Genomic DNA, 114,848 nt, shown 5'->3' with positions numbered 1-114,848 from the left:
GTTACATTTTGGAGCTAATCTGCATCGCATGAAAAATTCAAGACCGTTCATGCTGTATCGGTGACCCCCCACCGTGTACATTGTGCACAACACATAGACTGTATGAATAGGTACAGAGAAGGTGGATGGATTTCATCTTTAAAAGCATACTTTGATGATAGCAGAAATAACAAGATGGGAATGATGAAATATGGGTCAGTTAATTCAGCTTCTCCAACTAAATGTTACAGCCAGTGATGAGATGTAACTAAGTACATATACTTAAGTACTGTATCAGTAAAATTTTGAGGTAGTTGAGTATTTTCATTTTCTGCTACTTTATACTTCCATTCCAATTCACCGCCAGAGTAGCACATTTTAAAATCAATTTAGTGTATCAGTAATAAAACCAAATAAAATAAAAATCTGATAAACATACAGGCTAATAATCAGTCGACCCAGAGAATAAAAAGCAAACATACACGTATATGTATGTATAATTTACTTTTCTAGGGCTTATGATAACTAAGTACATTTAATATCAGATACTTTAAGACTTTTATTCAAGTACTGTTTGTATAGGTGACTTTCAATTTTACCAAAGTAATACTTTAACACAGTATCTTTACTCTTACTTAAGTATGACTGTATGTATATGTATATGTATGTATATAATATATGTATGATGATCCCTCCAAAGACAGAAAATAAAATGAAACAGATAAATAAACTGATGTAAATGCAAGTTTGTAGAATGACCTGGTATTATGGATCACCAGCAAATTTGCTGAAAGGAAGAAAAACCCTGTTGTTGTTGTTGCCGTTGTTTGCTGTCTGTTGTGAAAGCAACCGCAGTGTGCATGAAATGTGAGCGTCGTACTGAAAAATATACATGAAACGACATCGACCGTATTTTTTTCCCTCAGAAATGCTAAGCAAAAAAACTATGTCACAATTACTTTCATTCTTGAATTCTAATATGCAAATTTACCCTTTTTGACACTGTGGAACATAAAAGCAAACCATTGGAGCCCGAACAAATCTCTAATAAACTGCACACAAGTATACTTAAATTGCTACAATGTTCTCAATTTAGTATAAATATACACAAAAAATATACATACACAAACTTTCTTGATTAAAATTGTTCCCTCTTTAGCAATAACACATGTGAGAAAGTTAAATAATCTCAAATGTGATCTTTGTTCAGTTTATGCTGATTCTTATAACAGAAACTTCTAAAGAATACAGAAACAAAATGTAAAGCTGGGTTGAATATTTTCATAGTGGGTAAAACACTTGGTCGCATTACTTTTGACATTAAAAAAGATAAAGCTCATTTGAATGTCTCCTTCTTCACAGCAGTAGTAATTCAACATAGAATACACATTTGCATTTCTAATTACAAAGGGAACACAGAGGATGTGAAGATGATAAATACGTTTGGGGTAATCAATGTGAACATTTGTTCCGAATACTGTCCTGACTCTTGACTTAAATTGTTAAATAAATATACATTTCAGGGCCAGTTATAAACAAAAACAGAGTTCAGACTTTCAGTAAGGCTCTGTATATTCAAAGACCATGAGAACATGGAAGGTTTTGTCTGGCCCATTACAATATCACATCCCACTGAGACATAAATCTCAGTGTTTTCTCTGTCATTGTTCTAAGATGGAAAAAGTAGGTGGCTGACAGAGTCAAGAAAGGTGAATGTCTACCAGGAATCAAAGAAGGGACTTCCCAACCCAAGTTCCTAGCACCCAGCCCCTGACTCAACCACTGCCACAGCATGCCAAAGAGCACCCTGTTATTACTGCGACCACAGTGGTTTTGAATCTGGACACAGTTCCCAGGTCAACGCCCACGTTCTCTGTTTGTGTTTGTTTGCTTCAATTAGTCTTTGACATCTCTGCCCCTCAGCTCGCCCGGACCTCTCAAGGACAGTCAGCCTTTTCCCACTGTGCACCTCCGTGCTTCAAACTTCAAAAATATACCCAACATGTTGGCTGGGAGCTGCCCACAGCTGACTCACTTAGGCGTAAATTCTCTTAATGACCATCAGATTTCGTGCTAGGGACGTGCTAAATCTAATCTAGTGGAAATAATGGTCAGACATGTTTTGTTGTTCCCCACCTCCTCTCTATTTGTGTTTCCATGGCTTTTCACTTGTTCATTAAAGATGGAGGAATGCGGCATCTTTGGTTTTGTTTTAACATCCAGAAAGCTGTATCAGACATGAGTGGAAAAACCACCTAACTCCTAAACAAAATGAATGTGTGTCTTGGGTTGTGGTATCAAAAAGGGAATATTTTTGGAGTCAGCTTCTGGGAAGGGAAAAAAAAGAGAGGGCAGATGGAGTATTACTTCTTTTTTTCTTATATTGATCGACTAACTACTTGTAATTTTGATACGAACTGTAGAAAGTTCAGAAAATGTAACTTTTTTTCATTTTTAATATCTAACTCAACTAAAAGGGATGTAAAAACAATGATATGTAGAGGCATTCACTCTATGATACGCAGGTTTTCAACTGTAAAGGAAGGGTGAGTTCGATCCAACGATCTTTATCGCACACAGTCCTCCTCAGAGCAACTGTGGATGATGTCCGTCGCGATGGTCACATTTTATCGCTACCTGAAACAGAGCAAATGAGGAACCTGAACATGCTGCATCATTCTTCTGAATGTCATGAGGCCAGCGCTTATCTCAAGATGTTCAGATAAAGATAGTGTTTCACCACATCAGTATTGTATTTCCCAATAGTTTTCTGATCTTTTTTTTTCACTCCTTCATTCTTTAAATGTATGCATTCACGTCTGATATAACTGGTGTTGGAATTACAGATAACACAATTTAAAAGAAATCAGTAACTAAAGGGTCTGTGTAAGTCTTTGTGCATGTGTGTGTATAAACTGTACATTATTGTATACATGAGATTAGATGCATGTGTTCTGAGCAATTAATGTCATGGCTGGTCGATCGTACAGACACAGAGAGGTTAGGTAGGGAAAGGAGGATGTTGAACGGCGGAAGCTCTGCTTAATGCTGATAAAAGAAACACTTGGTTCTGAGGAAGGGAACTGCTAACTGCTGTGGTTGCTGGCATACGTTGACGAGAGGGGAGCAGCCCATGCGTTCACATAGCTTTTTTCTATTTATCTGTTGCTGTGTTGTTAATTTCTACTTTGTAATCTTTGTGAACAGTAGACAAGAATTTAAATATAAATATTTGCTGAACTCGAACAGGACGTCTTGTGCTGAAGATTTTCTGAAGAGGTCAAATTATGCTTCACCCGTTGTTGGTTCAACTATGAATCAAGCAATTAAAGTCATTTATTTGTCATTTTTTCAACACTGGGTTGCATGATGAAACTAAATAAAATCTTTTATGCAGCTTATTCAAAAGAAATTAGTGTGGTCTCTACAGTCGGGGTAATTTTGAAATCTTAGCGGCTGAATTGTGTAAACATAGTGCAGTATTGCAACATTCTATGGTTGCGATGTCAAAATAGTTTGTATCTTTTTACCATACACTCTTTACAGTTAAATAATAGCTCTGCGCCATTTCCTTTCAAAACTCTGCGTATTCCAGTATTATTTGAAACACAAGCCCAAAAATATCTTACAGTAAGGCCACACAGTGATGTCATGTGTGGAGTGAGATAGAGGGAAATCCCCATCAGCCTGGGTTTCCAAGTGCTTCCCAGAAGTGGGAACTAAGATAATTGGGTTTGGTTAAATGTAGGAGGATCCTGAAAAAAGATGTTGATGAGTACGAGCAAGCTAAAAAGGCTTATAAATGAGAGTTTTTTTGCTACCATGCAGTCTTATAAAAAACTAAACAAACAAACAAACAAAAAACAGCAAACGCCTTAAGTCACAAAATGTTAATAATTCGTAGTCAATCAACAGTTTTGGTTTAACTGAAGCACCAGTAGTGGAGATTTGAACAGTGGTAGCCCTACTGTAGAAGAAAATGATTTTAAAAGACTCCATTGCATTGTATGGGAAATGGAGAACTTTATGTTTTACTCTTATGATTGAAACAACAAGGTTCTGGATGGTCGTGATGTTAAAAGGTAGAGGATAGACTAACACCGAAATAAAGTTTGTGGAGAATATACAGTGTTTGCCTTTACCTGAGGGTCACTGTCAAGTTGAAACTTTCCAAACTGAGTGTTTAGTTTGCATTTCAGTTCACATTGTGTTTCTCTCCTGACTGCGGTGAACTGTTCTTTGCCCTGCACGTACAACGCAGCGCCCTGCGTCGCCGTCAGCCAATGAGAAGGAGCCCAATTTACCTTACGTATGACGTAGCCCACGACTGCTGTCTTGCTAGTGCTAGCTGGTTTGCTAACAAGAAAGAAGATGGATTCTCCCATACTGGTAATGTTAGACCATGTTATATATATATTTTTTGATACAGTATACGTGTCATTGAAGCCTTGAACGATCACAATTTCACGTAATTGTATGTTGAGTTACCGAAGTATTGTGTTTTAGTTTTCGAGCTAACTCGACTTACGTGAACGGGTTTGCCTGTGTTGGCTAACCAGCTAGCCTCAGGGAAGTTAGCTTCTAGGGGAACGTTGTATGTATGTGTTTGTTGGTGATGTGGAAGTGTCATGTCTTCCTTTTGACTTCACTGATAAGCAGTCATCTTAAATGCTATATATTGGCGACTGCAGTGTAATTGTATTTGCTTTATATATCCCATGGTAGCGCTTCACCGCCGCACTGACAGAGTTTGTTTGGTACTAGTTAGCTGGTTAATGTTTGATTCCTGACGTAGAAGTATGTTTGATTAATTTTAGCCTCTGATTAATGAATTTTAATAATCTATTTGATCAGGAACCATCCCTGTACACCGTCAAAGCAGTGCTGATACTGGACAACGATGGAGACCGGCTTTACGCCAAGGTATGATGAAGAAAAGTGGAGAGTAAAATGACCCTCACTGGTTGACAGCTGAACTCAAAGGATAAACCCTGTGATATTCTACATTTGTCGTAATAAAAATCTTCCTCAAAAAATAAAACGAACACCGCATTTAGCCTGTAACTGCGTTTTTTTCTTTATAGCCAAAACCTGACAGCTTATCCCTCTGTGACATGGATCTCTGTTGTTTGTACAAAAACCTTGAAAACACATCAGAGACATAAAACGTTTGCACTATGACATGCAAAACATAATAATCATAAACATGGGGACAGCTGTTGTATTTTAGTCACTTACACATAAACCCCTCTGATGCTGTAAATACCCTGTAGTGCACCAAAATTTAGAAAGAAAATATTCCTGTATTAAGTACTGTTTGCTGAAACAGTGCCTAGTTGTATTTTGGTAATTGGTGTGCCTTTGTAAAAATGAAACCATATAAATGTGACACATTTTTGATACGTTAACAAGATAGCATATTCCAGCTGTGGTTTGTTTTGACAGACCGACTGATAATGCATTGTTTTTAATTGACAGTAAGAACAAATTCTGAATATCACCAGCCTGATCCTTTATTAAGAACGTTTCGAATTTGTTAAAGGATGCTTGGTTATTGATTAACATATCTATTTATAATTATGTACTTGCTTTACATTGATTAACAGTATTATGACGATACATACCCGACCGTGAAGGAGCAGAAGGCGTTTGAGAAGAACATATTCAACAAAACACACAGGACGGACAGTAAGCTGTGTTTACCATAATAAAGAATATATAATAATAAAGAAGTCACTTCTACAGCTTCAGTTCATGTCAATAACAAGCATTTTTCTTTATGTGTGTCCTCAGGTGAGATAGCATTACTTGAGGGCCTCACTGTTGTCTACAAGAGCAACATAGACCTCTTCTTCTATGTGATTGGAAGTTCCCATGAAAATGAGGTAAGCCTGATTTTAGGATTTTGTAACCAAGCATGAATAACTGAGAGTTGAAACCCAACTATTGAGCAATGAGCAAATCCACACACGTTTTTTTTATTAGCAAAAGTGTTAGTAATGCCATCCTGTCTCTTACAGCTAATGTGATGGTTTGAATCAGAGGAGATGAAACGATGACTTTTGACCACTGATTTTCCCAGTGTTTCCCCAGTGTAATATGATATTCCAAAGCACTAAAACACTCAAAAGCTTGAGCTTACAATGAGACTTAATTTTACACGGCCCATACTGTAGTCATAAATTCTTTTCAACCTTTCATCAACTACAAAATGGTGTCAGAATTGTAGTTGTGAAATAAAATCTTAACCCATTTAGAGTTAAATCACTTTTTCATAGTAATTCTACATGACATTTGTGGTGGTGTGGATGACATTAATGACAAACTGTATTCAGATCAGATCAGATGATGTGTCTATTATGTTTGACATATCAATATAGTGCTTACATTTTGATGTTGTTAAAGAATCTACATAACAGTGTCTGTCAGTGTGAACTCATCAGTCTATATTTGTTTTTTTTTATTTTACAAATGTAGAATACCTATTTTGTAATTAAAGTAACAATCCATTAGTCATCCATTGTAAAATGTTTTTTTGTTTTATGTGTTTGTTATTTATAACAGGCTGTTCAAATGGATATAAAGTTTGCCTTAGGTAGAAAATAGAAGAAATGAGGTGTAAAGAAAACACCATAACAAGTGATTGTTTCGTGACTGATTTGTTTTTATCCCCAGATGATAAAAAAACAATTGGAGCCCATTAGAAATGAACAGATTCTAATACATTCCTTTTTTATCAACAGCTTATGCTTATGGCTGTTCTCAATTGCCTTTTTGATTCGCTCAGTCAGATGTTGAGGTACGTTTTGGCAGCTGTTTTTTATTCTACAAAACTTCAAGTAAACTTTTTCCATAAATGTATTTTTGATGTTTAAAAGTTGAGCTTGACATGTATATTTGTTATTACTCTGTAGAAAAAATGTTGAGAGGAGGGCTCTGTTGGAGAATATGGAGGGGCTCTTCCTCGCTGTGGATGAAATTGTAGATGGAGGGTAAGTAAGAATTAAGCGGCTTGAAACTTTTGATGCAAAGTCATTTCTCGTTTAAAAAAAGAACGCGGTGTTAACGCAGCATGTTTGCTCCAGTACCACTTTTACACCAAAATTAGCGCATATATGCAGGTTGTTAAATGCTGTTAAATCTGCTAAAAATAAGCGCTTATCTCTTTTCACACTGCAGGTGGACTAGTTTGCCTTTCAGGTTTTTTTGTCCTATTTGTCACATTCAGTGTGGGGAAATTAGTTCAGGGACAAGATTGGTAAGGAAATACAGTGGTTTATAAAAAAGTTAAATTTTTGGGACCTTTCGTTAAACTTTTTTTTCAAGATAAATACAGTACAATGTAAATATACATTGCATCCTTAAGCCACAGAGATACAGATGGGGGTTATGGATATTTCCAGAGGAATAAAGACATAAAGGCTCATATTTTATATATATGTATATATATCTATATCTATATATAGACATACATATATATGTGATATTTCTGATTAGGGCTGCACGATATGGTCAAAAAGTGACCTTGCAATTGCTTTGACAGATATAGTTGTTTGGGATATAATTCATGATTATTATGGATGATTACATTTTACATCACAATTTTCATTATCATCGAAAAACTAGTAAAATCTTGATGATGTGGCATTTGTCACCATCTCTGCCAAACAAACATGTTTTATTCCAACTGGAGAACAAGCTTTGTGTGCGAGAGCATCTCTGCAGCACTACAACATGTGACTAAAACACTGTTTTGTGACATAGTTCTTGCAATTTGGATGTTGCACTTAATCATATTGCAATTTAAATTATTTTGCAATTAGTTGTGCAGCCCTATTTCTGATTGTGAGCAGTCAATTTGGAGAGGATCAGGTGAAACCCCAAATATAGCAATAAATGGGTCTGTCCTTAACTGGGTTTTTAAAAGTCAATCCAGAGTTTGTGTTGTCCGGAGCAAAAAAAAGACAAGGCTCGTTTTAAATGTCGCCTCCACAGTCAGCCAGGACAGTCTTTGTGTGCATTTTGCATCCATTAGTGCAGTATATGATGCACAATTGAGCTGACTGCTCTTTTCTGTCTCTTTGCTGCCTCCTGCAGGGTGATCCTGGAGAGTGACCCGCAGCAAGTTGTGCACCGTGTGGCTCTCAGAGTAAGCTCCTCTCCTCTACACTCAGAAATATTCAACATAGTTTGATGTTGGTTATGTCATCTTGTAAACATGACATAATTGTTTCTGCAGGGGGATGATGTGCCTTTGACAGAGCAAACGGTCACACAGGTGAGAAAAACATTCCTTGCTCCTCTCTCTGCTATAAAGTTTAAAAGCTCCATTAGTTTATTGACTGTTAAAACATGTTATTACAGATCCTACGAATACAAGGGCATTGTTACAGTCATTCTCCTCAACTCCTACTTTGTCACTCACCTTTAGCTTGTCATATATTGTCTTGTATGCATGACCGTGTACATGATTACTAATAACTATGTGGTAAGTAGCCAACGGTGGTTCCTGTCTTTTAGTTCCTACATGAGTCTGCCTGTGTGTGAGCTCCTCTTGATTAATGTTGTCATTTAAGAGGCCTTAGACTGGCTACCGCCAACCCTCCTCTGGCCGTGATTAATGGCTGTCCCCAATCCCCACACTTTATGGTTATGATTCAGCTATCATTCAATGAATTAAGATGATTAATTAGATCTCGCACAGTTCTCTTCATTTACATTACTTGTTCGCGCTCCTTTGTTCTGTTTTTGACAATTATGTGGAACTTTTCTTCTTTTTCCTTCAATCTCATCAGCAAAAAGCAGTGCAGTTTTGATTTTGTGTTATTTGATACTTCATTGGTATCTCACACTGTGTCCATTCTTACATGGGCTAGTGCAGTTAAACGTTTGTTTTTAGAGTGATCTGCTTGGCCAAACTTGGTTGTCTCCCACAGGTTCTTCAGTCTGCCAAAGAACAGATCAAGTGGTCTCTCCTACGATAGAGTCACTCCTGACCAGTCTACAAGTGAGCCGCTCTTCAGCCCAGTCTTCATGGCACTGATCCACATACTCCTATCCCTCCGATTTCCACTCCTTCAATCAAAGCTGTGAGGATCACCAGTGGCTGATCCAGTCACACTCCCAGGACTACTGCTTGACAAAGTTTCTTTTTTTTCTCTTTATGCACAGGCTTGCATTTTAAGACTTGATCAACATGAGGATAAAATGTGGTGTACATTCCAGTACCAGAGCCGGCCTGTTTTTGTTTCTTTGTTTTGTCATTACAGGACCTGGGTGTTTAGTAAACCGACCTATCTGTCTATGAAACATCTTTAAACCTCATTATGGCCTGTGGCAACATTCCATGTGTCTCCTTGAACAAGAGTTTAATCCTATATGACAGCACCTTGTTGTTAACTCCAGATTACTGTACAGAGTATTGAGGCACTACCTCTATCATTTAAATTTCAAAAATATTGCGATTAAAACTTAAAACCAGTACTGTTGTTGTACCTGTGATCGCAGAGGTATGTTTTTGAACGGAGATCTTCCATCATCTGATAATTTTAATAAATGTTTGTTGACACTGTTTTATGGTCAGCTGTGATACGTCTTTACACTTCTTTCTTCTGTGTGTTGTACTATAGGGCAGATTTCATATTCTTAAATTGATTTGTCGTATGTGCAAAATGTTCTGGCTTTTAAGAGTTGGTGTTTCCTTATTTCAGAGGTGCCATGCTACATGGTCTTTGTTCTGCAAGACATCAGCCAGAGGCAGAAACACTAGAGCAAGGGCTCCATCTCCTGGTGTCTGCAGCAAAGTGCGAGGCTGAGGTACATTAGAGCTGTAGACGAGAAGGTAGAGAAGGGAGGAGACTCACTCATGCGGTTATGATCAGGAGCTACCGCCGTACTATGTTACTGTGACATGTAGATAAGTTTTATGGAGTCATACTTGATTCATTTCTATTCTGTTGAGAGCCTCTTTGTGCATCATGAATTGTGTTCCTCAACGTGTGTGCAACCCCCCATCACACACTAGCCTCACACACTCATTTTGATGCAAATTAAGGGTCCACTCCGAACAGAGACGCATGTGATAATGGGTACTACATCACGGTGTTACCTGCTGCATATTACAGGAGAAGAAATGATCTATCTGTAGGTATCCCCATATGCTCTCAAGCAGATAACTTGAAAGGTATTTTAGGCTAGTAGAGATTTGTGTTGGTCGCCACCATGTCTAATTTGAACCACAAGCGGTAGCAGGCCTTGTTTCAGATCATGTGTCCTCCCTCCTCAGACATGTCCCAGCACTGTACTTTGCATGTCGTGGCATGTCTGTTGGCCTGACTCGAAAGTCATTAAGCCTCAGTATGTAGCCCCTTCACAAATTGGCATATTGCCAGCTCATTTTTTCAGTTTCTCTCACTTATCTATGTCCAAATAAGTTTGACATCAAAGTGAGTAAATGCTTCTGATGTTGAAGCAGTCTATGGCCTGGAGCAGTTTGCAGAATTGATCACACACATAAGTGGTAATGTTGGAATGCAGAAGGTAAACTACAGCATTTCACCCTTTATTTGCCCGATGGGAAATTTAATTTATCTCCCACTGTCAAATATCAGCTAAATCTTTGTGGTTCTTCTTTGATGGAAGCTGTTTCTATCAATCACAAACACAAAGGATAGAAAACAGCATAAAGAAGTCCTTAGATTATGTTTCATTTTAATCAATCGTTTGTGCAATCTTTATGCTTTGTTTCTCTTAGAAGTAAAATACAAGAAGTATTCCAGGCCATGGTACTTTTATTTTCTCAGTTCAATTTAGAAATATAGAGAAATAAAAATACTTGATTTAATTTCTCATAGTTTTGTGTAATGCACACAGGGTGCCCAACCCTCATAGACTTATATAGACACCAAAAGTACAGTTACAGCAATTAAACGTTCAATTATTTTTCATTTGATTTCAAAACTACTGTTTATTTTGCAGCTCAGGATAATGTGCCTTGTCTTCCACACACCACAAAGGGTCCAAAAATGGTTCCCTACCAACTGAGCATACAGGGATCTTTGTTTTTTGGTTAAATTTGACATAAGGCTTTGCACTGTAGAAAATCTGTGTTAAACAATAACTTCCTAATTGTTGCTTATACCATATATCAACAGAGCATGTATCCCTATACATGAAAAACATTTTGCTAATGATCACCTGAATACCACAAAATAACCTCTTCTGTTATTTAGGTTTAATGTCGAAAACACTACACATTTTTTAAAAAAAAATTCAAAATATCAATCACAGTTAACTGCTGGCAGACAGCAGCTGATACAGAACAAAGCAACAGAATGTGTGTGAGTGTGCCTGGATGCAAGCATGTGGGTTGATGTTTTCACATAACAGAGAGGGGTGTAGTGAATGAAACTGTTATTGGCTCTGACCTGTAGACCTATTGTCTTGGCTGTGCTCCAGTTTGATTCAGCCCCTGAATCTGGGGCTCTTTATGGCCGCACAGATAGCATGAACGGAGTCTGTGTTGATGCCACTCACTAAGTGTTTTTACTGGAGAAAGGGCAGTAAGAAAGGAACAAGTAATCATTATAAATGGACTCCATTATCGTACCAGTTTACTGTTATCGCACCAGTTTGTTGGTATAATGAGGACAGCTTCTGTCTCAGCGTGTGGTTTCAGTGAAGGGGAGGAAACATGAAGGTTAAAGAGGACGAGGTTAGCAGAAGCAGACAGCAGTAAATGTGATTAGACGAGATCCCAGCGAGAGCATGGCGGGAAGCAGAGAGGGTTAAAACAGATCCCACCCAAGGTGCCTGTCCAGACCCCTCGCTTTTCATCAAGATAGCCCCGCAGCAGCATCGAGGGTGCTGTGACTTGCTTTCATCCACTAATTACAGTTGCACCATCATAAAAAACCAGCGAGGTAATTTATATTAATTATACAGGCATGAGTATAACAGTTTGAAACGCCATGGCTTGACATGCTGTACATAACATGCAGTAAAATTGTCAGAGACGTGTGGACTAGAGCCTTGTAATTGATCGATGCATACAGTGAAAGAGTCTCTCTCTTTCTCTTCGGTGTGTGTGTGTGAGCGCACTGTGTGAATTAGAGTCAATAAATTATCATCATCTGTAAGCTTACAGAGTCTTTATGTCATAGTCAATGGGCCTGAGCACCCATCCAATGGCTTGCCCTGCCGAAGAGAAACAACACTGGGAAAAACAATGACAGCATGTTGGATCCAATACAGTAAACATATTAAAGGAAGTGCCATTATATTGTCTGAGCAGGACAAAGGCCAAGACCCACATGATGTTTAATGACCCAGTGTATTAAAATTAACAAGGCTATTTTACTTCTATGGCCTTCACATTTCCAACCAGCAGATAAGACTTGTCGTGATGACGTTAACATGTTTGGAAATAAGCAGATCAGTACATTTATTGTTGAGCTGCATTTAGCTCCGTTTTAAAAATAAATTAAACCGGCCTCATATCTGCAGAATCAATGTTAACATAGCATTTTGAAGTAGGTCATTAAAGGCTGCTGAAAGTGCGTGTGGTTGTGTGTGCGTGCAAAGAGGAAGAGGTATGAGCCCAGGCCTACTCCCCTCGCTTCAGCAGCATCTCAGCAGCCTGACGTGGTTTATGGCCCCAGTTGCCCTCTCCGGGTCTGTTTATGGATTCCCATAGAATAGAGAATCATGGCTGCTGGAGGAAAAGCCAGCCAAAAACAACACCTCCACCACTGCACTCCTGCCTGCTTTTGCCATAACTCAACACGTTGTTTATGTTTCTGAAGCAAAAAAAGTATTCATAGTAATGACATAAGATGACTGTAAATTCTGATGCTAATGTTTAATTTTTTTTGTTGATGTAAGATAAAAATGTCACCACAAATGTGGCTGGTTTATTGGATGTCGTTACAGGTTGCTGAAAAAATTGTGGGCTTTGTTAAGGGAAAGCTTTTTTCTTTGGGTTGGAATAGCATTGCCTTTGCAGAACCAGTTCTTTTTATGATGACTGTAAGATTTATTACATGAAAATGTTCAACTTTGATAGGATAATGAAAGTGCACCACCAAGGGCATTGTTAATCGAGGAAATATTCTACCTGATGTGTTTTCCCTCTGCTGTTCTCCCTGCAGTTCTCTTGTGCCAGTGCAGTGTATTACTCTTTACTGAAAGTGTGCTTCAGAAGAGTGATAGTGGACGCGAAAAGACTCTCTGGTCAAAAGCTGGTGCTGGTTAGATGCAGCAGCACCATGTTGTGTTTCTCTGTGGCAAAACAAAATCCTCAAACATAGCTGCTCGAGTCTGCTGTGCCGCAGGGGCAACTCATCATCCTCTGAAGCTGCACAACTGGGGCACATCTGGTTAGTGGATGGGCTCCGCCGGACCCTCCCTGTAATCCAGAGGGTAGCGTTTAAGCCGGGGCGCCTGCTGACTCTCCTGATGGTGCAGTGTCATGGCAGTCAGAGGTTACTCGGTTACTGCTGTTATCAAACAGTCAACACTAAGTTTTGGTGTAGCAATGATGCAGAAGAGCACTAAAGAAGGGCCATCAGTCATTTTCACTGTAGACAGTCAACATCAGACGCGGCCATGCTGGTTGTAAAGCTTTATGAGTGTAGCTGCTGGTGTTATCCAACTCCCACTGCATCCATCAGGAGACATGTAGTCTGTTTCTACTGTTTTTTTTCTGCCCACATTTAGTCTTGTTTTGCTTGAAAAAATTCCCCTGCACACTTTCCACTGTTAAGCTGCAATATGTGAGGATGTGTTTTTGTGGCAGCCGGGCCAAAGAATGTAAAGAAAAGCATTTTCTCGTTGCATAGCTGTGAACACTCCGTTTGTTCCCTCCTCCCTCTGTCATCCACTCTTTCTCACTTTCTCCCCTCCCTCCCCGTGGATTCCCCAACCACACCACAACACCGTTAACAGACGCGGCCCTGACAGATTTACTGCCATCGTCTTTCCATTGGCCGCCAGCGTGACAGCTGAGATTTAGCACTGCCTCCTCATTGGCCAAGATTCGACAGGTTAATTTATGGGTGCACTGTGATTTGATGCCTCCTGCCTTTGAAGTGAGTTACAGCTCTGTCGCTTATAGGACACAGAAACGGTGTCAGGTTGCAATCGTAAAATCTTATCCCTGAAGGGGGGTGGCGCTGGAGTATAATAGTCCTGACGTCATGAGAGAAGAGACCTTCTTGTGAGCACAGAGGAAGAACAGAGAAATGTGTGATGGTGGGAAATGCTAGCTATCTATCCAGAAATGGTTCAGCGCTTCAAAAAATATTTTAAAAATCCAAGGTATGTGTATGACGCGACATGTCTGCATGCATCCAGGCACATCTCTACCATCTCTACTGTATCTGCTCACTGCAGCCTCAGTGTTCGTGCAACGCCATCATCTATCTGCAGCCTATCTCTTCATCAGCCTGACAGTCTGTCCTGACAGGATCAAGAAGAGCGAGAATGTGGCCCTGTAACAGCCTTGACCCACGGAAATCTCTAAGGGTAAAAAGCATGGCTGCCCCTGCCCTGTCTATCAACCCCTAGTGGATTCATGCACCGTTTCCCTTGGATATCAAATCCCTCTCTTTACTCTTTCACTTCACACTTGAGGTCGTCTGCTCAAGTGGAAAATTGTCGGGAAATAAAGAGACTAAGGAAGGCCCTGGACTTGCCTTGTCAAGCGGCATTGCGTAATTTCACCGGGGACCTTCTCGTGAACTTGATAACTTGGGGTTACACAGCGTGCCCTCTGACAATGTGCCATGTAAGAGAAAGAAAACAGGTTTTACATCTTAAAGAGACATGATCCCTCTGAACTCAGGGGAATGATGGATAGTTTGGCGGTGTGTTAGAAGAGATGAGACAAATATACCTGCCCAGGGTTAACCTTTTCAATGAGGTCTTTTCTGCTGAATTGTGCTCTATTTCTGAACCTTCTTCTGCTTTTGTATTTAATTTTGGACCTGCCAAATGAGATCTTTGGCAGGGTTTTTTCCCCCCCAAGTCTGCAGTTCTAGCAAGGAAAAACTTGCTGAAAAATAATATTCTGATTAATCAATGGATGGATGGTTCCATTTCCATGTCTCACTATATTTGTAAATGTGTTTCTGGTCTATGGAACATAAAGGTTATGGCTTCCCAGATAAATATGTCTCCCCACAGTGCAGTGAGCATGTAGCACCTCTGAAGGCCAAATATGGACTCTTCTTGTTGTGGCTGGTTGGTTGTTCCCCAGAGAAGCAGCTCAGTCCAAACGTGAACCAACAAGCTGTGGATTAATAGGGTGGCATAAGGCCAAGGCATGTTAATGTATCTGTCGAGGCTGAACGCACCTCCATTGGAAAGTGATTTTTACACAGTCGGCAGGGCACCGGGGCATTCATCCTGTCAAGGGGAATGTGGATGACTCTGTGTGGCGAAATAAATCTCAGCAACAAGGTCCTGCACAACTGAACTTGATCTTTGTAAATACATCTGCATACACTGCAGAGTGTTAGCAAAGGTGTAAATGGTAGAGCAAGATGCCCTCATATACAGCAGCCCCAGGACCTCCTCCTGATCTTGTGAATGCTGTATATGACTAGAAAAACATCTTCTTTCATTGAGGGCTGATATTGAGTGATGGTGTGGATTGAGTACTAGCAGCCCGCTGCTGTATTACACATTAGAAATGCATACGTAAGTTGGGTAATACCCTGTTCAGCCACTAACACACACTAGCGTCTGGCTTTTGTCTTCAATGTGAATGTGTACAATTGGCATTCACTCCCGGGTCAATGGACTCTGCAGTAGCCACTGGTATTTATCATCTCCACCTTGGATTGGCTGTAATGTGAACACAACACCCAGATGAACACCAAACATATTCACCACTCTTCAGGCACGATGCTTTGACGTGTGTTGATAAGTTAAGCCTGCTGTCTTGTTCATTCTTTTGAATTTATCTCTGTTCAGGAAGCGCTCGAACACTGGGAGTTTCCTCTACTGTTCCCATGAGATACAAGAAAAATACAGCAACGAAAATTTGTCCACTGGCAATGTAAAAGGAGTTAATCGCCTGTTTTAGTGAGCACTTAAAAACTGGGTATAATAGACCTTTTTCTCAGTAGACATTTTGGCTTGTCGTTGGTGACACTCACATTATTGATCATTGCAATATTTTTAAGATACATCAAAGTACACAATATATATCTTTATTTTGAAGTCTCTGCATAAATCCTAGGAATTATAAATGCTAGGACCAAATACCTCAATGTTTATATTGGGACAATATTGTCGGGATGACTGTTGACGCTTTCACAAAATATGAACACAATAAGGTTTTTGCTATATAAACACCAGTAATGTGGATGTAGTGATAAGTGAGTAAAAGCAAGTATTGGAACAAGTTAAACAGTCTGATAACTTTAAAAAAATTACATCTCTTAAGTGTGTTGCAGCCTTTGAAATCCGGAAAAGACAACACTTATACTATATCAGAATATATCAATATATATAAATATACCAAAATCTAAGACGATATATAGTCTCATATCACAGTAACAATATAATATCGAAATATTGCCCAGCCCAAATGCTGTGACAGTGGAACTGAATCAACTCCTGTAAATACAATTATTTACTTTTTTATTTAGATCTGTGCTTTTTCTACAATGACATGCCAGAACTACTTCTGTGAAAAAGGGCCTGACGGGTCACTTGTTCAAAGAAATGCTTATAGTTGTTTCGCCCAACCGGTTTCTCTTTCAGGCTTCACTCTGTATTTGTATCCAATTTAGCCAAACTGCAAAAAGTTAATCGTCAAAAAACTCAGGTTGCAAGTTCTGACTTGACTGGAGATTAATTTTCATGTATGAATATTCATGATTTGAATGTATCAAAATATGCAAGTAGGCCGAACTTGTCTTTTCCCCTGTTACCAGTCAGACTGGTGATGGCTTTCGTTTCTCTTCTCCTCTGTGTCTTATTTTGAGTACTGGGACTGATGTGCAGAGGCTAATTAATCTTGTTGAGTTGCACTAATTAGAAAGGTACTGGCAGACGTGTGAATATGGGACGGTTTGTGACAGAATAGTCCGCATCAGAGACACTGTGTGAGGCAGGTGGCTGACAGACATCCCGTCGGTAACTTTCATGTGTTTACTAGATTTTGGTAACGGTGGCCCCCTGGCACCTTGAGGTTTCTGCACACACCAAGTTTGTTTACACCCTGGAAGCCATTTTGTCCATCTCAGATTGGTGTAAAATGGCTGCCGTTTGCTAAGACCCTTCACTTAACCCAGCTGTTCTTTAATTTTACATCACTAAAGTTCTCATATTGGTGCAGGATGCCTTTTGGTTATAAGGCAGACCAGGATTGAGCTACATACATAATTTATCTCTGAATAATAGCCCCCAGTATTAGAGAATATTACAATATTTGGTAATCATTAATAAGTAATGGGCTCACACCTTCACTGCTCATTGTTTGACGAGAACTTTAGATTGATGGTGAATTCTTTCATGCAATATCAAATAATTACTGAGCGAGTGTGATAAGTCAAATTGATGTTTTTACATTTATGCTAACACAGTTGGGTTAACATTAAAATGAGTGAGTGCAACAACGAGGTCACGTTCACAGTGGATTCATATAATTCCAGGTTCTCTCTTTAGTTGTTCTTTACATTTCCTTTAGTTCGTTCTCTGTCACGTCTTGATCGCCACGCTTGGCCTGTGTGAGCGTTTGAGGACGTGTTCACTGAGGTGTCCAGGAGAAGGGGAGTAACCCGGACAGAGGAAGTGAAAATTTAATGATCAGCACCACCACCACCACGCTGACGGCCATGGAGCACCTCAGACAGCTTAAATATCAACGCTAATTAACACGGAGAGGTGGGCTGTCATTGGCATGATGGATGCTCAGGGGGGGTGTGTGTGGAGGGGGCAGACCGCTGCTTTCAACCAACCAGTGATTCCTTTATTAATCAAAGCCTGAGATGAAAAGGCTCTCCCACACCTCGGGGAGAGGGAGATAGCAGGAGCTATTGTTGGGAGGGTTTCAATCATCCGCTGTATGCCTGTGATGTATTTGATCAGGGGGCATCCAAACATTTGTAGGAGACAGAACGTTTCTCCTGCTGAACGCTTGTTTTTGTAAACCTCTGAACCACCCATATGTTTACAGAGCCACAGTGTGAGCAGTCAGCTTAGATTTACTAGTTATTCAGGAAAATTTCTGTTTGGAGGACCTTTTTCTTTTTTGTTTTTTATCCCCCTCTGACAGGAGAGGTGAGCATGTAGAGAGTTGGCTATCACTCTCCAACAAAGCTCTCCTCCCTGATAGAGTGAGCCAGACTGAGCAGCACTCCCACACTTTACCTCCGGACTGACTCCATGATCAGTCTGTCTCGCGTAGATGATTTCGAACCTCGATGATTTCAGCACTTTGTGTATGAAGATGGAGTGTTATCTCCCCCGCTCTGGTCTCCTCCCCATCTACCTCACTTAAAGGAGGTCCATTGTTAAGTGCCGGGGGCCTGTGGGTGCTGTAAATCAGGCTACAGAGGGAGGGGATGTCTCCCATGGGGGAAGGCGCACACTCCCAGCAGCCTTCAGGCTGATCTCATCCTGCCAATCCTAATGCTTTAATTAAGGAACTGGTCAATAGCAAAGAGGAAGGTGCTAAAGGGTATGATCTGTACTTCCTAACGTACGACTGATGTGGCAATACCCATGCAGGCCGAATGATGGGGCAATGTACTTGGAGAAATTCCCTCCTCCTGTCTGAGGAATGTGGGGATCAGTTATCACCACACAGACTTTTAGGTCTGTTTGATTACCCAGTTTGGCAATAATACTTCTTAACACCAATAAATCACATTTTTGTATATATATATTCATATTTATCATGTGTACAGAGCTGACTGCTGTGTTTAATTTAGCAACTTCTGTAATCAATTGAATTTGCAAACTCATTAAATTGAGCTCCTGTAGTGTAGATGCAGGTACCTTCTCAAACTCACTGTGGGAATGTTCTCTGGTTTTTCCTTTTTGGAAAGAAGTTGTAGAAAAATTGGGTGGGTGGCCTTGAGAGCTCCTTATCAGAATTTTGGCAAATTGTGTCTACTGGCAGACAGATCAGAGTTACCATCAGGAATATGGTATCATTGACAGGTTTCATCAATGCAGCCAGAATTATTCTTCACCACTGGAACAGTCAGACTTTACTGACTGGGTTAGGCAGGTGACTAATGCCTATTTTGAACTGAGGTTGGCCAGATTCAACAGTGATGAAGGAAAATGTTCATTCATCATTTATCATATATTATTTTCAATTGTATCTTTAATCTTTATTTAACATAGTTGTACAGTTTATACTGAAGTGTATGTTCTTCTTTTTCATATAACATCTGATAAATCCAAACTTTAAAGGGGCACCATGTAGTTTTTGGAGAATAAATTCAAAATCAGAATTGGAATGTTTACAATATAAATGAGATAATAATACAAACTCAAATATTTAGGATACAGACAAGAGAAAATAAGGTCCCCAGAACACTGTTTGCAGCTAGAAAGGTGGCAGGGTCTGCCACTTATTAAGTATGAAATTGTGTTGAGTTGAAGTAAGTCTATTAAGAATGTTTATTTAGTTTGTTTATGCTTTAAAAAAATCAGTCAATGAAGATTTTTCTCCTTTGATTCAAATTTATTCCCCAAAACTATAGTGTGCCTTTACACTTGAATGGGTGTCAGTAGAGCGCATACCTCCGCCAAGGCCCAACAGTCCCCTCAAACAAACAATTCAAACAAGCCCAGTCCAATATCAAACTCAATTGCCCTCTATCACTCTAGATATAAAACCAGCCATAACTGCTTACCATAATTTAAGATCACAGGATCTGGGATCCACATCAAATTGTACTCAATGATAAATACCTGCCACCTAAATACTGCAGAAGATTCCCTGAGAAAAGAATGATAATGTCGAAAATATCTTATTTTGCTTTGTGAAAGAAAATGCAAAAAAATCCCTTCATCCAGATCTGCACCAAAAGTTAATGGGTTCTATTCTGGTTCAAGACCCATCCTCCATCCAAGGTATGTGGAAATGTGTTCATTAGTATTTGTGTAGTTCTGCTGTCAAACAGAAACCCAGCTGAAAAAAGTATAAGTTGTGATATGGAATATTGAATCTGGGTCATATATGCATTTCCAAACAACTCCATGCTGTCATATCAGTGACTGGCTCATGGAAAATATGTATTGATTTTTTATCGATCCGGCCTTAACAATAACTACATAAAGGCTCCAGAAAAACTACAGAGCACTCGGCTTCGCACGGCGCATGCACCATCTGTTCCTTTTAGTGTCTGAAGCAACATAACCCAGTAACTTGGGATACACCTCCCTCTTGTGGTGCAGAAAAGGCTTTGTAAAAAACAACCTTAGTGAAAAGTACAATAAACTGTATTGTGGTGTGTATTTGAAAAATGAAAATTATTCACTGGCAATTGTCATTAGCAATGAATTGTTTTGATTCTTTTATAAAACCCCTCAAAAACATGTGTTTCTCAAATGAGAGGGTTTGCTGCTTTCCTCAGCCTCGTATCTATGTTAATTGAGGAGCTTTGGTTTTATTGAACATTGGTCAGAAAAATGGGATTCTGTTTGAGACAGTTAGCTCTGGTACAAGGAGAAGTAGATGAATGTCACAGGTTACATGTGTAGCCTCATTTGAAAGAAAGGAGTTAATGCGTAGATCTTACACATTGTATGCTGATTAATTGGATTCGTTACTCACTCATAATTATATATGTAAGTAAGGTTTTTGTTAGTTTTCTCATTGTAGCTTCATAGGTCCTCTGAACAAAACTTTGTATTCTATCCAAATGCAAGCAGAGAAAGGAGATTTGTCTTTTGATTGATGTCACTGCTTATGTTCTACACAAAACTCACTAGTATTGGCAACAATGTTCTTCCTTTTAATCTATAATTAAAAAAAACAGATTAACCATCATGGAAAGTGAGGACTATCTGCTTTAATCGTATTCAAGACAATTATGTACAAAATTGAATTTCCCCAAGAGGAATTAAGTACTTATATTATTTCTTTTGAATTACGACCGATCTGGGAAAATAAAAACACTTCAAGTGTTTCTTCGTATTCATTACTGCTCAAGCGAGAGAATTGGCCCTCATATGGTCATTGATGCCATCTGCTGACACGATTAGTGCATTACACTTCTGAAATGTGCAGTCTTTCTAATTTGAAAGATTCAGCAAGTTATTTGCCATTTAAAAAAAATGTCATGACAAATTCTTTAACAAAATAAAGAATTTTATGCTCGCTGGTGCTCAGCTGAAAACCACTGGAATGGGTCACATCAATTTATGGGTAATTCCTTCTGAACACACCGTATTTCTATCAGAAATTTAGAAAACAAATGAAAAGGGAACATCTGGATCCTTAAAGAAAGTGTGGAAAAATCACTGAATTTGTTTAAAAAGTGTAACAGCTTTATTGAGATGTGGGGCCCTAAAACTCCTTTACAAACTCCATACTACAGTATGACTGACTAAGTCAAAATTGATTTCACTTCACCCCGGAAATGACAAATAAGGTGGGGCTCACATTTTTTAAAAATACGTCTTTACCCAAAAAGAAACTTTATACAAGATCCTCCAACAAATACATGCTAAAGAAACCAAAAAATATACCGACTAATCATGGCTGCTATACTAAAAGGGCGACAGTTGCAGCGTTAACTTTACTCCTAATAGTAAGTTGAAGGATGACTTGTAATACTCTTTTCAGTTGTCATAAGAAATCATCAGACTAATGATTATAACTTCGTAAATACTTTCATTTTCTTTTCGAGTGTAGGTCCCATACATACTATTTTCTAGCCCTAATACAATTTAAATATATATTAACTTCATAAAGAGTTGACAAGTCGGTGATGGGGCCCCCGAACTCCTTTCACATGATCTAAAAGTTTGACAGCAAGGTGTACCAGACTACAATACAATCCTCTACAACTGAGCTAACCTCTTCAGTCCAGTGTTAACAGTCCGAACACAAGATGATGAAGGCTATCGTCATACAAAAACACCACGTGGACTTTATATTCCCCCGTCCACTGCATACAATTCGTCACCTTCACTGAAGATGCTCAAGAGATGAAATAATACGGCACTGTTTTCAGATCACATTCAGTCAGGTCAAGACGGAGCTGAGCTCTTCAACTCTATGAATGAACTTAATTATTTTAGGAGCTCTTCAGGAAACACCTCATTTTTGTAACAAACGGGCGGTTCCTAATACAGTTCACATTATAAAAAAAAAAAAAACTCACTAACTTTTTTCAAGAGCTTAAAAAACAAAACAAAACAAATAATTAGGGCTCTTCCTACAAACCTCTCAGCCTTCAAATGTACCTCAGCTGTGTAACCTATAAACAGTCAGGACAAAACACATTTAAAACCAGGACCAGTGAATGTGTGAGCCAACCGTGTTTTCACAACTTAACTAAACTCGGGATTAGTTGAAAATGTAACGTTTCAGGAACATCCAGGCAACCTTTAGTGTTTTTCATCATCATCATCATCATCATCATCATCATCATCATCATCATCATCATCGTCAACAACAGGGATTCACCTGCTGTTACTCTTTCAGTTCTGAAATAGCTGGTGAAAAATTATTTTACATCCATTTAAGACTTGTGTGTTGGGGGGAAAAAGGCTTGTACATTAATTAAAAATGTATGACTAGCTTGTATTTGACTCTGTAACAAGCCCCTTTCATGTTTAGATGAGTGTTATCAAAAAAGTACATTTAATTTAATTTCAGATCGGTGCCAAATTACAACCTTAAGGCAGCCTGAACCAAAAGTCTGCTGTGATCTTTCGCTCATGAGCAGTAGCTGGTGCAGGATTAGTAGCATTGAGAACAAAAATGAGTATGACATGAACACTTAAAAGCTGCACAGTTCTGTATGTGTCCTTTAGTCAACTGTCCATATGTACTAGAGGGCAGCACTGGGTATGATTGCAGGTCAATGCAGTCAAAAATACTTGCAATCCCTTGGCAACATTACCAAAATATACGTGTGTGCGCTTTCCGTTATTGCCATTATATCATCACCTGTTGTCCAAGATCCTCTATTAGTCCTTTCTCTTTTGCCTGTACATGACTAACAATAGATTTAAAAAAGTACAAAAATCCACTATCAAGCTCTACGAAGGAGCTGCTAGAGCAAACTAAAGTTTGGTTGTGTTTGAGCTAGGCTGTTTTCAGGATTACAGGACTGTTGAACTCCAACGTGCGATGTCACTGAGCTGCAGACTGCTGCTGCCTGTAGGGTCTCTGTGTGAAGCTGAGGGTCAGACAGTCAGGCGGTTGTTGGAAGGCTGTAGGGGGCTCCAGGAAGCTGGATGGGCAGATGTGTCCTGTGAGAACTGGTTTTCCTCCTTGCTCATTCCGACTGTACATAGCCGTCGGTGTCTCAGTAGCCTGTCCGTTCTTGAGAAGTTCTGCAGCCAAACAAAGAAAGATGGATGGGAAAGAAAGTTAGAGGAGCAATGCTAACAACACTGAAAAGACAGTGGACAGAAAAGTGTAGCATACAAACTATGCTGAAACAATGGCTAACTAACCTGATGGCAGCGATCACACTGGTACGGCTTCTCTCCACTGTGCACTCTCTTGTGTCTGTCCAGGTGGTAGCGCTGAATGAACCGCATATCACACGCGTCACAAGCATATGGCTTTTCTCCTGAGAACAACCATAAGAGAAACATTTATCAACATTTATCAGGATTCACAGCATATTGCACTTGATGGAAGATACTATAAACATTTGTTTTTAAATGTATTTTGTAATTAAAGTCTACTTTTTGAGAGTTCTAACCAAAAGAGCTGCAAAACTATGTTAACATAAGGATCAAGGATCAAATGAATTACATGACTAGAGTCGGCAGCTTTTTTGTAGTTTAATCCACGCAGGTGGAGTATTAAAAGGCTGCATGATCACAGAGGTCTACTGGCTGAATAGCAGCCTCACTACACCACGAATACAACTACGACTGCTACAACTATCACATACAGAGAAGTGAGGCAGGTCACACTGAAGTGCAGCCGTGAGCTGTGAGTTCTCACCTGTGTGTGTGAGTATATGTCGTTTGAGGTGGTAGCTACTCCGGAAAGCTCCATAGCAGTGGTCACAGATGAAGTTCTTCTGGACTTTCAAGGAAAGGTCGTCATCATCATCCATGTCCATTTGTGGAAGGATATGCTATCAAAAAAAACAAATTTAGTCAAAACTGATCTTGACATATATTTAAAAGTGCTGTTTTAAAATCAATCCTTACCTCCACTTTCTCTTTCACTTTGTTGGATGACCCAGATTTTTTGTGCTTCTTCTTGGGTTGCATATTCTGGTTTGCCTGCACGTCCTTTTCATCCATCATTCTTGATGAGTGATAATCTCCATCTTTGCGGATCAGCTTTTGGAGGAAAAAACAGTAGAAGTCATTACAGACCACTATTTTGAGGTACATTCCAAAACAATGCTAACTTCCAAGCAAGAAGCAAACACAAATCACATAAAGCTTACATGGTAACAATTTACTTTAACGAAACTAAATGCAGACGGTGTCATATTCCATAGTCATTACATCGTGCAATTCTCATGTAGTTAATAACGATAAAGTTATAGCATAAAACATTTCCATTGGCTGTATCAATTTTGTATTTGAAAGCAAAGAGGAAGAAGAAAATCGAAGCTTTAATAAACTTTCTAAGTGACAATGTCTGGTGTTTTCTATCTTACCAGGGGTGGACAGCTGCCTGCTGAGTGATGGCCCATGTGGCTGTGCTGCGCTTGTCCGTGGTGAACCTGGTGTCCGTGGTGGTTGTGGCTGTGCTGCGAGTGAGTCTGGTGGCTCTCAGGACTGGCCCTGTGCCCCTGACTCAAGGACGACATCATCCTCTTCTGGCCTGGGATGTTGTTGGCTTGCATGAGGGCCATGCTGGACAGCACCGCCTCACAGCCCAGCAACCCGGCCTGACAACACAAACCACATGTCAGAGCAGAAAGAGGGGGGCCTCTAGAGGACTCCTCACAGAGACAGGGAGTCAGGTGAAGGTGAGGCAGCTGAGTAAAGGAAGCAACAGAGAAATGCGTTGGCATTATGATTCCAGACTTCCACTGACCCATTTCATATGGTCTCGAACAGAGCTGTTGGAATGGTGTGTCATCGCCGTGGTTTGAATGCGTGTGTGTTTGGGGGGGAACAGAGGGGGCTTCACTCAAGATGAGGGGTAACAGAAGAGACCACACCCACCAAAATCATCAGGGGCCAAAGCCTGAAAGTAGAGGCATGACAACATAAGGCTAACATTTTTACATGCTGGAATCAGATCCAATTTTTTAAGATTTCACACCAAATCTGGATATATGAGCAGAAATTTGGGTCCAGCGTTAATATATAGATCAGGCAAGAAAGCCCCAATGGTTTGGTGCATGTCGTATGCCCATGGGTGACAGAAAACATGACAGTCAGATACAAAAAATAATGACATCCAATGGGTAAAATGAAAACAGTGTTAAAAAGAATAAATGCATGTGTAGGAATGATACATTTATCAAACAAATGCTTCACACGTGAGGTGATAAGGTAATACAGAGGTATTGGTCATGTTTCATAGTGCAAACCAATGAATAACTGGGTCATTTAACTGTTTGGTAGCCAGTCGATCACTATATAGTGAACTGGATTTCAGGCAATGAAATCTGGCAGTAGGGTTGTAGATTCAGTGAGATTTCTGCTGTTCCATGTAGGTTACCTTCTGTATTTGCTTAATCTGGATCTCACCTGTACGATCTGCTTCTTTGTCGTTGCTGTGATTCTGCAGCTTTGTTTTACTTGGCATGTGGTTAGCATGGCCACAAATTTGTTTTCATGGAATTAGGTATCATGTAAAATAACTAATACATTGTGCACTTCTCAAAATTAGTGAGGGATATTGGTCCCCAAAAATAATGCAACACAATTAATGTGACTGTTATTGCGTATCCATGCATATATGCACCGATATCCCAATATCTCTCACTAATTTAGAGTTGTGTTTATACATACATCAAACATCTCAAATTTAGATTTTTGGTTGAACTCTAGTGAAAAAGTGGTTATATCCTTGGCATTGGAAAATAGATACTTTGATGTACAAATTCCTAGCAGTAAGGAAAATGAAGATAAAATGCACATTACCCCTCACTGATTATCACAGAGAATACACCAAAGGGAGCATTATGATTATTGCAGTGTTATCCGTAGTAACGATTAAATATGTTGCAAGTGAAAATACATATCAGATAAATACAGACCAAACACATAACCTTTGCTAGTACACAAACGATATTCTTCACAAAACACTAACTAGTGTTTGCTTTCATTAAATTAATCTTTAAATTGAACATCATCTCTCATTTGTAAGCATGAGGCTCTGATGTCTGGTCTATGAAATGCTGCAGTCAGCACTGGTGAGCTAGCTAACTTAGCGACTTATCCTCAAAGCGTTTTATTCCGTTAGAAAAGTGAGCTTCGTTAGTGAAACGGGAACTGAATCTGGAGCACAGCGGAAGGCAACGCAAATATTTACGGCACCGATTTAACAGTGTGAAGTACGGTGAGGGTCTCTGCTTCATGAAACAGAAAAGGCTAACCAGCTAGCTAGCCAGTAGTTGGGTTTTGGGACAACACTTGTGTGACTGACCCCCACCCCCCGCCCCAGACAACACAACAACAGCCAGGCAGGGCGTGCAGCTCGGCGCCGACCACAAAATAACGCCTCCCTCCCCGGCTACAGCAGCTACAAACACATCGCTACCGGATTAGAAAACAGTTAAGGGGCCGCGACGGAAAGCTGTTAGAAAACCGACTGCTTACCTTTCGCTTTTAAGAGTTTTGTGGATTATTATTTCTTGTCGCACTTCCAAATTTTCCTCAGTTTATAAACACTGACAGGAAACGCCGCCGGAAGTGCTCACCGGGGAGAGCGCTGATTGGCCAGACGCCGTTTCACGTGACCCAAGCGGACTGACCCACATTGGCGGCCATAGTTGTGAGGGAGCTGTGGCGCTGAGGAGCTGCTGGGAAGCAGATAGTTGATGATTTAAACAGCCTGGTAGATAATCTGCAACTACACTGATAACTGCTTCAGTGATTTCAGTAATTCTTCAAGCAGAAACTGACTAACTTGGTCTTGGTCACATTATTGGAAACAATACTGCAATCACTTTGGCCACAAGGAATTTTGATGGGATTTATTTTATTTTTTTCCCCCAATTTCTGATATTTTATGGACTACGTTCTCTGTAAAACTAATTGCAGTCCTTGGGTTTTATTATTATTAGGTATTAAATGTACTTAAGTATCAAAAGTACAAGTACATTTGACATTTTTACAGATGAACTTATAGATCAATTTGGCGATGTTATCAGCCGATACTGGCCCATCACAGATGTCACGGTGTTATCCCACGCTTGGAATCATTTATATTTTTGTTTAATTACAAGTGAAGTTTATTGAATCAGTGCACTGATGTCATTGATAAACAGAAAATATCCAGCCTGTGTTACATGTACAAACATTTTGTATATAAGGGCTGCACAATATAAAATTTCAGCATCAGCATCGCAATGTATGCATAAAAGTAAAATAGTTTAAATAAAAGTCTGGTGAAATGATTTCAGAACAATTTTTTTAATTCACTGGAAATGTTTCAAAACACCTTTAAAATAAAGGCCCTCTTAATTAATAAATGAATGAATCAATTCATTCATTCATAAATTCATTCATATATTGGTCCATGTTCCTCCAAATCTGGCAATGAGTATCTCATTATGACAGCTGTGTAAATCTAGAATATCACATTATGCAGTTAATACAGTGAGGCTGTCACAATCTGTGACATCACGATAGGATTATTCCACAACCTTGATATTTAGTTATACAAGGTATACGCAGCCACAGTTAAGTTTGATTACAAGTCGTTTCCCAGTCTTTCAATTTCATCAAGGAAGAAGTCCATGTCTTTCTTGGAAAGAAGTGGTGAGAAAGCAATCACACGGAAAAAGTTGACCTTGTTTCCCAACGGTTGGTAGCCCACCATCATAGTGCCCTGTTTCATCATGCGTTCCTTGATCACTGGAGCTACCTGTTAACAGGAAAGAAAAGGAAGGTGGCCTCCATGTTTTTAACAAAGCATGAAAACTACAAATAATTAAGGTGTTGGTCTGGCTGCTTAATGAAGGAATGAATTAAAATCTCAATCATGGAGACTTCAGTCTTTTCCCCGTCCACTGATGTGAAACAGAAACCTACCTTTGCCAGTCTCTCCTGGTAATCTGCATGTTTTTCATTACCCCTCATGCTGGGTGGTGTAAACCAGAAGCAAACATTCACAAACTCTGGCTGCACATGGGGACAAATACAGACAAGTAATCAATTATTTAGTGGGGATAAACAACTAATCTTTCTCAGCATGCCTGAGATATACTGCTTACTCACCTCATGCAAAAGCTGAAACCCTTCTCTTTTCTTCATTTCCTCAACCAGATACCTGCAGGAGAGTTCAGCTTTACTTTCTTTCCATTTTTCTTCTGTTATTTATCTAAAAATTCAGATTTAATCTTGCTATATTAGATTGGATCTGGTGGTAAATACTTTCCTTCTCCCTGTATGCTATATTGACGAAAATGAAGCATCTAAATAGCCAATTAACTGATAAATTAGAATGTTTCACTATGGCTGCATGCCACTTTTACCTAACATGGATAAAAGCTTTGTCTACACGCTCTTCCAAGCCAGCAGAGCCAACAGCTTTCCACATCAACCACAACTTCAGACAGTCCACCTTGCGGCTGCATTGCACCGACTTATCCCCGACGTCCAGATTCACATCATAGAATTTGTCCTGCTGGAACAGATACGAGGCGCTGGCGCTGTGGCACCGCCTCAGCAAGTTCTGAGGACGAGCAGAAGTTAAAAGATTGTTAACATTTTTAAAAAAGTTAAACTTTTATACTGTATATCAGACAATTCGGCGGCCTCAGACCGTGGTATCCTGCAGCAGCAGGGCAGAACACTGCAGGCCGGCCACAAGCATCTTGTGTGGGTTCCAGCCCACTGAATTTGCTCTTGTCACACACAGAAAACATACACAAATTAAAAAAAATGTATTGTCTGTATCGCCTATCAATATGTTGCCTTCCATGTGATAAAACAGGCGTATTAATACCTGTCAACTCCTTTCATCAGATGTCTGTGTTGCTTGGAAAACAGCACGCTCCCTCCCCAGGCAGCCTGAAAACACAACAAAACAGACAGTACTCTGCATGCTCTTAAGTTTTAACAAACACAATTACAGAAGCTTAGAAAAAGACATGGCTGGTCAACAGAAAATGGATTTGTTTCCTCAGGAGGACTCACGTCTACATGCATCCACAGCTTGTGTTTTTCACAGACATCCGCTATGTGGTCCAGTGGGTCAAACGCACCCTGCACTGTGGTCCCTGCTGTGCAGCTTACAAGGAACGGCACTGTACCCTGAAAGAAATAGAGATAAATAAATAAACTAAAAGTGAACCCAGCTTTCTTGCATTCTGTTCTTTGTGGTGTTATGTCATGGATAGGTACGCTGAAATCCAATTGAAGGGACCGTAATAGTACAAAATCATCTATGTGAAATATCAGAGGACTCACTAAACGTCTATGAGTTTACCTGAGATTTTGCCAGCATGATCTTTTCATCCAGGTCCTTTGGAATCATGCGACCTCTTAAGTGTATGAAACACAGATGAAACGTTAAAATAATGAGGAAGTTATGTTTTTGAATGAGATTCATAATGAACAGAAAAAAAGTCGCACTGCAACACTGTTTTGCTGTGAAGCTCCAGAAATGTTTGGTAGACTACAAAACTTCACCCCACTTTCCATCGGCATGAGGGTGAATAGATGATGACTGAATTAAAACTTTTTGTGGCCTTTGTGCTTGATAAACGACTTGAATAATGAATTGATTAGGAAATCTAATGATCTTATCAGTTGTTTCAGGTCTTATAATGAACATTACCCATCATCCACTTTCACCACAATGACATTGTCAGTCCCGATGCCCAGGTAGGCAGCCCCCTTCTTCACAGAGTAATGGCTCTAGAGAAAAACACATGAATGTCTTTTAGAGACAACAAATAAACTGTCTGACCCTCAATAAACACCTCTGATACAGTTTGTTATCCATCCCTCAGAGACGCAGTCTGACCTCTGAAGATGTAAACACGGTTAGTCGTGGGAGACCCCACAGCCCCCGGCTTTTGACCTCTGGGAAGAGTTGGTAGCGTGCGAGGTTCATGGCAAACATGTTAGAGGTAGAACCCCCGGGGCAGAAGATACCGTCACCCTCCGTCCAGCCGACCAGCTGCCGCAGCCCTCTCAGGACCTCATTCTCCATTAGCACAAACACCGGGGCCACCTCATATGTGAAGCTGCAGTTTACACACAAAATGCCAGATCATTTTAAAGGTTGTATTTCCTACTGCAGCACATTTAATTACACATTACACAAGTATTCAGATCTTTTGTTTAAGTTCAAATGACATTACCGTAATCTTAAAGACTTTTTTTTTTTTTTTTTTTTAGAATTTAGACTTTTATTCATCCCACAACAGGGAAATTCACTTGTCACAGTAGCAGGTAGACAGACATACAATAAGTACAAGACTTAAAAATACTAAAAGATAGTAAAAAAGATTTCGATAAGATATAAAAGATAAAATAATATAAATGCCAGATCATTTTAAAGGTTGTATTTCCTAATGCAGCACATTTAATTACACATTACACAAGTATTCAGATCTTTTGCTTAAGTTCAAGTGACATTACCCTAATCTTAAAGTACTCCATTACAAGTAAAAGCACAAAACAATATCATCAAAAAAAATATATGGTATAGTATTTGGATTAGTAGTGTGTAGAGACACTCATTTGAGAGTTATCGATAATTCACGAGACAATTAAAGATACTTAATAAAAATTGGTTTGCTTAATAGTAAAACAATGCATCATATATTGTTAGATATTGTGTGGGTAAACTCTTAAACTGAAAAGTAATTAGTAACTACAACTTTCAAATGAATGTTGTGCAGTAAAAAGTGCAATATTTTCCTCTAAACTGCAGAGGAAACTGATGACTACTGACTAGGTGACAGATTTTATGTCTTATTCACATTATATTCAAGGTATAACAGTAACAGTAGAGAAATGTGAAATAAACTTTACAATTAACCCACATATTGACAACATAACTGTTAGTGTAAAGTGAGTGATTTTCGTTTTCTGTAAATATTGCGGCAGATGTGTTTTTATCCTGATTTTTTAGAACCTTTTGATACAATTCGGTCTGTATTATGTTTTTTTTTTAACAACTTAATATTCTTTGTTTTTGTTATTTTTTGGAAAGATTCATTGTTTCCTTCTCCCTGATGTTTTGTCGTTCTTCTACTAGCTCTTTGGTTTTGACTGCCCTCTTTCCTAATGCTGGACATAGAGAGAGTGAAGGTTCTGTGAACAGCTTGTGTTCAGGATGTCATTGAGCCCTTATCCTGTCAGATTTGTGTCTTAAGCAATGATTCAAACTTTAAAATTAGAAGAAATTAGAAGATACAAGTCTGGTGTCTGTTTTCTTACATTCCTTAAGGGTTAGGGTTATTCAAGGAGGCCTCACAAAGCCCCTGAAGCTCTGGCGACACCTGGTTTGGGTCAGGAGCCACGGTTGGGAACACAATGGTGATGGTAATTTTCTTTTCTTTTTTTCGCATTATCATTATGTTGATTCTTACAGGTTGGTGTTGAGGGCCTCAGTGAGAAATCTTCCAGCTAAGGAGTGATAATCCACCCCACCATACAGCTGATTGAAAAATCGTGGGTGACCTGAAATAAACAAGAAAAAAGTCTCATTATGATAGACTGTTTCATTTCTATTCAATCCATTTCAGTGCATTTACTGTCCGTGGCTATCTCACTTGTCTTGATGCTGTACTTGGCGACATCTTTGACTCTCTCCAGGAGCTTGTGTTGTGGCTCCCCTGTTGCCCTCAGCTCCAGATCCAGCAGCCAAGCCAGCTCCTCAGGCTCCTTCCAGTCACAAACCTGCAGAAAGGAAAAACATGCAAAGTGAGTTTCTTTCAGATGTTTCACTGCAATCTGACACCATTATGATTTCAGGCTTCACTAGAGACCTTTTGTGTGACGTCTGTGCCTTTGCACAGCACCTCCTCCACAATAATCTTGAAAGTTTCGCTCAGGAAGAGTTGGCCCTCTGAGTGGTCAATGAGAGGCTCACTCAAGTCACGGAGACCCACTTGCTTGTCAGCCTGCCCGTCTGCTGCTGACACAACACAACAGTTAAATGCATGAAGAAACACTACTTTCAAAAATGTTACAAACAAGAACAGACATGTGCAGCATTTCATACTTACATGAGGATTGGAGCACGTTTGCCATGTTCACAGTTTTGATTAGTCAGCAAATCTCTGCCACTTTAGTTTAGCTGGGAAGACGAGGAGAGAGTTGCAAATAGCTGCAAAGCAGTGGCACAGAGTGGCAGGGAGAGGGAGGGAGCCGACCTTTGTCCTACTTAAATATAGATGTGTTAAATGACGCACAGAGTGGCAGAAACATTACTTATACCATGGTCTGGGGGAATACTTGATTCTGATTGGCTGCAGGGTGTCCACTAATCTCTGATATATGGACACCTAGTAAGTAGTTCCAGTCAAATTGTCTGTTCACCATTCTAAATTAATGCGCTAGCTGGCGAATCAGCCTGTCTCTAAAATGAGTAACCATAGCAACGGGAACGCAGTCAAAGCCTCTGTTTACAATTTATTGCAACACCCCAACTAACAAACTAACAATAATGAGTGACTTCGACATTTCTTTTAACCTATTTGGAGAATATGACAACTTTGATGACTGGGATGCAGCTGAAGAAAGGTAAACTGTAAAAGAAAAGAGAGAAACGGCACATGGAGTTAACACCGGGAGAATTAAATCAAATAGAAGATGAAAAAGATGACATCAACACCAAAAAACACTGAGTGCAGTCCGTCAGTCCTTCAGTGCCTATCCTCTGAACACCACAGGATGGCGACTGAAACACACAAGCTGCAGAAAGTACACTTCCCCTCTAAACTTACTGATACTTTGTATCACATACGCAGATAATCTCACATCCCGTTCGCTGTTCAACTCTCTACTTAAGGCTGCGGCCACAGTAACGTGACACACGACCTATCATTTGTTCGTGAAAGTCTTGATATTGATTTGGGGACAATGAAACGACTGGTTAGCTAGTTAGTCTTGTTGTTAAACATACTGTCAAATTATATTTACTGTTTGTCAACCGTACGCAATGTTATTGACTTTGAATCTTGCTAGCATAGCGTTAGCTTTGTGGCTCAGCACTGAGCGGACTAGAATATCTCCCGTTGCCAAGTCGTACCCCGAATTTCGACTGGATACGGGTCCGCTGCGACGGCTTCGATCCGGTTTTGCTCCGCAGTCCGCCGCCCGGCAATCCCCACCGGTTGCGTTTTGAGCCCCCCCCCCCACGACGCAGTACGGTAGACAGCTGGGGTCAACGAGTTCCTGCGATAATCACTCGCGACCACAGTTATAGGTCTGTTATAAAAACAACGACACGATTGTTCCCTACCGGAGTAGCAGAAGAGCTTGTGTCGGTCTCTTTTTTGAGATTTGTGTGCTGCCTTCAACACGAAGTGTTTTATTTTTGAAAAGTAACCGGATGTTGTTTGTTATTTCGGCACTTGTCTGCTCGGTGCTAAATTCAGCTGAATTGCTGCGTCGTGCTCCGGCATCCGCCAGATATGATAGAAGTCCTGCGTATCTGTTCCGGAGAGCTCCGGACTGCCGGAGCTGGGACGGAGCAGAAACGCAGCGCAGCGAACCTAGTGGGTATTGACACATCTACTAAAGTGAAACCCATCAGCTCAGCCACGCAGCGGACACGTATCCAGTGGAAATTGGCAAGGTCCGTCCTTTTTAATAGAGGAGTGAACAACGTTTCCGTTGCATAAGAACGTTACGGGAGGGTAATGATTGTTCCAGGTATTAGTCAAACCCTCAGGCATTGTTATCAATCTCTCAGAGACGCAGTCTGACCTCTGAAGATGTAAACACGGTTAGTCGTGGGAGACCCCACAGCCCCTAGCTTTTGACCTCTGGGAAGAGTTGGTAGCGTGCGAGGTTCATGACGAACATGTTAGAGGTTGAACCCCCGGGGCAGAAGATACCGTCACCCTCCGTCCAGCCGACCAGCTGCAAGTGGCGTATCCAGGACAGTTTTACTGGGGTGGCCAAGATGGGACACAAAGCTAGTGTGGGGTGGCCATGGCATAGCGAAATTTAATGCCACACACTAAAAACAGTTGGGTTAAAAATAACCCAATTTGGGCTGTTTTATAACCAAACCGCTGGGTCATTATAGCACCGGCCCAGCATTAGTTATTTTGACCCAGCAAGATGGGTTGGTCTATTTTAACCCAACAGATGAGTTAAATATTCTACCCAAATGCTGGGTCAAATCAACTGCTAATCTGGGTTGTTTCAACCACACATATTTGTTATATATTCTACCTAAATGCTGGGTCAAATTAACTGCTAATCTGGGTTGTTTCAACCACACATATTTGTTATATATTCTACCTAAATGCTGGGTCAAATTAACTGCTAATCTGGGTCAATTCTACCATATGAATTGGTTAATTGTTAAACTCAAATAATGGGTTAAATTAATTAAACACTGGGTTAATTCTACTATATGAATTGGTTAAATATTGTGCAAATATTGGATGTATTGTAGAAGGTTTGTAATGTAACTAACTTATTCCATTGCAGTGTCTATGAATCAGCATTTGGGGGGAATATTATATAAAGTATAATTTGCACAATAATTCCATCAACGCAACAAACATCAGCTGACCCAGCACTTGGGATGTTTATGCTTTGAACGTCAACACGTCATCACGTCGACTTCTCCCGTCATCCCGACAGATCATCCTCGTCGCGGCGAGCCAAGTTGAAGGCTTCACATTGGCCGTCTTGCGTTACTTATTAAAGTAGTATCTTTATATTATCGTTATCATGGAAGCACACACGGATGCAGTTCATCTGTTTGGTTTTAGCCATTCACCAAATGAATTAGTGAAACGTCCATAATGCCCGCGGGCTTTTGGTCATGTTTATTGAGTTAGCCAGCTAGCTCGCTGGTTCGCTAGCCTGGCAGCCGGCAGCTAGCGGGCTAATTATTCGGCTGTTTTGATTCGAGCCGATTCGCTGGGTGCACGCGAGCTAACTAACAGGCTAGTTCAACGGTCGTCGCTTCATGTAAACCGCCCGCTGGCGCTGGGTGCGCGCGAGCTAAGTAACAGGCTAGTTCAACGGTCGTTGCTTTGCTAACTTACATGTATTCTAGCAATGCAACGACCGATGAACTAGCCTGTTACTTAGCTCGCGCGCACCCAGCGCCAGCGGGCGGTTTACATGAAGCGACGACCGTTGAACTAGCCTGTTAGCTAGCTCGCGCGCACCCAGCGAATCGGCTAACGTTAGCTGGCGGTTTACATGTATGCTAGCAAAGAAACGACCGTTGAAGTAGCCTGTTAGTTAGCTCGCGCGTACCCAGCAAACCGGCTAGCTGGCTAAGTACCAGGCTGGCGAGCAAACCAGCCGGATAATTATCCCGCTAGCTGCCGGCTGCCAGGCTAGCGAACCAGCGAGCTAGCTGGCTAACTCAATAAACATGACCAAAAGCCGCGGGCATTATGGACGTTTCACTAATTCATTTGGTGAATGGCTAAAACCAAACAGATGAACTGCATCCGTGTGTGCTTCCATGATAACGACAATATAAAGATACTACTTAAATACGTAACGCAAGACGGACAATGTGAATTAGATATGTCGTGTACACAAACCTTCAACTTGGCTCGCAGCGGCGAGGATGATCTGTCGGGTTGCCGCTCGGTGCTTTGTGGTGGAGGTCTGGAGGACGGGAGAAGTCGGCGTGATGACGTGTTGACGTTCAAAGCATAAACATCCCAAGTGCTGGGTCAACTGATGTTTGTTGGGTTGATGGATTTTAACCATAGACTGTAGATAACCCAACTGTATTTAACCCAATGCATGGGTTGCACAAAATAACCCAAATAATAACCCAAAACCCATATAATGACCCAAAATGGGTTACACATTTCATAACCCAGCAGTTGGGTTGATGAAATAACCCAGCATTTTTTAGGGTGCACGTACGCAGCCGACCGCGGTTGAGATTTAAAGAATAGATTGTCTATGTTTAAGTATGGGGTTTGCTGTGTATTAGCAAATAAATAGCATACACTTTGGGCAAAATTGGACCATCCTTTTTAAATCAAATCATGTATAAGCGTACACGACAACTTCAGGTAACTGTTCATGAATGACACATCTGGACATAACTGAACTTGACATACCATGCTTAGCAGGTGGAGCTCCAGTAGGGTTGCCACCCGTCCCGTAAAATACGGAATCGTTTATTTGGCAATTAAATGATGCGTCTTGTATTGAACCAATACGGGACGCGATTTATTTTCCGTATTTCCGTAAAAGTCCAATACACGTCTGCCACTCACACATCAACACTAAATCTAACAATAATGATCAAAATAAAACACAGGGAATACTAAGGCCAGCAAAATTGTCGTGGCGGGATCTACGCAGGACCCCCCGCCCTGGGTCCGGTCCTCTGTGTGTCTGCGCATACGTGTGGTGCTGTCACGGTTGCCTAGCGAGGCACACCACACATCGGCGCTGCTCACAAAACCCGCGCCTTTTAAAATGTCCACTACACGCGAAACTCCACCACGTCCTCACAAGCGCTTGCAAAAGTACAGACGTGAGTGGGAAGAGGCACATCCTTGGCTGGACAGCATCAGTGGAGATGTTTACAAGGCAAACTGTAAAATGTGTGGTGGTTGTTTTCAGTGGCGCACGGTGGGCTGTCTGACATCAGACAGCATGCAGCAGCAGCAGAGCAACACTGCAGACACATAAGAACACAGAAGACCCAAGCAGTGTCACAGTTCTTCATACCCCCATCATCTCTTGAGACTGATGGGACATTATGTTGAGTGACATTACGAGTGATTTCCTATCTGGTTGTGCTTTTGCCAGAAGATGACAGTGCATGGGCATAGCCTATTTTAGTAAACTTTTGTGGCTTGATTGATTGTTTAGGATGTTGAGTTTTTAAAGATCATTCATTTAATATACAGTAGTATTAGCCTATATAAATATTATATATGGCCATTTAAAGAACAAACCATATTTATGGATTAACAGTTAATAAATACACAAATAAATACATTTGTTTAGAGAAAATTTTTATTCTTTAATATATATACACATTTAGATAAAAAATGTTTGTAGACCTTTCTGTGTATTCTTTGTCAAAATGTTTATATTTTTGAGGAATACAGTGTTCAGTGATCATTACATGAATTCTATTATTAGTGTGGTTTAACTGTTTGGATAACCTGACTTCCTTTCAAGTCATAAGACAGGCAGCAGACAATTTTCTTTAAGTAAAAACATTCAAAGAAAGTCCCTATAGTTATGCACTTAAAAAGTTGAATTAAGTTCTCCGTTTATTTGGTTTATATCTTTAAAGTTCACTGTTGCACACTCCACACAAACAGATTTCATTCGAGATTTAATTAAATGCACTTTATAAGAGAATTTGTTCATTAGTAATAAAGCATTTTAAGCTTTAAGTATGATTAATTGCTCTTTTGATTACCCCTTTACTAAACACACCTGCACAAAATAAAACATACCACTGCTGCGGGCGCCCTGCCCCACAGGAGTCGGGCCCGTGGTGGTCATGGCCCGAGGAGCCGTGGTGGGCGTCCCTTATTTTAATTTCTGAAAGGTGGCAACCCTAAGCTCCAGACACTGCTGGATCACACTCATCTCTCACTGTCTCCTGATCCTCTGGGTGTGGCTGGTCAGCTGTGGGAATACACAGATATCTGTGAAATCTGAGACATCAATAGGCTGGACGTTCTGCCACACACACACACATATATTTTTTTACACTCACACATTCATACATACGTACATACATATATAGATACGTGTGTGTGTATTTATGTATAATGCACATTTCATTATTGTTCTTCTGTCTTTTACAACTGTTTTAACTATAGTTCTTGTGTAGTGATGTTTCAGACTTCAGTTGTAATTGTATGACTTGAGTGACAAACAACTTGAATGTGAGCCTACATGGTAAATTCAAACTATCCAAGCATGACCTACCATCCTGTGCAGGGGGAGCTGACTGCTCTTGGTCACTACTGCTGTTCCGAGGCTGCTGACTTGACTGGGCCTTTCACTGCTGCTGGTAGAAGCTGTGGCTGGCTCTGACTCTTTTCTTTTTTTGAAGAAGAAGCTCTGAATATCTCTGCTTCTCTTCATAGCTATTCTCTTAATAACCCTGGGGGTAATGTAATTCACTCACTCACTCACTCACTCACTCACTCACTCACTCACTCAATCAATCAATCAATCAATCAATCAGTCAGTCAATTCACTTTAAAGTGATAGCTATAGCTACAAACATCAAGCAGGATCATTGTCAAATTGGGTTAGAATCAGTGTGCAAAATACAAGTGTACATGGGGCTCTGGAACCCCTTAAATAACAGCTTTGACTCCATTAAATTGCCAAAAAGAATGAAGTTGTCAACAATGTGCCCAATTAGCCTATGTCTATTTATAGTATCTACAAATGTCTATTTTTACATAACTACCGACATCTTCGATCACTTTTAATAACACAGTTAACACATCATCTCAAGCATTTGTGGCATTTGAATACAATATTTAAACGTCTAATGTGAACTGTGAAGATGATCCAAACAAAAAGTGCTTTATCTCCAAGAGCAAAAAGTGTTTGAACAGCCCTTAAATCACAAAGCAAATAAATAAATCACAGCTTATTCTTGTGTTATAGCTACTTGAATCTAGACTGTTGCACTATATTTCACACACTGGTTGGTCACAAATATACTGAACACACACATCTGCAAATAACACCCTCAGTCTTCAGTACAGAAAGCAGCTTTTCATATTTCATGGCGGTATGTAAATAACAATAAAAAAAATAAAATAAAATAAAATGCTAAAGTTAAATGCTTCACTTGGTTTGTAGGCTGCTAAGCTAGCTAGTGTAGTGTAGTTCGTCTTGTAGCTGAAACTTAGTGCTAGATAAAGTTTTCCTACACATTCAGAGGGGACTACGACATAACTGAACATTAAATTACCTCTCAATAGACAGATTTCAGCGTTTTTATCCAGCAGTTGACGTTGTCACTGTGACCGTCCTCCTGTTTCATTAACGACTGGACCGGACCGGACCGGACCAGCAGCAGCAGCAGCGTGCCGTGCTCATCTCTCATGGCTCACCAACAGACCTGCATAGCCAAAGGTCCGCTGACCAGAAATCAGCTCTCACAGCCTCAGTACGACCATTACTGTGTTAGTTAAAAATGTCAAACTGGCCCTAAATCAGCCGATCAGCTGTCATCATTGATTGACGCATTTCTCTTGTTTCTTGTGTTGACGAACTTGGCAACTACCTATCAGATCTGGGGTGGCCACATGGGTGGCCCCGGCGAACCCCCCGGAATCGCCATTGCAGCTGCCGCAGCCCTCTCAGGACCTTAGTCTCCATCAGCACAAACACCGGGGCCACCTCATATGTGAAGCTGCAGTTTACACACAAAATGCCAGATTATTTTAAAGGTTGTATTTCCTACTGCAGCACATTTAATTACACATTACACAAGTACTCAGATCTTTTGTTTAAGTTTAAATGACATTACCCTAATCTTAAAGACTTTTTTTTTTTCCTAGACTTTAGACTTTTATTCATCCACAACGGGGAAATTCACATGTCACAGTAGCAGGTGGACAGACATACAATAAGTACAAGATTTAACAATACTGAAAGATACTAAAAAAGATTTCGATAAGATAGAAAAGATAAAATATAGAAAGGAGTATATGCTATGTGCATTATATACAGGAGGCAAACATGTGCATTACATACATTTAAATAAAATGTCAGTACTAAAGTACTCCATAACAAGTAAAAGCACAAAACAATATTATCCCAAAAAAAAATATGGTTTAGTATTTGTATTAGTAGTGTGCAGAGACACTCATTTGAGAGTGTTATCGATAATTCACGAGACAATTAAAGATACTTAATAAAAGTTGGTTCACCTAATAGTAAAACAATGCATCATATATTGTTCGATGTTTTGCGGGTAAACTCTTAAACTGAAAAGTAATAAATAACTACAACTTTTAAATAAATGTTGTGCAGTAAAAAGCGCAATATTTTCCTCTGAGCTGCAGAGCAAACTGATGACACCTGACTTGGTAGGGTTTGGAGCACAAGTAAGTAATAGTAATAGTAAGTGACATCTTGGGCAAAAATAAGTTTTATACATCATTTTAAAGTCAAATGGTAAAAAAATATGGTCCCAATAATAGTCACATTTTAAAATAAAGGTTGAAAACAAAAAGGTGTAAGTGAAAAACTTCAATTGAGTTTGGAGCGACATAGGCGTAAGTGCTCTGAGCTTGGCGCACAAAAGGCGTAAGTGCAGGTCAAGTGCATTTACGCATTTAGTGCTCTAAAGAATTCATACAAGTGTTGTTTTTAATCAAGTAATTACAATCGATGAAAAGTTTGTTCTAGCTCTCCTGTAAAATTCTGAAAATGTCACTTATGCCCCTTGTGCTCCAATCCCTTGTTATATTCGCATTATATTCAAGGCATAACATTCAAGGTATGCTCTGCACAAACACTTTGAGGTTATCTATATTATCCTAATAAAAGCTGCACTATCATAGAGAGGCAGTATAACGATTAGGTTCGCTACTGTCTCTGAACAAGAGACAAAGTACAATATGTTGCTGTGGGTAAATTCCATAAAGTTGTAAAGTCTTCAAGAGTGTTTTTCCATGAAATGTAAGGACAGTCTCTTTACCCTCATTTTCCAGGAAAAAGAACACCCTCAAAAGAGTTTCAGTCTCAGCAGGTACCACACAGTGAAGGCCTCAGTCTTTCTCCAACAGGAGGTCGATGCTTTCGGGTGGCAGTGCCCAGTCATCCTGACTAAGCAGGTAGTGCAGGTGAGCAGCGGTGGCGTTTTCCCTCTGGCGGGCCCTCCAGTAACGCAGCATGGCAAACGACCGCTCCACATGGAGAGAATGGTCTTCCTCTATCTGCTCCAGCTTCCCAGAGGGGACGTTCAGAGCCAGTCTGCCAGTCTCCCTCCATGACCTACCAGAGTTACGAGCCACGGTCATCAGCTACTTCTTCACCAAGCGAGAGCCTGTGAAATGAGACAGAGGCAGATAACGAGGGTGGCGCTGTATAAAATGGTTATAGAGGATTATTGTTATTAGAGTGTAGTGTGACTCACCATTTTTGCAGATCTGTTTGGATGGAATGTCCACTTGTGAATCAGAGGCTGCTCGTCTCTTTCTTGATGATTCTTCTTTGTAAACAGAGGTTAGAGGTAGAACCCCCGGGGCAGAAGATACCGTCACCCTCCGTCCAGCCGACCAGCTGCCGCAGCCCTCTCAGGACCTCATTCTCCATTAGCACAAACACCGGGGCCACCTCATATGTGAAGCTGCAGTTTACACACAAAATGCCAGATCATTTTAAAGGTTGTATTTCCTACTGCAGCACATTTAATTACACATTACACAAGTATTCAGATCTTTTGTTTAAGTTCAAATGACATTACCGTAATCTTAAAGACTTTTTTTTTTTTTTTTTTTTTAGAATTTAGACTTTTATTCATCCCACAACAGGGAAATTCACTTGTCACAGTAGCAGGTAGACAGACATACAATAAGTACAAGACTTAAAAATACTAAAAGATAGTAAAAAAGATTTCGATAAGATATAAAAGATAAAATATAGAAAGGACTATATGCTCTGTACATTATATACAGGAGGCAAACATGTGCATTACATACATTTAAATAAAGTGTCAGTACTAAAGTACTCCATTACAAGTAAAAGCACAAAACAATATTATGCAAAAAAATATATGGTATAGTATTTGCATTAGTAGTGTGCAGAGACTCATTTGAGTGTTATTAATAATTCACGAGACAATTAAAGATACCTAATAAAAGTTGGTTCACCTAATAGTAAAACAATGCATCATATATTGTTAGATGTTTTGCGGGTAAACTTTTAAACTGAAAAGTAATTAGTAACTACAACTTTCAAATAAATGTTGTGCAGTAAAAAGCGCAATATTTTCCTCTGAGCTGCAGAGCAAACTGATGACTCCTGACTTGGTGACAGATTTTATGTTATATTCACATTATATTCAAGGCATAACATTAAAGCATGCTCTGCTGTTTTCCCAATTCTTCTTTGAATGACAGGATAATAAAAATCAATACTACAGATACAATCAATAAAAAAGACAAACACTTCTTTGAGGTTATCTATATTATCCTAATAAAAGCTGCACTATCATAGAGAGGTACGTTACTGTCTCTGAACAAGAGACAAAGTACAATATGTTGCTGTGGGTAAATTCCATAAAGTTGTAAAGTCTTCAAGAGTGTTTTTCCATGAAATGTAAGGACAGTCTCTTTACCCTCATTTTCCAGGAAAAAGAACACCTTCAAAAGAGTTTCAGTCTCAGCAGGTACCACACAGTGAAGGCCTCAGTCTTTCTCCAACAGGAAGTCGATGCTTTCAGGTGGCAGTGCCCAGTCATCCTGACTGAGCAGGTAGTGCAGGTGAGCAGCGGTGGCGTTTTCCCTCTGGCAGGCCCTCCAGTAACGCAGCATGGCAAACACCCGCTCCACATGGAGAGAATGGTCTTCCTCTAGCTGCTCCAGCTTCACAGAGGGGACGTTCAGAGCCAGTCTGCCAATCTCCCTCCACGACCTACCAAAGTTACGAGCCACGGTCATCAGCTGCTTCTCCTTCACCAAGCGGGAGCCTGTAAAATGAGACAGAGGCAGATAACGAAGGTGGCGCTGTAAAAAATGGTTATAGAGGATTATTGTTATTAGAGTGTAGTGTGACTCACCATTTTTGCAGATCTGTTTGGATGGAATGTCCACTTGTGAATCAGAGGCTGCTCGTCTCTTTCTTGATGTTTCTTCTTTGTAAACAGAGAAAATGTTCATATCTAACATAGAAGTCTAACACCCTTTCACAATAAACACATACGGAGCAGACTTTGTTCTACCTGACGACAGTGTGTTGACTTGCAGATCCTTCACAAAGCAAAGCATGGGGAAGGTTTCCTGCAGGGCCTGGTCCTTCAGCAGTTCCAGCAGGCCGTGTGCTGCATCAGGCCCTCTCTGGAGGACGTGATCAAGCAGCTCGGTCACCTTCTCGCTGGGAACACGGCAAGCTTTCACCTGCTGGTAGCCTTGATGAGACAGCAGACATCGAGAGTCCGCATGCTGCAGGACAAAGTCGGCATCAGCACTTAGAATTTCTATGAGCTTGGCCTTCTGGCCTCTGAGGAGCCGGACTTCTGCTGCTGGTTCCTCAGCCATGACTGGACGACACTTAAATCAGCTCCTGAAGAAAATAACACAATCATATCGGAGAAAGTTGGGAACCAATACGTTGTGGCAGTTCAATAAAACTCAGTTATTTTCTTGGTCACATTTCATTACTGCATACTGTAATATTTTAGGGTTACATGTTGCTGTAACCAGAATTTAGAAGTACCTAGTATGTTCTTAGACTCAGTACACTCCATTTGACCAACTTTATCCCAATAAATACACAAATAAAGGATGAATTATTTCCCTATTATAATATTAATCGTGCGTGTGGGAAGATTTGGTCTCCATATGTTCATTTATGGGTTGAAATTTTCTTCTGTCTTTGGCTGAATAATCAATTGAAAAACACGGTGGAATATCTGAAAATGCATTGTCAACCTGCTGACAAGAATTCGGTACATTTTCATTCACAAGGCGTTTCTTGGTCTGCTTCGATCCTGTCTACGGGACTACATCCTTCAAAATAAAAGTACAATACGAGGACTTACTACTTGTCTGGAACTCCAAGAGCTGGTCTCACTGAAAACAATTAAAGTGATTATACATGATTTGGAATAAAGGACATCTGGCTGTGAATGTTTTTTTCTGTTGATGAATGTCTCGATATTTTACTTTAATTGTTGTATTTTTGTTGTACGTCTGCAACCATGTAAATGTGTTGCTGCCTATCTTGGACTCATATTGACAAACACACTGTAAAGAGCATAAAAATGTACAGTTACAGGAATAACTAATTGTTTTCTTTGATCTATTTTATTTCTGAAGTGTTGGCTACAGCCCTCTCTTCAAAACACATTATTGTCAGTTCAAGTCAATTCAAGAGATTTTATTGGCATGACATTGTGTGTCGCCAAAGCACATTTTGATCATGAAAAACAAGGATGGAAATGAAAGAAAAACTTTGGACAATACCACTAGTTTACAGATTACATAGATAATGGAATAGATGGATTGGATATGAGTGATGAGATGAGATATGAGATATGGATAGATGAGTCTTGTCTATTAAAGGTGACGTATAGACCGACTGCTGTAAACTATGAGTCTGGATCAAGTCAACAATGTTTGACTCTAAGTTCATTCAAACAGCTGAGAACAAGAATCCTCAGATAAACTTAAATCAATGTGTTTAAGTTTGTTATTTTGAAGTAATGTTTTTTAACATAATGAAACTACATGACCACAGTATGTTTGGGTTTATGTCCGGACTTCCTCGTTTCCTACCCGCACACCACATACGACTTTTACAAACACAACGCATTGCCATAAGACTCTCTTACCATAAACTGTAACAGCTGGAGTAACAAAAAAAAAGAAAAACTAAATTCGACAAAAGCAGCTTTTTGCAGACAGACAGAAAACACTCCCTCTGTTTACATGATTTTGATCACAGACATCAGACTTCTCTCCTCCCGCCGCTGCTTGTTCTTTCCTTCAGACTGAAGTTTTGGTGTTTATGTCTGTGTGCTTCCCTCCAGTGGACGGAGGGCTTAACTGCAGTGGTCTGACGCGGCTGTGAGGATTTGGTGCCATCTGGTGGAAATGATTACACACAGCACTTTATCGCGAGAAGGAGTCAGAAGCAGAATATCTCACGTATAAGAAAAACTGCAATTACACAATGATTAAATTAATTTAAGATGAGACTTTATTGATCACTGTTGGTAAAATCCCATGTGACAGCAGCACAGAGACAGACTGAGAGGTAGGAAGACAAACTAATAACTACACAAATAAAATACACGAGTAAAAAATATGAGAATATGAGACCAGATGATTAGAAGAAATCAGGGAGGTGACTGAAAATGTGCTACATGTACAATGAAATAAATAGCTATAGGTATCAGTGATGGCATGTAAGTAAGTACATTTATCAGTAGAGATTTTCAGTACTCTTTCCACCACTGCATAAAAGTAAATATATGTTACATGTGCTTTCACATTTGATATCAGATACTTTCAGACTTTCACCTTCACCAAAGTAACATTTTAACATAATATCTTCTACACCTTTGAGACGGTCAGAGAGAGGGCAGGGGAAAGCAGCTATTCACGGTAGAGTGGACACATACTGTAGATGGAGAGCTTCGGTTTCCCTGCGAAAAATGGCCAGATTTAGTATTATGAAGGAAGAATGTGCAGAAAAGTACAGAGTAGAAAAGGAGATTTCGGCATTCAACATAATATCTTGCCTTTTGGATACTTTTTACAACACGGATAGGAATGAATTATGAGTACAACATTCAAAATAGTATGATATGTGTAGTATATGTAAAATACCAACTCAATACAGTAATATTGCAATACTATAGATTATGGAAATCTAAGAGAATGTTACATTTACTAAAATATAAAAGTATAATAATAGCAATGTATCATTATGATAACCTGATATAAGTGTTATAATGCAATGTAAAACAAAATATTGTTATGCGGAAAATTGACATTTTTTGGATGTAAGGTCACCATGGATATTTTGGAACGACACAAAGAGCTAAAAATATAGAAAATGTCCCATATGCCTTTACAGAAGGATTTGATTAAGGTTTTTTTTTTTTTTGTCCGTTTGTCTTTGGTTCTTCTTCGCATTCCTATAATCCATGAATTTCATATGTAGAGCTTTATAAAAGAATGTGGACATGGTTATTTACTCAACCATGGAATGTATGACATTTGTGGTATAAATTAAAAGTAGAGCAGTGGCAGCAATGTTCTCAAAGTGTTTAATTACTCATACATCGTTAATGTGATTCTGTTTCGCTAAAAGAACTCAAATGTCGGAACAAGGAGACCAACACTCCCCCTTGTTGTTACTCATTTATATTGTCAAACTAAATGGCTGCTCCGTCTGGGCACACCTCCTCGACACAAGATGCTCAAACATTCATGTCGAAGCAGATAAATGTGTTGTTTTTCCTACTGTGGCAGTGGAATTCCGTAAACACGGAAATAAATATTTGATTGTTTTTGTTTGAGCAGTAAAAAAGATTTGCTGCATGAATACCAAGTAGAAGATGTCTGTGTGTGTGTGTGTATGTGTGTGTGTGTGTGTGTGTGTGTGTGTGTTCATTGAGTATTTGCAGGTGCATGTGAGGCCATGTGGATGATGATGATGTAGAATACACAGCACATGTGAGTTCAGTGTATTGTTTCAGAGGAAAGGCCTCTGACTGTTACCGGACAACAATTATCAGCGACCAGCGGTCACACATCTGCCTAGCTCGTTTACTCAGCCCCAGCTCTGGGAAATGACAAATCAATATCTTATTCCTGGACCGATATTTGCTTTGTGCGAGAGGGAAAGCCTCTCGAGCCCATTTCATCCACACACAGTATACACTCTGAGTCACTGTGTGTATTAGCTGTCTGAATAAATCCAGTTTTCTCTCTGCCTGCAGTGGGTGGAAAGAGGAGAGGGAACCATCATTTGTTCTTATTATTTATTCTCACCACCCAGGTGAGGCTGAGCAGCAGAACGCACGATTCACACACATTTATGTACTCCTAATGACTTTATTATGCTGTGAATTTGCATTATGTTCAGATACTTTGCACAAAGCTGAAGCAGCAGTGATCTACTGATGTGGAGAACTGAAGGAAACACGCACACATGTTGACACTCTAGGTAGCTTTCAACTCCAAGTGCTGTATAATGTGCCTGTGAAATGTGCACTTAGTCATCTTGCATTATATCACTGCAACACAAGTGGAGCATACTCTGTGTGGAATATGAAAATGAACTTACTTTGCCGCTGATCGAGCACGATCCCACTCATACCCTTGTGCTTTTCAGGCCCCATCGCACTCTCTGTCAAGTGGTAAACTCCATTTGTGTGTGCATGCTAGTGGTGGATGGTATAATAGCTCGGACGCTCTGCCGTGCTGATGGAGAAGAAAGCAGTTTCCCTTTGAGTGGCTCCGGCTCCATTCTACAGACCTGTGCACCTGGAAAATTGGGATTTTCGTGATGAGGGTGTGTGTGTGTGTGTGTGTGTGTGTGTATTTATTTATGCATGTATACTATTCAAGAGTGAGCCAGGCGCGGCAGTTTATCCCCTCCATGCCTGAACAGAAAAATTAGATTTACATGTAAAGTAACAGACTTTCTTACTGGCAGTCTTTTAGCATTCTGAACCACGAGGGACAAAAGGAGTTCATTTGAACGGATCAAACAATGCTTTGTGTGTTCTTTACAATACATGAGTAGAATTTTACGTGTATTCAAAGATACAAAACGCACATGAACAGATTTCCTTTTGAAGCTGTGGTAAAAAACTTGATAAAAGAGACACGTTGTCCTTGAATTGGTATCCACTTCACAAACAGGAAGCTCATTTGTTGAAATGATTCTGCTCCACTTACAGAACTGGCATTATGTTTCACCTTAAAGGAGACTTATTCTGCTGAAAACACAACAGAGCTGACCAGAGACACGGTGAGCGGTGCTGGCTCAGGTGTGTGTGAGTGGACCAATCAGAGGAGACTGGGTATTTGGAAGCGGGGCCTTAAAGAGATGGGAGCTAAAACAGATGGTGCTTTTTACTTTTTGTACTTTTTACATTCCATCACTCCATGCATGCACTCTGAGTATGACTCACTCTTGAGCAGCAAAGCATTTAAACCTGTTCTAGTTGTAACCCAAAATAGAATCATGTACCTGAAAAGGAGCATAAAATGTCTAATCTTTGTATAGATAGACTCAGCAATGGGAGCAACATTGATTTTCCCCCTGTAGAATGTACAGTTTGTATTTGCTGTAGCTGACTGCAGCCCGGCACACAGTGGGGCCTTTGAGACGTGACCCTCCTCATCTCAGGGTGGATGGAGCTGCAGCTAGGGGACAGCCATGCATCTGAGTGAGTGTGACATGTCTGTTTGTTTAACATGCATTATATATGAAAGACCAGAGTGAGAAAGGAAAGGAGCAGGGCAGCAGAACAGAGGGAGACGCCACCGAAGAAAGACACAGACACCTTTGAGACGGTCAGAGAGAGGGCAGGGGAAAGCAGCTATTCACGGTAGAGTGGACACATACTGTAGATGGAGAGCTTTGGTTTCCCTGCGTGAAAAGGGGCCAGATTTAGTATTATGAAGGAAGAAAGTGCAGAAAAGTACAGAGTAGAAAAAGAGATTTCGGCGAGGCTCATCTCAGAGCGCTGGAGTAATGCCGCCTGAGATTATATCAACCTTACTATTAGAGGAAAGACGGGTGTAATACGCTGTAACACCGGACATGACCATCCATTATCACTGAGGATGTCATATACATTCTCTCAGATCAACTATGCATGAAGCTGTTGTACATTATGGGAAAAAGACAGTTTGCAGAGGGCTTACAATTTGAGCACATAATGTAATTGACGGATCCATTAACGTTGATAGAAGTGTAAATAATTTAAGTGTGCGTGCATTCCTGCGTGTGTGTGCGTGCTCCTCAGACCCCCCTTACATTAGAGAGGATACTCAAGAATGGCAAACACACCGGCATTTTCCTTCCTTTAAGTCGAATGAGTGGAAAAGACAGTGAGTCTGACTGACAGAGCAGACAAATTCTCAGATTGTGCATTAAAGCTATGAAGTGGCTGCAGGACAAAGGGAGACGTGTGTGTGTGAGTGTCTATATGTGTGTGTGTGTGTGTGTGTGTGTGTGTGTGTGCGTGTGTGTGTGTGCATGTCATGTCATACCTGCTGTAATTCAGTGACGTCAGTATTCTGTCAAGTAGAGTCAGTTTTATTTATTTGGCCCAATATCAGAAATCACAAATGGGCCTCAAGGGGACCTTACAATCTGTACAGCACACAACACCCTGTATCCTCAGACCCCCGAGGCCCTGTGTACAGGATTCATCCAGCCAAATCCCTGGACCAGGGGAAATCTGCATCATCACATCAAAGACAGAGTGAACGGGAAAGGAGAGGGAATAAAAGGACGTGTGTGTCCGATCCTCTAGAGGGAGCTCTTATCATTCTAAAGCATCATCTGGAATGCTTTCAGCTGGTTCCCTCATTCAGCTCTTCATTTAGACATACCTTTTGTATAATTTCCACCATTAAGCTCAGACCTCCCTCAACCCAAAACATCTCTGTCATTGGGTTGAGGGACACAAGGTCCCTCTGGTAAAGAAAAGGCGAGCCAGTTTTACAGAGCTCCCCGAGGGAGAGAAATGGACCCACACGCTCTGAGCTTAGGGGATTCGGTCTGGACTGTTCTAAACTTGGTGACCTCTGTGTGTAAGAAGTGGAGTGAATCTGTGATGTTTTTGGACGACATCACACCTAACCTATTGATCCGTTACTCTCCACGACACTGACTGAACATCAGCTAACATCTGCTAATGCATTTAGGGTCCTTGTGGATTTACAGCAACATGAACAATGAAGACAACACCAGACTTGTTTAAACTTAAGGGAAAAACTGACTAGAATGTCTTCTTACTGCTGAATGTTCTATATCTGATTAGATATTTCAGTAAAGAAAAGGTCAGTTAGCAGGTATATCGTCGTTTTTACTCCTTTCCTGGTTTTTTCAAGGAAATTGTACCTGTAAATGGCTGGTCTGCGTGTAAACCCCTAATCAACTCAAGAACATTTGTTGTTCATTCGCAACTTGTACCATCTGTGTTCAAACTATTTAATGTTATCTAATGTGCTTACAGAACACAGTTAGTTGGAGGACATGTATCTCATTAAAGTTAGTACGAGAGTCTTGTTGATCCAAGCTTGGTTGTGAGCACAGGCTTCTTATGTTAAATTCAGCGGTCCATAGAATGGTGGATGTAATTGACAAACAGACGCACATGCTGCTGATCTCTCTACCGTCACTGTATCACATACAGTCATCATATTTTGAGAATACGCTGCCACCTGCCCGCGCTCCTATTCAAAGCTCAATAATATGGGAATATTACAAAGCATGATGCAGCATGAAATCTGTAAAGTAACTACAAGGTTAAGTTATCAAATAAACATAGTGGAGTACACAGCACAATATTTACCTGGAGTGAAAGTATAAACTAACTGAAAATGGAAAGTGCGAGTACCACAAAATTGTAGTTGAGTACTTTTTACATTACATCACTGTATGCACTCTGCTAACATAACGCACTCATCTACATACACATACTCATTTGAAATGGGAATAAGTTTTTTATCGTCATTGAAAAAGCTCCAGAAAGTATTCCTTTATTAGATTTTACGTTGAGTCGTCGTAAACATTTGGCAGGTATAAAGAGAAATACAGATATTGCAAATAATAGAATTTTATTGAACCCACTGCTTGCAGTGCTTTCAGCTATATTTCCATCATGTAATGATTAACAGTTTCAAGGCTTAAATTATCCTCAGTGTTCATCATCAACAAACAGAATCCCGTGAACTTCATTCTCCTGATTAATACAGGAAAACAGTGCTGTTTGTGACAGAACCAAACCCAATGCTTTTAGTTTGTTGCCACCGTAAAAATTATATGACTGGAGCGAATGGTCTTTCATTCTTTCCTGTAAGCCCCCCTGAATACCAGTATTACCTTCAGACACTCATTTCTGCTGCAGTTACAACATCCTAATAATCCCATTGGTGCTGGAAAACATCGACTTTTCTGACTGGGTTAAAGAAGTCCAGCTCATGCATGCTGGGTGTGTTTCTTCCTCATGCTTTTCAACATGCCTGGCTCTATATGAGCTAATTAAAGCAATGGGAGACAAGGGAGAGACTCATGACTTTGAGTGATTTATGTGAGTGCATGTGTGTGTGCGTGTGCTGTAAGTGTGAAAGTGTTTGTGCGAACATTCAAAGCTTCGTGGTGGCGTCTACGTCTCTCTGATTTTAAGTGTTTGTGACAACCGTCACTCTCTCCTGCTGCGTTTTCTCTGCATACTGGTGTGAATATGTGTATTTCTGCCTGGGTTTATGGGTGTGTGTGTGTGTGTATAATAATTGGTGGTAGTCCGGATATGGCAGTGATTCACATTTGAGTGTTGCATCAGTCCCCAGTGGGAGGAAGTCACTGATTCGATTGAAAAAACTCTTTGCTTGAAAGCCCTGAAAAAACAGATTGAAGTTGGGGGAAAAACAGTCATTTCTAATCAAATATGCATGAGTATTTTAATTCATCATTGTCTCCATATTTATTGTGAATTTCCTCATTTTATAGGTTGAGCAATATTGATCTTTGACGGCTCATGCTGATGCAGATATTTTGAGACCAAGTCGCTGATTGCTTGTATTTTGTTACAAAAGTCGATATCTGTAAATCTGAGCGTTTCATAACTGCCTGTCACAGATATTTGCTTCTCGGAATTGCTGAAAAGCCTCTAAAATAAACAATAAAGCTGCTTTATTGGGGTGATTCATCTAGCCAAACTTCAACCTCATCTCACCTTACGTTGCTGGCTCCTCTTCAATGGTAAGAAAACTCTTGAATACGTCTCTTTTTTCAGGACTGTGTCTTAGAATTCCTGAGCCCTTCTGGGTTTTCTTGTTCTGCATATATTTACTTAAAGGCCCAGTGTGTAGGATTCATGGCATCCAGTGAGGTTAAAGATTGCAACTGACTTTGCACCCACTGTCTGCCCCTCCCAAAGGTGGCCACTAAAAAAACAACCAAATTTTAAAGGCCCACTAGAGCATGGTGACTCTGTGGAAGAGAACCTGCTTCCTCTGAGGACATAAAAGACTAATTCTAAGGTAACAAAAACACAATGATTCTTAGTTTTAAGGTAATGAAAACAAAATTATGAACATTAAATTTAATTTCTGCACCTAAATCCTTGTGGAGCAGTCTGGTTTGAATGGCAATGAGGTTGGACAAACGAGCGGACGGCTGCGCGGTTGTTTTACTATAGACTAAACATGTATGTCATCCATATTATGTAGTTAAAGTAGTAAGGAAGTTAAACTAATCAGTAACGAAGACTAAAGATAGCCACTACAGTACCCTTAATGCCAGGAAAATTACACAACATTGTTTAACTAATTTTCAAACTCATTACATTAATAATTAGCTGTACAAAAGGTAAGAAATCATAACATGTTACTTTGTCATGTGTCAAACAACCATCATGAATCATCCCTACTGACAAGAAAAGCCTCCACATCGCTAACCCCAGTGATGTCAGCACGACGCCACAAAAAAACAAACAATTCACTAGCAAGGACCACACCGTCAACGAGATGCGTTTAAGGATTTATTAGTGACAAAGGAAAACGAAGTGTCGAAGATCTTGGTTCTTTTGAGTTCTTCGAGTGCGTTGTGGGGATTCTTGTAGAGAATCCGCCGCTGCTCCCGGGCAGCGACGGACCCCCTCATGGACCTACGAAGGAGAAGAGAGAAAGAAGAAACGGGGAGAGAGAAATGGGGTGGGGGGGGAGGGGTGCAGAATATGAGAGCGAAGCAGAGGAGAGGGTCAGGTGGTTATTTATAGAAATGCGGAAGTTGGCGCTGTTGAGGTGTGGTCCTGCTCCTGAAACTTCGCCAATTAAGCTTCAAACCAGGAAATGCTGGGTTGGACCATCCTAAATAGTCCTGGATGGTGGCTCTGAACATAGGAATAAACAATCAAACAGTATTCAGACCTACGACATAATAAAGATAAGATATGAGACCGACTTATAGCTGTATGTTTGCTTTCACTTACTCAAGTGCTTTGAAGCGAACTGAAACATAACGCAAGCACATAGATGAACGTAGAAAATAACATGGTCCAACATGTAAGATAAAGTAAACAGGGACAAGCGGTCAGAAAAGAGGATCTCTCACCGACTTTGTCAAAATCCCACACAATGGACCTTTACGTTTTCTTGCACAATACAGACACACGTAGGTCAGGTGGACTGGACTGTAGTCATTGTGGGTGTTTGTCTGTTTTCCTGTCCGTGTTGTTTTCCAATCAGTGCATGCTTGGATGTCGTCGAGAAACTGAGCAGTAGGACAATGAATGAATGAGTAACTGGGAATTTACATGAATTTAAAACATGTCTAGTATATTGGTCCGAGTCGCTTGAGCCAGTGTGTAGGAGCTTCCTTGTGTGTGTTCTCTCTGCACCCGCATCTGCTCGTACGCTTTGTCTTACTTCTGTATCCCAATAGATCTCCCTGCTATAACCAGACAATCACTTAGTGGCTGGCTGTGGCCTGCTACCCACAGATTGCACTATCCCTCCCTTGGCCACGGGAACCGAGTATTATGCAAACGAGTGGCCTACCTCAGGTCATTAAGATGCCCTCACTCAGCAAAACTGGCACATCTGCGCGTGCTGATCAGCCTGGCCCTGTGGTTGGTGGAGGGATGATAACTGCACGCTAATTAAAAAGCCATTCATTGGAGTGAAAGGCCAATTAAAGGCCTAATATTTGATAAGGCTCTCAGTTCACTCAGCAGCAAGCCCACCTGGGAAGTATTTATTAAATGTTAATGGAGACTGTAATTAATATCCAGGGCGGATTAACGTGCAACTGAATATCATTCACATTCAAAGTGAGAGGGAGCAGGAGGGAGAGAGACAGAGAGAGAACACATACAAATGAGAGACAGATATGTAACTCAGCACTTTGCTCTGGTAGGCAGCCACGAACACAAGAGGCTCTTATACAGGTTTGTCATCAATCCAGAGCGCCGCTGTTGCTGCAGAGCATGACGATTCTGTTTTCACAGACTGCAAAAAAAGAAAAAAAAAATGAAGTCAGAATCTTCTGATTCTGTATCGCGCTGCATTTTCTAAATATAGCAGCCACTTAGATCTTGATAATTGGGTGCTTGTGTGTCTGTATATTGATATTCACACTGATGGGCCACGTGAAAGAAGCATGTGTGAGTGTGTGTGTGTCTGTAGTCGTTTCTGAAGCGATATGACATTCTAGATGATCATATCTAGTGAATACTGTGCAGTGTGCATACAGGAACGACAATGCATAAAGTGGCATGTAATACATATGAACATAATGTCATGATTTGAGTGTTAAAGACCCAGTACAACAGAGGGAATGGAATCAAAAAAATCAACATACATTTTCCAATGATTCTGTTGTTGATCAGAAGATGTGCTTTGACCAGATTGTCCCAAGAGACCAAGCTGGCACAGAATTACAGGGCAGTTACATCTATTCGGGAGCATCGGCTCCCCATTCAAAATTCACTTAAATCTCTGGTCATTTTGTATTTGTGGCACACCTTTACCTCACTAATGGAGCTTAGCCAAAGTTGAATCCTGACGACTTTCTTCATGCTCACTTACCAGCTGTTCATGGGTTCTTCCGCTGCTCCGCATCACATCCATCCAGATCTTCACCTGTGCTCAACTGTCTCATCACCAATATGGATATTTCTATCCAGTTCATACTGTGAGTACTCCGTTTATGTTAAGGCCTGACGTTTCCAACATGGCGTCTTCCCCTGTGGTGTGGCAATCCTTGTATTATCACAATACCACTTGCCTTATCTGATTGAGACAGAGACGAATGGAAGCACACAATTTGTTCACAACTTCATGCTAATCAGTCAAGTCGTCAAATAACACATGCTTCGTTACCGTAAGCTATTTTTAGTGGAGCTTTTTTGGCTAACATTAGCAAACAGTGCTCCTACCCTGCCAGTCTGCTCTGACATTAGAGTCGTGGTTCCTAGTGCAGCAATTTCACTGTACAATTGCATGGTGTACATACAGCAAAATGTGGGCCTGTCATGCACAAATCCTCCCCTAAAAAGGGACAAGGGATGTATTGGTATTGGGTCTTGGTCTCACATATCCCTTCATCATAAATGATTATATCATCCATACAGCTATCAAAAAGTGAATATAAAGGTGTGTTCAAAAGGCAGTAATTTCAATTTCATTTAATTGCAATTTCATACATTCTTAGCACATTACTGTAGTGTTCACATGTTTCTGAAGGTTTAGCAATGGACACTAGCTTTAGAGACTTTAAAATAATTGAGAGATATATGATTTGAACCTTTAATGTCTATTTTCATGTAGTTTTCTGTAGACGTCTGCTGACGAATTACTTAAAATAATAATATTATCTATTATTATAATATTATTATTATTTAGCCTAGTCGACAGGATAAAATGAGAGCAGCTTATGTTTCTGCAAGCCATAGAAACAGCATGTTTCTTACCGGACTTTCATATCTGAAGGTGGAGGTGGAGCTTTGGGAGTTACAGGTGAGAAGGCTGCCAAACTAGTGACCGCAGTGCAAGTGTGCCTTCTTGCATTTGTAAGTGTGAAAGTACTGAATATCTTTAAGGAGACCTCGGGACAATTTACAGCTGTGTTTTTGGCAACAAAACTGGGTGCTTTGAATGAGACCTTGGAGCATTTCCAGCTGTGTTTGTAGCGACCAAACAGGTATTTTAAGCTAAACCATGATGTTTTCCTAACCCTGACAAAATGGGCTTTGTGCCTAAACTTAGATCAGAGCATTGGGACAGTGCTGTGACAAGGGAGATATAGACATATTGAACCTAAAGGAACACAAAAGCATAACGTTTCAATTTATCTGTGGTTTTACAGAAACATACTTCGCTCACATTTATTCTGGCGATTGGGTTGCTTTATTTCATTGGACTGGTCTCCTGATTTCACTGTCATTGCACAACACAGCCCGTGTTTGGCACTCTCCTGTGTCAGTCCCTGCCTGCTTGTGTGACTGTGTCAGTGTGTTTTGTTCGAGTGACTGTCCTTGCTTCTGTCCCTCAGAAGCTTGCCTCTATTTATAAGTTGTACTTTTTTTAAAAACTGTGTCCTTGTGGTCACTGAGCAGCACAAAGCTTAGGAGAGACATTCAACTGTGCTCCTTTGCCTCTCAGCAGCAGAGGACAGGCAGAGTTGAACTGTAGATAACATAACTGGCAGAATGATTTCCCCCCGGAACGGCCTCAAGCTCCCCTTTTCCTTTTACAAATAGCTTTGTTTGTTACTGTTGCTTTTACAGAGTCATTATTGTCTGGCCATGATGATGGTTTCCTGTCATCTTCTTCTGTTTGTGATCATCTGTTTTGGTTTTACTTTTGACCTTGTTTACATCCCTTCCTCAAGCCATTAAGTAGTGTGTCTTCATTACCGCTGGCTGCTCTATTGGCCAAGACTAATAGACATGGTCACAGATGAAGGGCAAGCCAATAGCACTAAATATGCTAAAGCTAATGATCTAACGGATTGGTGGCAGGATTAAGGTTATAGCTGAAAGGTTGAGGTTAGAGTCACAATACAGCAGTGGTGAAGAGGGATTGAAATTGATAGTGTTCAGTGACTCCTGTCCACAGTCAACCGTCAGGGGGGCCAGAGTCAGCTGTTTACCAGTGGCGAAAAAGAAGGTAAGCCGATAATGCAGCGGCCACACAAACACGCCACACCAGCGCTATCATCTAATCTGTTTGTTAATCTATTCACAATCTGTGGGTGATTTGGACGTGGCTCACATGTGTGTCAGCATCTAGTGAAGTTGATGTTGACGGGACACACTGTGTGAGGTGAGAACAGGCATGAATACTATCAATAATACACATGCCTCAACCTGTGTTATTTAAATGCATCATTAATAATACAGAGACATTGATCATGAGCTTTGCACCAGTGCACCTTCATTTTTAGTCACACACTGTGCTCTTTAGACTGGAATGTGTATATGTCTTTTTGTGTATATGCACATTCAAGTGGTTTGGAGTTTGAAGTTGCAAAATTCAAGATTCAAGGCCAGGGTTGTGGCAATACATCTTTTTCACGGTATACTGTGTATAAAAAGTTGATAATTATCACACCATGTACATTTGCTTATGTAAGGTCATTGAGGTATTGTAAAATACTGTAAATGTTGTAAATAGTTCACATTTATATCATGTATTATTTTTATAATAAAGCATTTGTTCAACAAAGAAATCCCTCCGTTTTCATTCTTAAAAAAGTTATTGATAATAATCATAATTATAATAATTGGTTATTGTACAGTGAATATCTCAGATAGTTCTAACCCTATTCAAGATGTTAGACTCATTTGAAATGTTTTGGTTGGGAGGCTCCACTAGATTAAGTAATAGATAAGCGTATATATGGCATAAAGATGTAAAAAGACAGTGACATCAACATGATATCATGACCAACCACACCGTTGTGTTTGGCCTTGTCTACCTGTGAAAAAAACATGGTCTCTTCCATCATCAAGTTAACAATAACAGACATGCTACATCAGGTCACATTTTCAATATAATGTTAAACAAAAAAAAACAAAAAAACGTTAAGTTTAGGAAAAGACCATGGATTCGCTTAAAATACTGCGCAGTCATGGCCGGAGACGTCCCAACTTCTCGTCCGAAATGTACTGTTTTTGTCAGCACAAACAGAAATTTGTCCCGAGGTCTCCTTCTTTGAAACAGTCACCACTAACTGTTCAACACACAGGACCCAAAACCTGGTCACCTGAGAAAAGCCATCCCCTACCACCTTCTGACATGGAATTTCTGGCTCTTTGAATTGTGTCCACTTGCTTTTTCGATCACTAACTCCCCCTGCTGGTACTGCACCCTCATAAACACTGACCTCTAGTGGATCGGCAGAGACTGGGGTGGTGTAAAGGCCCCCACACACTGCCCAGACTCAAACCAATGGCCAAATGCCTCTATCCGACCACTCTGTTGCCTTTTGCCTGGCTCGTTTGGCAGAAAAGTTGCATTGAACATACCGCTTCGACGGCTACCAACTCCACAGTAGCGTTTACGTTCTGTGCTTGCGCGAGATGCATAACATCGGGTGGCACTAGTCTCGTGCCAGTAATCCAAACATGAAAACAGGAAATGACGGAACGGAGTGCATAGAAAAACAAAGCGCACACAGTATTCCACCCCTCCCACACACTGTGCTGACTTGCTAGCACACCACCAATCAGAATGGTCATACAGCTAGCACACAACCAATCAGAGTATCAAATGGCTCAGATGGCCAACAGCCAACGTTCTCAGACTTTGCAAGTTGAATCGGAGCAGATGCTGTCCACGCGGTTCCAAAAGCTTCCAACGCAGCTGAACACACACACAGATTTGTTCCCGAACTTGTCCGAGTCTCCCCAAACCCTTCAGATGGCCAACGGTTGGCCCTGTGGGTTTCACGCTTAATAGTTGTAAAAGGTAGAAAAGGAATAAAAAGTGGTTGTCCAGTGTAATCATGCCAACTATGAGATCATATTGCCGGTCAAGTGATTTACAAGAGTCCGTGTCATAACTTTTACTAAAGCCAAGTTAATATTCGTATTATGAGGCAATAATTTGTAATTAATAAAGCAATAGAATGTTAAATAGAAATAGATACAGAAACAGAATGAAAAATGTAATAAAATATCTAACAGCCAACAATATAGCAGGATTAAGGTACACACATGCATATAAAAGTGATATAGATATAAAAGCAAAATAATTTGCATAAAAAACAATACGTATAAAACAGGATATGAATAGCGATTAAAATGTGTCACGACAAGTATGAAAACAGAATATAGATAACAAAAGCAGTAAAAGCAGCAAAAATGGATGTGACCATTAATTCATCAGACAATGCCGAGTGAAAAAGTCTGACTAAAGATGACATTGTTACATTATCTAAATTAGAGGACAATTTACAAATTTTTGCCTTTTACATGCCAATCAGTGAAATGTCATTGTGTTTATTGTAAGTCTGCAAACAACAGAGTCAGCAGCAACAAACCAGGCAGAGTGTTACATGCCTCCATGTGAGGAGAGTCAGAGGACCCTGTAGTAAATTGCGATCGTTTCAATAATAGATGTGTGTGTGTGTGTGTGTGTGTGTGTGTGTGTGTGTGTGTGTGACTGCATGGTGAGCAAACAGCAGAAATGAAGTGGATGTGTGCATGTGTTCAATCTTTACCGGTCAATAAAATACTAATTTATTGTTTCTGTGGTCAGTTAGTTGTACACGCGTGTGTGTGTGTGTGTGTGTGTGTGTGTGTGTGTGTGTGTAGCAGTATTAAAGACATAATGTCCAGTAAATCAGTCAGATGCAGCAGACAAAGCACTATGTTAAAACTTCACTGTATAGCAGCTTGAGAGCTAAGATGGATGGGTGGGGGTGGGGGTACTATTAAAGGATATGAAGTAAGAAAGGGAGGGAGGGCGAACGAGAGGAAATCAGCAGGAAACGGCTGTTGAACGGCGTTCAGATCAATACTAATAACCACACACGGAGAATGACTTCCTCTCATCTCTAATAACTCAGGCAGCAGAGGAGAGGAGGGGAGGGATGGAAAAGCACAACGAGACGAGAGAGCATGGAGGCTGCGGGGAAGGAAGAATGAGCATGAAGTTCAAATTTGTCTGTTTCGCAATCTCTGTTGGTCCCTCGCCTTCTTCCTCGTTCTCTTCCCGTCTGTTTAATAAGAGGGCAGGGTGAACAGACGGCCATGTTTGAGGTGCCACTTTATCACTGTGGAAACACGGTGCCACCCATCTCCTCCTCCTGCAGCTCTCACTGAGCTCACACAGCTACAGTCATATTGGGAAGATTAGAGAAGTGTGTGTGTGTGTGTGTGTGTGTGTGTGTGTGTGTGTGAGACTGTTGGAGTGCCATACAATTTGTGGTGAATTAGATTGTTCTAAAAGCATCTCTCAATAAGGCGCTGGTGAATGCGTTTGCCCTAATGGCCTGCCATTTTATATTTCTTTAATGAAGTTACAGAAGAGGAGAAAATGGTCAACCCCGCCGTGCTCCTACACACACACACACACACACACACACACACACACACACACACACACACACAGTGATGCACCGATGCACAGTACTCTCCATTTTCTTCCGAAGCTGAGGTGCAGACATTAACCTCAGCTAATTCTGTGTGCTGGAGAGAAACTGAAGCTGCATAATGCACACAGGGAGATTCAGTTTTGTGTGTCTGTTTCTGTGTGTATGTGTGTAAAATCTAAACCTACCAACACTGTGTTGGCGTAACACCATAATGTGATCTCAGTTTACGTCAGAGTGACAATCCCATTTCACCCAGACTTCCCAGCTTTTGGAGAAATTTCAACACCTTGCTCAAACTCTAACATATTCACGCTCCGATGAGTTAAAACTTCCCCGTGAGAGATTGACGGAGGGGCAGAATAAAGTACGGCCTTGCCTGTGTGATGTCAGATGAGAAAACCACACACACACACACACACACACACGCAGACACTTTAATGTTTCCCTGAAAAGTGTAACAGTGAATCCAGTCTCTTGTTTGCTGCCAGATATGAGAACCAAAGGCAGCAGATCAGCAGATGCAGCAGCACATGTCTGTTCCCAGTATGTTGCATGGCTGTTTGAAGAACCTCTTCAGATCATTTCCAACGCAGCGAGCGTGTGCGAGCGTCAGAAAACGGACTTGTTGTGATTCCCAGATGGCGGAGGGCTCATTGTCTGCTTCTACATCCATTGCAGAGTCAAAATGTTCAGGACAGAGCTTTCATAAGCCCGTCATTATGGTGAAAACTCAAGAGCAGATGTCGCCCTAAAGCCCTGCCAGGGATCTGATTCCTATAACCACCATGAGGACATATTGTCTGTATTATTTTTCATGCATTATTTTGTGAGGTAATGACCCTCGGGTATGGAAAAGCAAAAAGAGATTATGTGAATCTTCACTTAAAAAACAATATGTCGCAATTAATTCAAGCAGTGTCTGTTGTGGTGTCTATTATCCAGGCAATCTGCTCCAAAAGGCGGCTTGTACTCGTCAACTGAGCCTGAATCCGAAAGAGAAGTTCACATGCTTTGAGGACTTCACTGAGAAAATTGGAAACAAAAACTTGAATGATTTTGGACCATATTTTTATTTTATTTTTAGGAAATACTATTTTAAAATAATGTGCAACAAGAAGAGATGTTCTTGAGCAGAGCATCTCAGTAGTACTTATAGGTATTGATGTGCAGCCAACTGTTTTCCCCCGCACAGAAACAGTAAAACACCTGAACTATATGACTCAATATTGCTTGAAGAAGCCTAACGTCTCCTAGGTAATTAAGAATTTAATCAAACAGAATGGGACATAGGAGTATTCCCTATTGATTCATTCTGATGAATGACATTATTCAGAACAACTCACTGACACACATTCAGCTGTCATCAGAGCAACCTTCTATAAAATATGAGCTAATCAATAGTCTAGCCCTACCTATGGATTTTCTCTGGGGCTATCTTCAGATGCTATAGCTTATCAAACAACAATGATACATATCACCATCGACCCATCCTGATCAATTATTCAATCCAAAGACCTAGGCCATACCTGCATATTTCACATCTATCTGTTTCCTCCATTTCTGTCCCTGCTGCTCTCTGATATAGACCGAGCCACGACTAAGGTATAGCTGGTATTGAGCAATGTCTGGCCCAAATGCTATCGACCTGGATGGTATATTCATCAAAGTTCATCCCAATATTGATGAAAGGTCGTCTATGGTTACACAAATACAAACACACACACACACACACACACACACACACACAAACATGTACATATGAAGGAATATAACCAATGGAGATGATGTGAGGAGAAATAAGACATTTCTGTCCGGAAGAATGTCTCGGGGGATCAAAGTTATTTAAACTGTGTTTATTATACTCATAGGTGGGAATATATGGATGTTATGCAAGGTCTGTAAGGTTAATGTTTATTAAATGTAAATATAAACGGGGTCATCGTCACACCTTTAAAAACTTGCCCCGCTCGAAGGCTTTTACTTTCCTACAGTATATTGGTGAAGCTAAACACACATAAGAGGATAAACATAAAACAACAACAAGCAGGAGCGTGGACACTGTGTACCTGATTTCAATCCTTGGTAACTGAGTCAGACTCACAACACAGATATCTAATGAGGATCCACTAACTTTGGACTCATGGACAAACCATGTAATGATTTAACGATGTCCCTGCTTCTAAAGAACCTCACGTATAAATGATAAATAATATAATAAACTTAGTTTATATAAAGCCAGCACTACCTAGCACAAACGCTGTAAACAAGGTAGCTTTGGCATTTTTGTTCTATACTTATACTGTATATCTGTATCGAATGATATGTTGGCCCAGTTTATGAGTCAGGGTGTAATGGCAAAAGATTTCTATACACAAGAGTAAATGCACAAACTGATTTAACGGTCTCATTTTTTAACAGTAAATTAAGATCCCACACATGCATGGTCCTTACAAATGTGGCACCATTTAAAAGGGAAATAAACAGGCTGTCCATCAAATATAAGATTTATGCCAGAAACCATTGTTACAACAAAGACATAATCAACCAAACACAAATTTCCTTACTTTTGTGTTATGATTTATTCGACTAAGACTGACATTAAATTAGTTACAAGGTTTAACTGTAATATTCAGTAATAATAAAAATAACAACAACAACAATAACAATAATAACACAACAGTGTATCTAAGACCACAAATAATTTCTAAATTTACTTGCTTCAGAGGGTGGTGTAGACGGCAGAGCAGAGGGCCCTTCTCCAGCAGCTGCTGGATGCTTCTGCAACAATGTCCTGAGTGCATCTGAACAGTTACAGAGTAGATTAGCCTGATTATAACTGTACGAGCAAAAACATGTAGCTGCAGCAGACAGAGAAGGACAAACAAGTGCTGTAGCCTGTGCACTACTGCTTGCACAAGTTCTTCAACATAACACATTATTACCTACTTGTAGTTACAGATGTCCATTAATATGGGTAATTATTCATCCATATTGGTCAGTGAATATCAGCACAATGTCTAGCACTCTGGGTAGGAGGAGGGACACTAAACAGATGCTTTTGTCCAAAGTGAATTACAGTAATTCATACATACATTCATACACTGAGGGTGGTGGCTGCCATGCAAGGTGCCCACCAGCACATTAGGGGCAGTTTGGGGGTTCAGTGGGGGGGGGGTGTCTTGCCCAAGGACACTTCAACATGTAAACCAGGGGAATCAAACCAACAACCTTCCGATAACAAGATGCTGGCTCTACCCCTGAGCTACAACCTCCCTGTCTACCTTCACAATAGGGGTGGGCGGATCGATCCAAATATCGATAGTATCGATACCAAGGTGAGTATTGGCATCGGATCGATACTAGCGTGATGAGATCGATATTTTTGTTGTAGTTTCTCTTCTATAAATTCAGCAAATCACTTGCATTTCTTCACAGAGTTTGTGTGAGTGCAGCGTCTCTCTCAGTCCTTAAAGTGCAGCGCTCCTCTCCACCTCTGTCACTCCACTCACTCAGGTTCACTGTAACTGTAACTCAAAAATATATACTTATATTAAGATACATAACCTACCTCAAGAATATAGTAACCCTTTTGTGTATCTGTTGAAGGAACATTAGTATTCCTATTTAGGCTACATGCAGATAGGTTACAGACTTAATTATGTTAAATATAATTTTCTTATTTGGCTAAAATCTTTGTCCTGTGTTTATCGTTATTATAATCATGGTCAACTAATTAAAGGCAAAAGTACAAAATCATTAATTGATCAGGAATTTTCAAGTAAAAAGTATCAGTATCGGTATCAGTATCGGCAATACTGGCCCTGTATTTACTTGGTATCGGATGGATACCAAAATTTGCAGTATGGCCCATCCCTACTTCACAGTGGCACCACTCCAGCATGTGGTGCCTTAAGTGACTGCGTATTAGGCTTACACCGAGAGCTGGCCCAGACCCTACTACAATTTGGAGGCAGATATTGTACTTCAGGTAGCATATTTTACAATTATTTTACATGTTTGTCAGTCGAGTAATAAAAACTCACTGGCTATTCATATGGATGACTTCCACATTTACCAGTGTTATATTTTTCAAGTATGACCACTTTACACTTTGTGAGTTTACAGGTTAACGTTGGACGACATTAAATGGAAAAGTAGAGGAGCGAGCTGGCTAATGTTGTGGAAGAAGGTTTTTAACAGCATATTCCTGACTGAAATGTGACGTCTTTAGAGACGAGGAGACACAACAAACCGCAAGTAAGTCTGTGTCAGAGGACGGGTTGAAATATTTATCCAATATTTATGACAAATTGATACGAGTGAGTGAAGTTATGCTAGCAACGTAGATATTCATGCTAACACAGACGTGTATTAGCATTACTTGCTAGCTTAACCTTTGCGCCAGTTACAGGATGTAGAGAAGCTAGGTTTAATCTTTTTACCAGAATTATTTTTATTATTTTTATTTTTTAGCTTTGAAATGATATACAATACTGGCTGTTATGTAAGTTGACATAATTATGGATTTGTTAATGATGGCTGTTAACTCTTACCATAACTTTGCTATTAATTCAGGGTCAGGCTGGTGAATCCGAGGAGCTTGGAGATGGATCAAGACAGCACAGCAAACTGTAAGTGAAAGTCTCAGCCTACTTATTTTCATCATGTTTGTGGCATTGTGTTGGTGTTGGCTGCCGTGCCATTGCTGGAGCTAACTATGGCGGTGCTTGTTGTGACCTGTTGAATCTCTATGGAAATTGTGTTTAGTGTGCTGATGTTCTGAATAGACCTTGGCCACAGTTGCACTTTAGCTGCTGTATTCTCATTATTACAAGTATGGCTGAATGTATATGAACGCATTCATAAATTCTGTAGCCCTTTTTGTACCTCAGCTGAAGTCTTCAAGACATTCTGGCAAGAAATATAACATAAAGCATCATTTCACCCCAAAATGTAATTTTTGTCATTGTCGACTGACCCCCATACTGATGGAAAGTTCTAGTCCAACTAATCATGAAATGCCTCTGTACAGCTCATTCTGTGTAGTCCAACTTTTGGAAGCCCAAATTGACTTGAAAAGATGTTATTCACTCCCTTTTTTAAGTCGGAATTTTCACTGTAGCAGCTAATAAAAAAGTGCTAGCGTGCACACCAAGGTTTACATGTCACTTCAGCCAAATAGAATTAATTACATTTACATGTGGTACAAGAAATAATGTAAAACTCAGGTTATCATTTCTATAACCGTGAATATGAAAGTCTCACAAAGGAAGTCCTTCTTAAAGTCATTTTAATCTCTTTGCATTATGCTGTGTTCGTGCCACTGCTGAATCTAAGGCTGTGCTTGTTGTTACCTGTTGAATGAGTGGTTGTGAAAGCTGTAGTTGAGATGCTGATGAGCTGATTAGACCTTGTCAGGAGCCTCACTGCTCCGCTGTGTACTCAGTGACAGTGAGTGGTTGGATTCATAGCAATAATTCTTTAGACTCTAAGCGTTGTAACATTTTGATTTATGTTGGCTACCCTGCTTTTAGTAGACCTGGAGGCCTGTGATTTACTCATTTGCTGTGACAGATTGAAACACACTGTAGATAATTTTGTTGATTTGGAGAGCCGGTGTTTATGCCATAGTATTCTGTGTTGCAATTTTTGTCAGTTAGTCTTAGTATTTGCATTTAGTGTTTGTTCATAAAGGACTTGCTGTTTTTTTCCTCATAGTTCAGCACCTTGGACAGCAACACTGTTCTTTATATGGCTAGGTTGCAGTCTTCTTAATACAATGGCAAGGGGAATAACTGCTTGTTTTTTTAATGCTAGTTATTTGGAAATACTATGCTCATTAGAACTTTTTCATAGTAGATGTTCTGTTATGTCAAAGCAGGAACTGCACAAGTATCGCTAATGACCGTGGGGATGGCTCTGTTCTGTTAATTGTCCAAGTGAACTATGACAGTCGGGCAGCAAGCCCAGAGGAGAGCCCTGAAACTGGTTCACCTATATGGAAAAGAGTCTTAAGTTGTTGTATAAGTAATTACATGTGCTTTTTCAACAAGGACAAGTAGAAATGTTTCCCTTGAACAAGGTAAATGAGGATATGAAATGAGTGGTTTCTCGCAAAGCTTAATGGTACTCTGGTATACAACTGACTTTTCTGATATGCAAAATGATCTCTCAGAACGACAAGCAGCATATATATGATTTATAGCAAACAGGATCAAAATATATATGTGATTCAGATTTTTTTTTCACATTTAATTTTCAAAAGTATTTTGTAGTAGAAAAACGAATGCGAAAAGTCAACGGGGGTGAACGCTTTTGTAATTCACCCTGTTATATATACAGAAGATACAGCTGAATGATTTGGGTTGGTGCGTTTGTGTGTGTGTGTGTGTGTATGTTTGTGTGTGTGTGTGTGTGTATGTGTGCGTGCATGCACTCTCACTCACATGTGTGAAGTGGGTGTGGACATGGGAACTAATGGTGACTTATTAACATCATAATTCAGCCAGGCAGGACAACTAATCACTGAGACCTCAGATAGACCAGCCACAGGGGGTGATGGATGAAGCCTCTGTGTGTGTATGTTTGTGTGTGTGTGTGTGCTGGCGTGTGTGTGTGTCCGCATGTATGTGTGCGTGTGTGTTTTTGGTGTGCGTCTGTGATAGATGGGTTGTGTGGGGGTCCTTTCACACTGAGATGTCTCCTAATCAGTCTTAATGATTAGGCCCCATTGATGAGGTGCAATGATGAGAATGTGATTGTGGCTGTAGGGCGTGGCAACAAAACTCTCTGAAACAGAAAATAAACCCAACCGATATCCTGTCGACATGTCTATGCCTTCTTGTGTGTGTGTGTGTTGCATGTTTTCTACTTATTAGTATTCTCACATCTGTGTTTTCATATGTGTTATATGGGTCTTCTGTCTGGCTTGGAGAGCTGGGCTGAAGCCATTTGTCACAACGAACTCTATAGAGAGGGAGTGAACGTCCCTTCTTCTATCTTCTCCTTCTCTGTCTGTGTCTTCATCTATCTTTCTGCCTCCTCCCTCAGCAATGCCACTCATTCGTCTCTGGCCCAGTCAGGGCTGTTTACACTCATTTAGCTCCAACTGAGGCGCAGCCAGGGCAGGTTTGTGGTATTTATAGGCAGCGGGATAATACGAGTGTAAACAGGAAAGAGGAGACTAAAACAAGCAACTTGTGTTGACGTCATTTTGGCTTTTTCGTCATTATTTTTGAAGAAGAATGGCAAATGACAAGCAGAAATTACAGGTTTGTTTTGGAGCCAAATATGGGCATGGGTCTCATCAGGATTTTTTTAATATCCATAATGATACTGCTTATTGATATAAATGCTTATTGGTACTCTTTACAAAAAATGGCATGAATAGGCCTACATTAAATAGAATTAAAAACAATTAAATGTCACCTAGTTAATAAATCATTGATGGGGTTGTTCACTCAGGCTGATACAGAAGTAAATGTATGAAAATGCTAAAAATGCCGAATTCAGATATACATTTTGTAAAGTGAACCCACACTTTTGGATGCTTGGCCCTGCCGGCTATGACAGCAGAGTACAGAATGTAAACACACATACAACATCAAATGTAGCCTGCCAGTTTCATCATCATTAGGAGACAGTTGACAGGAGTAGACAGGAGACATTATTGTTACCTCATATCGACAGCAGCACTGTTTGTCCATGTGCTTACCAACAATTTAGTGCTGGTTCTTGATAGCCATCCTTGAATACCTTGATAGTGGAAGACCTGCAGAGAAGGCAAGAATGAGATTTCCATGATGGCCTCTGCTTCTCTCTTTGAAGCTCTCAGTTATTGTAACCAATGTAAGCAACAGAATTACACTGCAGAGATAATTTATCACGTCTGATAGGAGTTATTCTTAATATGGACATTTCCCCACCCTTCCTCTTTCTCTTTCTCCCTCCCTTAGAGGAAAGCGAGGGCCAGCGGAACAGAGGAAGAGACAAACTGAATTAGTGTTCTTTTCATCATCCGTGACCAGCGAGCCGTCTGATAACCCTGATCTCATTATGAACGCTAATTGTAAAGTTCTCCCTCCTCTCATCCTCTCTCCCTCCCCTCCTTGCTATACACACATTTAGGACTAAAGGCCCATCCTAGTGAGAGGAAGTTTTTTTTCCTCTCTCTCTCTCTCTCTCTCTCTCTCTCTCTCTCTCTGTGTGTGTGTGTCTCTGTGTCTAAGTATTTACTTCCTGCCTTCTAATGGCACCAATTTCAGGAAGAGGTCCGATATCCACTTTTAGCATAATCATTCTGAGCATGGGCAGCAACATAAGAGATTTATGGTCTGCTGAATGCAGTCTGGCAAATCTTCCAGCTTTCACATTTCAGCCTCTTAGCTGTCTATTTCCCCCAGCCATCTCTATCCCGCACCCCTCCTTTCTCTTTACTTATTCTTGCAGTCACTTTGTGCATCTTGGTGTAAATGTGTGTGTAATGGCATGTGCAGCAATATTTATTGCTAGTTTTTACTTTGTTTTGTTTGTGTGTCTATGTTTCCCTTTCTTTCTAATACTTTTTTTTCCCAGATATAAACAACACATCTAGTGTCCTTGGTTCAAATACAGGACAGAGCATCAGCCATGTTTTGATTATTGGTTTCCTCTATGTTCTTGCTGTGAGTAATGACCACAACTTTTAATGGGGTCTTACCAGTGTCCTGCTATTAATTAAAGCTTGATTGGACGAATAAATTAATCTAGCTGTGGTCTGCCCGATCAATAACCCATATGAGGGCTCCATTAAGCATCAAGGGCTGAGCGCTCTGCATGTGATATGTGTGTGTGGAAAGAGTTAGGGGAGTCAAATGGGCCTCTTAGATTGGTGATTTTCACCCCGATTAATCATGACAACCTCATCAAGTCATGGGAGGTGTTTATGTGTGTGTGCAAGTGTGGTTGCTGCAGTTTTATTATTAAACACATTTTTGAACCGATTCTGGAGTTCTTCATGTAGACAGTGAACAGATGGTATTTCGCAGACATAAGTCAGGGGAATCTGACATTTTTCACTTGAATTAGAGAAAACCTCTACTGTGAACCAAAGGCAAATGGCATTTGCACATAAGGTTTACTCTAATGAAATGCTAATCCAGAGTCACTTTAATATGCAGACCCGACTTTTGCTAAATTATTCTGCTAAGAAACTTCATAAAGGTGGCAAATATATCAACTAATGCTGAATTCTCAAAAGCCGGGGAGAGGAGTTATATTTAATATGATATCATTTGCAGATTGTAACTCTCCAGAAACCTCTCAGATTAAAACACAAAACACATCAATACAGACCTGGTTAGACTCTACCTGCTTGAAATATAATTCATTGTTCCCATGAAAATTTTTTGACTCAGGCTATAAAAAATTCATGTAAAAGAAGATTGGTGTATGAAAGCAGGTGCTAGTTTGTGTTTTCCACGATTTGTGTATTACATTGATTATGTTTTATATATATTATGTTGATCCTCATTAACCACTATCGAAGTAGGGTTCATCTAAGTAGAAATTGCATTGAACTATAAAACAAAAGGAAACGAAACATAGTAATAAACAAAAATAAAACTACTAATGACAACAACAGTTATAACAGTAATCACATTATACTGTATCTGCAGTCAAAAAGAACTGATGAGGCTTATAAAGTGAAGAATAGACCAGGAGAAATCCTCATCGATGATCATTTTTCAGATATTACATATGATTACCTTGTCAAAGCACTACCTTCCCCCAATAATAAAATGTACAAATACCAATATACATCGACTCAGTTTCAGGAAAAGTCATGTTATTTAAACTAAATAGGTTTTATGACTTTGAGAACATGAATTTGAATAGAGAGGTTAATGGCCACCTGCCAGTTGGACCATGAAATACAGCATCTTCAGCATTATTTTGACATTTGGGTCTGAGTGTGGGAAGTAGTGTATAAAATGGAAAGGATTCACCCTTGTTGCTCAGTAAACTTAATAGCAATTCATCCAACAGATCTTAGGCTTTTTTTTGTGTACTAGAGGAAAGGTCAGTCGGTCAAAAACTAAAGAAATACGCCTTTTAATTTTCAAGATACTGTGTCATGATGACTTAAGTCAAGAGAGAAATAGTACAACTAATGGATGTGTAGCAAATGTTTTCATGCTAACATGCTAGCTAAGATTGTGAACTTAGTAATCATTATACCCCCTAACGTTGTTTTCATTAGCATGTCATAATCTTGTAAAGCCTAAGGGCCTCAAAGAGTCGCCACTGACGCTGTAGACTGTTTTTGTGGTGCTTGATGAAAGGTCAGGGGTCCCCAAAATCGTATTCATGAAAAATGTCATCATATTTCTGGGACAAGTATCTATTCATAATGGCATTCTGAATGCTAGTTAAAGAGCTACATCTTACTCTGAAACAAAGCTGGGACCAACATGACCAACAAGCACCACCATACCTGTTAGATCAGGGCTACATTTGTATTACTTTACATTTTATGTGCTCGATGTACAGGAGAACAGTTAGTTTGATATGTGGCCAGAGACAATGTAAAATTTACATTCAGTCAGTCCTTTGTATCAGTTCATGCATATTAAGTACTTTCCCTGCCAGAATTATACAAAGAGGCCTAAATGACTCACAGATTTCCAGTTTCTGCCTGAGTAAGCAATGAATTTTCATTCAGCATTAATACAGAGTGTTTGATCATTTTCAAAGAAATGGATATTTTCTGTTGCACAGATTCATTCCATATAGCTCATGTCTCTTGGATTCTCTTTCACCTATACTGTAAATCTTTCAAAGCTAGTTGCAAGCAAGTTGTCCTGCTGCCTTTAAAATGTGAGTTCACGGAACTTAGAGTAAATAGCTCAAATTTGTCTCATGAGTTGTCAAAATGTAATACTAGTTGAATTATCTGAACTTCAATAAACAAATTCAGTAAACTTAAGATATTAAGTTTCACAAACAACTGTCCAGTCACACTGAGTAACATTGGGCGAGGCTGCTCTAAGGACCTGTGACCTTTTTACATTTCCAATTCACAGGCGCTATATTTCATATCTATATAAGGATTATAGTTTAAATATTCAGAGATATCTACCAAAATTAGCATGCTATCCAGGTAGCCCTTGGCCATGCTGTCTGGCAAATACCACTTTGTACCAAGAGGAAATAGTCCGATAACATAGCCACCTGTGGTTTCTGGTTCTGCTGGGTGTGTGAGAGCGAGATCACTGCATTTCACATGCTCTCTGTATCTGATTAAGTGAACTCTCAGCAGTACATTAGTTGAGCTCAGAGGGTCTTAAAGTCAGAAGAACTCATGGATTAAAAAAACAAACAAGTCTGCGTTAAACTGCTAAGTTTTTTGCTTTATCGATATGAAATAAGTGTGGGCTGCACAATGTAATGGCAACAGAATAATGACAACATCGCGTTTAGATTGGTCCCCTATAAACCTTGCTTTCACTATACAATTTTGTCTGCCACCAGGCACAGAACTCTCTGGAAAATAAAGGGCTGATAATCCACCATTTCTTTTTTCACATCTGCATTATAGTCTAAATGAATGAGTAAACTGGTGTTTAGTCATGTGTTGTTGGTAGTTGTTGCTCTGAGGAAAAAGGAAACAAGTTGTCTTTGTACAAGCAGCGCCAAAAATTATACCACTTTAAGATGCTAAGCAGTGAAGTTGTCTGATTCCACCTTAAGTTGATAGATAAAATAGATATGTTTATTCTACTAAATTCCTGTGTGAAATTTTACAGTGTACATATACACAGATGGCACATGCACACACCATGTTGGCGTTGTCTCACTTGGATTTGCATTGGACTGTTTCATTAAGAGAACTTACACAGATTGGAACTAGTCAGACACAAAGGAGTACAAACACCAAGCAAGCAGTAGTGCTTGTCAATGCACTCTTTCTTATGGAGTGGAGCAGCGCTTATTAGTCCAGTAAATAGTTACCCGTCTTGCTAATGATTCATTTGTTGTTGGGTATGTTTTCCACTGAGCTTGAAAGGACTGATAATCAAAACATCTGCTGTAATTTCATTGCAGCATTTCAAATATGCCTCACAGTATATCCTGATGTAAATAGAGAAGTCCCTGTCTCTCCATTCCTCTCCTTTGATTCGCACTGCACATCATTTGAGAATAAAGAAACCAATAAACCGAAGTCCATCTTTGGCCATGCATAAATGAATTTCTTACATAAACATGTCAAAAAAACTATTCTTCCTTTACTGTTGCCCATTTCGCTTTCCATTTGACTCGCTCGTCTTGCTTTGTGTGTGAAGGCGTGTGTGCAAAAGTGTGTCTCTCTGTGAACATCTGTGCTATTGTGTGGCATACCACTGCTTAATGGAAAACCTTGCTTGGTTTCCCCTACCTCATTATTTGATAGACCAGATGAGAAATAGATTTATGATTCCGATTAATAACGTTAGCCAGAGTTCATTGTTTCCACCAGTCAGCTGAACAACTTCATATCAGTCCCACTAATGCGTTTGAAACACCAGTGCTGTGTGTTTAATAATATCGTTGTTAGAAAAGCCATTCGTTCTCATTTGAGCAGCAAGTCTCATTTGGTTGGATGAAGTAGCTCTCCACCTCACCAATCCTGCAGAGACTTTGGGGAATACCAGGCAAATGAAGGATAGAAATAGCAATATTTCTAGTATCTCACCGTGGAGATCTCTGAGCGTTTGTTTTGTAATATAGGAATAAAATATGTTGAGAGAATATAATGCTGATTTTATGGAAAACAGATTAAAACAAAATATTCTCCCACTCTGCACATTTAAATCATGTGTTCCAGCTTCTTCTTAATGTGTGTGCATTTGTGAGTTGAGATTACTTTATAATAAGTGCTTGCGTTTTGTTTCCCACTTGCAGGGTCAGAGTTATAAATGTATTTGACTATAGTTAGTCCAAAGTTTTTGCTGTTTAGGTCACATGCTTTGGAAGGCTCTGTGCACCAGCTATAGCGGTGAACACTGGTGTTCTCTAACAATAAATGAACGTGGCAGCAAAGGAGCTAATCGGCCAAACAGTGCCGGTCACAACGGGACACCAGCAACCCTTAATCATCAAGCTGCAGCAAATTAATTACCACAATCATCTACCTACGGCAAATTAATTATCACAATCAATCACCACAAATTAAACTGGGCCTTAAAATAGCCCCGCGGTCAACTGGCAATCAGCACCTCTGGCCTGCCCATCGAACACAAGCAAGCAAATATTCTTAGACGCAGGAGAAAAGCATGGAACGATTTACACATTGTACATGTACATGTATACATGCACATACAAAATCATAAAACACACACACACACACACACACACACACACAGACACAGAAATCTAAGAGGAAGAGAAGGACCTGAGACTCATTTAACAGCAAATGTCATCAGGACAGCACACTTAATTAGAGCTGCAGAGCTAATAGAGGGAGAGAGAAAGAGGTGTAGGGGTAGATTCAGTAAGGAGATTGGAAAAACAATGTTGAATTGAGAAAATAAAAAAAAGACAAATGGTGAAAACAGGGGAGTATATTGGCATTGGGTCGACTTGAAAAAAAAAGTTGTGAAACTGAGTGGAAATTGAAAAATGAAAGACAAATAAATTTTTTATTTCTCATAATTAATTAGTAGCCTCCATGAATAACATTTTAGCAGTTGAGAAATGTTGTGTCAGTGCTGGCCTCCAGAACTCTGTATGTGATGTTTGTGTAGGAGGGAAATCTCAGCTTTATGGCTCTAACTGTGAGATCATGTGTAATAATGACAATCTGTTTTTTTCAGCCTCCAGCTGTCTCCAGTAGAATAAGCCAAGAGAGTTTTCCTTTCAATGTACTGTGTATTTGGAAAAATATATGCCTGTTAACAGTGTGCAAAACACTTAACAATTAACAATGTCAGCATTGCTCAGTAATTGGCACTTAAAGCATAGTGGGTCAGCTGGGTCTGTTTTTAAGTGATGTACAATACAGTACAGTGGGATCAAAAATGTAAGTAATTTCAATTTGTTTAAGTGGATAAGATAAACCCAGTGTTTCACTGTCTGTGTCATGCTGGTTTGTTTGGTTTTTAAAGCGGCTATCTGCTGTTCAAGAGTATTTTTATCTGAGCCACCAGGATTGTGGAAAATTTGACGTGAAGTGTAAATTGTTGAAGTTTGTTTTTTATCATCTACTTGTAGTTGTCACTAATTTACGGGAAGTACACATCTGTCTAAACCCCAGCTACTGTATAAAACTAGCCAACTATCTTATCTAGGTATGTCTAGTCTGCTTTACTGGATCAGGATCAGTAACAAAGCATATTTTGAATGTTTAAATAGCAGCTCCATTTCCAGGCCTTACTTTTAAATAACCAGTAGCTTTTCAGGTAGGCTGTTAAAAATGCCCCATTGCGCCCTGTTACATCACTGGAACCATTTTCTAATGCACAGTATTAGGAGCTAGTGAACCGCGAAGCAGCACAAACAAGTAAATAGCAGCAAGCAGTCTCAATTAATGATATCTACACTGACAGCTCATGCTGGCAAGTGATGCGAGCAGAGACGCTTATAGTTAAAAAAAACTATTTCAGTATTTCAGGTCGACTGCACTTCTGAAGTGCTGCTGCTGGTTTAAAAACAAAATTTGAAATTCAGTGTTTTGTTCATAGTAGAGATGAGGAGAGACTGTCCAGAGCTTCCTGCCACAGAAATCTGACATTGATATTCTTCTCTGCCTGCAGGATACCAGAAAATATTAAAGGAAATCATTAAAGAAACACTGTAATGCCGGCTACATTTTCTAAATGCAGAGTTTAGCTGCCTGACTGCTTTTGAATGCTGTACTACTTTTGATATTAATAATCTTTTGACAAAGTCTACAGTCTAACAGTCATATTTTGTAGGCTGTATATATACATGTATTGTATATATATACATACATGTGTATATATATATATGTATGTGTATATATATATATATATATATATATATATATATATATATATATATATATATATATACTATATTGCCAAAAATATTCACTCACCCATCCAAATAATTGAAATCAGGTGTTCCAATCAATTCCATGGCCACAGGTTTATAAAAGCAAGCACCTAGGCATGCAGACTGTTTCTACAAACATTTGTGAAAGAATGGGTTGCTCTCAGGAGCTCAGTGAATTCCACCGTGGTACTGTGATCGGATGCCACCTGTGCAACAAGTCCAGTCGTGAAATGTCCTCGCTCCTAAATATTCCACAGTCAACTGTCAGTGGTATTATAACCAGGGTTCGTATGGGTGCTTGAAATCCTTGAAAGTGCTTGAATTTCAATGTTGTGTTTTCAAGGTCTGAAAAGTGCTTGGATTTTAGTTTAAGTGCTTGAAAGTGCTTGACATTATAACTCTGTATCTTTCACAAAATTGGGATCAGACTGGATAATTAATTTCTGAAGTTTTTTCTATTATGAAATATAATTTTACATGTTTACAGCATAATACAACGTACATAATTGTGATAAGTGAAGAAAAAAATCATAAGTATATATATTCCTTTAGATATGTATTTTACCCCAGCAATAAGGTGCTGGAAAATCTTAAAAATGACCCTCAAAAGTGCTTGAAAATTGCTTGAATTTGACCTTGAAAAATGTGTACGAACCCTGTATAACAAACTGGAAGCGATTGGGAACGACAGCAACTCAGCCACGAAGTGGTAGGCCACGTAAAATGTCGGAGCAGGGTCAGCGGATGCTGAGGCGCATAGTGTGCAGAGGTCACCAACTTTCTGCAGAGTCAATTGCTACAGACCTCCAAACTTCATGCAGCCTTCAGATTAGCTCAAGAACAGTGCATAGAGAGCCTCATGGAATATGTTTTAATGGCCGAGCAGCAGCATCCAAGCCATACATCAGCAAGTGCAATGCAAAGCATCGGATGCAGTGGTGTAAAGCATGCTGCCACTGGACTCTAGAGCAGTGGAGACGCGTTCTCTGATTAGGACTGAATTCTGTTTTGAGTAAGTAGGGCATTTGCTAAATGAATTCATAAACCTGTAAAGAGTATCATCAAAATCAATTTGAGTCACAAAGAGGCCAGCAACTAATGTTTTCTTAATGCTGTAATATAATACTTTTACCATATTGTGCAGCCATAATCAGTGACCATATATTTAGTTTATTTAAGAGTTAAGCGATAACTTCCAAATTTCTTTTGGGGCCCAATAACTTCTTAATCAATTTTAAGGTCTGTAGTATTCTTCCCATTCTTCTTCAGAGCACTTTACAATATCGTTTGTAGAGATTTTTTTATTTTATTTGTTTAAAAAGCAGCACTTGGTAGACTGTTGATTTGGTTAAAAAGATGTTTAATATGCCTAAACGATGCTGTTAAATGTACTAATCTGGAGTGGCACACCATATTGAAAAAGGGATCAATTTGTGACAAAGCTGCGGGAACCTTGACTCTGATATTCAGTGTACTCAACTTTCGAACAATCAACAGCTGCCCATGTGTATAGAAGATCATCCTCCGCTTTGTGCAGTGTTGTCTTCTATCCTCCTCCTCCTCCTCTGTACCGTGTCCTCCTCTATCCTATCAAACCTCCCTTCTAGCTCATCCCGTCATTACGTCTCCACCAGGATTACCTTTTCTCTGTCTCCTCTGACTTTCTCAATAACCCTCTCTTTTTGTGCCTGTCCCTCGTTCTTTATCTCTGTCACTCACTTTTTGTCTGTGTCATTCTCCTCCTCTTTTCTTCCTGCTCTCTGGCTGGCTGTGTTGATCTCTTGGAAACAGAGTAGACACTGTTCAGTCCCTGTGGGGCCCAGGCTTAGCCATATTGTGTGGCACCCTGATGGCGCCTAAAGGCAACTTAGCACGCACACATACAAACACAATGAAGACACAAGAGGACGTGTTTGTTTTTCTCATACATAGGCATGCATGCTTAATGCATTCAAATTGAAGACCACTGGTGATAAATGTAAGTCCAGTCTTATTGAAGTTGACCGTGCATGTGTTTAAGTGCTTTTCTTTGTCTTCTGATGTATATAACTTTTGGCACGCCTGCATTTGTATGTGTGTGGATCCCTGTGTTACTGTATGTGTCCAGGATTAAAGGGAGCACTTCATTGTGTGGGGGGTCCCTTGATGGCCTTTAGCCCTCATCTGGGCATGCTCCAATACCACAGTCTGATTGGTCTCAAACTGTCCTGACAGGAAATCCATCTGTGTGTGAGTGAGCGTGCATGTGTGTGTGCGCAGAGAGGGATGCATCTGGATGACAGCTAAATTGAATGCCAGGGCCAACAAGGCCACAGGATCACAATGAGAGAGATGAGGACAAGACTACGCAGAAGGAGACTGGGAGAGAGAGATGCTGGCATTAAGCCCAGGGATGACATTGAGAGACATTTGTTGGGAGATGTGTGTGTATCTGTGTGTGTGTGTGTGTGTGTGTGTGTGTGTGTGTAATTGATTGAGTTTTAATGTGCTCCCTGATGAGGAGTCACTGACATCAGTGGGAGGAGAAAATAGGAAGGAGAGATAGGAAGAGATGGGAAAACAATGTCTTCTTCAAAGCGAGATAAAAAGGGATCATGCACACTGCTCTGGCCATGGATCCTTTTATTACATTTTGTCCTGACGGTGGTTTTTGTGATGCTTCTGTCACTCAAAACTCTCAGTGCCAAAGTATGCTCCTTCTTACAAATGTTGAGAGGTAAATGTAGTTCTTCCTCAAACTAGAGTCGAAGGTGCATGTTCCACACACCTTTGAAAAATGTTGAGATTTAAGTTTTACAAACACTACGTCGTCAAAGTTATTAGGGGTTGTAATTATATTGATTTGAACATAACATTTTTCTTTTTAATGGGGATGCACAATGGTATTGGCCTGTCATCAGTATCAATATCTGACATGCCAATAAGATGGCTTTTAGTTTTAACAGAATCAGAAGATGGTCTGTATTTTGTTTTTGTTTATGTTTGCAGTATTCTATGAAAAAGTATCATTATTTATTTTCAGCAGGTTTCTTTCCCCAACTTCCCTCTTTTTTGCTGTTTGCATTCTAATATATACTGCAGAACATTCTGTGACGCAGCACTTGTTCTCCTTAGCGTATGTAGGTGCATAATTTATGATTCAGGATTTTTGTGGGAGTGTGCGTGCTTCCTGTGCATCTGTACATTTTGTAACTATTAACTGCAACACATGTTAAGCTGTTAAGATACATTTTGTGTGTAGGTTTGTGTGTACAAAAGTGTGGTTGTGGCTGTGTGTATATTGCTTGTTAATGATGCAACACAGATGCAAGCATACACAGTTTCTTCATCACAGAGTTGTTGACGTGTCAAGTGAAATCCTTGGCTCGAACGCAGACGCTTTTGGGCACGTATGCCCACCAAGCCTAACCTAGCCTCTGAATATTTGCACGGATTTGTTTTGACTTTCAGGTCTTCTTCTGTTTATGTTTTTTATAATTTCTATTGATAAATGCTCATTTGTACTTGCCTCTGCGCCCTCTGCAGTCAAACACCCAGATCCAAGCAATTCCTTGTTTATGTGAGAAGGTATAACTCAGAAAAACCACAACTATTTTTTTATATTCAATTCTGTGAAGTAAATCTTTCTCCTGTGTTCACATATGGTCTTTTCTGAGGTTAAAGAGGCATCACTGCAATTATTGAGAATGAAGTGTTTTTTTTTTGACAACTTTAAGGTGTCACTATTTTGGTATCGATGGGAGTGACAGCTGTATTGTTAAAACAAAATCACCTGAACATTTCTGATGTTTGCAGCCAAATTTGACTTTGTATTGTCTGATTTGCAAGTTCACAGTTTACAGTAAACAGCACTCTCTACATGTGAGCCTCAAAGATTTGTGTCTTAAGCCTGTTTAGTATTCCAGAACATTCGTGATCCGTCTCTCTCTCTTTCTCTTCTTCCTCTGTCTATCGCGCTCTCTCCCTTTCTCCTGGGTTGTTAGTGAGCGTCCAAGGTCAACCACTCCACTGTTGAGCTGAGCTTTGGTACTGACACAGCCCTTTGATGTTCTCAGAGAGAGAGGGAGAGGGTGAAAGAGGGAGGGAGAGACATGTAAGGTTGTACAGAAACAGAGGAGAGAGGGAGAGACACATCTTGGGAATGGTAGAGGAGAGAAGAAAGGAGAGAGGGCAGGGAGAGGAGTACAAAAAGAAGATAGATTAAGAAAATGGAGAAAGAAAGAGGTGGAGGAAAGACAAGAAGGATGGTTTAGGGGCAGGAAGAATGTGGCATGTACAAATTTTAAATGCTCAAAGCGTTGTATGTAAGTATTTGTAGAAGTGCTTATGTAGTGTAAAAACATGCACAGGTGTGAAAGAGAGAATCTGCAGGAATGCGTCTCATTTATTTTTCATTTACCCTCAAACAGGCAGGCTTGCTATTGTTTTAAAACTATACTAATGTCGGGACCCACAGATGAAGTCATTCATTGTTGATGTCAAAATGGACTCTGGACTGAACTCAGTGTCCCAGAATTCCCATTCCTCACACCTAGGTATAAATTTCAGGTTTGAGATACTATTGATCAGAGTCACAGACCCCCCACTGATCAGAAACTCCAGCCCCCTACTTGTTCTTTCTCTCCCAGTCAACGCCCTCTACTCCTTCAACTTCTGATCTTAAAGGGCTCCTCTCCTAGATAGATAGATAGATAGATAGATAGATAGATAGATAGATGCGCTTGAAAATACGTTAATGGTAACACCATTACATGGTTACAGTACATGGTTTGAATAGTATGAGTACTGTACGTGAGTATGACAGAATGCATACAGATGAGAGAACAGCCCTTCCGAAAACAAGCATTCACTAATCACACATCCTATGCAATTTACTGTTTCACACTTCAGTGAACATTGCAATGCAGTGAGTGACAGAGGAACAGCACTGGAGAGGGCATTAAACAAAGCAACTGAGAGTGAACTGAAGTAGTTGAGATAAGAAGTGAGCAAACTGAATAAATAGAGACAACAAGTGACAAATAAGGGTAGACAGACAGAAAGGGTGACGGAAAGTGTGAGTAGTACAAGCAAGAAGAGTAAAGTTCTGTGGAAAAAGGCAAACAAATGGTAGCTATTATGAGTGAAAAAGAGACAGGTCATATGGTTTATCTGTGGATGAGGGCCCTGCCTATTAGAGTGTATTAGCCTGTGGCTGATGTATGGAGTGTTGTCAGGGATATGAGGTTTAGATAGGCCGCAGTCTGGGTTAGATAGAGTTTGTGTAATGGAATACAGTCCCATATCACTCGCTGTGGGCTAGAGAGGGTGGGGCTAATTCAATTGCCCCCCTCCACACCTCAGAGAATGGTCTGAGACTCGGGGATAAAGGATGGACTCTTTTACAGGTGAGTGCATGAGTCAAATCTATCAGTCAATCTAAATCCTGTTTTCATTCTGATAATTTGTAGTCCAGAATAGTGCGATCGCCATCGTTAAAGATTGTGCAAGACCTTTAGAGGACATCAGATTGAATTAAAATACAATCTTTGCATTCCATACAGAATTTTATCCCTCACTTAGTTCAACTACTGAAGTATCCACTTTTATCTTTTGTCAGGGTTGAGAGTTGTCGATAAAATTGGCAAATGAAGATGAAAAAATGACCATGGACAAAATCCCTGCCTGGTCCGGGGAGGGCTATGGGGTGTTGGCAAGCCTGTCCCTTGGCAGAAAAGCCAACTTGCTCCAGCAAGTAGGGAGAATCCTCACCAGCTCACAACTGTTGTCATAGCCGCTTCCCACTGTCACTCTGACGGCAACCTCCGACTGTTTCACCCAGCCGAGAAAACTCTGGCTCTGTCACCAGCAAAGGGAGCATGCAGACTTACTCCCACTCCCCTGCTGGGTGAGCATCTGGGCGACCTATTATGCTAATTTCTAGCTCTATATGTTTATTCTGGGACTCCGCTAGAGTAGCTTTGCATGATTCACAGTTTTAAAAAATCCTTATATATCTTGTATTGGCCCTTGATGCAACTCTTCAGTTCACCCTCTTACTATAACTTATTTCTGATTGGACAAACTTCCAGAAGCCTATCAAAGGGAAGCACCAATGGATCAGGAAATGACATTAGCAAAGAGTCATTCTCATTTCAGTGTGCTTGACGGAATAGCAAACTGGGGCACTGCACTTGGTCAGGACATGCTTCACTAATTACTATAAAGAACACAACTTTATTCACTGTTGTGAAACTGGATTATATGTTATAGTCTGCTGGACAGGTGGCTTTATTTGTTGCTTAGCTAGTTAGCTCAGGTAGCAGCAAGAGAGGTGTTAAGACTTCTTGCACAGTAGCTTTGGACTGCTGGGAGGAGGAGTTTAAAAGGCCTGAGGGTGAGGGACCCAGTGGAGGAAGTAAGCTACTAGGAATGCTAACTGAGCTAACAAGCTAATGGCAGCTAATGTTACAGTTAGTGGTTACTTAGAAGCTGATGTTAGAGTGGTCGATAGCTTTCAGCTATTGGAGAGCCCAACCCTGTGTTTTTTGTCAGCTTGAAACATATTCATCCCCTAAAAAGGATCAGTGGATGTTTTGCTTTACTCTGAACCTGGCAGCAGGATCAGACACACCAGACACCAGAGAGTAAAGTTATGTTCACGCAGGTGCAACTAAAGCCTCTACTCAGAGGCCCAACAGTACGCTTATCCCCATTTTCATGTGCTTCCAATCCTAAAAAAAACAAAAAAACAGATCATAATCATTCAGTGACTACGAGAACGTTTGACATAATGACACAGGATGAATTTAACAGAGGGAAATCCTTGACATTTTGTGGTACTTTTTAACTATGGTGTGCAGAAGGAGCTGAATCTGCTATGCATACATTTCAATGTCCGGAGCAATGATGAGCAAACCAAATAGTAGGCATCTGTTTGATTAACTCTGCTACTACACAGGATAAAAACATGCAGCAAGGTTTCCTCTACATGTAATTGATTGTGGCGCACTGCCACAGCAAAATAAAAGCTGCCACACCTTCAGAATAATATATATTTTTTTAAACCTTGTTTTCATGTTGTTTTATGTTTATATTAATGTAAATTGTTGTATGAAATGTGATTTTGGCACAAAACATGGTGTTTTTCATGAAATGTGATGCTACGCTGCAAATAGCCTACCCTTATTTGAAAAACCAACACCGGAGTCACCACCTGCCTGTCTAGCTGCGGCGTGCGAAAGACGAAGAGAGTAGAGACAACAGTCCGACGTGGAGGGAGAGAAAAGGGTGAAAGAAAGGTACCTAAGCTAGGTTATATATTTTTATAGGCCTATATATACAGTTTTGTTCAAACCAGTGAAAACGACCCTAATGTATAGATGGATTAGGCTACATAAAAAATCCTGATAAATGTGTTACTGATTGGTTAATACAGGATACGCATTATTTTTATCATTTTTTTAGAGAGATTCTTATTTTTATTTTATTTTTGTACCATTGACACTTGTTAAAGAGAGATTACTTTAGGCCTAATAAACCATGTCTAGTCTTTGGTTATACAGTAGAGAGAGATATTATTTAGTTGTAGATTAATTTTTAACTGTTAAACTTAATTTTCTATCGATAGAGGAAACCTGTTACATTTCAGATACACGTTTTGAACAGCACGACATAACGTTAGCTTAGGTAATGCCCAGGTAATTTTCTGTCATGACTCTTTTCTGGTTACATTTTCAGATGAGTATATTAAACTATTTTCAAAAGAAGAGAAAGATTCCAGAGGAAGAGAGTCAGGTAACCTTACATAAAGGAGAGGCTCAATGTTCTTGACTTATTGTCGTGATGTTATTCCCTCAAGTCAATAGAAGTGATAATGATGTGTACCATGATAAGTGTAATATTTAAATATTCCTAACATTACCTGCGTGGTATTGGTGATGTGAACGAATTTAACACTTCCTAATATTATATTAGATAAGAGCACAGGCAGAAGTAGTGCAGGAGGTGAGTGGAGGAGAGAAAAGAGGAGAGGCAGAGAAGGAGGTTGAGGTATTCAGTATAGACTAGTTTAGTTATTTAACTTATATCTTTAATTTGTTGTTGTTGTGTTTGTTGTTTTGGCCTAGTGATACTGCAAGATCCTATTTGCAATTATTATTTTCAAGCCATGTACCGGAAACCCTATAGTAAATAATGTATTTAGAAAAACATTCCGTTTGAAATAGTCATAATTTCACATTTCAAAATTCATGTTGCTGTCGTCGTCGTCACCACCCCTCTTCCACTCGGGCAGACCTCCCCCACGGTTTAAAAAAATCCTGGAGGAAACCCTGTGCAGGGCTAATTAATTCTCTGGTTTTATTTTTTTTAGGACTGCATGGCTGAAATAGTCTGAGTGGATAGTGGATTAAGGGAGAACATTATATTTGTTGGTTTCCATGTTGGATGAAACTGAACCCTTCTTGCTGGCAGCACAAATTGTAATGATGTTGTTTGTCTAGTTAAAACAATAGAAAGTAGCAGCCCATTATTCACCTTTGGTAGTGGAAAGCAGCCATTAAGCTGCTACAAGCTCATTGGCTGGCAGTATGCAGTGTTGGCCAGTGGTGGTCAAATTGTGTTCCTGTTTGATTTTAAATGCTTTTGTTAAATTTCACAATGTCACTGACAAAACAGTATGTGTGAGAAAGTATGCTCCAACAGAAAGGTCTGTGTTTGGAGGACTGAGAAAAAAGGTGGAACTAACAGCTCAAAGCTACTTTGGTCACTGATGCAAAGCTCTTTTGAAATGCTCTTGATTATTGACTATTATTTACTTGACGGTCACAATAATTTGGCAGTAACTTCCCATTGTGACAGATGGATCAACTGACAAACATTTGTAGCGTGGGCTTCATTTGGTTGATTCACTTTCATAATAACACTTGTTTCTGAGAATTGGCGTGGCAAATTTTGTTTTCTGTTCATGTAATGCCAGATGATGCCCTGCAAGAATTTTTTATCAAGCTCATTCAATTTTTTGTTTCATAGTGTGAGGTTGCACCACATGAATGTGCTAATGTTCCATAGATAGGACACAGCAGGGAAGTGACATGCATTTTTATTTCTTTTTTTTTTATCTCAGAACAGAGCAACCTTAAATCTATAACTATCACATATACACAGATTTTTTTTGCTTTCTATCTGTCCCACATTGTTGGCTTCTTTTTTTTTTGGTTGGCTGCCTGTTTCCAGTCTATCCGTTAAGCTACCTGGCTTTTAACTGTAGAGTCATATTTACTGGACAAATAGTACAGTGGTATCAAAATTGACATTAAACTCTTCGCAAGAAAGTGAACAAGTGTCATTCTGAAAATGTAAAATTAACATTTATCTAGGTCTTTGTGAGTTGGTAACGACTTCAGGGAGAGTAATGTTTTAAATTGTTATAAATTGAGGCTTTTCTTACTCCCCAGATTTAAAAAATGATTTGTGATTGTTATAATTTGTTTGATTTGGTGTTCTGTTCCATCTCTTAACCCACTGAAAGCAAGCAGTGGGTTAGGAAAGTAACTCAAGTTTCAAGCAGGACAGATTGGGTTCATTGCGTTGTCTGTAGACACTGACATGTCTCATGACTGCCACCAGCCTAACAATGTGTAAATGATTTTCATGATTTATTTATTTGACTTTAAGTTACAAAAGCAACACTCCATGGGATATTATCAAGCTACTGTGAAAGCTGGAGGACATCATGCTGAGACGGTTGCTGCAAACAGCATGAGATGGTATATTCACATAATAAAACATAACATCTGTGCTCTAAATGTGAAACAATTCTACATTTGGCTAGTTTTCAGGTTTCTTGGTGCACATCATCCGAGCAGTTTTCTAATAGGTGTCTAGTATTTGCTTGCAGCAAGCTGTAGGGCACAGATTAAAAGCCAAACCAAGGCCGGGCTCTTTGCTAGAATCTCTGCTGATTGTATTACTGTAGCAGACGGCATCTACAGCCTAAGTAATGCAGGCCTTGGGGATAGACAAACCTGGCTTAGTATCCCAACTAGGGAGGCTTTCCACATTAAAAAGTGTTGCTGTGTGCGAATATTTGAGGCAGAGCGAGATTTCTTCAAGAATTCCTGACTTCATTGCATCTTCTCTTCAATGTTTTTCTTCTGTATCTAAGGTCTATTGAATTAGGTAGACCCAGATGTCCTCTTCTTATTGTCGTATTGATCAGTGCCACTGTTCTCCCTTCGCTTCTTCTAAATATTCCCTGAACACACCGCTCTCCTCTCTTTGACCTCCATCCTCATCTTATTCTTCTACTCTGCTGCTCTTCATCCTTCCCTCACAATAATATGAAAATATATATTCTGTATCCCCTTCCCATCATCCCCAAGCCCTCTGCTACCCTGTTTTCCTGCTCCAACCTCCCCTCTGCTTTTGCTGCCCTCATCAGCTCAGTGAAGGGGAAATCTGTTTATGATGAGGGCTAGGGGACTATCTGCTTCCTCAATAACTAGACTTTATTGTAACCCCATAAAACTCCAGGAAAATGGGCTGAGGATGATATACAATGCTGTGCATGTACAGTGTAGCTTGCTCTGCATTTTTCCCCCTGACTCTGTGTATGCACATGTGGGTTTCTGCATGTGAGGTATAAGGGATGTTATAAAAGAAGGATCAGGCAAAGATGCAACAGATTGAGCTTTGGGAGCAGAACGGCTGAGTAGGGAGGGAAAGGAGCTATTAAATACTAACCCTTACTGCCCATAGTCCCCCTGTCTCCCTCCATTTTCTCCCCAATCACCCGTCTCCCTCTAATCGATGAAACTCTGAGGGACCATTGGATTCTTAATGCAGCTGCAGATTCAGGCCCCAAATATCCCTGATGGATCCCCTACCTAGACACGCGCACACACATTTACACACAAATCCAACTCCTTTAAATGCCATGGGCCTTTGTAGTGGCATATTGGCAGACTGTGGTGTGACAGAGCTCTCCGGCAGCATAAAAGGTATCTGCTTGAACACTTGAACCCCTTTGATGGTCAAACAGTACTGAAAAGTGATCCACTCACACTCAGAGAACAAGTGTATGGTGGGTACTCTCTAGTGTATTGTGTAGTGATTCAAGAGAAAGGGCAGCCAGACATCACAGACAGATCCTACAGTGGGTGGCATCTGTGTGTATGGGAAACAGAGGGAGAGGCAGACAGACAGATAGACAGTGAAGATGACAATACACATGAGAGAGTGAGCGAGCGAGGACCGCACTGCATCCTTGGTCTGTTTTCCAGAACATAATCTGACAGCGTGTCCACTTGAGCTACGTTTTCTTCTACAGGAGCAAACCAAACAGACTCGAGGAGGTGTGCTGTTCGCAGACAGCAAGTCTCCCTGGATCAGATCCATCAGCTCATTGACTTCAAAGAGGGAGAGAAATATATCTTGGCTACTGTGGGCTCATCTACCACCAAGCACACTCCCCACTGGAGAAGAACAGGTCAAAGCTGCTGATGTTACCACAGGGAGTTGAGATACTAATCTGATTGGATGCAGAGCAGAGAGATGCTAATGTGATTAGAGAGGAAAGGGAGTTGCATGAGAATATGGAGATTTGCTGTAAGCTTTAAACATATCAGAGACACCTTAACGCAGTGAATTGTGCACACCATGAGTGTGCAAATGTGAATGCATTACATGGGAATAATAAAATGAGTTTGAAGAACAGCTGGAGTGACTCTGCAGAGATGCGAGTCCAGAGGAAGATACAGTGAAAGGCTTTGAACAAGAGTCACTGAATTAGTTAAGCTGCCCTGTACTAACTCAGCTCAGAGTGTCGCACTCATCAGGCTCATTCAGTTTTGTAGGGCTGCACCCTAAACATTGATTATTTGAGTCAAATCTAATTTTGTCAGTCAAATAACTGCAATCTTTTCCAGCTTCGTCGTTGAACATGGTGCAGTGCAGGATAATAGCAACGCAGGTAAAACATTAACAATCTGAATACTGACTGATAAGTAAACATAAAATCATATTGCAAATATTTTGACAGCTATACAATTGCTTTTTTGTATTTCATTTTCACTGAAAAAAGAGCATGTTCCCCCTACTGGAGAATATGATTTTTGAGAGGCCAGGGCTTCTCTGTAGCACCACAGTGCTTAATTTAATTGTATGTTGTGACACATTTGAACCTTGACCAAAGAATCGTAAGTCCTGCGATTTGGATATTACGGTTGGCCCTTTGTAAATTATATTAATTGATAATTGATTAATTGTTAAACTCTAATCTGAGTTTTGTCTCTAAATTGACCTAATTAGAAAAACCATGCTCATACATCTTAGGTCATACTTAAAGACCTGTTTCCAATTCACCATCCTAAATAAAACTGTCGTACTTGATGAGCAGATCGTGTGGAACTACAGTGGGATGAGGAGAGGTGGACTATGTTCACATTGTTGATGCTTATTGCTTACACAGAGACAAAGTGGATGGATAGTGTTACCTAGATGTCTTACTGTGAATGAGAAGGTATATTATCACTTATACTATAACTATATTATCACCGCCATCTTGTTGCTGCTGTCCAGCCTGATGCAAATTCAAAAAACGTTTAAAACTTTTGACCTTGGATAATAGGGCAGTCAGCATCACTATTTTTTACCAGATGCTGGTGCAAGCTACTGAATTCTCAGTTCACTAAGTATCACACAGGTGCATGTGAAACTGACAGAGCTGTCAGCTGAACATGACCATGACACACTTTTTTATTCTTTGATTGTGTGGAAATGTCTTGTTATCATATAAAAAAAATGATGAACCAAGTTACTGAAACAGGAGTGTCACATGCACCTCTATGATACTTAGTAAACTGAGATTTTACTTTCTCATACATTTTGAATGACTTATAGGACATACTTGTCTTTTATTTAGAGTTGTATGTGTGTGATTGACTTGATTTTGTCCAAGCTGACACCCCCCTGAAGACAGTGACCTACCCATTGACTTACAGGCCATTTATACTCCATTCCTGTCAGAAGACATTGGTGTGGGTGTCATACAAATTAGCAAGGGGTGTGAGTTTGTCATAAGAGTATGCGTTGTCCTAGTCAGGGGTGAGGGTCATGGTTGCAGAGTGTTAAAGCCTGAGGGAGGGACACAAACATACCCACATTAAGAGATGAATGTCTGTTGTGTGAGACCTGCGATAACCTGACATTGGCTGCAACCAAGTGCCGTGTTTATAAATGTCAAGCTTTGGGGATTTAGAATCTTCTTATCCAGCTGTATCAAATATGCACTGATTTAAGTACCTTAAACACATTTTATCTCTGGCATGTTTATCTAGCTAAAACATTTGGATAAATCATCATATAAAGAGTTGTTTTGGCAATTTGACTAATGTTAGATTAGTCTAAAAGGTTCTAATCCTGTCGTTTTCTCACATGTAATCACTGCGAACATCCGCCATTCAGTATGACCTACTCAGACACAGACAGGCTTTTAGAAAAGGAAGAGATAGAAAAATACCCAGAGGTGACTCGGGGTAAATTGAGTCTAATAATCGGAAGCCATGCAGATAAGCTAAGTAGTCTGTTTCTGTTCCTATGAATAGAGTTTAATGCTTTTCACCTCACCTCCCAAATACATAAAGACATGAACAATTTCAGTGTTTTGACATAAAATCTTTGGTGAACCTTGGACAGCAGGATAGCTTCTGTACAGCATTTCTGTACATGGCAGTTTTTTTTAATATCCCAAACACACTTTTATTCGGAGAACCTCTAGTTTGCCTCACAGAGTGAGGTGGCAAAATAAAATCCCAGAAGGACAGACCACTATGCAAATCAAATTGTTACTGCTGGAGAAACATAAAATAAAGAAAAGGATAAAGATTGATGAAGACTTTCACTAAATTAATATTAAAATATATACAGCATTATGAATGATTTAAGGATTTATTGAAATATATAGATAAGTGGTTCAGGTGGAGGTGATTTAGTCTGTAATGAGGCTGTTGAATCTCAATAAGGCTATGATGATATAACATAACAGATATGAAATAAGGTTGTGCAAAGCTGTGAAAAAGGTCCATTGTATCTGTAGCTTGTGTGGTTGGTACTTATAGAAGCCACCAAGGCTTATTACTTTTAATTAGCCCTTCCCCTGAAGTCATTTAGCTGCAGCTGTATTAATTCTGTCCCTCTCTTCCACCTGCAGACTAACCTTTTGCACTGCCAATAAACGTTAAAGTTTACCACCCTTAAACCAGAGGCCACAGTGTGGGATGGAGAGGAAGCCATTATGATTCTGAGTATCTGTGTTCGACTCGAATGAGGCCTGGAGCCAGTCTAACGGGGCTTCGTCTTTCTATCTCAAAGTCACAAAGGATCAAGTTAATCTAGTTTTGAATCTGAGGGTACAGCTGCAAAAAGTAATACGATCATTAGGTGTATGGCATATTCAAAATGACCCATCTTTACTTGTATCCACTGCGAAGTTGGATTTACAATTCTGTAGAGGCTGAAAGAGTTTGTATAGTTAAAATAACGCTTTAATTTAATAGAAAGTACTGTATGCCTAAAGCAAGGATTTGGTTGCTAACCACAGCCAGCCTCACTATCTGTGTTTGGCTGAGACACACCAGGAGCGAAACTGAGATGGATGGGCTCCAGACAGCCACAGACACACACACATACAGATGCAGTACACACACACACACACACACACACACACACACAGACACACACACAGGCACGCTAATCTGCTCTCTCAGAACCACTCAGTATTGTTCTAAAGCACAAATGCCATCTATACAGAGACCATGTGTGGGAAGAGGCAAGACTCCATTTCTTTGTTTTTGCTCTTGCAGGCGAACATGTCAATCCTTAGTTCTAAAGAGAGAATGCATACATACGGTGTGTGTATGTGTGAATGTTAAAACAAGGGTGGGTGTTTAAATGTCAGATCCCATAATTGCATCACTTGCTTACTGTCTCACTGCGCCCCAAGTAAAGCTAGCTCTGTTTCCACAGTGCCTACGCACACCAAGTGCAAACATTCTCCCACATCCACTGTGTACATCACTACCAGCATGATGTTGGTAACTACAATCCCCATGATCCTGTGAGAAAGAAGAGGTGGTTTTGGCAAACTCCTGTGTTTTTGTTGTATGTTAGAGAAAACAATCCCCCATTTAGGATGAAAAGTGAGCACACATTAAGGCTGCAACTAACCATTATTTTCATTGTTGATTAACCAGATGATTATTTTCTCTAATAATTGACTGTCAGAAAAGGATGAAAACTGTTGCTCAGTGTTTTCCTAAGCCCAGGATGATGTCTTCATATGTCTTGCTTTGTCCACATCCCAAAGATATTCTGTTAAAGCTGCATTTTGATAATCAGTGAGAGAGTATAAAAAAACAGTATAAAAAAATATGTTTTGAAGGTTGCAGCAAATTGTTGCCCTCTCTACGCTTTAAGAGCTCAAGCATTATGAATATAAAGTTATCATTTCGCTAAAAAATATTGTGTATTCTGCAATCAGTAACTTTAGAATACATACGTATTTAAAGTTAATTATAAAAATTGAATAGATTTTTTTCAGATTTCAGCTTGTGTTATATATGCATGCTTCGTCTGCAACTTCGAAAGGAACAGTTATCTTCTCATGTCAAACCAGTTCATTTTAGTCGTCCGCTGAACAGATGTTAGGTGTGTCACTTATCCATGTGTTAATATCTAGGGAGATTTTCCTGGAGCATGAGGATCACTGTTCTACTTGGATAGGCCCAGCATTGCTGATCCGGCCATCTGATCAATAGGAGTCTGAAGCAGACACTTAAACATTCATTAATACTCTCACTTTAATATTGATTCTTTCCCCAGAGCTGAAAATGGCCCTGCGGCCACAGACTTGTAGTCTCTACACAGTACGTCAAGCACAAAAAGATGATCATTTAAGTTTGAAATATCACTGTTTGAGCACTGCTGTATTATATGCAGTCACCCTAGAAGTGGAACAGGTGTCACTGTCTGATTTGTAAGATACCCGGCACAGTTGTGATAAGAAGATTTATTGTAAATATAAACTGCTGCAGATGATTACAGTGGAGGATATGATTTATGCCTCCTTCATTGAGGCAATCAGCATAATTTCCCTTGACAAACACAATTCAAACACACACACACACATGACACTACCAGCGCATACTCCGGCATGCCTAAATACATGCACGCACAGCAGTTGCTGTTGTGATGTCATACTGTGAGAGCTTCTTAGAATAAGATCATATCTCACTCCACGCTCCCTCCTGTGAGGAGCTCTTTAAATATGTACCTACCACCTGAGGCTTGAACAGGTAAACACCAAACACAGATGCGCACGCACACGTGGGCACACAATCACTTACCCACTGAAATTCAGCAATGAAGTTGCAGTAAAGATTTATTCGCTAAAATGTATCATGCGTAAGGCTGCAATCTGAGACCAGTCCTTCTTTTTCACTGTCTTTTGATCTTTTTATTGTGCTTTGAATTTGGACTCAGGTTTTGTCACAGTGTTAGGTCAGGGAACTGGCATTAAGAGAGATTATCTAGCCAGTTAATCAATCCACTTTGAGACAGTAGTGAAATGCTCCAAACCATACGTGCGCAGCAAGAGTAATGGCTCTGGTCTGCTGGGAGAGCGGGATTGGACAGCACGTTCCCAGCGCTGAATAGATGAGACACAGCAGATTAAGATCGGCTACTGACAACTGTGAATTCCATCGTATTTCCTAATGGTGGTTGACAGTCAATGAGGCGGATGTCGGCGGATGCCAATGTTCGGCTGATAAATAAGTTTATCCCTAATTCCCAGTAGAGCCTTATCAAAACTTGGTTTTAAAGGCCGATGCCAATATTGATATTGGGAAAATAAATAAAAAAATGACGATATAAACAAATTTTTTGGCAGTGATCCCTCAAATTAGGTTAACAAACACAAAGATATGTAACGGAGAGGGGATATTTTATGTTATTATCTAAAATGACATCAGTAGACTGGAACAGTAAACTGGGAACGATGATTTATCTGCATTGTTATGCTATAAAAAAAGTTTATATATATATATATATATATATATATATATATATATATATATATATATATATATATATATATATATATATATATATATATATATATATATATATATACATATATATTCATATTCATATACAATGTACCAGTGACAATCTTGGACAGGTTCCAATTTCCAGTTCTCAGTAAAAAGCCATACACTACTTAGAACAGGGATAAGTGTTCTCCTCCTTTTTCAACTAGTTGTGACCTATAAACTTACACTATGTGTCATCAGACTGTACAACAGAAGTTCCAGTGTCGTTAAGCAAACTTTACATGCTCATTGGAGACTCGGTGACCTAACTATCTGCAGCAGCTCGGCAACTTTGATGCTTGGAAAAGTGTTTTAACTCATGAACTGTCCTACTTACTATGGTCGAAGGCAATATGCTCACATCCTCCTCCAGACAGTTCCATTACCTCTCCAGTCATTTTCGCTTGTTTGGCTCAGAATTTAAATTAGAGAACTGGCATGTCCCAGCATGTGTTTGTTCCCATTTTAGCAATTTCCTGGTATATGGAATACATCTGTGCTCCTTGTCGCAAATCCAGCACATACACGTGTTTCACGGTGGAAAGCAATAGAGCTAGATAACAGTTCTGACTTAGTATTTGTATATATTATGTATACAATATGTTATTGTGTACTGAATTCACATGTTTTTACACATTGACCTATTTCCAACACTTCCTACTGAAGTCAAATACAGTTTAACAAACATGCATGTCAACAATTCAGTATCCTAGTAGCCACATTGCCCCTGTGCATTTGCATTGATAAAACTGGAAGCACCATTAAACATTGAATTTTATTGACTGTTTCTTTTAGAGTCTTTTTCGGGCCCACTAACATAATATTTAAACAAAGAATGACCATATTCCTGATCTGATTTGACTTGTTGTTGTTTATTCTACTGACAAAATATGTGCTTTTCCCAGTGCAGAGCTTTTGTCATACATTACAGCATGCTGTGATGTGAGTTCCCCGGTATGTCTGTTCTTTCTTCATATCTCATCTTTACCAAGGGCGTAGTCACCAGCTTGACAACATGCTGAAAACACGTCATGGAAACACACACACACACACACACACACACACACACACACACACACACACACACACACACACACACCTCTTTGAGTGTGTACAGTTCAGTTGTTTAGAATCATCCCTGTGGCCTTCAGATGTAGTGGAAAGGAATCTGTCCAGTTAAGTGCTGAGACCAGCACTATCTGGAATGAAGATGGTCTCCTCTCACAGGCTTTTGACTGATGCTCTTAATGAGATACTCTGTTTTGGCTAAATGGTCAAAGCTTTTATTTCCCAGGCGTGCTGTTGAGCTTGTTTGTACATGGCCGCACTATTTCATGATTTTATGTGGGCAAGATTACACTGGTATTTTACTGAGCCTGTCCACCCTCCCTATCAATCATTCCATCATCAACGTACAGTTGTGCTGTTTTTGTATCATGCACACAGACAAACACACACATGTACACACACCATAAGTCATCTCAACATGTTTATGGAAGCACTTGGATCAATAGGCAGCCAGCCTCTGGCCATCAGGAATCAATACTGCAGCACATAGTGAGGACATAAGGCAAAAACAAGTCAAGTCACACACACCCCAAACACACACGCATGCAGACACAGTACAGTACAATGCAGACAAACACACACAGAGAAACACACCACTGCCATGACCAGTGAATGATTATTGTAGTACTGGGGACTGTGTGATAAGGGATCCATTTGGAGTTAAACTCAGTCCTGGCCTCCAGTGATCTAGAGGGCAGACACATAGGAGAGTGTAAAGTAACTGTAATGCATTGCTGCATCACTTGTGAACACACACACACACACACGCACACACACACACACACACACACACACACACACACACACACATGCACACACACACACACACACATGTATTACATTTTGCATTAAGTTTCTCTTGAAAATGATATATTTGCCAACAGCTGTTGTCTAAAAATGGTATAAAATCATATTGTGGATTATATGTAATAAATTTGGTGATGTCATAATTTCTAATCTATCATGGCAAGTTTTTAATGTGTTCACTAGTTTAATTTATAACCAAATACCAGCAAAATGAATGGCATTATTCATGACCTCAGATGTAATTTGTGTTTTATTTGCTAATTAGCAAATGGTAGCATGCTTAACCAACCCCCAGACACGCTACAGCATCAGCTGATTGCAGCCACTCTAGAATAGAGCCCGATCGAAAAAGGATTTTTAAGGCAGATACCATTACAAATATTTGGTGATTTAATAATCCCATATATATATATATATATATATATATATATGTATATATATATATATATGTATATATATATATATATATATATATATATATATATATATATACACACACATATATACATATATATATATATATATATATATATATATATATATATATACATATATATATATGTATATATTAGGGCCGGGACTTTAACACGTTAATTACGATTAATTAATCACACAAAAGATAACACGTTAAAAAAATTAACGCATTTTAATCGCACTAATTTTTGCACCGCGGAATGTTTCTCACTGGATGAGTTTCAGGGGTACCGATTATACTGGAGCACCAACAAACGTTCATGCATAGCGTTCATGCAGTGTTGGGCAGTAACGTCGCTACAAGTAGCGGCGTTGTTCTCAAGTAGCGGCGGCGTTACTAGTTTAACTACATTTCTCAGTAGCGTGGTGGTAGCGTCGCTACTTTCTGAATGAAATAGCTTTTCAGTAGCTTAGCTCTTTTATTGACCAAGTAGCGTGGTAGCGTCTACACAAGCTACATTTTTATGAACACCTCTGAAGTTCAGCGCAGCGGAGCTTTCTGTTGCGGTCTGAAATGAAAGGATAAGTCGGTGATGTCACCACCACACATGGCCGTGTATGTGGAGCCGACAGAAGCACTTCCGTATGGCGGTGACACCACGGACTAATCCTTGCATACAACGTCTCTGCTGCACGGGAATACAGACAGGTTAGCTTGAGTGAGTTACGTTACTTGATGGAAAGATGGCAGAGGGTGAGGAGGATGGAGACGAGTTGATCCCGAGGGATGCAAAAGACAAACTTGAATAATAAACAAATACAGTAACAGAGAAACATTACTCTGAATTGTTACTTTTGTAATTTTTAACCAACACAAGGTACAGCAAAAATGCAATTTCTACAAAACCAAAGTATGGTGATTAGTCAAAATGATTAGCTTAAAATGTATGTAGATATAGCTACTACTACAGAGTGGGCCTAATAAAAATACCTCTTTTGAAACTGCCAGTTATATGAGACACTGGTTGATGGATAGAGTACTTTATTAATCTCAAAGGGAAATTAAAGTGTTACAGCCACTTGACATAAATCAAAATCCAAAAACAATGAGGTAGGTACAAGAAACAAATACAATTAAAGGCTGAATTATATACAATAACTAAATAGACTAACTCAAATATCAAATATAAATTATGAAGCTGAAACTAGAAGACAAGAGAACCTTAACGAAAACTACAACTATAATATACTATTTGCTGTTTAATTATGTTAATATGCTACAGTGTAGGACACTGTCCATTAGTGTTAGTCAGGTGGATATTGCTGTGGTAGCAAGGTGAATGTCTGTCCATGGATGTTAGAATTAAGTGTGCATTGATAGTTGAATAATAAAATATACAAAATAGTGAAAGCACAAATTACTGTTTAATAAACAATTGAACGTAACATTTTTGCCTGCTTATCTGTCTGATTGATAATTTTATTGATCACTGAGATAGCTTTGACTTGAAGTTGTTCCAATATAAAAAAAATAGCTTTGATGTAGTTAAGCTACTTTTGCCATTTTGCTGTAGCTTAGCTTGCTACATTTCTCTAGGGAGTAGCTTTGGTGTAGTGAAGCTTAATTTAATGTAGAGTAACTTGTAGCTTAGCTCACTACTTTTTTCGAGTAGCTTGCCCAACACTGCGTTCATGACTTCAGACAACAACAATGAACGAAGAAGCAGATGAGACCGCTCTGGTTGGCCCCGTGGGTGGGAAATTTTATTTTAAAAAGCGGACGGATGGCAGCGTAGACAAGAGCACGGTTGTGTGCGAATTATGCAAGAAGGAGTTTGCAGGATCACCGCAGCATATCAAGCCTCAGGTATCACCTAAATGCTAAGCAACTATTTATTATGTTGTTGTTGCAACTGGTACTTTATGTTGAACTGTTTATTATTTTGGCCAAGGTTATTTACAGAGAGTTGGACTGAAATTGATTTGTTTAGATCAACTGTTGGTAAAGTCTGTTATGGCCTCTGAAGATAGATGTTTTCTAATAGTCAGGGTTTCCAATGTTCTGAATGTACTTGAAAGTATTGTGTTTTACTTAAAAGACAAAGTGTTATAGTTTACAGAAGGTCTACCTACCTATAGGCTACCTGAATCTCTGAAATGTATTCCTAAATAAGCTATTACTACACTTTATGGCAAAAATTGCACTGGTCTGTTGGTCTTGAAAAAAAACCCCCAAACAATATTTTGTTGCTTAAGCTTCTGTATTCAGTCATTATTCAATGGTATACTAAAATCCATGTGAAAAAAATTGCTTCTCACTGTTCTCAGGTCAAATATTTATATGCGATTAAAATGCGATTAATTTCGATTAATTAATTACAAAGCCTCTGATTAATTCGATTAATTTTTTTAATCGAGTCCCGGCCCTAGTATATATGTATATATATATGTGTACATATATATATATATATATATATATATATACACACACACACATATATATTAGGGCTGTCAAAGTTATGTATATATATATATATATATATATATATATATATATATATATATATATATATATATATATATATATATACACACACACACATATATATTAGGGCTGTCAAAGTTAATGTGTTAATAACATGTTAACGCAACATCCTCTTAACGCAGTTAATTTTTTTAATGCGCGATTAACACTCGGCATAAAAAAAAAAAGAAACGTGCATTGTGTGATTTACGGCCGTCGATGGCACCTGTAGTCTTGATCCAGAGGGTGGCAGGAGAATAAGAAAGGGAATCAGAAGAAGAAGAAGCAGGGTTGGCGGTTCAGAACAAAAAAAAGGTGGACTGAAAAGCGAAAGCAAAAGGAAATGGAGAAAGGACTTATGAATGGCAAATTCACTTTCACTGCCAGATGGTTCGGTCGATAGGACAAAAGTTATCTGCACGTACTATCGACATGAAATGAGTTACCATTGAAGTACGTCATTTGCAAGCCAAACACATGGCAGATGCAGAGAGCCCACCGCCCCCCCTTGCCAAAAGCAGACATCACCATGTTTTGATCCCATTTAGGGTGAGGGGATATTTTTTGAGCCTTTTATTTTCCTGCATGATTTGAAGTGTTGAATAAACATTTTAATAAAGCAAGCATATTTGCCTAACCCTAACCCTTTCTTATGTTGTTAAAAGTATTAAGAACATGAAAAAAATACATTAAGGTACATTTAGAACAGAAAAAAATGTGCCAAAAAAATTGTGACAAAATGCGATTAATTGCGATTAAAAAAATTAATCGCCATCAACATCAACAGGGTTTGTGGCGTTCTAAACAGTGTTGCCAACAGGGAGGTTGTAGAGCAGGGGTGCCCACCCTTTTTTAACTTGCAAGCTACTTTCAAAATGACCAGGTCAAAATGAGCTACCTAAATAAAAAATACTAAACATCTATTTATTTATACAATGAGTATACTTTATATAACACAATGCATAACTGATATTGAGAGAGTAATGTAACCCTTGGTATTGCACATTAAAATTGACAGCAGTAATGCACAAAGGTGACAAACAGCCTTTAATATTGCACACAATTTACACACCGGGAGCTGGTGGTTTTTGAATGCCTTAAAAATGTCCTCTCACGAGTGCGTTCTTTCATTAGCAGTAATGTTAATAGCTCCTCTTTTGCAGTAATATCTGTAAACACCATCCGAATAAAAATGCACAACTGAGCTGTATCGCTGGTGTCTGTAGACTCGTCTAATTGCAGTGAGAAACACTTGCAGTCTGCAATGTCTCTCCGAAGCTGCTGTGACAAATCCTCGGCCACTACTTCACAGTGCTGTGTAACTGTACTTCTTGATAGCTGAATAGCTTTGACTGATGATAATACTTCTAGTTTGTTTTTAAAATCCTGAAACAAGGAGTCAGCTGCCTCAAGGAAGGCCTCTTTTATCATCTCCCCATCTTGGAAGGACGTCTTATGCTTAATGATAGAGTGACTCACCCGTAACGATGCTTCAAATGTTACGCAATCTACCCGCACTACTTTTGCTATCTACCGGTCGATCACGATTGACATATTAGGTAGCGTGTCCTCTGGTGGACAAACTATGCAACGCCAACACTCACTTTCAATTTTCAATTTTCAAAATAAAACATCCTGTGGAGACTCGGGTTCTACAGTATAATAAAGTCGGAAATATTAACAATGAACACAATTAAACAGACAAATAACGAAACGATTTAACTATGTAGTCTATTCAACCACTCAGTCACGGAAAAATTATGAAAAAAACACAATCTGAGCAACTCTTGTTGAGTAATTCAGATTGTGTTTTTTTCATAATTTTTAGCCAGGCTTCTGCAATGCTCCCAGTTGGATATGAAGCAACATGGAGGATGGAACAAATTAGTGTTGCACATGCCAGGTGTGGCATGTAAGGTCCGTGTCCAGTGGAATCAAGGGGTAAGATGGTGACCTTGACAAACATGCACAAGTACACCTCAGAGCTATTAGCATGAGTGTAGACTCTCAAATGATTAAATAAGTGCATCAAAATGAGAATGGAATAATATATATTTTTACTATATACTGTATATATTTCTTAAAAAACTTTTAGCAAAGACTTTACTGGCTTTTGGAATGAAAAAGCCTAAGCTGTAGTGTTTGCTCACTGTGAAGTCAAGTTGAGGAAGCTGAGTTCTCTCTGAAACGACTTTATGCCACAGCTCTCTGTTGGGATATAAATAGCACAACAAACCTCACCAAAATGTTTACCTGACTTAAAATGAGAGGCAATTCGTCTTCTGGAAACTGAGCGTACTGTTTTATAGGATGGGGTGTGTGAGGAGGTCTTGGTGGAAGGGAGAAGGCTGGAAAATATACTGGAAAAAAAGCAATTAGGAGATAGAGAGGCAAAAGAAAAAAAAAATTCTATTTTGGACGATTTCAAACAAGCTTGTCACAACAGTGCCAGGGGACTCGAGCTGTCTGTCTCCCCATATTGATACGCGTGAATACACATAGACATACACACGCACACACGTGCGCGTGCACAGACGTCAGTCTGTGTGAGTTACTGTGACAGTAGGATCAGTCTGCACCCCACAGGCTGTAACCCCACGAAAACCTTCTCAAAGCGCTTTAATTAAAACGTCTCCCACAATTACAGCACATCCCGATGCTTCGACCTTCACACCTCCCATAAATACTGTGTCATTCAATGTCTCTCTTTCTCACTCTCTCTCCATTCTCACTGTCTCACACACACTCACGCTCACACTGTTGCTGTCATGTCAGAATTTTGAAACTACAGTTTTGCAAGTGACAGGTTGTTTTGATTATTATTTTATGGAGGGTCATTTTACACTGCCTTCAGACCAACTTGACTTCTAGACATTTGTGTTTGAATGTGTGCGCTGCCAGAAAATGTAGTCAGTCTTTCAATCTGGTGTAGAGTCACAAATATCCGACATGGAGAGTTTATTTGATTGAAAGACGAAAAAAGAATGGCACTAAAGGGTTTTGTAGAATAGAGAGGACGTTTCCACTCACCTTCTGACAAGCTTTGAGAAGAATAAGATTTACCAACTGGCTCGGCTGGTGGTAGCACTCTTTTTATCTACTGATTTGATTGGTAGAAGTTAACCTGTTCATCCAATGGCCATGGTTCATCCAATCAGCTGCCAAGTGTTTTTTTAAAGTGACTGCCCTTTTCCTACAATTTTGAGCAGGGCTTTTGCAGATGGTTCTGAGCATCAAACCACAAGCTACAGAGGTTAAATATCCCATTTTTTTCCTGCACAGATTGTTCAGCTTGGTATACTGAGTTGTTCACGTTAAAGCTTGGATAGACATGGTTTTTAGATCATTCACCACAAAAGATGAGCAACCGTGTTAGAATATGACTGGTTCTTAGCTACAAAGTCACAGGTGTGAGCTTATCTTCTACCACTCAAAAGGTGCGTTTTGATAAGAAACATCCAGTCACATTGCTTAATGAGCTAGAATAGAGTACTATAGGGATGACGTATTTTTGTCAGAAGGTATTATTGCCCTGGTTGCCCTGACAAAAGCCAATGTGATTTTTACATTTTGGATGTGTGCAGAAAATGAACACTGTGGCAAACAGGTTTATGATACAGCAAAGTACAAGTACAGTCAGTCTACAAAACGTGGACTATGGGGTATAAAAGTTTCCGTGTTTGGTGTGATGACGTATATTGTCCCCCACAACCTCTATAGTCTCAATTAGCCACTTGTTAGCAAGCAGCACAGCTTAAAAATTCACAAATGAGGTATTCACTGGCATATTTTATTTCATTGAAATAAATGTGAAAATCTCTGATCTCCTGTGTTTACCACAGATGTTATTTCGGGCATCTCACCAAAAATCTATTTCCAAAACAACAACAATGACTCAGAGACAAGGGAACTGGAAGAGCCAAAATGCTAATTCATGTCTGAGTTTTAAGACTCATTCCTGCAGCACTGTTAATCACTTCTGCACTTCTACAACCACTGGCTTCTCCCACTTCATAACTATGCAGGAATAATGTAAGAGAAATATTTCTGCCCTTTTGGTAAGTTTTTCTTTCTTCTGCACCAGTGTGTGCATCAAAGAACACTATCTCTTAAGTGTGCTTCAAGGCACTTGAATGAGATTCGCGGGCGCATTATTTAGCACAATGCAAGCTTCAGCTGAACAATCTCTGCTATGTTTTGCCCATTCAGTGCTTCTCTGTGGAGCAATATTATAGCAATAGAAGAGATTTTCACATGTATGGATATCTAAGATAGATGTAGTGGAATCAGCCAATACATATGCAGTATAACACACACATACAAAGACACACACATAGGGCAGCTTGCAACTTGCTGTGGGGTAAAAGATGGACACAATGTGCTGGGCTTATCTGAAAAGGGGAATGATGATGCCGGGCCAAGGCCCATGATTGGTTATCCCATTTAGACCAGAGCCTGTGATTGGTTGTCTTATTGAACTGGCTCCGATCATGCATCACATAGATTCATCCGTTCCTCCGGGTCTGCTCAAGTAGGACCGATCCATCTCTCCCTCCATCCTTCCTTCCTCTGTCCCTCCATTACTAATCTGTCCTTTCCCCCTCGTCTCTTCCTTCATCTCTTGGCACATCCCTCCCTAGCTTTATGTATCTATCTCATCACCATCCTTTCAGCTGCTTGTACTTGCCGCTCGCTCATTCGCCTTGCTGCCGTTCATCTACTAACTTTTCTCCTCTTCAGTCATCCACTGTGCTATATACCTTTCCAATCATCTTTCACCCACATCCCTCATTTCCTACCAGTTCTCTTCTCGTCTTCCTCTCTGCCACCTCTCCTCCTGGTCCTGCGCAATCCGGTTTTCCTCTGCATGCTGATAAAATGAAGGGATGATTATGTGGGGCCATTTATCAGGCGTGTGTTTTACCAGCAGCGGAGACCACAGCAGGGATAAAAGGGGTGGAAATACGATTTAGATAGATAGGAAATAAAGGCGGAGGAGATATGCTGGCGACAGAGTAGTAAGAGCAGTAAAATGTAGTTATTTCATTTCACTTTTTTATACAGTGCGTGTGTGTGAAACTGTCTAACTCTGCAATCACTGGCAGATTTAAATAAAAAATGCACCTCTTCTCTTCTCTTCTCTTCTCTTCTCTTCTCTTCTCTTCTCTTCTCTTCTAAGACTGCTCTCAACAAAACAGCTTCACCTACTGTTATACACCGCTCTCATTTCAACTCGAGGAGCACGCAGCAGGAAACTCAGTGGGGAGGGAGCTTTGTGTTTGCGTGTGTGTGTGTCCATCGCCTCACTCCCTATCTAGGTTTATGTTTTTCTGGCTGCCTGGTAGTGTGTGCCCATCAGTCTTCGAGTCAATCAAGTATCTAGGGCCTATCCATCTCCTCTTTACTTGCTCTCTCTCTCTCTCTCGCTGGCTCCTCTTCCTATCTGTTTCTCTCCACATCCTTTCCTCCATCTTGTTGCTTCCCCTGTATCTCTTGTCCCAGTGTTGCAGATCCATCTCTCTGTGGCAGTGTCTGTCTATCTACACAGCTTTTTTTTTCACTACTCTGGTTTAGCTATCTCAGAGAGGCAGAGGCACCCCCGCTTTTCCAACCAATGTTTTTTTTATCCTTCGTTCTCCCTCTTTTTCTCTTTCTTTCCTGGTTTCTTTCACCCTCCACCCCCCTTTTCTGTCTCTGTCTCTCTCGGGAGTGTTGTTATCAAGAGCGATAGCTCACTAGCTGAAAATAATAAGAAGCATCTTTTGAAGTCTGCGATGGCTGTTTGACGTCTCTGTGGTGTTTCATGCAGATATTGCCTCCATTTGTGACGGGGATAAACAAAAGATTAAACTTATTTTAAGGTCAGTCACTCTGTGTTTGTGTGTGTGTGTGTGTGTGTGTGTGTGCCAAGTGCATGGTAAGTCAACTCCTGAGGGTTCACAGTGGCCTCCTGTCACCTTGCCAATCATATCAGTTAGGTGTGTTCTGATAACCTTATCTCTGCCTGAGCTCTGCATAGCCATAGGGCAGCCCCCTACCCAAAACACACACACACACACACTCACTTTTTCACATAGCAAATGAAAGAGGCTAGAGAGCAGATAGGGATCGATGCTGCTAAATCAAGGACATGCACTATGCTGCTTCTCTCTGTCTCTCCGTGGCTCTTATCTATAATGGAAAAGCCATACATTTACAGCTCCCTGCCTACCTTATGGTCACGCTCAATCACAACAGAAAATACTACTGCAAAGTGTTGCTTTTGGAAAAAGAAATAAAGGTTTTGGTGTTCAACTTGCAAAGTACTATTCACAATAGGTGGGCTGAGAGAGAGGGAGAGTGAGAGAGAGGCTGGCAGGACAGTGCTGCGGTGTGAGATTTTTGCCGCCTGCCTGTTTCAAAGTAATTGAAAAACATTATAAAAATCACTGTTATGTGAAGAACAGATCTAGTAAACAGTCTGCTCAGCGTTTCAAAGACAACACATTTTTTACCCTCTTTTGCTATCTCAGTATAGAAGACTGCCAAGGGATGCAGAGATCCTGCCGGTCCTGTGGGACCCAACACAAATGTGTCAAGCATGGGGATATATTTACTGTAATGAGCGGTGGGGTGGTTGGTAGGCATCATCATTGTCGGATCAACATGGAATTAATTATTATATGAAAAAATTAGAAGCTGTTATTTTTCATCATTTGGCATGAAAAGGCACCATCCTCCACGTCATAGACCCAGGGTACAGTTAAAGTCTCCCTTTTCCATTTTCTCCCTTTTTTAACCACCCAGTTCCCTATGTACTGCTGCCCTTATCCTTGCTTACTCTATTGTTGACCTGTGGAGGGTTTAGACAGCCATGTGCTACCTCTTGCAGCAGTCTGCTTTAGGGGGACATGCTGAAACAGTTATGAAGTAAGTGATGAGAAAAAACATTCTTGTGTAAACCTCTATCTCACTCCCAGAGAACATGCTTCTGCTCAAGGTATTTTGAAGAATTTACCATGTACAAACATTTATTCAATCTTATGTTTTTCAGTGAGACCAATGTATTTACGCAGCAGTTCGTTTAATAGTTTTGTAATTGTTAAGGAGCTGTGAAGCCTTGTGAGATAAACAGTTCAGACACAGGAGGGAAAGCAATTTCAATATGTTCCAGTCTGGATGAATGTCAAATATTTTCTTTTCACTTCTTTTAACAGCATTAGGGGTACCAAGATGATTTCAGTCTGTGGTGGGCCAGGCTAATGTGTTGTTTGCCAATTTTTCACAACAACTTTATTGCGTGAAAAATGTGTTTGTTTCAGGGCTGCAGCTGAAAGTTAACATCATCATTAATTAATCCACCAATGATTTTCATCATTCGACAATGTAGTCTATAGAATCTCCCAAAACTGTGAATGGTTCTCATCACGATTTCCCGAAGCCTAAAGTTATGTCTTCAAATTGATTATTTTGTCCAACAACACTCTCAAATGCAACAACTCTTGTATATCCTAAATGACAAAGAAAAGCAACAAATCTGAAAAAAAATGTTGCTTGAAAAAGGACTAAAACTGTTGATGGACTATGAATGTAGAAAAATCAGCCAATGCACATAGCTCTTGCTTACATACATTATAACTAAACTGCTTTGGCCACTGGCGGCAATTGTCATTCAACATTTCCCTCCCTTTATGTCACCACATGGCTCGACTGCTGTCCTTTCAGCTCCTCTCAACTTCCAGTGCAGGAAGAATGGTAGACAGTCTGAAGCAGTGGAACGACAGGTGTGGCCTACTTATTCTGACATCTTTTTTTCAAAAGATACTTTTGCCAAATACTGTGGATCCAGACGCATTACTATTAGCATAGTGCATAAGCTTTAAAATACTGATATTATATAGGACACTTCTGCATTTGATATGAAGTAATTAGCTCAGTAAATTCTCTGGAGAAGAGCAGTCACTCTGTTAATCATGGTAAACAACAAAATAACTGATACAGTTTCCTTCACAACCAGCCTACAGAGAGCACATAAAGCAGGCAACAGCTCAACATTTGTTTTTGCTGTTATGTGATTTACATTATTTATTTATCGTTATTTATATCAATTCATGTAATGAGCTGCCAGAATTGTTTTTTGACATTTCAACCAGTGAAAGTGACCATAGATAATGACATGCTGCTATCTGAACATTTTATACACTTTCCTTCCTCTTCCACTGATAAACAGGTGGAGGAACACACCAAGAGATGATTCCAGAATTAAAATACTAATTCATGTTTGGCTTTGCAAATGTTTTATGGGAAAAATAAAATTTTCTTTGACACATTGGTTCGAAGTCAAGGATGCACACAGCAACGCAAACAGAACTTTTGTTGACATCACAGGGCATTGGTAAATTTTGTTTTAGGAGATTTGGATAAACTGACTCCTTTTTAACAGATGATGTTCTGTTATTTATTTCTAACCTAAAATTCTCTTTTTCTGACATCCAGGAAGTGCTAATAAATGATGCAAAATATTGGGGTTATCAGTTTATGAGATACATTTTGATGAAGAACCTATGCCCCTTGGTCAATTTGCTGATGTCTTAAAAATAAATCAATTCAAGTGATCCATTTGGGGCATGCCTGTCTCTCCTGATATGTCAGACTGTTATAAATTAGATATGACCTCTCATTTAAAAGCCCTGGAGGCACATCTTGATCCTTCTATGAACTGGTAGGATTTTCCAAATAAATAATAAGATCCTCACATTACCCCAATCTGTGTATAATACAGATGATCCCATTTCATATTTAAACAACAAATGACCCATTTCAAAAACCAGCAGAGAGTAGTGTTCTTTGAGCTGCCACCTGCATGTGGTTGAGGTATGGTTAGGTTTAGGCAACCATAGAAAAACAAATACCTTGAATGTATACACACCTGGTTAAGGTAATAGAGACATTGTCATCATAGTAAGGTTCTGGAGGAATTGCCATCTTAGTCAGCCCTTTAGAAAACGTGTTGACAGTTGGTCATACATCATCAAACGCTTTAGATGTTCTTCCCTGCCCTCACAAGTTGCCACCCCCTTTCTGCTTTTGGCCATTAAACAAACACATAAATACTTGCAAAGAAAAATGATACGTGTTAAGTGGAGTAAGGTTTACTTTAACTCCACTAACACACATAAAACTTGGCTCAGCAATAGGAACTTTTGGCTCTGTAATAACAAGGAGAACAAACAATTATCTTTTTATTAGTTACCACTAGTAGTTAAAGCCTTCAGCAATTTACACTGCATAAATTGGCCTAGTTGCTAGAAGAATTTTTGTCTATTCATAGCATAACAAATTACATGTATTTTTAAACCTCAAAATAAAGGTGTATCTTAAAGTTGATGATATCAATTTAACTTTGTATCAATGATATCGGATCATTAAGCCTTTAATTGATATTGCGATCAAGTCAATGTTTAGATTTGTTGTCTTCAGCTCCAACTGATGGAGTGATGACTCACATGACATCACTTGAGGTAATTTATCAGATTTGACACAGCTCCCTCTGGAGGCTTAACACAACATTTTCCACATATGCAGCAGTACATTGGTGGAGTTCCCCTTTAAGGAAATCACTTTCCAGGTGTCATATTTCTGTGATAATGGATCATTCAGAAACATTTGAATTATTAGTTTCAGTGTCAATATTTATCTTTCACCTTTCCATCTACAGTAAATACTTTATAAGATGTAACAAAATAATTTCTCTGTCTGGGATCATTAAAGTAATTATATCTATCTATCTATCTATCTATCTATCTATCTATCTATCTATCTATCTATCTAAAGAAAACTGTGAGTTGATGCAAACTGCTGCAGAAAGACATACATTTTGCCTGCAAGGGGTTGCGTGTGCTTGAAATGGGCCAAGGCAATGCCACCGATACAGTCATCATGCATTAGTGAAATATCAATGTCCTCAATCTAAGAAAACATTTGCCAAGAAGAAATTTAACCAAAACATAGAACTCAGTAGGCTAATAGAACAATATACCACAAGGGACTACACATGCCCCATCTCTGAGAGGGACAAACCTTGAATTGAACCTGATATCATTTTTAAAGTGCTCTAATAATAGTACACTGTACTGTAAAAAAATAGCAGTTGTCTCAGTATTAGGAATATTGTCAGGTGGGGATGTCCCATTCAGGTTTTTTTTACCCTGATCCCGATCCGACATACCGGCACGTTGTAACTTGAAAGTTGAGTCAATGTAATGTAATGCCGAGATGGTAGGGCATACCGGGGATTCAAAAACTCCAGATGACGAAGAAAACCCTGATCCTTCACCATGGAGGTGAGCTGGTTATCCAGAGCGATTAATTCAATTGCCTTCTCTGTATATTCTATCGTACCAAATATGGAGTATTAAATGCAGCTCTTTTGTTACCCCCTCCCTAAACGGTTGTATTACAGAGGTTACATGTTGCCGTTGAACTACTTTCGCTTTGTAATTTAAGTTATTTTCCTATGGCTCACTGCAGACATTTTATCCACAGGTTTGCCAGAGTAACATTGCATGCATGTCTGAGTTCTGCCACAAATTGTGCTCTGATGTAAAAAAAGAAATCAGCCGTGGTCCACGATCAAAATTGCCGATTCCTGATCAGTGAAAAAATGCCCATATCGGCCCCGATCCTGATCCTGCAGACCGAATCGGGACATCCCTATTGTCATGTAGGCGAAAGAAGTTGAAGGTTGATGGAAACGGAGAGGAGGCAAAGGACAAGCATTTCATGCTGCTATTTGTAGGAACATAGCTGTTTGGTCCTCTTGTGTTCATGTCTGCCTTTGTGCCTTATCATATGTTCTGTGTGTTGCTTAATGCAAGCATAAGCGTAAATCTCTGTTATTATGCTTTTGATGTCAGCATGTTTGAAGTGCTCACTTTAATGTGGTTAGGAAGGGAAAGAGGGATGATGCAGAGGTGGAGTGTGGGTGGAGGATGAGTAGAGGTTAATGTGCATGGAGCATCTCAAAGCTTTCTTGGCTTGACTCATAGGATAGCTGGGATCAGACAGAATGGTAGATTGCAGGTTTTACCCTCAGCTATTAGGATTGCTCTGCTCTCTCTCTCTCTCTCTCTCTCTCTCTCTCTCATGTCTTGCACTCTTTCTTTCTCTCTCCTTATGTCCTCTCATGCCGTGACTGCCTCTTTCTCAGTCTTCTTTTTTTTTCTCTGTCTTGCACATACACACAAGGTTTCACTAACACTTTCTTGCTCTCCCTAACACCTTGTCTAGCCCTCTCCGCCTTTTTTTTCCTGGCTCCCTCTCTCCTCCCCATTACCTATTACCAGTGAAAAGTCTGTGCTTCAGCAGTCCTCTCCTGCTGCTGCAGACAGTCTTTATATGGCCACATCATATTTGGTGAGACAGGTAGGGGGTGGAGGGATGCAGCTAATATCTCTCCCTAGGTCTCTCTCATGGCTCATTCTTTCTTTGCTATTTATTGTGTGTATCTGTGTGTGTGCATGTGTTTGTGTGTATGAGAGAGGGAGAATACATGCATGTGTATGGGTGCCTGAAGCCATGATGATCCATCAGACACGTACAAACTCTCAGGGCATAACCATTTCCTGCTATCTCATTGTGTCTAAACTCAGGGAAACATATTTTAGAGATTCTGTGTTGCAGTTGTGCCATTTTTACTATTTCCTGTTGGATTAATGTGGATAGAAAAATGTGCATCAGCTTCAGGAAACTTGTGCCACCGTGCTGACATAAAACACACAACTCACATACTCTGTACATTTATGGGTTTTTTTAGTCAGATATGGGGAAATAAACTGTTATCAGAAAAGGAGCTTACTGGAAAATAAAATGTACTTTGGTGAATTCATGTTTATGTTGTGGACCCCCACAGCAGAGATTAGGCAAATCAGACTAATAAAGGATTAAAAACCAATGGCTTGATTGAGCTTTAATATTTCATAACAAGAAAGAAAAGATAATGAAGATGATAGATGATATTGATTAAAGATTATGCAGAGCCATTTTATTTTTTTTTTAAACTTTTTTTCCAAACCTGTCTCTACAACAGTTTTTTAATAGCTGTGGAAGGAACACTGAATTTGGTGCATACAATTTGAGAGGTGTAACCTTTTTGAAATAATGTCTCATTAACAGTGTTATAGTCCTCAAACTGCTGATTGCACAGTACACTTTCTTTTGCGAAGAGGGTTTGATTATGATATTGAACTAACTACAAAGTTGTGCAAAAGTAGCTGCTGACAGAAGGCAGTGTGTATGATTTGGAAATGGCTGCCTGAACTGACGGTGCTACATTTTAAGTTTATTTTGGGTACATCAGAGTTTGAGTCTTACTGATTAAACATTATTTGATACGCAAGGGCATCCTCTGCTTTGCCTTTAATGAGCATGGACCAAGAATTTGCGAGTCAGCATGGAGGCTTGCAAACTCTTAATAGACCTGGCTATTATCAGATATGTTGAAGTAACTTAAAATGCCTGGCTGCTGAGCAGGACTTTCACTGTTTTATTTGAAATTCAAACTTCAATTCAAAACTAAGGAAAAATTAAGGATTGGAGTTGTGATGACCTGTTTGAATCCAGACTTGTCTTTTTGAAGAGGGACAGCCCTCCTGCCATTTATGGAAGCAGACATATTCAAATGTCATGATACATGTTCCTCCCCTAAGTCTTCAAGAACTGCTTCACTGGCATATTACTGATTTTGTGCGACAATGCTGTTATATAAACGAGCCACTACCACTGCTGCACAGCATAGCCTCAGAGTGTTGGACTGTAATGGCCTGTGTCCCACCACAGTAACAGCTGAATATGAAAATAGGTGGATCCCCTGATTCCCCCATTTTCCCTTTATTTAGTTTACTCATGAGACAGCACAACTAATTAGCTGTCAGAGCAGGACAAAGAGATACAGAGGCACACTATAGAGTAATTATATACAGTCAAACATGCTCATACACGCACACAAACACACACAAACACACACACGCGCGCGCACACACACACACACACACACACACACACACACACACACACACAAGCACACAAGCACTGTACTCACACTCAAAGGGCTATGTGTTAATGGTGACACTTGACAAGTCAATAAGCCAATGGCTTATCTCCCATCCTGCTTCTCTCCCCTACTGCATTCTTTATTGATCGCTTCCATAATTATTCACTTTATCTAAAGCTGGAATTAGCCACCACATAGCTGCCAGCAATCCAAAAACCCTGACCCCATGCATTATGCTCATACTGTTGTACACACAAACAAGAATTCTGAATTCCTTGTTATGTATTTTGTTGAGTTGTGTTATCCCAAATGTTTCTGCATACATCAAGGTTGGGTCTGTGTCTCAGGGCAAAAGATATATAACTTTAACTTAAATACACTGGAAGTAGCGTAAATTATTGATTTCCAAGCCAGACTTTGCTGAAAAATGTTGAGACTATTTGACCATAGCTGATCAAATGTATTCACTAACGAAGCATTTCATTTTCCAAAATTAACCTACGAGTAAACCCTAAAAGGTTGAATTACATAATATTGAAAATCCCATTTATACTCACAGGAGCAATTTACCTTAAAATACTTGCGTACAGTTGTTTGACTAATTCATAATTACTACCCACTGTTGCAAAATGTTTACAACAAATTAAAATGAAATTGCATGATTTCTTTTTCATCCTTCCACCCACAGACGTAGCCCTCCCTCTCAGACCCAGTCCTTAATTAGTTCAGTTGAAAAATTAAATAATTAGGGTGTTTATTTTCCACTCTGTGAAAGCATCATTTGAGGGCAGCAGTATAGTAGTTTGCAAATCATTTCTGGTGAAACACAAAGTCTGTTTGTTTAATATGCTAAACAAGTCTGACATTGTATGTCAAACATATGTAAGAGCTTGCCTACATATGCATGTTAGTATTTGTGTTTTGTGCTCTCCCCTCCTATAAAAAAAAACACAGTGCTCAAACAATCTTATCCATCAGAGTAGTCGATCAGTTATGTGCCAATGAACAAGCTCTCTCAGGCTACTATCAACATGATCGATCCACTTATCAATAGCTGACACTGTGGAGTCAGTATGCTCCCATCCTGTCCATCAATGACTGATCAGTCAATTTGAAACTCTTTAAGCAAATAAGCCCAGAGAGTCCTGCATAATGTGCTGTTAACACCAATACACTGTACGTAGTAAATACTCAAAGGCACACATTCAAACAGTTACGCAACACACACTTAGGCTCATGCTGGAAGATGAATGTGACAGCTTGATGTGTGCTGTTGGGATTTTATGTTCACGGAGAGTAAACCTGCCCACTCCAATCAATCAATATTATCTTATTGATAATCCTGGCTCAGGTTTTCTGTGTGAGAGAGTATCTGGTCTTTTGAAAGTGGTAACAAGAGCAATAGTAAAGGGCATTATTAATGGCAGAGACACACATACAGGCCCACAAACTCCTATGGCAGAATAGTGCAATGTGCACTCCAACAGCTGTTAGGAATAGCTTTACGACTATCAACTAGGAACTTATTATCGCTCCCTTTCCATTTTTCTACAAGTTTTTTTAGGCCATTCGATCAATTCTTCCCTCCATTTCACATCAAGACACACTCATTCCTCGCTCTTTGCGTTTTACCTCCCATCTGTCTCTTCTGACTGCTCTCTGCTCGGCTCTGGTGGAGGAAAACACAGAAAATATAGTCCTTTAATGGTTGCTTTATGGGTCTTCCTCCTTTTTCTCAATGTGTCATATCAATCATGTATCTTGAAAAGAAGGGAACCACTGAGATCTAATCTAAAATGTAAAAATGACTGCAGTATGTATGTGTATGTGGTCTCCCAGTCTGATGGCCGAGGCCGGTTTGTTTCAGTGCTATCATTAACCATATCTATCTTAACCAGGCTTTAATGAGCATTCCTGTGATCTTATCATGGCAAAGTGTAACCCCTTTCATCACTGCAATGGAAAGATATGGAGATTCAGTAATCAGTGCCTCACGGAGCGGATGACCTGCGAGCCACAGGCCTCACACACTGCAGGAGGGTTTGGTCTCCTGGCTCACTGTTAGCAGAGGGATGCGAGAAGCATGCAGAGTGGGGAGGTGAAGAGAGGACATTTCAAGTAGATAGAATAGATGGAATGCCTTTATTGTCATTGAGCACAACACAATTTCAGTGCAACTCCTTCGTGGTCACATGAACAAAAAACACCAGTACACAACAAACTGACAGACCATTCAAACACGCATAAAATCACTTAAGTAGGTAAAAGTAGAATAATGATAAAAATATGTTACACTTGGTAAGAATAAGACTCAGCAGCATATTATTGCACTTTAACACATATATATTGCACAGGATATATAATAAAATAAAAAATAAAATAGTGATTGTGCTGTAAATGATTGATACTTCTTTCCTTCACTGAAACATCAACATAAACCTGTTCTACTGCTGCGTGGATGAATGATCACTCCTCAGACCGTCCATGGATGGTACTCCTTTTGAAATAAAATGTTTCTGAAGCAATCTGAGGTAAAAACGTTGTGTGCAATAAGGCTATATTGGGACACATACTATATATTTAGATTAATGTTTTTACTTCCTGATGAAGACTAGATACCAAAATGTATCACACTTTTGTTTTAAGGTTTAACATGACCATTATGTGACAAAAAGGGCATTTTGATTATGTCGGTTACGTACATCAAGTTAACGTAAATTATAAACAAATCACTCTTGACTCTTGACAAATGCACATGAATTCCAGCCTCCGGAGGGCCATTCAAGTGTATTTCAATAAGAATTTCCATGAAATAGCATATCTATGTTCCACTCCACTTTATTGGGAAAATAGCATCCCTGATCTGAGGACTACATCTCTGGTTGGACTGTGGGCAATCAATGGAAATTGAGCTTCGTCAATGATCATGACCCACATAAACTAATAGAAAATAGATGGATAAATAACTGTATGGATGAATGGAGAGGATGGACTGACAACAACAGAAGTATAGGGGAATATAAGGGGAGGTTAGCCTTTAAGGAAGGGCAGAGAGGAAAGGAGCAGAGTTAAGAAAACTCTAATTCTTTTACTCTGTTCCCTTCCCCTGTCTGCCCTTTTGAGAAGATGAAAAGGAAAGCGGTGTCGAAGGATGAGAGGGGAGCAGAGGGGGACAGAGAGGAAAAGAGCAGTACGCGGCGAAAAGGGGTGCGAAGATGGAAAAAAAAAGTAAAAGAAGGCAGATTAGAAAAAAAGGAAACAGGAGCAGAGTAGGAGGAAGGGAGAGGTGTGGAGTATAGTGGAGAGGTGACATTTGGTGACCAGAGGCTATTTGTGGTGACATTTTCACACCTCTGCTCATCTCTAATGCGAGGACAATGTGCTCTAGCTCGTTTGTCACCCGCCTTCCTAACGAGCTTGTTACCACTTCTGCTGCCGCATCTGCTGCCCCTAATGTGTGTTTGTGTGCCCATACAGTATGTCTGTGTGCATGTACCGTCTGATTTTCTGTATTTCACACAAAAAATGCTGAATCTTTTCATAGAAGAGAAAAATTCTAAATTTACAACCGTCTGTACAATATTTCCATGTGTAGGCAGGCATGAACAAAACTTGCCCACATTTCTCAAAATGTCTGAGTTTCTAAATCATTTTAAAAAGACTGTCTCCAGGAAGGAAAGGATAAAGAGCCTAAAATATGTCATATTATCTCAGGTGACATGCCTTCATTCCTCCATGATTTTCAGGCTAATTAAAGCGCTGCAAAAAAGTGAGTTGTTTCTCAACTCTGCTGGTAAGTGGGACATCCAGTACACACAGGGAGTAAGCTTGAATATGTATGCCAAGAACATAACAAAGTTAAATAGAATTTGAATCATGAGCAGTCCTATGAAAATATGTGATCTGGGATAAAGTAACATTTATAACTGACAATTGGAGAAAATGTATAGTAATACAGCCAATTGAAAAGAAATAACATCACATTAAGTTCTCTCTGTTGCTTTTTTCCTTTTTACTAACTCACTAACGGACTGCAACTCCCCTACGTATACACACATACTGATAAAGGCCTGCCTGTGTTCTGTGCAATCCAGATGGCCTTTTGCTTTGAAAGCTGCTGTGGTGTAAATCTACTCTGCTCTCCAACTTCACAAAAACATACATTACTGTCCTCTCTGCGTTTGAAAAGGCTCATCACTCTCAGGGTGTGCATGTGCGTGACTGTTGTTCATGTACGCTGTAGAGTGTGCTGTAAATGCTTGTGCGAGCATGTGGTGTACAGACGGTGTACTGTGTATATGAGTGTGTTTCTGTGTGTAGATTCGACCTCATCGCTCAAACGCTACACTTTTTG

The 114,848-nt window shown here is 39.8% G+C and overlaps 4 protein-coding genes and 1 long non-coding RNA gene across 21 annotated transcripts; 2 read left to right on the top strand and 3 right to left on the bottom strand.

Moving 5' to 3' along the window:
* Nucleotides 1–4,230: 4,230 nt before the first annotated feature.
* Nucleotides 4,231–9,550, top strand: copz1 (COPI coat complex subunit zeta 1). The gene is made up of 9 exons (XM_030424190.1): nucleotides 4,231–4,368; nucleotides 4,834–4,902; nucleotides 5,586–5,667; nucleotides 5,773–5,864; nucleotides 6,723–6,778; nucleotides 6,894–6,971; nucleotides 8,077–8,128; nucleotides 8,219–8,257; nucleotides 8,916–9,550. Exons 1-9 carry the CDS (start codon nucleotides 4,351–4,353, stop codon nucleotides 8,961–8,963), a joined length of 534 nt encoding a protein of 177 aa, XP_030280050.1. The 5' UTR covers nucleotides 4,231–4,350; the 3' UTR covers nucleotides 8,964–9,550.
* An 11,926-nt stretch (nucleotides 9,551–21,476) lies between these two features.
* On the bottom strand, nucleotides 21,477–27,058 carry znf740b (zinc finger protein 740b). 3 transcript variants are annotated; one of them, XM_030422540.1, is made up of 7 exons: nucleotides 26,935–27,049; nucleotides 25,199–25,351; nucleotides 24,816–25,049; nucleotides 24,355–24,489; nucleotides 24,143–24,278; nucleotides 23,641–23,759; nucleotides 21,477–23,517 (listed from the first exon to the last, which is right to left on the bottom strand). In XM_030422540.1, the coding sequence occupies exons 2-7, from the start codon at nucleotides 25,241–25,243 to the stop codon at nucleotides 23,368–23,370; spliced, it is 819 nt and encodes a 272-aa protein (XP_030278400.1). In that variant the 5' UTR covers nucleotides 25,244–25,351; nucleotides 26,935–27,049; the 3' UTR covers nucleotides 21,477–23,367. The 3 variants fall into 3 exon arrangements, with proteins under 3 accessions (XP_030278400.1, XP_030278399.1, XP_030278401.1); XM_030422539.1 differs by having other exon boundaries at nucleotides 23,368–23,517; nucleotides 25,861–27,036; XM_030422541.1 differs by lacking the exon at nucleotides 25,199–25,351 and having other exon boundaries at nucleotides 23,368–23,517; nucleotides 26,935–27,058.
* A 672-nt stretch (nucleotides 27,059–27,730) lies between these two features.
* csad (cysteine sulfinic acid decarboxylase) lies at nucleotides 27,731–39,533 on the bottom strand. 12 transcript variants are annotated; one of them, XM_030422526.1, is made up of 15 exons: nucleotides 39,428–39,533; nucleotides 32,526–32,596; nucleotides 32,286–32,434; nucleotides 32,070–32,196; nucleotides 31,887–31,977; nucleotides 30,311–30,533; nucleotides 30,122–30,201; nucleotides 29,771–29,825; nucleotides 29,479–29,595; nucleotides 29,288–29,352; nucleotides 29,105–29,186; nucleotides 28,815–29,014; nucleotides 28,558–28,609; nucleotides 28,372–28,461; nucleotides 27,731–28,204 (listed from the first exon to the last, which is right to left on the bottom strand). In XM_030422526.1, exons 2-15 carry the CDS (start codon nucleotides 32,548–32,550, stop codon nucleotides 28,031–28,033), a joined length of 1,530 nt encoding a protein of 509 aa, XP_030278386.1. In that variant the 5' UTR covers nucleotides 32,551–32,596; nucleotides 39,428–39,533; the 3' UTR covers nucleotides 27,731–28,030. The 12 variants fall into 12 exon arrangements, with proteins under 12 accessions (XP_030278386.1, XP_030278392.1, XP_030278388.1 ...); XM_030422532.1 differs by having other exon boundaries at nucleotides 32,286–32,431; nucleotides 39,428–39,532; XM_030422528.1 differs by lacking the exon at nucleotides 39,428–39,533 and adding an exon at nucleotides 36,579–36,854.
* A 364-nt stretch (nucleotides 39,534–39,897) lies between these two features.
* Nucleotides 39,898–45,210, bottom strand: LOC115584796 (uncharacterized). 3 transcript variants are annotated; one of them, XR_003984615.1, is made up of 5 exons: nucleotides 45,020–45,210; nucleotides 43,409–43,749; nucleotides 43,247–43,321; nucleotides 41,603–43,156; nucleotides 39,898–41,512 (listed from the first exon to the last, which is right to left on the bottom strand). XR_003984615.1 is itself a non-coding variant. In XM_030422543.1 (4 exons), exons 2-4 carry the CDS (start codon nucleotides 43,722–43,724, stop codon nucleotides 42,876–42,878), a joined length of 669 nt encoding a protein of 222 aa, XP_030278403.1. In that variant the 5' UTR covers nucleotides 43,725–43,749; nucleotides 45,020–45,210; the 3' UTR covers nucleotides 41,844–42,875. The 3 variants fall into 3 exon arrangements, 2 of the variants coding, with proteins under 2 accessions (XP_030278403.1, XP_030278402.1); XM_030422543.1 differs by lacking the exon at nucleotides 39,898–41,512 and having other exon boundaries at nucleotides 41,844–43,156; nucleotides 43,247–43,318; XM_030422542.1 differs by lacking the exon at nucleotides 39,898–41,512 and having other exon boundaries at nucleotides 41,844–43,156; nucleotides 43,409–44,258; nucleotides 45,020–45,192.
* A 19,155-nt stretch (nucleotides 45,211–64,365) lies between these two features.
* On the top strand, nucleotides 64,366–87,138 carry LOC115585756 (uncharacterized). 2 transcript variants are annotated; one of them, XR_003984762.1, is made up of 4 exons: nucleotides 64,366–64,474; nucleotides 64,612–64,743; nucleotides 65,062–65,117; nucleotides 86,831–87,138. It is a non-coding gene; the product is annotated as an uncharacterized LOC115585756 (long non-coding RNA). The 2 variants fall into 2 exon arrangements; XR_003984763.1 differs by lacking the exon at nucleotides 86,831–87,138 and adding an exon at nucleotides 77,734–78,378.
* The last annotated feature ends 27,710 nt before the right edge of the window (nucleotides 87,139–114,848 follow it).

This window comes from Sparus aurata, chromosome 7 (assembly GCF_900880675.1).
Source record: "Sparus aurata chromosome 7, fSpaAur1.1, whole genome shotgun sequence".
Classification (NCBI taxonomy): domain Eukaryota; kingdom Metazoa; phylum Chordata; class Actinopteri; order Spariformes; family Sparidae; genus Sparus; species Sparus aurata.
Note: the sequence above shows the minus strand (reverse complement) of the source record. Positions and strands in the feature narration are given on the sequence as shown.

Excerpts from the sequence above, each read along its gene's own strand:
- copz1 (XM_030424190.1), top strand. Across the intron at positions 6,972-8,076 it reads GATGAAATTGTAGATGGAGG|GGTGATCCTGGAGAGTGACC; the intron begins GTAAGTAAGAAT and ends TGCCTCCTGCAG. Across the intron at positions 8,258-8,915 it reads CAGAGCAAACGGTCACACAG|GTTCTTCAGTCTGCCAAAGA; the intron begins GTGAGAAAAACA and ends TGTCTCCCACAG.
- znf740b (XM_030422540.1), bottom strand. The coding sequence starts at position 25,243 with ATGACACACCATTCCAACAGCTCTGTTCGAGACCATATGAAATGG. Across the intron at positions 25,050-25,198 it reads TTCGAGACCATATGAAATGG|GCCGGGTTGCTGGGCTGTGA; the intron begins GTCAGTGGAAGT and ends TTGTGTTGTCAG. Across the intron at positions 24,279-24,354 it reads AAGTGAAAGAGAAAGTGGAG|CATATCCTTCCACAAATGGA; the intron begins GTAAGGATTGAT and ends TTTTTTTGATAG.
- csad (XM_030422526.1), bottom strand. The coding sequence starts at position 32,550 with ATGGCAAACGTGCTCCAATCCTCAT. Across the intron at positions 32,435-32,525 it reads AAACGTGCTCCAATCCTCAT|CAGCAGACGGGCAGGCTGAC; the intron begins GTAAGTATGAAA and ends GTGTTGTGTCAG. Across the intron at positions 29,015-29,104 it reads TGCTGCTGCAGGATACCACG|AACTTGCTGAGGCGGTGCCA; the intron begins GTCTGAGGCCGC and ends GCTCGTCCTCAG.
- LOC115584796 (XM_030422542.1), bottom strand. The coding sequence starts at position 43,724 with ATGGCTGAGGAACCAGCAGCAGAAGTCCGGCTCCTCAGAGGCCAGAAG. Across the intron at positions 43,322-43,408 it reads AGTCAACACACTGTCGTCAG|AAGAAACATCAAGAAAGAGA; the intron begins GTAGAACAAAGT and ends CTGTTTACAAAG. Across the intron at positions 43,157-43,246 it reads CAAACAGATCTGCAAAAATG|GCTCCCGCTTGGTGAAGGAG; the intron begins GTGAGTCACACT and ends CTCATTTTACAG.